This window comes from Triturus cristatus, chromosome 6 (assembly GCF_964204655.1).
Source record: "Triturus cristatus chromosome 6, aTriCri1.1, whole genome shotgun sequence".
Classification (NCBI taxonomy): domain Eukaryota; kingdom Metazoa; phylum Chordata; class Amphibia; order Caudata; family Salamandridae; genus Triturus; species Triturus cristatus.
In genome coordinates, this window is record NC_140589.1 from 352,202,901 (window position 1) to 352,347,079 (window position 144,179).

A 144,179-nucleotide genomic window follows, 5' to 3' on the forward strand; every position below is an offset into this window, starting at 1 on the left:
AATCAAGCTATCCTGGCTGACGAGGGCTGAAAGCCCGAAACCAGTCCTAGGATGCTTGTTTCCAGTCCAGGGAGGACCTGGCTTGGCAGTTCGGGCTGGACTGTTCCCATGGGGCACAGGGTCAAGACTGATTTGCATATGGCTGGGTTCAAACTGGAATGGCATGGTGAGCAAAAAAACGATGGATTTAGGCCCAGATCTCTGTACTGGGGTGAATGTATGACATTGTTCTGCATTCTGTCCATCAATTGTTGTTTTTGCATTTGTCACCCTGAGTGAGAAGGGTATGCTCAGACGTGAGTCCCTTGCTCTCCATGCCACTGGAATCAAGCTATCCTGGCTGACGCGGGCTGAAAGCCCGAAACCGGTCCTAGGATGCTTGTTTCCAGTCCAGGGAGGACCTGGCTTGGCAGTTCGGGCTGGACTGTTCCCATGGGGCACAGGGTCAAGACTGATTTGCATATGGCTGGGTTCAAACTGGAATGGCATGGTGAGCAAAAAAACGATGGATTTAGGCCCAGATCTCTGTACTGGGGTGAATGTATGACATTGTTCTGCATTCTGTCCATCAATTGTTGTTTTTGCATTTGTCACCCCGAGTGAGAAGGGTATGCTCAGACGTGAGTCCCTTGCTCTCCATGCCACTGGAATCAAGCTATCCTGGCTGACGAGGGCTGAAAGCCCGAAACCGGTCCTAGGATGCTTGTTTCCAGTCCAGGGAGGACCTGGCTTGGCAGTTTGGGCTGGACTGTTCCCATGGGGCACAGGGTCAAGACTGATTTGCATATGGCTGGGTTCAAACTGGAATGGCATGGTGAGCAAAAAAACGATGGATTTAGGCCCAGATCTCTGTACTGGGGTGAATGTATGACATTGTTCTGCATTCTGTCCATCAATTGTTGTTTTTGCATTTGTCACCCCGAGTGAGAAGGGTATGCTCAGTTGTGAGTCCCTTGCTCTCCATGCCACTGGAATCAAGCTATCCTGGCTGACGAGGGCTGAAAGCCCGAAACTGGTCCTAGGATGCTTGTTTCCAGTCCAGGGAGGACCTGGCTTGGCAGTTCGGGCTGGACTGTTCCCATGGGGCACAGGGTCAAGACTGATTTGCATATGGCTGGGTTCAAACTGGAATGGCATGGTGAGCAAAAAAACGATGGATTTAGGCCCAGATCTCTGTACTGGGGTGAATGTATGACATTGTTCTGCATTCTGTCCATCAATTGTTGTTTTTGCATTTGTCACCCCGAGTGAGAAGGGTATGCTCAGACGTGAGTCCCTTGCTCTCCATGCCACTGGAATCAAGCTATCCTGGCTGACGAGGGCTGAAAGCCCGAAACCGGTCCTAGGATGCTTGTTTCCAGTCCAGGGAGGACCTGGCTTGGCAGTTCGGGCTGGACTGTTCCCATGGGGCACAGGGTCAAGACTGATTTGCATATGGCTGGGTTCAAACTGGAATGGCATGGTGAGCAAAAAAACGATGGATTTAGGCCCAGATCTCTGTACTGGGGTGAATGTATGACATTGTTCTGCATTCTGTCCATCAATTGTTGTTTTTGCATTTGTCACCCCGAGTGAGAAGGGTATGCTCAGACGTGAGTCCCTTGCTCTCCATGCCACTGGAATCAAGCTATCCTGGCTGACGAGGGCTGAAAGCCCGAAACCGGTCCTAGGATGCTTGTTTCCAGTCCAGGGAGGACCTGGCTTGGCAGTTCGGGCTGGACTGTTCCCATGGGGCACAGGGTCAAGACTGATTTGCATATGGCTGGGTTCAAACTGGAATGGCATGGTGAGCAAAAATACGATGGATTTAGGCCCAGATCTCTGTACTGGGGTGAATGTATGACATTGTTGTTTTTGCATTTGTCCCCCCGAGTGAGAAGGGTATGCTCAGACGTGAGTCCCTTGCTCTCCATGCCACTGGAATCAAGCTATCCTGGCTGACGCGGGCTGAAAGCCCGAAACCGGTCCTAGGATGCTTGTTTCCAGTCCAGGGAGGACCTGGCTTGGCAGTTCGGGCTGGACTGTTCCCATGGGGCACAGGGTCAAGACTGATTTGCATATGGCTGGGTTCAAACTGGAATGGCATGGTGAGCAAAAAAACGATGGATCTAGGCCCAGATCTCTGTACTGGGGTGAATGTATGACATTGTTCTGCATTCTGTCCATCAATTGTTGTTTTTGCATTTGTCACCCCGAGTGAGAAGGGTATGCTCAGACGTGAGTCCCTTGCTCTCCATGCCACTGGAATCAAGCTATCCTGGCTGACGAGGGCTGAAAGCCCGAAACCGGTCCTAGGATGCTTGTTTCCAGTCCAGGGAGGACCTGGCTTGGCAGTTCGGGCTGGACTGTTCCCATGGGGCACAGGGTCAAGACTGATTTGCATATGGCTGGGTTCAAACTGGAATGGCATGGTGAGCAAAAAAACGATGGATTTAGGCCCAGATCTCTGTACTGGGGTGAATGTATGACATTGTTCTGCATTCTGTCCATCAATTGTTGTTTTTGCATTTGTCACCCCGAGTGAGAAGGGTATGCTCAGACGTGAGTCCCTTGCTCTCCATGCCACTGGAATAAGGCTATCCTGGCTGACGAGGGCTGAAAGCCCGAAACCGGTCCTAGGATGCTTGTTTCCAGTCCAGGGAGGACCTGGCTTGGCAGTTCGGGCTGGACTGTTCCCATGGGGCACAGGGTCAAGACTGATTTGCATATGGCTGGGTTCAAACTGGAATGGCATGGTGAGCAAAAAAACGATGGATTTAGGCCCAGATCTCTGTAGTGGGGTGAATGTATGACATTGTTCTGCATTCTGTCCATCAATTGTTGTTTTTGCATTTGTCACCCCGAGTGAGAAGGGTATGCTCAGACGTGAGTCCCTTGCTCTCCATACCACTGGAATCAAGCTATCCTGGCTGACGAGGGCTGAAAGCCCGAAACCGGTCCTAGGATGCTTGTTTCCAGTCCAGGGAGGACCTGGCTTGGCAGTTCGGGCTGGACTGTTCCCATGGGGCACAGGGTCAAGACTGATTTGCATATGGCTGGGTTCAAACTGGAATGGCATGGTGAGCAAAAAAACGATGGATTTAGGCCCAGATCTCTGTACTGGGGTGAATGTATGACATTGTTCTGCATTCTGTCCATCAATTGTTGTTTTTGCATTTGTCACCCCGAGTGAGAAGGGTATGCTCAGACGTGAGTCCCTTGCTCTCCATGCCACTGGAATCAAGCTATCCTGGCTGACGAGGGCTGAAAGCCCGAAACTGGTCCTAGGATGCTTGTTTCCAGTCCAGGGAGGACCTGGCTTGGCAGTTCGGGCTGGACTGTTCCCATGGGGCACAGGGTCAAGACTGATTTGCATATGGCTGGGTTCAAACTGGAATGGCATGGTGAGCAAAAAAACGATGGATTTAGGCCCAGATCTCTGTACTGGGGTGAATGTATGACATTGTTCTGCATTCTGTCCATCAATTGTTGTTTTTGCATTTGTCACCCCGAGTGAGAAGGGTATGCTCAGACGTGAGTCCCTTGCTCTCCATGCCACTGGAATCAAGCTATCCTGGCTGACGAGGGCTGAAAGCCCGAAACCGGTCCTAGGATGCTTGTTTCCAGTCCAGGGAGGACCTGGCTTGGCAGTTCGGGCTGGACTGTTCCCATGGGGCACAGGGTCAAGACTGATTTGCATATGGCTGGGTTCAAACTGGAATGGCATGATGAGCAAAAAAACGATGGATTTAGGCCCAGATCTCTGTACTGGGGTGAATGTATGACATTGTTCTGCATTCTGTCCATCAATTGTTGTTTTTGCATTTGTCACCCCGAGTGAGAAGGGTATGCTCAGACGTGAGTCCCTTGCTCTCCATGCCACTGGAATCAAGCTATCCTGGCTGACGAGGGCTGAAAGCCCGAAACCGGTCCTAGGATGCTTGTTTCCAGTCCAGGGAGGACCTGGCTTGGCATTTCGGGCTGGACTGATCCCATGGGGCACAGGGTCAAGACTGATTTGCATATGGCTGGGTTCAAACTGGAATGGCATGGTGAGCAAAAAAACGATGGATTTAGGCCCAGATCTCTGTACTGGGGTGAATGTATGACATTGTTCTGCATTCTGTCCATCAATTGTTGTTTTTGCATTTGTCACCCCGAGTGAGAAGGGTATGCTCAGACGTGAGTCCCTTGCTCTCCATGCCACTGGAATCAAGCTATCCTGGCTGACGAGGGCTGAAAGCCCGAAACCGGTCCTTGGATGCTTGTTTCCAGTCCAGGGAGGACCTGGCTTGGCAGTTCGGGCTGGACTGTTCCCATGGGGCACAGGGTCAAGACTGATTTGCATATGGCTGGGTTCAAACTGGAATGGCATGGTGAGCAAAAAAACGATGGATTTAGGCCCAGATCTCTGTACTGGGGTGAATGTATGACATTGTTCTGCATTCTGTCCATCAATTGTTGTTTTTGCATTTGTCACCCCGAGTGAGAAGGGTATGCTCAGACGTGAGTCCCTTGCTCTCCATGCCACTGGAATCAAGCTATCCTGGCTGACGAGGGCTGAAAGCCCGAAACCGGTCCTAGGATGCTTGTTTCCAGTCCAGGGAGGACCTGGCTTGGCAGTTCGGGCTGGACTGTTCCCATGGGGCACAGGGTCAAGACTGATTTGCATATGGCTGGGTTCAAACTGGAATGGCATGGTGAGCAAAAAAACGATGGATTTAGGCCCAGATCTCTGTAGTGGGGTGAATGTATGACATTGTTCTGCATTCTGTCCATCAATTGTTGTTTTTGCATTTGTCACCCCGAGTGAGAAGGGTATGCTCAGACGTGAGTCCCTTGCTCTCCATGCCACTGGAATCAAGCTATCCTGGCTGACGAGGGCTGAAAGCCCGAAACCAGTCCTAGGATGCTTGTTTCCAGTCCAGGGAGGACCTGGCTTGGCAGTTCGGGCTGGACTGTTCCCATGGGGCACAGGGTCAAGACTGATTTGCATATGGCTGGGTTCAAACTGGAATGGCATGGTGAGCAAAAAAACGATGGATTTAGGCCCAGATCTCTGTACTGGGGTGAATGTATGACATTGTTCTGCATTCTGTCCATCAATTGTTGTTTTTGCATTTGTCACCCTGAGTGAGAAGGGTATGCTCAGACGTGAGTCCCTTGCTCTCCATGCCACTGGAATCAAGCTATCCTGGCTGACGCGGGCTGAAAGCCCGAAACCGGTCCTAGGATGCTTGTTTCCAGTCCAGGGAGGACCTGGCTTGGCAGTTCGGGCTGGACTGTTCCCATGGGGCACAGGGTCAAGACTGATTTGCATATGGCTGGGTTCAAACTGGAATGGCATGGTGAGCAAAAAAACGATGGATTTAGGCCCAGATCTCTGTACTGGGGTGAATGTATGACATTGTTCTGCATTCTGTCCATCAATTGTTGTTTTTGCATTTGTCACCCCGAGTGAGAAGGGTATGCTCAGACGTGAGTCCCTTGCTCTCCATGCCACTGGAATCAAGCTATCCTGGCTGACGAGGGCTGAAAGCCCGAAACCGGTCCTAGGATGCTTGTTTCCAGTCCAGGGAGGACCTGGCTTGGCAGTTCGGGCTGGACTGTTCCCATGGGGCACAGGGTCAAGACTGATTTGCATATGGCTGGGTTCAAACTGGAATGGCATGGTGAGCAAAAAAACGATGGATTTAGGCCCAGATCTCTGTACTGGGGTGAATGTATGACATTGTTCTGCATTCTGTCCATCAATTGTTGTTTTTGCATTTGTCACCCCGAGTGAGAAGGGTATGCTCAGACGTGAGTCCCTTGCTCTCCATGCCACTGGAATCAAGCTATCCTGGCTGACGAGGGCTGAAAGCCCGAAACCAGTCCTAGGATGCTTGTTTCCAGTCCAGGGAGGACCTGGCTTGGCAGTTCGGGCTGGACTGTTCCCATGGGGCACAGGGTCAAGACTGATTTGCATATGGCTGGGTTCAAACTGGAATGGCATGGTGAGCAAAAAAACGATGGATTTAGGCCCAGATCTCTGTACTGGGGTGAATGTATGACATTGTTCTGCATTCTGTCCATCAATTGTTGTTTTTGCATTTGTCACCCTGAGTGAGAAGGGTATGCTCAGACGTGAGTCCCTTGCTCTCCATGCCACTGGAATCAAGCTATCCTGGCTGACGCGGGCTGAAAGCCCGAAACCGGTCCTAGGATGCTTGTTTCCAGTCCAGGGAGGACCTGGCTTGGCAGTTCGGGCTGGACTGTTCCCATGGGGCACAGGGTCAAGACTGATTTGCATATGGCTGGGTTCAAACTGGAATGGCATGGTGAGCAAAAAAACGATGGATTTAGGCCCAGATCTCTGTACTGGGGTGAATGTATGACATTGTTCTGCATTCTGTCCATCAATTGTTGTTTTTGCATTTGTCACCCCGAGTGAGAAGGGTATGCTCAGACGTGAGTCCCTTGCTCTCCATGCCACTGGAATCAAGCTATCCTGGCTGACGAGGGCTGAAAGCCCGAAACCGGTCCTAGGATGCTTGTTTCCAGTCCAGGGAGGACCTGGCTTGGCAGTTTGGGCTGGACTGTTCCCATGGGGCACAGGGTCAAGACTGATTTGCATATGGCTGGGTTCAAACTGGAATGGCATGGTGAGCAAAAAAACGATGGATTTAGGCCCAGATCTCTGTACTGGGGTGAATGTATGACATTGTTCTGCATTCTGTCCATCAATTGTTGTTTTTGCATTTGTCACCCCGAGTGAGAAGGGTATGCTCAGTTGTGAGTCCCTTGCTCTCCATGCCACTGGAATCAAGCTATCCTGGCTGACGAGGGCTGAAAGCCCGAAACCGGTCCTAGGATGCTTGTTTCCAGTCCAGGGAGGACCTGGCTTGGCAGTTCGGGCTGGACTGTTCCCATGGGGCACAGGGTCAAGACTGATTTGCATATGGCTGGGTTCAAACTGGAATGGCATGGTGAGCAAAAAAACGATGGATTTAGGCCCAGATCTCTGTACTGGGGTGAATGTATGACATTGTTCTGCATTCTGTCCATCAATTGTTGTTTTTGCATTTGTCACCCCGAGTGAGAAGGGTATGCTCAGACGTGAGTCCCTTGCTCTCCATGCCACTGGAATCAAGCTATCCTGGCTGACGAGGGCTGAAAGCCCGAAACCGGTCCTAGGATGCTTGTTTCCAGTCCAGGGAGGACCTGGCTTGGCAGTTCGGGCTGGACTGTTCCCATGGGGCACAGGGTCAAGACTGATTTGCATATGGCTGGGTTCAAACTGGAATGGCATGGTGAGCAAAAAAACGATGGATTTAGGCCCAGATCTCTGTACTGGGGTGAATGTATGACATTGTTCTGCATTCTGTCCATCAATTGTTGTTTTTGCATTTGTCACCCCGAGTGAGAAGGGTATGCTCAGACGTGAGTCCCTTGCTCTCCATGCCACTGGAATCAAGCTATCCTGGCTGACGAGGGCTGAAAGCCCGAAACCGGTCCTAGGATGCTTGTTTCCAGTCCAGGGAGGACCTGGCTTGGCAGTTCGGGCTGGACTGTTCCCATGGGGCACAGGGTCAAGACTGATTTGCATATGGCTGGGTTCAAACTGGAATGGCATGGTGAGCAAAAATACGATGGATTTAGGCCCAGATCTCTGTACTGGGGTGAATGTATGACATTGTTGTTTTTGCATTTGTCACCCCGAGTGAGAAGGGTATGCTCAGACGTGAGTCCCTTGCTCTCCATGCCACTGGAATCAAGCTATCCTGGCTGACGCGGGCTGAAAGCCCGAAACCGGTCCTAGGATGCTTGTTTCCAGTCCAGGGAGGACCTGGCTTGGCAGTTCGGGCTGGACTGTTCCCATGGGGCACAGGGTCAAGACTGATTTGCATATGGCTGGGTTCAAACTGGAATGGCATGGTGAGCAAAAAAACGATGGATTTAGGCCCAGATCTCTGTACTGGGGTGAATGTATGACATTGTTCTGCATTCTGTCCATCAATTGTTGTTTTTGCATTTGTCACCCCGAGTGAGAAGGGTATGCTCAGACGTGAGTCCCTTGCTCTCCATGCCACTGGAATCAAGCTATCCTGGCTGACGAGGGCTGAAAGCCCGAAACCGGTCCTAGGATGCTTGTTTCCAGTCCAGGGAGGACCTGGCTTGGCAGTTCGGGCTGGACTGTTCCCATGGGGCACAGGGTCAAGACTGATTTGCATATGGCTGGGTTCAAACTGGAATGGCATGGTGAGCAAAAAAACGATGGATTTAGGCCCAGATCTCTGTACTGGGGTGAATGTATGACATTGTTCTGCATTCTGTCCATCAATTGTTGTTTTTGCATTTGTCACCCCGAGTGAGAAGGGTATGCTCAGTTGTGAGTCCCTTGCTCTCCATGCCACTGGAATCAAGCTATCCTGGCTGACGAGGGCTGAAAGCCCGAAACCGGTCCTAGGATGCTTGTTTCCAGTCCAGGGAGGACCTGGCTTGGCAGTTCGGGCTGGACTGTTCCCATGGGGCACAGGGTCAAGACTGATTTGCATATGGCTGGGTTCAAACTGGAATGGCATGGTGAGCAAAAAAACGATGGATTTAGGCCCAGATCTCTGTACTGGGGTGAATGTATGACATTGTTCTGCATTCTGTCCATCAATTGTTGTTTTTGCATTTGTCACCCCGAGTGAGAAGGGTATGCTCAGACGTGAGTCCCTTGCTCTCCATGCCACTGGAATCAAGCTATCCTGGCTGACGAGGGCTGAAAGCCCGAAACCGGTCCTAGGATGCTTGTTTCCAGTCCAGGGAGGACCTGGCTTGGCAGTTCGGGCTGGACTGTTCCCATGGGGCACAGGGTCAAGACTGATTTGCATATGGCTGGGTTCAAACTGGAATGGCATGGTGAGCAAAAAAACGATGGATTTAGGCCCAGATCTCTGTACTGGGGTGAATGTATGACATTGTTCTGCATTCTGTCCATCAATTGTTGTTTTTGCATTTGTCACCCCGAGTGAGAAGGGTATGCTCAGACGTGAGTCCCTTGCTCTCCATGCCACTGGAATCAAGCTATCCTGGCTGACGAGGGCTGAAAGCCCGAAACCGGTCCTAGGATGCTTGTTTCCAGTCCAGGGAGGACCTGGCTTGGCAGTTCGGGCTGGACTGTTCCCATGGGGCACAGGGTCAAGACTGATTTGCATATGGCTGGGTTCAAACTGGAATGGCATGGTGAGCAAAAATACGATGGATTTAGGCCCAGATCTCTGTACTGGGGTGAATGTATGACATTGTTGTTTTTGCATTTGTCACCCCGAGTGAGAAGGGTATGCTCAGACGTGAGTCCCTTGCTCTCCATGCCACTGGAATCAAGCTATCCTGGCTGACGAGGGCTGAAAGCCCGAAACCGGTCCTAGGATGCTTGTTTCCAGTCCAGGGAGGACCTGGCTTGGCAGTTCGGGCTGGACTGTTCCCATGGGGCACAGGGTCAAGACTGATTTGCATATGGCTGGGTTCAAACTGGAATGGCATGGTGAGCAAAAAAACGATGGATTTAGGCCCAGATCTCTGTACTGGGGTGAATGTATGACATTGTTCTGCATTCTGTCCATCAATTGTTGTTTTTGCATTTGTCACCCCGAGTGAGAAGGGTATGCTCAGACGTGAGTCCCTTGCTCTCCATGCCACTGGAATCAAGCTATCCTGGCTGACGAGGGCTGAAAGCCCGAAACCGGTCCTAGGATGCTTGTTTCCAGTCCAGGGAGGACCTGGCTTGGCAGTTCGGGCTGGACTGTTCCCATGGGGCACAGGGTCAAGACTGATTTGCATATGGCTGGGTTCAAACTGGAATGGCATGGTGAGCAAAAAAACGATGGATTTAGGCCCAGATCTCTGTACTGGGGTGAATGTATGACATTGTTCTGCATTCTGTCCATCAATTGTTGATTTTGCATTTGTCACCCCGAGTGAGAAGGGTATGCTCAGACGTGAGTCCCTTGCTCTCCATGCCACTGGAATCAAGCTATCCTGGCTGACGAGGGCTGAAAGCCCGAAACCGGTCCTAGGATGCTTGTTTCCAGTCCAGGGAGGACCTGGCTTGGCAGTTCGGGCTGGACTGTTCCCATGGGGCACAGGGTCAAGACTGATTTGCATATGGCTGGGTTCAAACTGGAATGGCATGGTGAGCAAAAAAACGATGGATTTAGGCCCAGATCTCTGTACTGGGGTGAATGTATGACATTGTTCTGCATTCTGTCCATCAATTGTTGTTTTTGCATTTGTCACCCCGAGTGAGAAGGGTATGCTCAGACGTGAGTCCCTTGCTCTCCATGCCACTGGAATCAAGCTATCCTGGCTGACGAGGGCTGAAAGCCCGAAACCGGTCCTAGGATGCTTGTTTCTAGTCCAGGGAGGACCTGGCTTGGCAGTTCGGGCTGGACTGTTCCCATGGGGCACAGGGTCAAGACTGATTTGCATATGGCTGGGTTCAAACTGGAATGGCATGGTGAGCAAAAAAACGATTGATTTAGGCCCAGATCTCTGTACTGGGGTGAATGTATGACATTGTTCTGCATTCTGTCCATCAATTGTTGTTTTTGCATTTGTCACCCCGAGTGAGAAGGGTATGCTCAGACGTGAGTCCCTTGCTCTCCATGCCACTGGAATCAAGCTATCCTGGCTGACGAGGGCTGAAAGCCCGAAACCGGTCCTAGGATGCTTGTTTCCAGTCCAGGGAGGACCTGGCTTGGCAGTTCGGGCTGGACTGTTCCCATGGGGCACAGGGTCAAGACTGATTTGCATATGGCTGGGTTCAAACTGGAATGGCATGGTGAGCAAAAAAACGATGGATTTAGGCCCAGATCTCTGTACTGGGGTGAATGTATGACATTGTTCTGCATTCTGTCCATCAATTGTTGTTTTTGCATTTGTCACCCCGAGTGAGAAGGGTATGCTCAGACGTGAGTCCCTTGCTCTCCATGCCACTGGAATCAAGCTATCCTGGCTGACGAGGGCTGAAAGCCTGAAACCGGTCCTAGGATGCTTGTTTCCAGTCCAGGGAGGACCTGGCTTGGCAGTTCGGGCTGGACTGTTCCCATGGGGCACAGGGTCAAGACTGATTTGCATATGGCTGGGTTCAAACTGGAATGGCATGGTGAGCAAAAAACAATGGATTTAGGCCCAGATCTCTGTACTGGGGTGAATGTATGACATTGTTCTGCATTATGTCCATCAATTGTTGTTTTTGCAATACTTATCATAGCATAGACCATCAAATGCAATGTCTGGTCCAGTTGGAACTCAACCCACATACAAATCCAGTGAACATTGACCCTTGGCATCTGTAACTCCATAACTTTCCCCAGTGTCAGAATATACTTATCTAATAAAAAAGGATCAGCTTTCATGGTGAAACAAACACAACTATAGTTACACATCCCGAATTACACAAGAACAACATTTAGCATCAGTAGCAATGGCTGGATAAAGGACTTTAAAACCAAGTAAGTGCTTTATTCTATAGAGCAATTGGTTTTTCAAAAACAAAGGCCAATGGCCGGTCCAAGTATCAGTCTTGTGGGCCAGCATACTGCTGTGTCATTCAAAATTGCCTTCCAAAACACTGCAAGGGATACCTCCCCAGGAAGGGGCATCTAGTGGGCAGCCCAGGCTCCTCTATGATAGTACTAGGGTGAGCTGCCTGCGTTGGTCCTTGGAGGGGCTGGTCTCGGGATTGGGAGAGTCAGGTGGGTCTGTGGGAGGGCTGGGCTTGAGCTTGGTAGGGCTGGTTTCAACATTTTTGGTAATTTGTAGCCATGAAGGGTAGTGAAGGGTATAGGGAGGGAGGCTGTTTTTCTTTCCTCCCTTAGAAGAGCTGGGGTGGGGTGAGGAAGAGGTTATTTGGGTTTTAGGAGGGGTGGGCTGGTATCAGGATGGGTAGTCTTTCTTTTTTTATGGCCTTGTGGGGTAGGTTGGGCTTTAGAAGGGGGGTGGGCTGTTTTTTTGGGGTGGACGTGGAAGGGTAGGGGAGGGATGGCAAACTACTCTTTTTGGGTTTGCGAGTGGTGGGCCAGGTGGGGGTAGGGAAGAGGTCAAGGGCAAATTATGCAGAGTTTTTGGCCAGACTGGGAGGAGATGAGACAAGCGGTAAGGTTTTGGAGGTAGAGGGATGTGATGTCTGTGATTTGTCTGTGGAGGCTGCTGGTGTGGTGTCTGAGTTTGGAGTCTATAGTGGCTGTGTCTGCTGGTGTGGTGTCTGCCTGTATGTCAATGGGTGTGGTAGTGAGAATGTCTATTGCCTGGTGAGTGGGTGCGTGCCTGTCTTTTGTTTTATGTTTTTGTGTTTGTATGCTGTGTGTGTTTATTGAGGTGGATGCATGTTGATGTTTGCGTGTGCTTTGGGTAGGTACCGGGGTAGGGATTGTGGATAGGGAAGAGGGGATGAGAAGCTGGAATTGGTGGAAGACTACTGTGAGTGTGGAAGCTAGAGCCTGAAACAATCTCTGTAGGGAAGACATGTCAGAGTGAATGCCCTCCAGGTATGACAAAATGTGTGTTTGCTAGTTGGTTTGCACCTGCTGGCTGACCAAATAGGTTCTGCCCTAGGATATCAATGGCCTCCACCGTCAGGGCAGCAGGTGAGATAGAGTCGGGTGAGGTGCCTGGTGCAAAGGAGATTACTCCCCTCTGAGGGGAGCTGCAATTGACAGCTGTCTGGGGAGTAGCACAGAGGGTAGAGCTGGAACGGCGGCAGCGGACACAGGTCAGGGGACTGTGCCACGACCAGGAAGAATTCACTGGAGCTTGACTCAGATGAAGATGACAATCCAGTAGTGTTGACTTGCTCGTTAGTGGCCCCTGGGTCTCTCTGTGTCACTGCCAGAACAGGGACCACTGTGGCCAACTGCTTCGCCAGCAGTCTCAGCCCTGTCTCCTTTGCTGCCCTGGGTTGGCATGAAAAAACATTGTACAAATAGGTTAACTGCTATTGCATTAACATACTGGACAAACAGAGCATAGCACAACCCATTACACAATTGCATAGATCACAACATGTTCTGGAATAACTACATTGTTTAGAAGATTGGCATGAGCACATGTATGAAAGCTACATGATCTGTGCATCGTCACATATAATTGTGTCATAGCCGCAGTCTGCTACAACTGCATGTGTGACCTTGTTCAAATTCTAGCCTCAATTGTATAGCAGGAGACATCATCACCCTGGCTACCTTGGCCCTTGTAGCATACCATAGTTACCTGATTTCATCACAGGGAATTTCCACATTGAATGCATTACTGTAAGGCTCCCTGTTATCCGTTGTTACTGATTTTTACATATAAATACAGACAGAAAACCATTTACGTTCCTGTCCTTATTTATTTTTAAAGGTGGATAAAAATGGAATTTGTTTTGTTTAAGTGATTCTAAATGCTGTCAACCATGACTGCAAGGCCAATAGCTGTGTGGAGTAAACAGGTAAAGGGGGTTAAAAAAAAAGGATTTTAAGTAAAAAGCCTTAAACACCAGTTAAGTCTAAAATGGCATGTTTTCTTATAAGTGCATATTTTATCATCTGAGTGTGTTTAATCATTGAAACCTGGCAGGTGTTCAGGCATGAGTGTACATTAACTAGTTAACTAAATGTAGAAATATACACATTTCAGCTTAATGTTTTCACAAAACCTAAAATAAATATGAATAAATACAGATAAAATAAGCAAAAAATAAATGTGGATATATACAGACGGAAATGTCAAAAAAATAAATACCATAAAACCGGGAGCCCTAATTACTACCTATGAATGCAAGGACCTGTAATCAGCAAATGGTCAGATGTCCCTAACAGCTGTGCACCTGCTACAGCTAAGTTAATGCAAAATGTAACTACAAAGAAGAATGTGACAAGGGTGTACCCATTCCACACTGTTCACTCTTCCCAAATGACACACATCTGTCCACTGACAGATGACGCAGTTGAAAGTTGCTCGAGTAACTTAGCTAGGTGTCACATGTAGTACAGGGGAGTTGAAAGGAGAACATGTGGCTCAAAAGTGGTGTGGATCTCAGCACATAGAACCACTGTACATAAGTCTGCCTAGGACTATCCCAAGTCAACATTGGTGCATGTGAGCACCCCTTATTCACATAGGCAATGTTAATGCCATTAGAACACTGAAAGGACATGAGGCTTAAAAGATATCCAGTCCATAATGAGCCCTTAAATGTATCCGCAACAGATGGGGATTAATTGTACCTTCCATCTCATGCTAACACAAATTACAAGCTAGTATTGACTACTTATACACACGTATCCCGCCAACATGTCAGCATATCCCTCCCTGATGCATTCCACCTGCCAAATATTGACCCTCCACAGTTCAACCTATGCATGTTTTTGCTTCAACATGTTGACCGGGCTTATGACAGTCATCAATGCCATTGGGCATATATGTGTCTCTCCCACTCAGGTCTATACACCACTATTTGTAGTAACACCTACTCTGTATGTCCATCACAGACATATCTTTTAATGTACATATTGCCCAACACATGCATATGTGATAGTTTCAGATAGAAGGATTGTAGACCCTTAGATCATGTATGGAACAGTTGTAAATGTGACAGTACAACACATAAAGTTGCACAGGCCAGCATCTACTCAGCACAACAAATGCCACCAGTGTTGTAAGCCCTCTCATTATACTGTATATTCCCCACTTACCAAGGAGATGTATTGCACAGTGTGTCTGCATCCAGAGTGCATTGTATGCCATGTCACAAGCAAGTAGTCCACCATCACATGACACTCAGATGGGAGGTGGAGTCAATCCAAAGACTAGGATGACAAGTGGCCTGGTTGGGACCACTGTTACACATGACATCAAAAATAATGTCATCTGAGACACTATGCAGCCATGAGGCTGATCAACTATGGAAACTCACATTTGACATTACCCTGCTTATTTCCTGCTCACATGGCCAATAGTCATTGGTCATTACCATGCACCTACTACCATGTCTACACATGCGACAATTCTCCCATTGTGTGTGACATGAGTCACTTTCAAGCTTGAAGTGAAACTTATTACCTGAAACAAAAGATAGATGGTCATGCAAATGTTTCACTCAGGCCTATACTCACCACGTCCTTGCTGCTGTTGGGCTTTCAACTGCCCAGCGAGGTCCAGGTAGACCTCTGCCAGTATCAATCAATCAATCAATCAATCAATCAGATTTGTAAAGTGCGCTAATCACCCGGAGGGTCTCAAGGCGCTAGGGGAAGGGGGGTCCGCTACTGCTTGAACAGCCAGGTCTTGAGCTGCTTCCTGAAGGAGAGGTGGTCTTGGGTCAGACGGAGGTGGATGGGGAGGGAGTTCCATGTCTTGGCTGCCAGGTAGGAGAAGGATCTTCCTCCCATGTTGGCTCTTCGAATGCGTGGAACGGCGGCGAGGGTGTGGCTGGACGATCGTAGCTGGCGGGTGGGAGTGTAGAAGGTCAGGCAGTTGTTGAGGTACCTGGGGCCCAGGTCGTGGAGGGCTTTGTGTGCGTGGGTGAGGTGTCGGAACGTGATTCTCTTGCTGACGGGGAGCCAGTGCAGGTCTTTCAGGTGTCCGGAGATGTGGCTGTGTCGGGGGATGTCCAGGATGAGTCGTGAGGAGGCGTTCTGGATGCATTGGAGCCTTTTCTGTAGTTTGGCTGTGGTTCCGGTGTAGAAGGTGTTACCGTAGTCCAAACGGCTGGTGACGAGTGCCTGGGTGACCGTATTCCTGGTTTTGGTGGGGATCCATCGGAAGATCTTTCGAAGCATGCGTAGGATGTTGAAACATGATGATGAGACGGTGTTGACTTGTCTGGTCATCGAGAGGGAGGAGTCCAGGATGAAGCCCAGGTTGCGTGCGTGGTCCGTTGGTTTGGGTGCGCTGCCCAGGGCAGGGGACCACCAGGAGTCGTCCCAGGTGGAGGGTGATGGTCCAAGGATGACGACTTCCGTCTTGTCTGAGTTCAGTTTCAGGTGGCTGTTCATCATCCACTCGGCTACGTCTTTCATCCCTTCGTGTAGGTTGGTTCTGGCGGTGGCTGGGTCGTTGGTGAGGGAGAGGATCGGCCGGGTGTTGGCGGCGTAGGAGATGATGTTGAGGTTGTGTTGGAGTGTGATGGCTGCGAGGGGGCTCATGTAGATGTTGAAGAGGGTGGGGCTGAGTGATGATCCTTGTGGTACGCCGCAGATGAATTTGGTGGCCTCGGATCTGAACGGGGGGAGGCGGACTCTCTGGGTTCTACCGGCGAGGAACGAGATGATCCACTCTAGAGCCTTCTCTTGGATTCCGATGTTGCCGAGGCGCTGCACTAGGGTGCGGTGGCAGACAGTATCGAACGCTCTAGGAGGATGAGGGCTGCTGTTTCCCCGTTGTCGAGCAGGGCTCGGATGTCATCAGTGGCTGCGATGAGGGCGGTCTTGGTGCTGTGGTTGGCTCGGAAGCCGGACTGCGAGTGGTCGAGGGATCCGTTTGTCTCGAGGAAGGCGGCAAGCTGTCTGTTGACGGTCTTCTCGATGACTTTGGCAGGAAATGGGAGGAGCGAGATGGGGCGGTAGTTCTTGAGGTTGGTGGGGTCTGCTGATGGTTGCTTCAGGAGGGCGCTGAGTTTGGCATGCTTCCAGCTCTCCGGGAAGGTGGCGGTGTTGAAGGAGCAGTTGATGATGTCCCGGAGTTGGGGTGCGATGACGGTGTCGGCCTTGTTGAAGACGTGGTGGGGGCATGGGTCGGTTGGTGATCCGGAGTGGATGGTGTTCATCGTGTGGATGGTGTCTTCAGTGCTGACCGGGGTCCAGGCGCGGAGGGTGGGGGTGGGGGGCGTCGGTTCGGTGGTTGGGTGCGCGGTCCGTGCGCCAAAGCTGTTGTGTATGTTGGCAATCTTGGGGTGAAAGAACGAGGCGAGTGAGTCGCAGAGGTCTTGTGAGGGAGTGATGTCGTTGTTTCCGGCGCTGGGGTTGGAGAGCTCTTTGACGATGCTGAAGAGTTCCTTGCTGTTGTGTGCGTTGTTGTCTAGTCGTTCCTTGAATGCTGTCCTCTTGGTGGTGTGGATTAGCTGGTGGTGTTTGCGGGAGGCGTGCTTGAGGGCGTTCATGTTGTCTGTAATCGGGTTTTTTCGCCAGGCTTTCTCGAGGGTGCGGCAGTTCTTCTTGGAGTTCATGAGGTCGTTGTTGAACCAGGAGGCTGTCTTGCTGTTGGGTCTGTTGGGATGGTTTTTCAGAGGTGCGAGGTCGTTAGCGCAGTTGGTGATCCACTGTGTGAGGTTGTTGGCTGCTATGTTGGGGTCCGTTGAGCTGGCGGGCGGGTTCTGGCTCAGTGTTGTGGAGAGCTGGTCGGTAGTGATCTTGTTCCGGCTCCTGCGGGCCACTAGGGGGGGGGGCAGGGTCCGATGTGTGCCCCTTTTGTCTTACGATGACCTCCACAGCTGTACCTCAGTGATCTTCCGGGTCCAGCGTCTCAGGTCCCCCAACCTTTTCTCCAGTGGACACTGTGACACCCCCATACCACCGGGTCTGCACCTTTGGAGCAATGGTCTTCTACTGGAGCATTATCCCGTGGGAGTTGACCTGTATGGATGCAATGGATGAAGCAACTTAGTGGAGATGTAAAAGGTTTAAGTCATCTGCTAGGGTGACACAGAGGTAGTACACAGCTAGCATATCCATCTTACAAGATTGCAAAGTGACTCTGTTCTCAATGGGGAGCCAGTGGAGGTTCTGTAGGTGTTGGGTGGTGCGCTCGTGTCGGGGGATGTCGAGGATGAGTCTGGTTGCAGTGTTCTGTATAGTCTAGAGCTTGCGGATAAGAGACTTGCTGATCCCAGCTTAGAGGGCGTTGCCAATGCATAGTCCAGTTTGCTGGTGATGAGAGGGTGGGTGACGGCCTTCCCTGATTCATGGGGGATCCACTTGAAGGTCTTTCGGAGGATTCAGAGGGTGTTGAAGCAGCTGGAGGCGACGGCGTTGACCTGTCGGGTCATGGAAAGGGAGGAGTCGATTAAGGTGCTGGGGTTTCGGATGTGGTTCGTGGGTGTCGGGGGCTGCCATGGGCAGTAGGCCACCATGTGTTGTCCCATGCCGAGGGGAAGGGTCCAAGGACGACGACTTCTGTCTTCTCCGAGTTGAGTTTCAGGCAGTTTCTGCTCATCCAGGATGCAACGTCCTTAATTCCTTCCTGGAAGATGAGTCTGGTGGCGATTGGGTCCTTGGTGATGGAGAGGATCAGCTGGGTATTGTCGGCATAGGATACTATGCTGAGTCCGTGCTTTCTAATGATGGGGGCGAGGGGGGCCATGTAGATGTTGAAGAGTATGGGGCTGAGCGATGATCTTTGGGGCACTCTGCATTTTATTTCCATGGGTTCGGAGAGCAAGGGTGGTAGTCTGACTCTTTGGGTTCTGCCAGTGAAGAACTAGCGGACCCAGTCAAGGGCGGTTTCTTGTATGCCGGCGTCATGGAGTCTGGTGGTGAGTGTGCGGTGGGATACAGTGTTGAGTGCTGCAGAGAGGTAGAGAAGGATCAGGGCTGTGATGTGTTCTTGGTCGAGGAGGGTGCGGATGCAGTCTGCGGCTGCGAGTAGGGCCGTTTCAGTACCTTGTTTGCTGCGGAATCCGGATTAGGAGGGGTCCAGGATGGAGTTTTCCTCGATGAATTTGGTTAGTTGTGCATTGACGGTCTTCTCTGTGACTTTGGCCACTGAGGGGAGGCGGGAGATTGGTCGGTAGTTCTTGAGGTCGATAGTGTCTGCTGAGGGCTTCTTGAGCAGGGGTCTGACTTCTGCACATTTCCAGTCTTTGTGAAAGGTGCCGGTCTTGAAGGTGGTGTTGATGGTGTGTCGTAGTTTGGGAGAGATGGCGGTGGTGGCTCTTTGGAAAATGTGCAGGAGCAGGGGTCCGTGGGGGACCCTAAGTGGCTGCCTTTCATGGTCGAGTAGGTGTCTTCGGTGGTGACTAGGGTCCAGGAGGAGATGGTGGGCTGGCTGGTGTTGCTGGAGCAGGGAGTGGATTCAGAGGTGGGTCTCTGGTCGTTGAAGATGTCTAAAGGAACAAGAAGCACTTCCATTCTATCAATGTGCAAACGGTTTGTTTAGCAGATTTGTACATCTCATATGTCTCTGCCCGATTCCCAGGTACAGCCCTTGAGTCCTACATACTGTGAAACAGCATCATACCCCAGTTGATTTCACAACTATTACCGGCGAGGGTCTGGCTTGTTGGTGAGTATAATGTGTCCAACCTTTGTATGTGTCTTAAGTTCAGATTTTCTGCAAATGTATAACTATTTATTGCACTTTTTTCTATCTTCCATCTAGGAGACTCAGGGTATCCCAACCACCCATGGTTGTTGACTTTATTGAGGAATACAACAACGCAAGGGGAAGTCCATTTTAATGAGGATCATGGAAGAACAATGCAGCCAGTGGAGCAGGCTTTTGGGCTCCTAAAGACCAAACCTTGCTGTCTGGACAACACCGGTGGAGGCCTCCTCTCCTCACCCAGGAATGTGAGTCAGATCACCGTAGCCTGCTGCATGTTCCACAACCTCGCACTGTGACGGAAACATCCCTCTCATCGCAGAAGATGAAGACCAGAGGGAGCCACCGGATGAGGATCCTAAAATGCCAAAATGATGATGACAGTGGTGAAGAGGAAGGAGTTGACATGTGTCGACAGCTCATTAACAACTTCTTCTCATGAGTGTAAGTATGCTGTGAGATGTCTTTACTTTGTCTGTTACAGTGATTGCTGTTGTGTAGCTATGAGGAGTATGTGCATAGATACATGTTATGTCTGGACAGATGTGTTAAACTCTGTGCACAGATATTTGTAGAGTAAAGTCTTGATACATGCACATGTTGTTGATGTTGCTTTGCGTAAATGACATCACCTATGTACTGTGTACAGTAGGAGTTGACAGAAATTTTGTTATATGTTGATTTTTTAAAATGTTTTGGGTACCTTCATCATATCATCCTCATTTGGGCATTTCAGAGTTGTGACATCAGCAGGTATAGGATGCTGTGTCTAAGTATGATGTGGCCATGGTTTGCTCCTGGGAATGTCTGTCACAGACTTTGGGTGTACAAATCTGGTATGAAGCCTGCTTGCAAAGCGATAGGATGGATGTTGCTACAACTCCATTGGACTTGTTCCCTGTCGTGTGGTGGTCCGCTTGCAATATTTGTCCAACGCAATGTGATTGTGGGGCCAAAACATGCTGTTCTTCCTTCACAATGGATAAGTCCTTCATGTGTATGAACTGGGTGTAGCAATTGATGTGTCCCATCAATGACTGTAGCTCACCACTGACATATGTTTGTAAAATTCCGCCAGATGCAGCAAGACTAGTTTGGAAATAACCTGTGCACAGAAACTGTAGTGACGCCATGTTTAGTTTTTTTTAATAGTGATGTGGGGTACCTTTTGTGAGTTAGTGGATGTGGCTCCAGCTGATTGCATGAACCAATTGTTTGTTGCCTATTCTATTTGGCATTGTCAGATGTGTCTCCTCCAACTATGTTTTTGAAGTATGCACTTGACAGTTAAGGTCACTGCCACAGATATTTTGTGAGATAACTTGTTTTGCAAATTTGTTGTCATTTTGACAGCCTAATGTTTTGGACTATGGAATAAAGTTTTCCATTGCTCACAGTACATATGTACATGCTTGCCTAAGTAGCATACACAAAACATAACTTGCTAAATGTTAATGATACAACATTAGCTAATGTTGTTGTGAGAAGTGAATTCATTGCAGTGCACATGGTCAGTACAAGAAATGGAACAAAATGAGAAATAAAATGAACACAATGGAGTGCAGTTGTTAGTGTTGGTGGATGTATCCATTGATATAAGAGCCACATTGCTTGGAGTCCAAAGTCCAACACACTCCTCCCATCAGAAATGGGAAAGTGAACAAGAATAGTCAACAAAGTGAATGGATTACACACAAAGGAAAACGACAGGTGCACCCTTTTCTACTGGCGGTGGTGGGTTTATTGCCATACGACCCTCCTGGATGTTTCCTTGGACGTCCCACCCGACATTGGGTGGAGAGATCCACAACTGCAGGGTACAGGGTGTCTGAGGAGTCTCCCTCTGCCAGGGCATCCCTCCCTGTGGCTGCTGCAGATGTAGAAGGGACAGATGTAATTGTGCAACAGGGAGCGGTAGGTGTTTGAGCAATATCCCTACAGAAGGTGAAATTAATGCCCCTCAGCACCCCAATGACCTGGTCCATTTGGTTGTTATGTATCTCCATCCTGTGGTCTAAGGACCACGGCAGTTGCTTAATGTCCTTTAGTTCCTTGAGTACCTGTCCTATTGCTTCCTAGTAACCATCATATGTGACGGTTACTCAGGCGAGGTTGGACTGGGGTGTCCTTAGCACCAAAGGCCTCACCTTATGGGCCCACAGTTGCCCTCCCACCACCCCTGCCTCCACAGGCATGTATCATTGGTCCTGCCTGCCCTCTCCCACTGGTTCCTCCCTCTATCCTCATTGAGCATGTTGTGGCTCCTCACCTCCAGATTTGGGATGGTTGGTCAGGTGATGTTGTGGCCCATGCACAATTGTCTGGTTGTTGGGGTAAGGGTCAGCTGTGATGTTGATTGTGGTGGGAGATGTAGCTATTGACCCAGTTTGACTCACTGGGCCAGTCTGCCCAGGCAGACCAGATGGGCCAGGTTCCTCCTCCACACCCATGTTTCCAGGAGAGTCTACATCACTGGTGGCTTGATTCTGAGGTGCAGTCTGAGCCTGGGGATGTCCTCACTCTGGCTGGATATTGTACCAGATCGACCTGTTGGGACAGAGATTACATTATCATTTTTGCAAGTGTGGTATGTACATCGACATCATTTGGGTCACAGTGAGTTCATGCCTGTGAGAGAAAAAGGTGTTGAGGTAAACATTGGCAACTATCCCCATTATGTTTGACATTAATATATCTCAATTACACAAATTGGTATAGGCCTGCTCATTAGCTGTGCTGATATGGTTCACTTTGCAATGAGGGATGGAAAAACCAAATCCCGGTGACTGGCACCAAACACACTGTAGAAGTTGCATGAGGATTAGTACATTCCAGTAGAGGAATACACACAACTTGGTATTAGTTTTGTCATTGCTATTCATGTGTATTGTGCAGTGACAATGTATCACCAAGCAAATTGAACTAGAGGGGTTACCTGCATGTGTTAGTGATATTTCATGAAGACACTTGGCATGGTGTCACTGACGGACTCATTATTTTTACTATTCTGGAGACCAGGGGAAGTAGACCAACATGAGTCTGAGTAGAGCATCGTGTGTACAGTGCTCAGTCCATGTGACCTGACCCTCTGTAGTGACATGGCTGACAACTGAGTATTGGGTAATAGCACTTGTATATCTCATTGAGTGTTGCAGCAACAGGGCCTCATGGCAGCTGTCGTCATGTAATACTCTGCTACCCCCACTTGACCAATGATTAACTCTCTGTGAGCTGAACCTCAATAGTGACATGGCTGAAAAGTAAGTATGGAGACACAGCACTGGGGCCTCTTGTTCAGAGTTAGAAATGGAGTGCCTGATAGATGTTGTAGTCATTTCAAACACTCCTTCCTCCCCCACTTACATTCCTTCTCCTCACCACTTGACATTTCATATGAAGGTAACCTCAACAGGGACATGGCTGACAAGTGAGTATGGAAAAACAGCACTGAGGCCTCCTGTTCAGAGGTATAAGTAGAGGGCATGATGTTAACTGTAGTCATTTCAAACACTCCTTCCCACTCCCCCCACTTGACAAAAGGCTCCCTTGTCATCAGGTTAACCTCAATAGTGACATTGCTGATAAGTGAGTATGGAGAGACCGCACAGGTGCCTCTTGTTCAGAGTTAGAAGTAGAGGGTCCGATGGTAGATGTAGTCATTTCAAACACTCCCCCTCCCACTTGACCAATGGCTCCCTTGATATGAAGTTAACCTCAATAGTGACATGGCTGGCGAGTGGGTATGGAGATTCAGCACTGGGACATCATGTTCAGAGTTAGAAGTAGAGGTCCTGATGTTAGCTGTAGTCATGCCAAGCGCTCCCCTCCCACCTCCCACTGGACCAATGGCTCCCTTGTCATGAGGTTAACCTCAATAGTGACATGGCTGACAAGTGAATACGGAGAAACAACACAAGTGCCTCTTGATGAGAATTAGAAGTAGAGGGCCTGATGGTAGTTGTAGTCTTTCAAACACCCACCACTTGACCAATGGCTCCCTTGATATGAGGTTAACCTTAATAGTGACATAGCTGACGAGTGAGTATAGAGAAACAACACAGGTGCCTCTAGTTCACAGTTAGAAGTAGAGGGCCTGATGGTAGTTGGAGTCTTTTCAAACACTCCTCCCACCCCACTTTACCAATGGCTCCCTTGATATGAGGTCAACATCAATAGTGACATGGCTGACAAATGAGTATAGAGAAACAACACAGGTGCCCCTTCTTCAGAGGTCTAGGTACAAGGCCTGATGCTAGCTGTAGTCCTTTCAATTTACCAATTCTCATCACTTGTCAAACTGATTTGCACTACATACCTGTTAGCTAAATGCATTTGTGATGGGCCATACTATTGGAAATTAGTACATATTCCTGTTCCTGGGATGCCGATTTTGTTATGTGACCGGGTTAGGCCCATGTAACAAAGCTACTCATGTTTTACATTGTCTTGTTTTGCACAATAACATTTACTGCTGTGACCCTTTGCACATATTCGCTTGCGTGACAATGTTGGATTAGTTTCTCTGAAACTACTTCTGTTTACACATCTGGTTTCTCATAACACGATGCCTCGAACACCAAGTACAAGGCCTTTACGCATGAATGTACAAATGTCGTTCTTTCTTCATCCACGGGCGACAGGGCTATCTACATATCCATACCTTTGCTAATCTATACGTACATTGCAAGGATGCTTTTTATTATAAATAATCAGCATCTCATAGCTTAGCAGAGGAGGCACTTCAGCTGACACTGAGGGCCACTGCATGCTGAGACTTGACCATAAAGCGATCTGACATCTCCGTGAGGGGGGTCCAGTTTGTGACCAAGATGGGGTCCTACATTCTCTCCCGCCAGGTATTGGGGTTGGATCGTCCCATGGGGGATTCTTGGCTTCACACCTACATGCACTCCAGCTACACACAGAGCAGGATTCACATAGTAGGAGTATGCCTGATTACTACCTTGCTTTAAAATGCCTGCAAATATACACTGCTATAGCACCATGGTAGAACTGTATCTACAGTTTACTCTTTTGGTGCTCGTAATCACTTTCATCTGCTTCTGTCTACTGATTATCACATCACATGTATTTTATACAAGAATACTGTTGGTTCAATAAATATATTGAAAACGTCTCAGTGTGTATTCTTTGTGTATTTCTCCGAGAACAAAAGAGCACGAGTGACTGAGCGAGAGGTTCTGATCTGTTACCGAGATCTCCTGTTGAGCGTTTTGGTACATGGCCCACCTATGATACTCTCCTCACTGTCGGGATCTTCTTGGAGATGTCGCCTCACCAGCCTGAATTTTCCTTGATTCAATGGATTGTCTTAAATTTCAGGTCCAACAAGGACTCCCTCTTACTTGGATGCAAGGGAGGATCTTGGACTATCATGATGACAAAAGGGCTACACTCTGGGGGAAAGTGTAAGTGAGACAAAATGAGCTTCCGGTGGGTATGAATATCTGACTTCAGGCAAAAGAGGTTGATGGTGATTTTGGGGCAGGTCAAAACTAGAATTAGAGGGTTCCACTGTACCCAAGTGGGTCTCTAGAGGACAACTAGCGGAGCCGTAAAACTGTTAACCCCTGTGATAAAATTGTACTTTAGCATGAGAGCCAACAGGCCTTACAGTTGAAATGATCAAAGTAGGACTATAGGCCTCAGCTAAAGGCAGCTGAAACTGAGGATGCTGAGTCGATGCCAAAATTCTCTCCACCTCTTGCTCAAATTGCAACAACATTTCAGAATGAAATACGTTCAACATAGATTGCAGTTTAACAAACACAACAAAACCGATCACAATGCTTCTTAACAATGAAACTGAACATTGAAAATAGAGAAGCAACCCAGTTTATGCACAGGCTGTGGGTTGATTGAGATTTTAGGCAGGGTTTTCTGTCTTGACAGGGCCTGATTGTTTTTATAAATTATTTTGGCGGGGTGAACTTGATTGGAGTTAGAAGGAGGGACCAACAATGACTGTAATAGTTTCCAGAGAAGTATTCAAAGCCACACACAAATTACTAGGTTGGCCATTTCCATGGTCAGCAGCTCTTCCTAGGTTAGGATTATTGAGTAGGTCACAGATCACCTCGGCAACACCGAGAGGTAACTTCCTAGGATTAGTAAGGGAGCCAGGACTTCCCAAAATGCTGTTTGGGGGATGAGCAGAAAGGAGCCTAGCAGCTTAGTTTCCTTCATTAACAAAATCTCAGAATCATTTGCCCCCATTGCGGTGGACAAATAGATAGTAATGGAGAGTGTGAGCATGTTTGAAGGTTCTTTTCCACCTTTGGATGAAGTTGCTTTTCTTTTTACCATGGCCCATGTGGGGAAAGACTACATACAACTTGGCTGTAGTTTCAACAAACTTGTACAGGAAGTCCTACCTTAATTGCGTGAGGCAACTCTCTCCTACAGAGCCAAGGGGGGTGGCCCTCCCCTACCTCTTTCTGTCAATGATGGTAAAAGATGGGCCCGCCCTTGGCCTGAGCTTCGCCCGGGCACACCATGGTTAGAAATTTATAGCAAGGTCAGGAAAGTGGCCCCATCTCCTCCGAGGGCTCCTGGGGTTTGCAGTCCCTTGAGGTGAAGAGTTTGAGTCCCACGCAGCGAGTAGCAGGTCAGCCCTTTATATCGCAGTCAGGAAGCTAGCCCCACCTCCTCTGAGATCTCCTGTTAATTTTTTTGACGTGTTCATGTTTAATAATTCTTTAAATTTTTTCATATATTTATTCAACATTTTTACATTATTTCCCATTCATTTCCATGAGGAGATATTCTTTTATCACTTTCATTTAGCTGCCATTTTCTTACTGCTACCATCTATTTTTTAATATATTTGTGTTATTTTTAGGCTATTTTTCCAGATCGCTGTAAAGTGCTACTGTTCATTGTAACAGGCAAGTCCTTTTTTCCGGATTTTTAAAGATTTTGAGGGGAGGGGGATTTAAAGGGCAGGTCCAGATCTTAGTTATTATGTTGTTTGCGGATTTTCGTATTTTTAGATGTATTAATAGTTGTGTTTACTAGTTTTCAGTTTTGGGTGTTCGTCTACTGTTTTAGTAATGTATTGTTAAGTTATATTAAATTGTGTTATGTTACTTATATTTTGAGGATTATGTGTGATGTATATATATTTTTGGGAATGTTATGTGTTTTGCTGGTAGGTTTTCGTATTTACTTTACAGGTTTTTGTCTACAAATGTGCGAACGTGTCCTATGGGCATTGGAAATGTCTTTATTTTTTCCTTAAAGGAAATCAATTTTGTTCTATAACACACAAATGCTTTTTACTTTGATTTGCTTTTTTTGGGCTTTTTGAAACGTTTTGTTAACACTATTTCAGGTTTGTTTATGGTTCTTGAATACTTTGGATTGCTTCAGGAATGCCTTTTGGATGAATTTTATTTTTACGTTTTCGGGGGCTTTTTCAACAAAATCTTTCTTGTTTTTGGTGGATTACTAATTTTGACTACATGGATGCAGAGAAAGATCTACAGCTACATAACAAAAAGGGGGCCACCGCCCGCCATAACTCACTGCCTGCCCGCCATTTACCCCCGCCATGGTTCAGTGGTGGACAGAAAGTCTGTCTGCCACATTTCCACTGGTCGGCAATCGTCACGAATGCCGGCCGGGTGAAACTCAGGCATTATATGGTGGCATCCATATTAAGATGCCTGGCGATGAAGGCCTTTCCATGGCGGGGATGCTGCCATGTAAAAAACATAGGGTTCCAACCCCCTTCACCTGTTTGATAGATTGATGGCAGCGGAAACACTTTTTAAATACAGCACGATACAGTTAATTGAGATTATCTGTTGTATATTATGCTAACCATCTTGACAAAAATGACATTCTTTTAAAATTAGCTGGCCAAAGGGATTTATTACCTATCTCTGCGATTAACTGCCAGTTGCACACTGAAACATTACATTGGTTTTTTTCTGCTACCCTACATGAAAAAGCAGCTACGTCAGGCTTCATGGAAAGATCCTGCAGGAATCTATACCAATTTCCTGTTCCTAGTAATTTGCTCTTACCAATAGCACTGCTAATTGATTGGGGCCCTTGATTCTCATCTTTACATTGAGCTTGCAAAAAATACTTGATCTTATTAAAGCTTAAAAAATATTATATACATAGCAGATCATACCATTCTAATAATTTCTGCCATGAAATAGATTTCCCTTGTCTAAAGAAATTTCTGAGGGTTTTGAAGCCTAATGAATTCCAGAATCAAATTTCCCTATAATAATAATAATAATATTAAAATCATTTATAAAACTCTTGATTACACCAACTGTTGTGTCCCCGTGCTAGGACCTACTACAATAAAGACTGGTGAGAGAGACTAAAGAAAAAAGCTGTAGAGCAGGGGCAGATGAGATTCTTAAAAACTTACAGCTGGAAGAGCCAAGTTTTCAAACCTTTCCGAAAAGCGTTTTCTGATGGCTCAGCTCGAAGTGGAGGGGGTAATGTGTTCCAGTTTTTGGCTGCCAAATAGCCGAAAGAGGGCGCACCCATTCTTGCTCTTTGAATTTTAGGAACTTTGAGCAGGTGAGCCCCCGTTGATCTCAGGTGACGTGTCGGGTTATAAGGGGTAAGGAGATCATGTAAGTAACTGGGTCCCTTACCCTACAGAATCCTATGGCAAAAGCACAAGTCTTTAAAGAGAATTCAGGCAGCCAGTACAGGGAATTAAGGGCTTTCGCCTAGGAAGCTCTTTTCGGTAGATTAAGAACTAGGTGTGCAGCTGTATTCTAAATGTGTTGCAGCCTGTGTAGATGTTTTTTAGTTGCTCCGAGGTGGAGGACATTTCCATAGTCCAGCTGTGCAGTAACAAGAGTGTGGACCAGGGTTTTCATGGCTGAAATTGGAAGAATATCCAGATTTTTTTTTAGCATTTTGAGAATCCCTAAACATTTCCCTGTGACCTTCCTAGTATGCGTTTCGAAGAAGAGTTTGGGGTCGAGCCACATTCCCAGATTTATAACTTCCTCTTTAGGAGTGAGTGTGGGACCCAACATCTGGGTCAACCAGGCTGAGCACCAAATGGAGGGGAGTTTCCCCACAACTTCTGTTTTACTGTCATTCATTTTTAGGCAGTTGTTTGACATCCAGGAAGCAAGATCCTTCAGATAGGAATAAAACTGGGTTGCAGTATGCTCTGAGTTGTGAGATAAAGTAACAACAAGCTGAGCGTCGTCCGCATAAGACACAATGGTAATCTTGTGTTTTTCCACCATCTTCGCCAGGTGTTGAATGTAAAGATTAAAAAGAGTTGTGCTCAAACTTGATCCTTGTGGGAGCCCTTGTGAGAGTGGCATGCTGTTTGACATGTGTGGGCGCTGTGCAACCTAAAAGCTACAATCCTGTGATAAGGAAGTCATCCACTTATGAGCAGCTTCCCCCAACCCACCTGACCGGAGTTGCTGCAAAAGCAGTTTATCGTAAACCGTGTCAATGGCTGCACTGAGGTCCGACAAGACCAAAGCTACAGTCTGGCCATCATCTGCCCACATGCGTAATGTGTCTGTGGCGAGGAGTAACGCAGAATCCATAGAGTACATGGCTCTAAAGCCTGATTGCGTTGTGGTGAAATAAGTTATGCTTGTTAATGTGTGCAACCAATTGCATGTTCACCATCTTCTGTGCTATTTTGGAGAAGTAAGGCAGAAGTGAGATAGGACACAGATTATCCAACAATCCCAGATCTGCTGATGGTTTTTTCTTAAGAGGGAGGACAATTGCTTGATTCCACTTACTCTGAACCTCACCACAATGAAAGGATAGCTCCAAATGTTTCTGTAAATAGGGTAATGTTGTGTCTAATCCTTCCCTAATGATTTTAGGTGCAGCTGGATACATTGGTGAGCCAGATTTAATACTTTGGGCCACCCCTCTCAAATCTTCCAACGAGGGGGATGAAAACTCGGAGAGTTGGTTGGTCCCCAGCATAACGGTTCTCTCAAATTGAGAAGAGTTACCATTTTGGGCCTCATCTGGAAAGAAATTGTATATTTTAGATACCTTCATGGCGAAGAAGTCGGCAATCTGATTGCAGAACTCTGGGGAACCACTGGAGGGCACCATAGTTCTCTCTAAAGAGGAAAGGTCTTTAAGAATGGCAAATAGTTCTCTCAAAGAGTTATCCGCCTGCGCTATTCTAACATTATAATAGGCAGCGCATGTTTTATTAATAAGAGAACGGTAATGTTTTTGTGGTAGCTTATAGGCATTCTTATTGTCATTAGAGAAATATTTCCTCCATTGGCACTCTAAGCTTTCACATGATTTTTTCACTGTCCTTATTGCTTCATTAAACCATGGTGCTGATTTAGTCTGTCTTTGAGGGGTGTTAGTGGTCCATGGAGCAACTACATTCAGTGTTTCCCTAATCTACTTGTCTACTGCTGGATCGGCGACATTAATGTCTACTTCCAATTGGGGTCGCTACTGCTGTAGCGCACAAATAAAACTCTCAGCATTGAATCCAGCCAAGTTTCTACGTGGACTAGTGTTGCTTATTCTAGGAGTACACTGGTGTTTTAATAATGAAATAGAAAAAGCCACAAGATAGTGATCGGACCATGGGACTGCCATTGGGGCTTCAGCCACCAGCTCTTGACAGTTTGAAAAAATAGGGTCTAATAAATGACCAAATTGATGTGACGGATACGTAAATTTAAGTTCTAGCTGAAAGGCGGCTAGTTCCTGCTATAGGGATTTTGCTTCACTCTTCATGTGGTCAACAAGATGTACATTTAGATCCCTCAGAATTGTTAAATTGTTATAGTGTAGTGTCGGTTGCATCACTACTTCCACAAAACTAGAAATAAAATTAATGACCGGTCCTGGGGTCGATAGATCAGAAATCCATTCATCCTAAAATAGTTTGCCGTTTTTATAGTAAACTCTGCGGCGGAAAGGCCCAAATAATTGCTATTCTGCAACCAGACTAAGAGACCATCAAAAGGTGTTTTAAAATATGTTCACAGTGCATTCATGCACCCATAAAGATCCAGAAGAATCTTGCATCTTGTTGTTATGGGAGCTTCGCTGTTTTTCTAAACACTGGTAGGCTAATCACTGATTACGGAATCATTGTCTCTAAAAAAAAAAATATCTAGTGCCCTAACCCCATTTCAATAACACAAAAGTACATCCAGTAAAGTAGTCTGATGATGATAACTACGAATATAGGGACAGGCTAAGAGGTCCCACGTCACAACCCAGTCTGAGACAGAAGCAGTTGAATACAAGAGTTCTCTGTTGAAAAGAAAGAACAGGAGAAGAGGTAAGTATGCACAGTGTGTACAGCCTTACTATTACTAATATATATGGGGGAATGCAATATTGAAACCTACCTAAAGTCATACAAGAACTGCTCAAGGATCACTGGTTTTCCGTCATGCCAAAAACATATAAAACCTTAACTGCAGGTAAACTAATCTTTTCCTTTATCTCTTCAGGAATCAACAGAAAACAATGAAAAACCGGATCTCCATTAAACCGGAGCGTAATCAGATAAGTTTGAGTGGGACATAAATATGTGAATAAAGAACTGCGAGCAAGCACTGTTTTATTACAATAGAAGTATGCATCTTTTCTTTTGTACACTCCTTTAACCATAGATGAAGCCTCCCAGAGGGTCAGTAGCCTAAAGCGGATGGAGGAAATACAGAGAAGGTTTCCAGGGGGTCAGGAGCCTACCGCGGTTGTAACGAGGAACCGGAGAGCAAGTGCAGAACCTGGGACTGGAACGATGAAGCCAAAGACACCGCAATGAGAGAGTGACCCGACGAGGAGACACGACGACCTGGAACTGCAGGTGAGTGAGCCCAGAAGCAACCTAAGCTTTCCCGAAGCAAGAACGCGAAGAGTCCTTGCTCAAGAGCCGCTGGATCTTTTTCTCCTCGGCCGATTCCCACGCATGTGCAAAAGCGGGAGTCAGCCATACTTGTAGTTCACTGGCTACTCAAGCTTGGCAAACATGACAGGGGCCTTACATTGTTATTGCTGCGAAGTTGTGTTTCCAGTGGTCCTTTGAAAAAAGTAAATAAAATTGCGGAAGAGGGGCACTCTTGGCATGTTCCTCTGTTGATTATAATTGAGCTTGCCATTTTGGAGTTTGCTATCAACTTTGATTGAGCCACATTGTACAACTGTGAAAGCCTCCAAATTAACTGAGAAGGAAAACCACATTTTTCAAGACTATAATAATACTGATTAAGGAGGCTCCTTGGTACAGCATATTGGGTATGATAGATATCAGAATAATGCTGAAGAAAAAGTTTTTCAATATTGTCCGGTTCTATAACCATCTTCTCTGTAATCAGATTTTCCAAAGAAGTGACACATTCTTTCTCTTTTTTTAGTCTGGTAGACCAGGCAAGAAACTTACCAATATGCTGATTTTCCTCATATATTCTTTTTGTTGATAGCAATTTTAATTTTTAATTTCTTCAAAAGTGAAGCAATATCAGAGATTTTGCTTGGCAGTAGCAATTAATCTAAGCTCTGTCTCAGTCCCGGTACTTTGTTCCCTTACTCTATTAGCATTATCCATTAGCTATGATCATACCCCTTAAAGCGGTTTTAAAAGGCTCCCAGGTTGAAAATAATGAAGCTGTATTGCGATTGATAGAAAAAAAACTCCAAAATGAAACGCTTCGTTTCCGCCACCCACTGGAGATCGGAAAGCAAAGATCTATCCAATAGCTCTCTAGGTCTATCCCTATTTTTTAGACCAATATCAACTTCTAGGGAGACCAAAGATGATCTGAAAAAACTTTGGTGAAAATATTCGTCTGACCCCTGTTTAAAGATTTAGAAAGAAAAAAGAAGTCTATTTGTGACGTAGTTTTAAATCTACACAAGAAACATGTGTACTGTCTGACTTATGGAAGGTCTTTTCTCCAGGCGTCAATTAACTGATATCTGGATTTTAATGCTTCTGATACTGTTTGGTCTTGGGCTTATGCTGCTTTTTGTTTTTGTTTGAAGTATATTTCACCAAATTTTGTATAAAATCAAAATCCCCCCAGATCAAGGGACCAAGAGCTCACAGGCAACTTCGTAGATCTTTGTGAGAGCATATGTGGCATCGCTTATTGGGACATAATAGTTTATAAGATATAAATTATTCCCATTCATTATTACTTTGACCCAAAGCCATCTACCATATGGATCACATATCACTTCCCTCACCTCCCAAATGATGCTATTACTCAAAAATATAGCAACTCCCCTTACCGCCACTTGAGCTGATGCAAAGAATACATGTGAATACATTTCGTGGGATTGCAAGCTTTGAAGATTACTCTTCAAATGGGTCTCCTGTAGGTAGATGACACTGGGTGTAAAAGTGGTTAAGCAACCCATCAGACTGGCACATTTATGCTTATTGGCCAGCCCATTGACGTTACAACAAAGAATCTGAATTCTACTTTTCAGCGATGAAGATATCATAAGAACACTCTTGACCTTCCCTTAAACACCCTCCCACTACTACTTGAGCTCTACTTGGTTTTGGTAGTTGTTTTCTTTCCTCTATAAATCTGCCCATTTTTCCGACTAAAAAGGTGCTCCCCTTACCACCCTACCTGACCTCCCTTAAGAAGCCCCGTGCACCCCAAAAAAAAACAGATGGGAAGAGAACACCCTGTCTCCTCCCTTCCCTATTGTGTTGTACCTTGAAATGGCACTTAGGCCGTAATCTCGGTGCTGACTGCAATAAACATGATCTGCAAAAAAACCCTGCCTTATATTTAACAATATTTGCTAATAATTACGTTATCATTCAAAACTGATCCCCACAATTTCAGTCCTAGTTTTTCATATGTAAGATTTCTTTCGCCTGCTGAACCGAATGTAAAATCTGAAAGTGTCTGTTGGACAATGTCTGACTGAAGTCCTTGATCCTTAAATTGATTCAGCATTGTTCTAACTTCACATCAATGTCTTGAGGCTGCAGCTGACATGTAGGAAAAGATATTGACCCGAAAATTATCTGCTGTTTGAAAACGCTTTGAATTGATGACAGAAGCTAAAATCGATTCTTTTATACCATAATCTCCAAAATTTACAAGAAATATGTGTGGATATTTTGTGTTAGTCTGCTGAGGAACACGGTGAGCTCTCATAATCGAGTGACAGTCTCTGTTGGGTACCTTTCCTGGATGAACATACTTTTGAATGAGATATGAAATATATTTGATGGGATCTTGTCCAACTTCTTGCCCCTCCGGGTTGCCCACAAAGCGTAAATCTGATGTTCTCGACCTATTTTCAATCTCTTTGAGCTTGATCTGAGTTTCCTCCAGGTCACAATTATACTTATCTTGAAAGTGCTTGAACTTTTTTTGGGCATCCTCGAGATCTGAGATTCGCTGCTCGGCAAGGGTCAGTCTTTGTTTTACCTGCAAGATATGGTCGTTGACCATTTCCAGCTGGCTCTTCACTTCTGTGTGAGCTTTTTCCTGAGCATTTTTTTATTGTCTTTCTTCTAACAAGATTTCCCTCTGTGCATCTTGTGAGTGGTAAGTATGCACAACTTCCTACATTGAAAATTATTTATCTGTTCCCACCCAATTTCAATGTTCCTTCATACTGTAAGATCATTTTGGGGCTGGATTTTTGCATAGCTAACTGACCTCTTGAAATATCCTGGACTATCGTTTCTGTAGGGGGAGAATTATTTTCTCTAGGCAGAGGACTTGCTATTCGTGGTGAATTTTGGACCAGCTCCAGAGAGCTAAGCACTACCTGTGCTGTTAACTTTGCCACCTTCAGTCCAAACAAAGGGTATGAGGGCTTTGTTTGCCGCAGGCTGTCGTTTTGTATGATAGCAGGTACTGAGGTAGAATTCTCTACAATTTCGGGGAGCAATGTGTTGCCTTGAGCTGCTGCCACCTCCAACAAAGGTCTTTCTGGTGCTTTAAGAGCTTGTTATATTGGCTCGGCTAACAGCTTGTTTCTCCTAATTCGGGCGAAAACAATGATTTGTTACGTAAACTGCTCGGGTTTAAACTTTCATTACTCTCCCCCATATCTTCTTCATGATATCTGGGCTCAATGGTTCGATCTTTTTTTTACCACCCCATGCTTTTGAAGCCTTGTTGGAATTTAGGTTCTTAGCCGGGGTATTGGCTTTTAGGGCCCCATCTTGTGTTCTTAAATGCTTCATGGCACCTATTTCAACCCCTTCAAAATTCCTTTATTGAAGAAATCAGGTTTAGAGCAGGCAATTTTTTTATTATATATATTTTTGTTAAATATTGAAAGCCCCCGAAAATTTGATGCAAAAGAAGGGGGCAGGGAGAGGGAAGGCAAGTTGAGTGAAAACAAGCTGATCCCTACTACTAAGAGGACCGCCTCAGCTACTACCCTTACTCGGCACTCTAGCTGGAGGCCTAAGGCGCTCCAAAACCAGTTCTAAAAAATGCCCCTCTTAAGAAAAGCCCCGCATCCTACCTTGCAGTGCACATTTTGAAACAGGAAGCCAAATAACCAGGCAGCAAATTGTTGAATCTTTTTTACTCCATCTTCCAGATGGATCCACTGCCTGAGTATGAGCGACCGTACTGCAGCCAAGCATGTTGCACTTCAGTGAGCTCACCTGCTTCCCGCAAGCCTCTGGTTTCTTCTACTCAGCTGCAATGGTGTCTCACTGGATTATTCTAGCAGTGGGGGATCGGGAAAGCTGTAGCCACGGGGCTCCAATATAAGTACTTCCCCAATGCACAGTAGATGCACAGCATACGTTGATTCTGTCTGGAGCTTCCTGCAAGGTAGCTATGAGGCTTCAAATGGGACGAAATGTTTGGGCAGTAACCAGCTGGGGTCTGGCTAGAATCTCCCAGACCTTGCGACAGCCTCAGCATGGCGGTGGTCAGCAACCGGACGTGACCCCAGCCAAAGAGCAAGACCGGATCCCTTCTGGCTACCAGCTGGACAATACTTTCGGGTACTCCTTTGTTATTGATGAAGTGTTTGGCTTCAAATGATAGCGTGTCGCGCATTCTTTTGGTTTGTTTGCTAAGTTTAGGGGCAATTTGGCTAACAGATTGCTCCATTCGTAGTTGTTGATAGATGTGCTCTTTTTGCAATGGTTCTATAAATATATAGAGTGTAGGTAGGGTTCTTTCTAGCGTGGATTGGAAGACATTATGCCATCGTTCCACTGCGTTATTTGTTTTGACTTCCTGTGCCAAGGTGATGTAATAGATATTCTACCATGGTACTCGGAATTTGGGTTGGCATCTGTGTCTGGAAGGATTCAGTCTGCCAACCCAAGTGTCTTCAGAATAATCAATTAGGGGGCTTAGTTTGCCTTCATTTTATTGGTGAAAAGGGCTTTCTATTGGTAGTTGTTAGCTACCTCTGTGACAGGGACATAAAGGCAGGTTTTATCATTTTTTTTTATGTCAAAGGCAAATTGATTGTAGAATATTCTACACTCAATGCAGATTTTTGGAGGTGCCTCCATATGATTTGACTGAAATGAAAGTAACAGCCATGGATGGCTTTGTGGGGGTACATTGTTAAAACGGTTTGAATCATGACTTGCTCAAAGCCTATGTTTTTTTTGGGTGGGGGGGTAGTAGTTATTTGTTTTATGTTAATGTGGTTTAGGAGGTCGTAGCAAGTGCTGCTTTGTTTATTTGGTAGTATGGCTTACATAAAAGGGATAATTGTATTTTGGTATTCACCATGTATCATGTATATCTGAGTGAATGGTTTGGGAAACGTTTTGAAGGTTCCATCGTCAAAGTTTGACAATGGCTTAATTTTAGAAAGTTATCTGCTGTAGACAATATTAGAAATCGTTTCTCATTATTTAGGTTGTTGCATCAAAGGAAAGGTTCCTCATTATGTCTTATTGTTAAATATTTAGGTATTTCAATGTCTTGGTAGCTTCTAGGGACAGGAGGAGTATTGCTGGGCTGGTGGCGTTTCTAGTTCATGAAATTAAACGATGTTATGTTATGTTATGTTAAAATATTTTTATAGCGCGCAGTAGTTACTCCGAAGAGTGTCCCAGCGCGAGCCCAAGAGGAGGAAAAGCCTAGGTAGGAGCAAAAACAGATGAGTTTATGGAAACAAATAAGTTTTAAGGAGGCGCTTAAAACCGCCAGGGTCCTGGGTATTGCGCAAGAAAAAAGGGAGAGAGTTCCAAGCAGCGGCAGCTTTGACAGCAAGAGATCTGCCCCCAATCCTAGACCGGGAAAAGCGTGGAACCCTCGCAAGTAAAAGAGCTGATGATCGGAGGGTTCTGGCCGGCACATAAAAGGCGAACCGCCTCTGAAGATAGATGGGCCCCAAGTTATGAAGGGCGTTGTGGGCAATGACCAGAGCCTTGAACTTAACCCTCTCAATCAGGGGCAGCCAGTGCAAGGCCTGAAGATGAGAGCGGACACTGCACCTTCTAGAAATACCAAGAATGAGCCTAGCGGCCGCATTCTGGATCACTTGAAGTTTGTTCAAGGAGTAGCCAGGCAGGCCAACATAGAGGGCATTGGCGTAGTCCAAGCGGGACAGAACCAAAGCCCGAACAACCGTTTCCTCCGCCGCTCTAGGGAGAAGTGGGAGAAAACTCCTGAGGACCTTAAGAAGGCCAAAACAGCCACCCGAGACCTTCTTCACCTGGGTCGCAAAAGACAGATTGTCCTCGAACCACACGCCAAGATTTTTTACAGAGCTCCCCTTAGAGGAGGGGGGGAAAGGTCAGGGGGCCAGATCCTATCTCTGAAATCCGCGGGAAAGTTGCCAAAGAGAAGAATCTCCGATTTGTCCTCATTGCATTTGAGTTGAGCCCTGGCAAGCCAACCAAATACCGAGGACAAGCACTTCTGAACAGGCAGCACGGAATCATCCCCCTTGTTCCATGTGAAAAGAAGCTGGGTGTCGTCGGCATAGGCTATCACCTTAGCCCCCAGCTTCTCAGCCAAAAAGACCAGCGAGGTAACATAAATGTTAAAAAGAAGCGGGCTAAGTGAAGAGCCCTGGGGGACGCCGGTAGAGACCTCCTGTAGTAGAGAGGCAGTGGGAGGCAGCCAAACCTGTTGGAAACGGCCCTCCAGAAAGGACCTCAGCCAGGCTAAAGCCAGGCCAGAGACACCAATCTCGGAGAGGCGGGAAAGCAATCTGGCATGAGGCACCGTATCAAATGCGGCGGATAGATCAAGCATCACCAGAGCTGCTCTGCTGCCCGCATCTAAACAGTCCCGAATAGCCTCTGAGATCTCCACCAGTGCCGACTACGTGCTATAAGAAGCGCGAAAGCCAGACTGGGCTGGGTGCAAGGCCTCAGAACTTTCCACAAACTCGGAAAGTTGCCTAGTCACTGCCTTCTTACATACCTTAGCAAGGCTAGGGAGAAGGGAGATAGGACGGTAGTTGCAAGGCAGAGAGGGGTCAAGGGTCGGTTTCTTCAATAAAGGAAGAATTTTGGCCTGCTTCCATTCCGGTGGAACCCAAGCGCCCTCAAGAGAGAGGTTGATAATGACATTAACCTCAGGATTAATGGTCTCTGCGACCGCTGCCAACAGCCTAGCTGGACAGCAATCAGTGGGGGAGCCGGACTTGAGGCCCTTAAGCAGTTTGAGAGTGCTGGCGGCATCAACTGGCGAGAAGACCGACAGGACATGCTTGGAGGCGCCTTGAAGAGGCACCGTCTGTCCGTCATCCAGCCCTGGAGCCGCAAAAGTCGTTAGGGACTGCTGTATCAACCGGATTTTATCCGCGAAGAAACCCGAAAGGGTGTTGCACCAATCCACAGAGACAGGGCCCGAACACTTGAGAGCGACAGGGGCAGTGAAGCTCTGGACTATATGGAAAATCTCCTTGGAGTTATTACCAGCCTGCTCGATGCGGTCGGTAAAGTATTGTTTTTTAGCCAGGAAGATGGCAGAGTAATAGGTCTTTTGCCTGGCCCTCAGAGTGGCCTTGGCAAAAGGACAGTACTTTGAACGACGCCACGTCCGCTCAAGCTTCTTGCACTCTTGTTTGAGTAGGCGTAAATCCTGCGAAAACCAGGGTTTTAGGTGGTAGTTGGCCTGCTATATATCCTGGGACTTTATGCAATACATCTGTAAGGGTTTTGGTTGTGAGGTTCTGGGATCTAGTTCTGCAATACCTCCTTTACTTCCATTTCTGTCATATTTAGAGGGTGGTTGTGCTCTCTTCAATCAATTACAACATCATCCTTGTCGTGGATCTCCCATAGCATGCAATAGAATAAAATTTGGTACATTTCTAATTTATATTGTCTGTTGACCCCAGAGCCTTAGGCCCAGCTCTCCCATACTGCTGCATTGCTCTTGCTCCTGTCTTCTCCTTCCTTTTTCCCCACTTTTGAGTACCTTCTCTTTGCTTATCCATTGTTTTCACTGCTTTCTCCTTCATTTTGCACTGATTTTTGAATGCCTTCTTCTTTCTTTCCCCTCATTTTCATTGCTTTTTTCTTGTTTTTTCCCCTGTTTTTTATGTGCCTTCTCCATGCTTTTCCCTCATTTTGACTGCTTTCTTCTTGCTTTTCTCCCCATTTTTTGAGTGACTTCTCATTGGTTTCCATTCTTTTTTATTGCTTTTTCATTGTTTATTTACCCCGCTTTTTGAGGTTCTTCTCCTTGCTTTCCACTCATTTCATTGCTTTGTCCTTGTCTCTTCCCACATTGCTGCTCCTGCTTGCGGCTTTTTTCTTGCATCTCACCTTGCCCCGCCCACCGCCTTTCAGCTCCCCACCCTCCTCCCAGAACCTACATAATGGAGGCCTCAGTGCAACCCAATTGAGCAGTCCCCAAGTCCAGGTTTTCCCGTTCTGCTGTATCGCTCTTCCTCCTGCCTTCTCCTTGCTTTTCCCCTCTTTTTGAGTGCCTTCTCCTTGCTTTTCCCTCATTATCAATGCTGTTCTTACTTTTTCCTCTAATTTTTTAATGCCTTCTCCTTGCTTTTCCCTCCTGACTATTTCCCCTGTTTTTTAAGTGCCTTCTCTTTGCTTTTCCCACATTATCATTGCTTTCTCCTTGTTGTTTCCCCTGTTTGTGAGTTCTTTCTCCTTGTTTTTGCCCCTGTTTTGTGAGGGCCTTCTCTGTGCTTTCCCTTTGTTTTCATTGCTCTCTCCCTCATTGTAGATCCAGCCTGCTGCCTTTTTTCCACCTCCCCGTAGCCCCGCCAACCCCCTGCAGCGCCCCTCTCTCTTCCCAGGACCTACTTAATGGAGACTGCAGTGTGACCCCCATTGACAAAGCCCAGCTCGCCCCTTTGAATTTTTTTTCACCCCCTAATGTCCTTCTACGGCAAATGCTAATTTAGGTTTTATTTTATAATGTATGATATACAGTTTGTTAGTTGATAGTTTGGAATGTACATGATATACATATATATAACATATTATCTACTGGCGGTCGCCAGTAGATAGTTATAGTTAGGACCATGTTTACATAGGAAATCTCAAAATTCTATTTTGAATAACTTTGGCGCCGGTTGACGAATCCTCGCGAAATTTTCAAAACTAATGGGGCGCTCCGTTCAGCTCCTACCCTGAAAGTCTCGGGGTGATTCGTCAAGTGGGGGCCGAGAAAAAAGGGGGGTCCCAAAACTAGTTTTTCCCATGTATTTTTCCATAGGACCTTTAGTCGCAGCTACAGCCAGAACGGCTGAACAGAATTACTTGAAATTTGGCAGAGAGGTAGCCATAAGGTCAAGGAAGTGCCTTTCGCAGGTCTGGTGTAAATCTGTTCAGTATTTCCTGAGAAAATAGCATTTAAAAGCATATCAATATCTATACGCGCGCAGGGTGTGCGCACTGTGCAAGCCCTGTGCGCGCACCCTGCCGTGCGCGAGCGTAATTCTGATTGGTTGTTACATGTTAGTAAACATTCGAATCGGTCAAAATCAGGAAGTGTCGGCCGCCATTTTGTCTGTCACACTAAAAAGGAAAGGTGGAGACCGTGAAAAGGGGGCAGGGTAGGGAGTTCTAGACCCCCTAGCCATTGTCAGGGGGGCACGGTAGGACCACGAAGGGCAAAAAAAAAGATTTAAATTTTTAAAAAAACATCGCGAAGTGCGCGCACTCTACGCATACCCGAAAAAACCTTTAAAACATCACAACGTGCGCGCACCCAGCGCGCATCCGAAAAAAAACATTAAAAAAATAGAAATAAAAATCACATTTAAGTGTTTAGATATTAGGTGGCTCTAAAAAGAGCCCTTGTGTTCATTGAGTGTTTTTCGGTACCTACAAGTAAGTACCGATGCAGAGTCTAAAGTTCAAGAGGAAGACTCTGTTCCCTTCATCATTGAAATGTGCACCGTCTTCTCTATAAATGTCTTGCATGTTGTAACGCAAGTTGTTGTGGTATATAGAACCCATACCATAGTCTCTGAGGAAAACAGACTTATTGACGTGCTTTCTTGCTTTGTCAATCTGTGGACAAAATTGGTTGGACCAGTTCCACTTTTGCCTTTGGCATATGTTAGAATATACAAAGGCAGATTGAGGAAAAAGCGACATCAATTGCAGAAAGGTGTCCTTAATAAGCATTTCCAGACCTACCCCAGTTAAAGTGCCTAGGTCATTTCCACCACGGTGCACAATAATAAGGTTAGGCTGTGGGAGATGTAGAAAGGTTTTCACCAAAGGCATTAATTGGTGCCACTTTAACCCTCTCTGACCAATCCATTTAATGTCTACATCTGGCAAAGCAAGGTCTCTCACCATACCTCTTTTTTCTGCAAATTTTTCACTCCAGAAGACATAGCTATGACCTACAATCCACACTGTGAACATCTTTCAAGGAGATCTCGATGCACTCAGAAGGTGTCTTTCAGTAGAATGGCAATATGAAAAGAAACACAGTTGAAACATGGAGGCATACATACTTTTTTGATAAAAAGAACTCATTGGCTGATTTAAACCATTTTACAGTTAAAAGTAGGCTGTATGTTTAAATTTTTAAAAGCATGTTTTGGATTGGTACAGAAAAATGTGTTCCCACTGAACATTACTTTGGATTTGCTGTTAGGTTTGAAAAGTCAAGCACTCTTGCTCTTTTAATTTGAAACTATGTCTGCTGAACTTCTGACCTCTCTGCTCACACCTGTGTTCCATGAGCTGTTGCTATGGTAGCAGGCAGAAGACATGTTGGGGGCAGGGATGATTTGCAAAGGGGTTGAAAGTTGCAACCAATAGAAATGTGTGATTCCATTTGAAAAAATGTGGGAAGGACTGTGATTTTACATTAACATGTAAATGTGGGAAAAAAGAGAGGGAAAAATTGCCATTTACTGGTTGTGGAGAGAGGAGAGAGGTGTATAGCTCTGAGATTCTGGCTCTGATAATCTGCTGTTTGAGTCCCACATTTCTTTCTCAACTAATTAATTTTAAAGGTGAGCTATGAGTTTGAGAGGGGAAGTATGTGGTGTATTTTGATATAAATAATAGAATTGTCATTCTTGTTTTAAAGTTGTGTTTTACATTTTGTGATTTAGGAGAAATTTAACTGTCTTGAACTAGTAAGATATTATGGAGTATGTCTTCACTGTAAGTTAAGGTGTAGTGGTATTAGTGAGGAATATTGTTTTGAGACTAGAATTACATCATGAGTCTGTCTGCACACAGGATTTGTTGACAGAGATTTAATTTGTGTTGCTTTTGTTCTGTTAGCCTTGCACTCGCAGAAAAGGGGTAGTTTGTTATGTTAAAGTGTGATGGTTAGCATTCAGCAGAAATCATTTACTGATCAGTGAGAGGCAAATGCAAACACATTTGAAAATAGTATGGTACATTTTCCTACCACTTTAAAAGTTGTGTTTTACATGTTATGTTAAGGAAGATATTTAAGTGGCTTGCACATGTTATATATTATGGAGTATGTCTTCATTATAAGTTAATGTGTACTGGTATCTCTCAGGAATACTGTTTTCTACCTAGAATCATACCATGAGACAGTGAGCACATAGGAAATGTAAAGAGAGATTTCATTCCGGGTGGTCTTGCTCCATTACCCTTGCACTCGCAGGAAAGGGGCAGCTTGTTTTTGGAAACACTCTAGTCTAATCAGTCACCCTCTTAACACATGGTCATGGACTCAAGGAGCTGTTAGGACATGTGCTCCTTTGTGCTTGTCTAAACTAGAAGGAACATGTGTCAGTCTGTTACAGTAATTATGACTTGCTCTACCCCAGTAGTAAATGTGCTTTCAAATTGCCAAAGGAAATATTGCTTTCTGCCTAGAGTGAGACCATGAGTCTGTGTGCATACAGGAATTGTTAGCGTTTTAATTTGTGTTGCAGTTGTTCTGTAAAACTTGCACATTCAGGAAAGGCTCAGCTTGTTTTCTTCCAATGTGTTGGTTAGCCCTCAGCAGAAATCAGTATCTCAAAAATGTGAGGCAAATGCAAACACATTTGAAAATAGCATGGTAGATTTTTCATCAATTCTTGCAATGGCTGAGGTGGTTCCTACATGTTGAAAACTCCAATTAACCCTTACCACACATGTACTCTTACACACATGTCTGTACTCTTCATGCAGTTGTGGGAGTCTCCATGCAGATGTCTCTTGCAGCTGACAATACACAGTCTCCAGAAACACACTCTTTGCACACACGCAGCAGCTTCTGCTACACTCCCATGTGTATTAGTCAGCTCTGTGTGCTGTTTCAGATAGCAGTGTGTAACGCAAACAGATTCTAAATCACCAAGGCTCATTTCCTTTGCTCTAGTCTAATCAGTCACCCTCTAACACATGGTCATGGTCTCAAGGAGCTGTTAGGACATGTGCTCCTTTCTGCCTGTCTAAACTAGAATGAACATGTGTCAGTCTGTTACAGTAATTATCACTTGCTCTACCCCAGTAGTAAATGTGCTTTCAAATTGCCAAAGGAAATATTGCTTTCTGCCTAGAATGAGACCATGAGTCTGTGTGCATACAGGAATTGTTGTTAGCGTTTTAATTTGTGTTGCTGTTGTTCTGTAAAACTTGCACATTCAGGAAAGGCTCAGCTTGTTTTCTTCCAATGTGTTGGTTAGCCCTCAGCAGAAATCAGTATCTCAAAAATGTGAGGCAAATGCAAACACATTTGAAAATAGCATGGTAGATTTTTCATCAATTCTTGCAATGGCTGAGGTGGTTCCTACATGTTGAAAACTCCAATTAACCCTTACCACACATGTACTCTTACACACATGTCTGTACTCTTCATGCAGTTGTGGGAGTCTCCATGCAGATGTCTCTTGCAGCTGACAATACACAGTCTCCAGAAACACACTCTTTGCACACACACAGCAGCTTCTGCTACACTCCCATGTGTATTAGTCAGCTCTGTGTGCTGTTTCAGATAGCAGTGTGTAACGCAAACAGATTCTAAATCAACAAGGCTCATTTCCTTTGCTCTAGTCTAATCAGTCACCCTCTAACACATGGTCATGGTCTCAAGGAGCTGTTAGGACATGTGCTCCTTTCTGCCTGTCTAAACTAGAAGGAACATGTGTCAGTTTGTTACAGTAATTATCACTTGCTCTACCCCAGTAGTAAATGTGCTTTCAAATTGCCAAAGGAAATATTGCTTTCTGTCTAGCATGAGACCATGAGTCTGTCTGCATACAGGAATTGTTGTTAGCGTTTTAATTTGTGTTGCTGTTTTTCTGTAAAACTTGCACATTCAGGAAAGGCTCAGCTTGTTTTCTTCCAATGTGTTGGTTAGCAATCAGCAGAAATCAGTATCTCAAAAATGTGATGCAAATGCAAACACATTTGAAAATAGCATGGTAGATTTTTCATGAATTCTTGCAATGGCTGAGGTGGTTCCTACATGTTGAAAAGTCCAATTAACCCTTATCACACATGTACTCTTACACACATGTCTGTACTCTTCATGCAGTTGTGGGAGCCTCCATGCAGATCTCTCTTGCAGCTGACAATACACTGTCTCCAGAAACACACTCTTTGCACACACGCAGCAGCTTCTGCTACACTCCCATGTGTAATAGTCAGCTCAGTGTGGTGTTTCAGATAGCAGTGTGTAACGCAAACAGATTCTAAATCACCAGGGCTCACTTCCTTTGCTCTAGTCTAATCAGTCACCCTCTAACACATGGTCATGGTCTCAAGGAGCTGTTAGGACATGTGCTCTTTTCTGCCTGTCTAAACTAGAAGGAACATGTGTCAGGCTGTTACAGTAATGTTCACTTGGTCTACCCCAGTAGTAAATGTGCTTTCAAATTGCCAAAAGAAATATCGCTTTCTGCCTAGAATCAGACCATGAGTCTGTGTGCACACAGGAATTGTTGTCAGAGATTTAATTGATGTTTCTTCTATTTTTTAAGAGTTTGACTCGTAGGAAAGGATCAGCTCGTGATAGGATTTGAAAAGTTTTTAAAAAGAAAATGTAATGAATTGAAATTACATAAAGGTATTTTTTTTTAGTTTTTTGCAGGTATTGGTGAGCAACAGTGAAAAAATATAAAGATGCCTATAAAGTCAAGGAAAAGAAAAGAAACAACAACTATATTTGAAGACGACTGATAAAAAAAAATAGGAGGCGAAGCACGTGTTGGAAAACAGAAAAAGTCTTCTGGTAAGCAAACTAAAGAATTTTTAAAAAATATCTTAAAAAAAAAAAATGATCGAAAGATACATTCAAACAGTGTTTCAAGTACAAAACTACAACAGAGTCGACAGCAAAAACAAAATGCTAATATAGACTCAGAAGTTAGGAAGAGTGACTTTACACGGAAAATAGATTTTAAAACATTCGTCGAAAAATGTTTCAGAGAAGAGTGATGTTAAATTTGCTGAAGGATGTGAAAAAATATAAGAAAAAAACAAAATTTTATAAGAAAAATAAATTTATTGAAAGTATTGCTACCAAGGCATTAGAAATAAAAAAAAACTATTCATTTTAATTTTGAACAGGATGCGTAGATTAGATAAATTAGTGAATGCAATGAAGTCACAAAGCAAAAGGAAAAGAGAAGTAAAAAAAAAAACTTTTGTAAAGTGTTCCTAGGAGAATGGAAACATAGTTCAAGTACTGAACCATTTTTTAATGAAGAGAGTTATTTTCAAAGTAATAGTTTGTTGCATGCAGTTGACACCAATGGTAGAGCTTATGAAGTTAAGGATGGTTGTGTAATGGAAAAGGAGAAAATGGTTCCAAGAAATGAGGAACAAGTGATGGCTGATGAGGTTATGGGAAGACGTCCTAAAGCCCCAGTGTACACTTGGAATTGTAGTAGTATTTGTACTGTGCGTCAGGAATCTATTGATAAATTACGTGACTTTCTAAGAGAATATAGTAAAAAGAGTGTTAAACAGAAAATTAAGGTGCTTCAAAGACTAGATCCATGCAGAGTGAGAGAGAATACTGGTTTGCAAGGACATTCTCTGGCTTGTCTATCTAGGAAAGTGTGTCAAAGTGTTTTTCACCATTTTAGGATGCTGGCTGTTCATCATACTAAAATGAGAAGGTTTGTGAGAACATTGTATTTTGCTAAAAGTCCAGCACTAAAGTTAAATGAGTTGAATAATGCTCTGTTCCGTGGATCTGTATCAGATGTAGTGAAGGTTACTGATGAGATTCAGTTTTGTTACTTTGGTCCAGAACAAGAAAGTGCAGAAAATGACACAGTTATTGATGAAAATGTGGAAGAGAATGTAGAACTCACTGTTAGTAAAAATGTTGATGATGAAATGACAAAATTTGCTATCATCTCGAATGAAAGACCAAATATTACTTGTATATATTGCCGGAGAAGCCATTACAAAAATCAAACAAGGAATGTTGATCTGTATAAAAAAAGTAAAAATGAAGATAATTATAAGTGGAAAGATTTTGCCACATATATATTTCTGGAAAATTGTTTTGATTTGGGTGAAGATCAGCGTATTTGTAAATACTGTTATAACAAGTTAGAAGAAAATAGAATGCCAGCTAGAGCTGTACATATTAATTTAGAATTGGTTGATATTCCTCCAGAACTTTCTGATTTAAATACGTATGAGTCTATACTCATTCAATGTGTCCATCCGTTTCAGACCATAGTGCGTATGGAGCCAAAAACTGGTAAATTACCTCCTTCGGATTTACAAAGAGGTTTAAAAGGAAGAGTTGTGTATTTGCCATTGGATTTGAAAAAAAAATATGGAAACAATTGATGCAGATACTTTGGAAACTGAACCATTAGTTATTCTGGTTAATGGTGTACCTACGAAGAATAAGAAAATTTTGCAGGAGCTGGTGGATGTACGAAAAGTACAAAGAGCAAATTTGTATTTGAAAAAAAATAATAAATGGTATGAAGCCATTTATATGGATGAAGATGAAGGAGAAATACTAGAAGACACAGGAATACCAACTGGGCAACTTGAAAAAGTGGATAAGTCAAAAGAAGAAGAAATGTATGAACATTTCAGCATACATCCTCTACATTCTAAAGAAGTTATGGGAAACGCTATTGATCTGTTTCAGATGAAGAAAGCACAAGGAACTCCCGTGAGTGTATGGGAGGAGAGCTTGGAAGCTCGTTGTTTTCCCCAGCTGTTTCCTACAGGAGAAGGAGGACGATATGATGAACGTCCAGTACAGATTCCTGCTTCTGAGTATCGGACTACAAGACTATATGCAGAAGATCCGAGATTTCGTCAAAGTATTCCTTATTTGTTCCATCTTTTATTTGAAAGTGACTTGTCAGCACTATCTTATGCAGTAAATCACATTTTGAAAACTGGAGTACATCTACGTAATGTGACTGCAAAGGATTTTATGAACAAAGTGCAACAGCGAGATGATCATTTGGAATCTCAATTGATCAATTTGACAGCTTGTCAGCGTGGGACGAATGAATATTGGTACCGACGCCATGGAGAATTGAAATGTATGTTACGGAATTTAGGAACTCCTACATGGTTCCTTACCCTAAGCTGTGCTGAGTACGCTTGGGATGATCTTCTGGATTTTCTAAGAGAGGCAAATTCAAATATTGAAAACATCCAATACAAGACAGCAGGAGAATTGTGCTCATTGGATCCGGTTAATGTTTGCAGATATTTCAATCATAGATTTGAGGCCATGATGTCCTTCATCTGCAATAAAAAAAATCCACCTCTTGGAGAAGTTGTGGATTTCTTTTGGAGAAAAGAGTACCAAGCCAGAGGTGCTCCTCATATTCATATGCTGTTGTGGATCAAGGATGCTCCAAAATTTGGAACAGATTCTGATGATGCAGTTTTAAGTTTCATCGAAGGATATGCAACATGTGCTATACCTAAAAGCACAGAAGAGAAAAATTTAAAAGAGCAAGTTTTACGTTTCCAAAGTCATCGGTGTGGAAAATACTGTTGACGGAAGAGTAAAGATAAATTCTACACAAAATGTCGATTTGGATTTCCACGACCTGTTCTTTCAAAAGGAAGAGTAAACAGTTTTATGTCAGCTGTGCGACATACTATTACAAGAAAATCGCCTAAGAATACCTACAACCTAAGAAGAAAAGAAGAGTCAAAATATATAAATGACTACAACCCAGTCATTTTATCCATGTGGAATGCTAACATGGATATTCAGTATGTAGCTGACAATTCTATTGTTGTTGCTCGGTATGTCACATCTTACATCACTAAATCTGAGAAAACGGAATTGAAGGAAATGTGGGAAGAGATTTCTCACGAGAAGACTGTCAGTAAGAAGCTATACAGTTTCAGTTTAAAGATGTTATCGCATCGAGAAATTGGATCCTACGAATGCTCAGATAGGTTATCATCTGCAAGTCTGTACTCAAAATCCAGAAGAATAATTTGGGCAAGTTTAGGCCTTGCAGGAATGCGAAATCGGGTACTGAAATCTATTCGAGAAATTGAATATTTAGCAGAGTTTGAACCAGAAAGTACAGACATTTTAAGTACAAACATGTTGGACTCATATTACCCACCAAGAAGTCATCACCTTGAGAACATGTGTCTCTATGAAGTGCTGCAGAACTTTATTTTTAAACGGAATGTCACAGAAGATATCAACAATGGAAAATATAAAGTCATTGGTGAGGAAGGATGTTTGGTGAAGCAAACAAAAGGAAGTTTGATAAATCACCGGAAGCTGAGTTGCGACACTCCTGATAAAAAGGAATTTTACTACTTGGCACTTTTGCAGCTGTTTAAACCATGGCGTTCAGAGGAGGAACTACTTGGAGAATTTCAGAGCTATGAAGATTCCTTCAATGCTAGCAAAGACAGCGTCGAATGCAGTACTTTCACAACTTATGTTCAAATGTTAAATGAAGAAATTGAACAAGAAGCAACAATTGCAGCTGAAGTAGCTAGAGACAGTTCTCAAGACAGTCAAAGTTCTGGGACATTCAGTCAAGATCCTCTAGGACAACCAATCATCGAAAATGAAGCAGCAATAGCTATGAACGAAGTGGAAACAGCTATGAATCAAGCTCAGGAAGATTTAGTAGACTTAACATATTTGGAGGAGCAACTGAATGAAGAACAAAAACAAATTTATGAAGAAGTCAGAGAAAAAATTGATCACGGATTACTACATGAAAATAAAGAGTGCTCATGCACATCTTTTGAACCAATGAGAATGTATGTAAGTGGACAAGCAGGAACTGGAAAAAGTTTCTTAATTAATGTAATTAGAAGCTACCTGCAGAAGAAAATGGATTCCATTTTGTCTTGTGTTGTTACTGCTCCAACTGGGTTAGCAGCGTATAACATCAAAGGAGTTACCTTACATCGTTTGCTAATGTTACCAGTAGAGCATGAGAACAAAATACAGTACCATAAACTAGCAGGAGAAGCATGCTTGGAAGTTTTAAGAGTATTGAAGAAGATGAAAGTACTGATTATTGATGAGGTAAGCATGGTATCAAACTTAATGCTTGCCTTTGTGCATTTAAGAATGCAGCAAATTCTGAAGACAGACTTTGATGTCCTATTTGGAGGAAAACACGTCATAGTTTTTGGAGATCTTTTGCAACTTACTCCAGTTAAAGGACAACCGGTATTCCATACACTAACACATGAAGACACAAAAAAGTCATTAGGAAGTATAGGCAATGTAAATATTTGTGGACATATTTTGAGTATAAGGAACTCATTACCAATATGAGGCAAGCCAATGATGAGGACTATGCAAGTATTCTGAAAGATATAAGAATTGGACTACTCACAGAACATGGCAGAAAAGCATTACAGAGCCGATTGCTGAGTAATTTGTTTCCAACAGAACAAATAGTTCCAGAGAAAATATACAAGGAAATTGCAGAAAAAAATACTGTAATCTGCTTAATGCCAACACTACATGAATGCTCTGTATTCAATCAAGAACTTTTGAAATTGGAAAATGAAGAGATCATAAAACTGGAAGCTGTGGATAAAATAGAACATGAACGAATAACTGTTATATTGACAGGCAAATTAGGTACTAAATTGGATTCTCTGGAGAAAAACATTTAAAAAACAGCTGGTTTGGAAAAGAATCTTTATGTGTGTATGAACTGTAGAGTAATTTTAAGACGGAATTTGGATGTAGAGAAAGGTTTAGTGAATGGAGCTATGGGAAGAGTTGTGGGTTTTATTAATTACCAGAAAAAAGTTGGAATTCAATGTTTAAAAATAAAATTTGATCAGATACAAGAGGTTAAAGACATTTGTCATTGTTCAGTTTGTTTCTTGCTTGTGAAAGACTTATATGTGCGTAGGAAGCAGTTTCCGTTTTCTCTAGCATATGCTGTAACTATTCACAAGTCTCAAGGATTAACTGTTGATAGTGCTTTTGTAAACATTGGATCTAGTGTGTTTAAAGAAGGTATGGCATATGTTGCTTTGTCACGCGTGAAAAAATTATCTGGTTTATTCATGATAGACTTTGATGACTCAAAAGTAAGTGCTGATGCAAACTGTGTAAAGGAGTATAATAGATTAAGAAGAAGCTATGCTCCTCATTTAGGTCAGTATCCTGTGTTTGAAAAACGTGTTGTTTATCGGAAAAGGAGATTTGAGGATATCTGTAATGAGGGTGTACAGAAGAGAACACAAAAAGATAGTGATGTGAGTGCAAGCAAAAAGAAAAAGGACAATGCTGAAGAGGTTGTTGGTTGTCATTTTGAAAATAGCTCTGGTGTCAACTGCTACGCAAATGTAGTGCTGAATGTTGTATTTTATCTTGAATTTTTGCAAGAGCAGATAACACTAAATCATGAAAAAAGATTCTGTTCTTTGCTGAGTCTCCTCTATGAGAAGCTGAGTAATGATAAAACTAAAATAGAAAGTGCTTCTGATGTTAGAAATCTTTTAGATGTATGTTCTGGACGTACACAGTTTACACAAAATGTCCAGCAAGATGCACAGGAATTCTTGATGTATATCCTGATGGTACTGGAAGATGAAGGGGTAGAAGTAGAAAATGTATTTGGTGTCTCTTATAAATGGGAACATTCTTGTGATAACTGTATGAACACAAGCAGTAGTAATGTTGATTCTGAAAGGTTCATATATTTACCATTACCAGAGAGTAAAACAGTGACTTTTAGTAAATTAGTTAAAGATGCTAATCACAACATGGAATGTTCTCAATGTAAATCAGACATGTTGTCAACGTTATTTTTAAAGAAATATGGACAGTATGTAATTTTAATGATGCAACGTTGTAGAGCTGATGGTTCAAAATTGGACACTTTAATAAAGAAGTTTACAGGACAACAATTATCAATATCTGGAAAAACTTTTGTTGCAGTTGCAATAATTTTTCATGATGGACCTTCTATAACTTCTGGTCATTACACAGTTTATCTTAAATGTGAAAAAGGATGGACACTGTGTAATGATTCTCAATTGATTTTCAAGCAAGGTTTGCTTTATGATTCACCCAATTGTTACCTAATTTTTCTGAAACCCAAATTTTAAATACTACCATCATCATTGGAAGAAAGCATTATTAAAATTTAAAAGGATTTAAATTGGATATTTTGCTCAAAAGAGATTTTAAACTTATCATTTGGCCGTAAGGATAGGTAAAACAAACAATTGTGGACTTTTTTGACAGATATTATTTTGGAAAATGTTCTTTTGCAACAAGGTTTACAGACGTTATTTTTTGGAAATTGTTATTCTTCTTAAAAGGTATTTTTAACATTTCTATTAAAGTATGTTTTAGTGAGGATACATTTGGGGCTTTTTTAAACAATCTTTTAGATTGGTTTTTTTTTGCCCGCTGTTAAATGATGAATAAAATTGATTTCACTATTTTCAGTGAAAATCAAAACATTCTGAAAACAGCAAAAAAAGGGCAAAAAATTGCTTTGCTAAATATGAAAAAACATGTACTGTTTAATAAAGTGTATTGTTGAATATTAATACTTTTTTTCTTTTTTTCAGAACTAGAAAGAAAATTTAGAAGATGTTATTCAGTTATCTTTGCAATTAAATGAAAACATTTAATTCTAAATTATTTATTTTGATGGTTAGGTAAGTTTAACATATCTGTATGTGTCACTGGTTTCGTTTCATGCTTCCTTTTCTTCACCTCTCCTTACTCTACTTTTCTCATTTCTCTTCTCACTCTCTCTTCCTGCTTTACTACTCTTTTGTAACTTCCTCACTCCTTCTATACTACTCCCCTACCTTTATTACCTCCATCACTAATTTTTCATCCATGTTTCTTTTTCTGTATCCATATGTCTTAGTCTCTTTAACTGCCTTACTCCTTGTCAGTTGTTTGCTCTCTGTGTCTGTATCTGTCACTCTTGGTTTGTCTGTTTTACCCTTAATTTCCTTAACATCTCTGAGGCACATTTACAAGCCACCTGCACCACCACTACGTCAATTTTCTTGACGAACTAGTGGCACAGGGTGCTCCTCCATATTTACAAGGAGAGGATAAGCCTCTCTGTGTGTCTTTTCCTCTCCTTGTAAATACAGCCAATTCAAATGCAGCACTAAAATGAGCTATTATGTTTTTTTGGTACCTATACATAAATACTGATGCAGAGTTTAAAGTTTAATAGGAAGACTGTCTTCCGTTCATCTGTGAAATGTACACCATCTCTTTTTTAATTACTTTGCCACTCCCCTCTCTTTCTCAGGGAGATCCTGAAGGTTTACTAAAGGTGAAAAAAAAATGGTTTTTTTATTTATTTTTTTTAAAAACCCATTGGGTGCGCGCTGGGTGCGCGCACTCTAAAAAAAAAAAAGAAATAGATTGTAAAAAACAAGTTGTGGTGTTTTGATTTTAGGTGGCTCTAAAAAGAGCCCTTGAGTTAATGTATGGACAGAGGAAGAGAAAAACGAAAAAAAAATAAGAAAATTATGGCCTCTCGCAAGGATGCTCCTCAAATTTTCTTTGAATGAGATCAATACTGCTCTCACCCAAAGTAATAAGACGACCACAATCCATGCAGTGTGTACTCATCCTCAAAAAACAAGGACGAATATCCAGAGGTGTGGTAGAAGGTGAAGGCACCACTGCAGAAGAAGTGCTTGCCTGAGCTGCCGAAGATGTGCTCGGCTGAGCTGCTGCAGATGTCGTCGGCTGAGCAGGTGCAGGGTTTGCTCCAGAAGCTCGACGAAAAGTCACTGGATGCATTTTCTCAACGTGCCTCGTCATAGTATGAATACTAAAAGAATACTTCTTGTTAGGATTCCCACGTGACAAGACGCGCTGACACAGTTTGCAGGTGACCTTTGGTGCATTCACCTTCTTTTGTCCCTCTGGATAAGTGAAAAACTGCCATATAAAGGAGTCTTTCTGCTTCCTCTGCCTCTGTCTCTCAAGAGTGTCCTGCTCACTCTCAGAAGATGGCTGCTGCTCTGCCATTGTATCTCAACACACAGATTAGCTCCTTCTCCTAGGGAATCAGAACTAACAATGAGGGGGGTGGGTGTGATTTTGGAAGAATCTGGAAATTAAAGTACTTTGAACCAATGAAAAGTGATGTTTCTGGATCACATGACTTGCCATGAGGGGATTGGGCGTGGTGTTGAAACAATCTGAAACTGAAAGTAATGAAAACCAATTAGAAGTGTTGTTTTATTCATCACATACCCCGAGGTGCGCGCACCGAGCAAGCTCCCTGCGCGCATGGTACAATTACGCATGCGCGAACGCGCGCATGCGCTTCCGTACTATGCGCGTACGTAACGCGCATACGCAGCACGCGCGTATGCGTAAACGTCAGCGCGCGTAGTCTACGCGTATACGGAAGTGTACCGCGTGGAGTATGTACGACGCACGTAAGCATGCGCACGTACGCATGCGTACTAGGTGCGTGCTCCTAGCACGCAGTAAAATGTATGTATGCGTACGTAAATAACGCACTCCGGAATTCATGAAAAATGTACGCAAACGTACTAGGTGCGCGGTCCGAGCGCACAGTAAAACGTATGTATGCGTACGTAAATAACGTATGCCAGAATTCATGAAAAATGTACGCAAACGTACTAGGTGCGCGCTCTGAGCGCGCACCCCAAGAATTTATATAAAAAAAATAAAAAAGTGGACATAACTTAATAGAAGATATTAACTATGCTGTTCAACTTTATCTTAATTAAAACTTTTAAAAAAATGAGCCACACCAAATTAAAGGATACAGAAAATATATAAATGTATACATCAGGAAGTTTTTGGAAAAGAAATATTTAAAAAATATAATTAAAAAATACAAAAATTAGCATTTAAAAAACCTTTGAAATTCACTGAAAAAACCATAGGTTTCACACACGTTATAGTTAGGAATTAGCATTTAAGAAAACCTTGCAAATTCACTGAAAAAACCATAGGTTTCACACACGTTATAGTTAGCTGGACATTTTACTCGTAAAAAACCAATGAAATTCCCCCGTTATAGTTAGTTCAGCTAACTATAACTCGCGCGCCCGCAATCCACTGCTGATGACGTCACATATTACATCACTCATGACATGGTCAGTGACATCACTGATGACATCACTGATGACATCATCCTTGTGATAGAGTAGCACATCTTCTCGCACTCTAATTTAACCTTTGATACACCGACTAAAAATTTAAGAGTTTCATTCTCAAAACCATACATACTGCAATGCCAATAACTACATACCCAATTATTAACTCTTAGGTCTACATACACCTCCACACACTCACCTGTACAGTCACTCATACTTACAGTCACTCCATACAAAAGTATCATATGAATTTATACACACACCTATATAGACACTCACACACTACCAATCATCCATAAAGGTACTCTCACACTTACTCAATTATGCAAATAATCACACTCCCATTCACTCACCTAGGCAGTAAAACACACTCAAGTTCACTTACTCATAAAAATAGTATCACATTCTTACGCTCTTAGAGAATCATTGATTCAAGCACACACTCATCCATACAGTCACTCTCACAATCACACACTCTCACATCTACCCACTTATATACTCTTACACGCATATATACTGCCTTTCACATATGTAGTTAGTCACACATGTACCACTGAGATATACATTCAATCCCTAAGACACCTATACATACAATCACCCAACCATACAGTCCATCACAGATGCAGTCTTAAAACCATGCACCCATAGAATCACCCACTCACACATCTATGCATAGAGTGACACACACTCTACCCACACAAAAAATTAATGAACACATACAGATACTTACACAACAAATCAATTACCCATGTAGAGACTCATATAGCTGTTTTCAAAACCATGCAGCCACTTATACACCAACATACAGACACATACATACATTTACACAGTTTAATCACTAGTCTGCAGTAAGATACATTTAATGACTAACTTAAAGAATCATGTTATGCACCACAGAAAATCATCCATTTACACACTTGTACACCCACTCATTCTTAAACAGGCCTTTCCCTATATATTAAACATAATGACATTTTTCAAAAACACATACTCACTGGATGATGTCATCAGTGATGTCATCAGTAATGTCATTTGAGATGTCATCAGTGATGTCATCAGTGATGTCACTGACCATGTCATGAGTGATGTAATATGTGACGTCATCAGCAGTGGATTGCGAGCGCGTGAGTTATAGTTAGCTGAACTAACTATAACGGGGGAATTTCATTGGTTTTTTACGAGTAAACTGTCCAGCTAGCTATAACGTGTGTGAAACCTATGGTTTTTTTCAGTGAATATGCAAGGTTTTTTAAATGCTAATTCCTAACTATAACGTGTGTGAAACATATGGTTTTTTCAGTGAATATATATATATATATATATATTGATATTTAGGTTGTTTGAATGTTTTTTGTAGTTAATGTTAACATTTTTTGGGGGTTGATTATAGTTCTATTATTTTTTGGGGTGAATGGTAAGTATTTTGGTGATGTAATATATTTAAGCATGTGTATAAAATGTTCTAGCTTTACTTTAATTAATTGTTTTGTTAAAAAGTCATTTTAATATATTCATTAGTGATAATTTAATTATGTTGGGTATATTATTGTAGTTGAGATTGAGCGAATAGATCGTTTTGAAATTGTATATGCTTATTTAAAGATGACAATATTTTTGTTTGTGATATTTGTGTTTTTGATATAAGTAAAAATCAATATTTTTAACAATGATATATTGGTGTTCTCACAATTTGTGATTTTACTAGTTAAGTATAGGAAGTCCATATCTTTGCCATCGATATTTAATTTCCAAAATTTATTATTTTGATATTGTATATGTTGATATTTTGTCAATGATCCCTGAACTTCACCTCTGATTCTGGTTGCCGATGGCACCCTATATTAGGATGCGCTGCATGCTACAAGTAACAAATAGTCAGATTGATTAATGAGAGAGAGAAAGAAACAAGTATTTCACTATTCAAATGAATATGAAGTTAATTCAGTTTATAACATTTTTTCATCAAGAGTGCATATATTCAATAAAATGTTATACGGTTGCTCCATAAGGTGCATGAAAAAGTGCTTGTAGGGGTGCTCAAGTGTAAAGTGTTGAGACAAAAAATAGGGAATAATCAATACAAACACTTTATTTGTTTCCATTCGAAAACGTATATAGCGCACGAATGCCCAAGGGCGTCTAGGCGCTGAGCGGAGAGGTGCCATAAGAAGAGTGAGAACAGAGATTTAGTTTGCAAAGAGCCAAGTTGTTAGTAACTTTCTGAAGGAGTGCAGTCTTGTGCTGTTTTTTGTATCAGTCAGGAGTGAATTCCAAGATGTCACTATCCCCAGAAAAAAGCTTCTTCTGCCCCAAAGAGCATTATTGAATCTAGGGGTCTGTAAGAGTTTGCTCTGTGATGACCATAGATTTCTGACAGGTAGATACCACATTAGGTGTTGTTTCAGGTACTGAAGACCGCCCCCATGCAATGCCTTGAACGCTAGGCATAAGGATTTAAATGTTATCCTTTTTTCAACTGGGAGCCAGTGAAGCCTTCTCTCTCCATGGTAAACTGACTGGAATTTAGGGATATCCAGCAGCAATCTGGCCGCTGCATTTTGCAGACATTGCAGTTAAAGTAAATGCTGCTTTTGCATGCCCACAAAAAGAGCATTTCTGTAATCGAGTCAGGACAGGGCTAATACTGTCACAATTGTTTCACAGAATTCGATGGAATGAAGGAACAGATTATTCTGATTCTCTTTAGAATAAAGAAGATAGTAGAGGAAAGATTGCTTATCTGGTGTTTAAAGGTTAGTTTGTCATCAAATATGACGCCCAGGCTCTTCACCTTTTTGACTGGGACCAGAAGATCTCCCAAACCAGCTGGCCACCACCTACGCGACCAGAAGGAGGTGTCCGAACCCATCAGAAGTACCTCTGTCTTTCCTCCATTCAACTTTAGGCAGTTTGTGCTCATCCACTGGTTCACCTGGGGGATGTATGACGTTACAACGCATGCTGTTACAACGCATGCTGTTACAACGAAAGTTTTACAACGCGAGTGCATTGACAACGCAGGACATTACAACGCAAGTCTTTACATCGACTTGCACTAGATGGCGTGCTAACATTAAAAAAGTGTAATTTACTATTCCAACTCCAGTGCACGTAACAGTAGGGAAGGTGTTGGGATAGTAAACTACACTATTTTTAATGTTAGCACGCCATCTAGTGCAAGTCGATGTAAAGACTTGCGTTGTAATGTCCTGCGTTGTCAATGCACTCGCGTTGTAACAGTTTCGTTGTAATGGTAGTGCGTTGTAAAAGTTGCGTTGTAAAGGTTGTTCCCCTCACCTGGGTCATACAGCAGTTACTAACAAAGTGTGCAAGAGGGAGCCCTTCTTGCTGGTGGGAGCACAGTTGCAATACCACAAGGTATAAACAAGTTCAAACTGCTGTATCAGGGATTACCACTCTTCAAGCAGGTTTCATATCAAACTCTTGGATATTTTAATACTCATTCAATGCGTTATCAAGCATAGATATTTGTAAACCCAATGCATTTCGGGTCATTCATTGACCCTTCATCAAGGGTCACGTAATGGGTTCTAAAAAATTTAAATGGAAACAGGAGACTGTTCATCATGCAGTCCATATAATAATAGCCATAAGAAATGGTCAAAACAGCTCCAAATATTCAATTGTGAAATTCCATGGGCTCCATAATAAAGAAAAATGTTGAAAGTGTCCAGTGCAAACGCCTTAATGCCGATGCTGAAAGGGTGGATATATAACAAATTAAAAACTGTGTCGGTGTTGGTGCAAAAAGTGAAACGGGCGAAGCTGAAATAAATACGGTTGTGCCACACAGTGATCAATGTGCTCAACGTTCTCTACCAGATTAGCATAAAAGTGATCGCAGTTGTATGCTGAGTTCATGCTGGCGTGTAAAGTGTCAATTGTAGATCTAGTAATATGCCGCATGGCTCTCGTGTTAATAGAAAGGTGAAAACGCGCGAATCTAGGAGGTATCGTGCTATGGCGCTATATCGCTGGACTATCTCTGCCACATAGACAATCAAGACATTAAAGGCATTAAGCAACACCATGCACCGTGGTCTAAACCGTACTTGTTAAGTGAGCGAGGGAATAGTATAAACGGGTCTTCAGCTTCGGACCATGAAAAACGCAGAAATTAGTGTATGACGGGGTTACACGTCCACGTTATTATGCAATTTTGACACCTTAAAGGCGCAGTGCCTGGTAATGTTAGAACTCAGGTAAATAAAATTAAGTTGGAAATAAACCGACGAAAAAAGTAAACGGAAGTGAATGTGTACCATGATAATTTAACCACGTTCTTTTTTTATTTTTTTTTACTTTTTTTATTGAATTTTCATGTTTATGTAAACAATACAGCCATGGCTTTCAGTACTGAAGTACTAGTACATTGGATATTGCATCTCATATTCAATGGCAGTAAGAGAAAAAATAAAGAGAAATAGAAAAAACATGAAAAAAATAAAAGATCAAGACAAGAGATTTCAAAATGTGAAGAAAAAAGTACATCAAAGCAAGATATTGCAGCATAAGAAAAAAAGAAAAAATACCCGGCAACATAGTCAGAACTATGATGGGCAGGAAAAGAATAAAGAAGGATAAAGGGAGGACCGCATTATAAAGCCTTATCCTAATGTTTCGTAATACCGCAACCGGTCACAGTGGGGGGAAGTAAAAAAAACATTTTTAAACATAGCCACTATTTAATCCAATCCTCCACCGGAGCCCATATCTGAGAGGCAAGCTTCTGCCTCCGCCTACCCTTTATTGAATATACTGATGATTCCATCTTATCTTATAGCAAGCAGTCTAGTTCTCCAATTCATAAAAGTCGGAGCCTCGGGGGAGAGCCATTGTGAGGTTATACACAACCGGATCATAGACATTGCGATAAACAAAAACGCTGAGGTGTATCATGAATTACCCGTTGTCGCTATGCCGTCATAGCCCATTATCACCATCTCAGGAGCCACGGTACACTGAATCTTAAGCGTAGAATTGATAAAACGCTCTATGTCTGATAGAAAATCGGTCAAGTTCGGACAAAAATAAAACATATGACTTGTATTTGCTGCGTATAACCCACACCTTGTACAATGGTCCCCCTTTCTGCTACCCCATTTTGCAATTCTTGAAGGTGTGTAATACAAATCGAACATCGACATATAGCTTTGAGTCCGGAGACTACCAGAAACCAAGACTTCGCTAGCAAACTCCAGGGCTGGATTAAGATCCACATCAGTCTTCCCCAATTTATCTGCCCACCTTAATCCTTGTGCACTCAAATCATCCGGTAGGCTGGATAGTAGATACCGATATACCATTCCTATTCTAGCTTTCTTTTGAAGAAGTTCGAATATAGCTAATTTATCAAATAATGAGGGAACTCCGTCGAGATGTTTAAACAGAGCACTTCTGACCTGAAGATATTTAAAAAAATCGTGAGTATGCAGTTGAAATTTATCCTTCAAAGATAGAAAAGATAATAGTTGACCATCCCCTACCAAGTCTCCTATAACCCGCAAACCGTGTGCTTGCCATCTATACATTGTCTGATCTTGGAAGATAAGGGGAGAAAGAAGTCGGGATGCTTTAAATGGGGTATATTTGTTGAGCTGGTAAATGGACAATTTCCGCCGAATTTTCGGACAAATTAGGAACATAGCATTGATTACCTTAAATCTAGTCCTTTTGAAGTAACTCGGCTCTAAGATTTCAACCAGAATACCCTTAGCCGCAGTACCTAAGCCAATCGCAAAAATAGTAGTATGATTACATAACGGAACTTCAATGCTGTGACCTAGAAGCGGCACTCCCAAAGCATGTACGATTGCCGCCCAGTAATATAACACCAGATTGGGTACCGCCCACCCGCCTCGATTCCGAGGGAGGCACATCCACTTGGCAGCCCTACGAGATCGCCGATACCCCCACAAAAACCTATAGCAGATCCTGTCTGCCTTTGCCAAATTACTTTGCGACAATACTAGAGGTATTGTCCTAAAAAGATATAGGAACTTTGGCAGTATAAGCATTTTAAGAACGCTGCAGCAACCATAGAGAGACAAATGTAGATGATCCAACCGTTCTAATTTCGTGTTTACTGCATCTATTACCGGAAGGATATTTAAATCCGGAATAGTGTTCACTGCCGCTGTGATTCTTACCCCGAGAGCCGTTGCTTCACTGACCACTGGGGTCCCCGTATGTGGCATATCTGGTGTTTGAACAACCTGGGTCTTAGCCACATTTAACTTGTAACCAGACACTAACCCAAACTGCGCAGCAGACACCTTAAGTACCCGAATTGCAGAAGTAATATCTGATGTTAACACAACTATATCGTCTGCATAGGCCAGGGCCCGATACTCTGTGCCCTCAACTCTTATAGGTACTATACTCCGATCCCCGTCAATTTTGCTCAAAAACAGGTCAATATATAAGGCAAATAGTAGGGGTGAGCACAGACACCCCTGCTGAGTGCCCCTACTAATATTAAAATAGCCGGTCTTCCTGGAAGACCCGTCTTTCAGGAAAGATTGGGCTTTGATTGCATGGAAATGCACAAGAGATTGGTGAGTCCTAATCATAACAACGGCCAAGAGAATTGTAGACACATTGCTCATACAAATACAGAATAGTGAGCAGGGTCTGAGAGCTAGTGTAGTTTTGGCTACATACAAGCGGAAACTAGAAGAGACCAATGTAGAAATAGGAGAGTATAAGGACTATCTTCTACAGTCAAAAATTTCTAAACTACAAAAGGACTTGAAGAAATTTTCCAAAGAGAAAGTATACCCGTATACAACGGAAGAATATGCACAGAAAAAACTGGAAGAAGCAAAGAAGGGATACCAGGGAGACCGGAAGAGTTCGGACTCTAGGAGCTCAAATAGTGATGGTAGTGAAAGTGAGAATAGACCAAGGAGGAGGGGGCGTGGGAGAGGCAGGGGACAGTATCAAGGCCAAGGGTACAATTTTAACCCGATGTACCAGAATTATCAAGGCCATGGTTTTGGCTGGCCCCCTATGTACCAGCCCTTCCCACCCATGCAGGGCCCCAACATCATCCAGAATTTCCCACAGTTACCTGGTTCCCCTTTTTTAGGCAGAGGCAGGGGCCGGGGCAGGGGGAGGCAGAGAGGCAACCTGGGAGTTCAATGGGAAGATGTAAATCAAAGAGTTACCCGGAGCATGGCACGGGATCCAGTACCGGGAACCAGCAGGGAGACAACTTAGTTATGAACCTCACGGATCTTCCCCTCACACCAACACAACAAAGGCTACTGAATAAGGGTCTGGGTTTTGTCCCCACGAACATTATGGACAGTTTCAAGGTACGCCAGGAACTTTCCGATTTTTTTCGTTCTGTGAGACTTAATGTCTTTTTTACAGATCAGGAGGATAGATCAGAGAAAAGAGGGAACACGAACTTTCGCCCTAAGTCAACTTTCACACCTATGAACTCGGTATTACCGAATGAAGTTATCACTTTTGAGAGGGCGGTTGTATTTGACATAAACAAATTGGGTGACAAACATAAACAACCTTTCAGGAATATCATGAGAGAAGAAAGAGAAGCCCTAGATGACCTAAAGAAAAATCAACATACAACTATAAAACCCGCCGATAAGGGGGGAGCAATAGTGATTCAACTAAAAGAGGTATACGAAAATGAATGTAGGAGATTATTGGGAGACAAGAGGAATTACTAAATTCTTCTGAGTGATCCTACTCCAGGACTAAAAAGAGAGATCGGAATGATGGTAGAGGAAGCCCTAAACAATGACTGGATAACAGAACACGAGGCAGGCTTTTTAACAAAGAAAGACCCTGTGATACCAACATTTTATACTCTACCAAAAGTACACAAAGTAACTAGACCTCCACCAGGAAGACCAATTGTGGCAGGAATAAACTCCATATTGGAGCCCTTGTCACAATTTTGTGATTTTTACTTCAAACCCTTGGTGCAGAGTAGACGGGCATACCTCAAAGACACAACGGAAGTACTCAATCTTTTAACGGATATGGCCTTTATCCCAGACGAGGAATTTTTGGTGGGATTGGACATTGAGTCCCTTTATACCAATATTCCGCAGCAAGAAACCTTGAGTATGATTGAGGAACTTCTATTTGATCTGGATTGGCAGTATCAGACCTCTAGACCATTTATTTTACATCTGGCTGAATTGGCTTTAACTCGAAACTTTTTTGAGTTTAATGGAGTACTTTATTTGCAAACCCATGGTACTTCAATGGGTAGTGCCTTTGCACCCAGTCTAGCGGGTCTCTATGTGGCAACCTTTGAACAAAAAAACGCAGAAAATCCATGGACTAATAACATACGGGTCTGGAAACGGTTTATAGATGAGGTCCTCCTCATTTGGAGGGGTGACGAGACATCTATAAAGGAATTCATGCAATGGTTAAATGCACAAAACCAGTTTTTACATTTCACCAAGACTATCACCAAGGAGAGTCTTCCTTTTTTGGATCTGGTCATTTCCCCTTTGGAGGGCAAATTGTCTACGAAAGTCCATCATAAGATCTTGGATAAGAACGGACTTTTGCATTTTGGGAGTTTTCATCCCAGAGCCCTACGGGAAAACCTTCCGGTAGGTCAGTTCCTGCGACTTCGCAGGAACTGTTCTGAACCAAATGAATTTAAGACAGAGGCAGCACGCCTAGCAGGTAAATTGGATGAGAGAGGATATCCAAAACAGATTATCAGTCGAGCTCGTAAACGAGCATGGAACTGCCCTAGAGAGGCACTGCTAACTAAAGTAGAAAAACCAACTAGTGATAAGATAGTTTGTGTGACGACTTTTAATACCTCTTCCACGGCTATCAAACGTATCGTCCTGAAACACTGGGGGATATTAAACTCCAGTGGCCTCAAACTTGAGAAACCCCTTTTTGCCTTTAGGAAGGGGCAAAATCTAAAGGATCAATTAGTACATTCTCGCCCACCAAACAGTGTCCGGGGGGCTCCCCGGGAAGGTGGGTTTCTACCACCGGTCACGGGTCATACACAATGTGGGTCTTGTGATGTCTGCCCCCTGACCAGAAATACTAAAGAGGTGGATGTGGGCTTAAAATACCCTTGGCAACAGCGAGTACATACCAACTGTAACTCATCCAACGTTATTTACATGATCAGGTGCCCGTGTAATCTCATTTACATTGGGATGACCTGTAGAAAGGTCAAGGTGAGAATCATGGAGTATAGGAGCAACATCAGGTGCTCCAGGACCAACACACGTCTCACTCTGCATTATGCGGAGAAGGGGCATACAACACAGGACATATCTTGGACTGTATTGGATAAACCCACTATCAGACCTTCGGTAAGGGATCCCTCACAATTCCTCTTCTTACGGGAGCAGAAGTGGGTATATCGTACTAAGAGTCATGAAACAGGACTTAATGATGATATACCGTGGTCTGCCCTAGGGAGAAAATAACCCAGTATTGGGGGTAAAATGCATCTGGTGAACCTGTTGGGTATTGTTTAGTATAGAACATGCCGGTGATAATGAATTGGAATAGTAGGTGATGGGCCTTTGTCTCAATAGAAGCACCAATATTATTAAAAATATTCTATCAAATATTGTGTGAGAATGAGCCTTTGCAAGATTGTCCCTGGAATAAACAACTTGATTAATGAGCTCACTCCTGGAGGTGAGGCTGCTGTCTATGTTAATATCCCGTGACAATAGGTATATGTACACAAAGGCACCTTCTAATTACACTTGGTTGCACCAGGAAGGATAGTGTTCTAATCTCTAAGGTGATACGTGCATTGCTAGGTTGGACGATTTATGAGCTTATTCCCGAAGGCGAGGCTTTCTTCTCTTTTGCGAATACTCCGTGATAACAGGTCGATGTATACAAAGACTTTTTCCGCTATATTGGGTTGTACCAGGCAGGTTAGCGGTATAGTCCAATAGGTGATTACGTGCCTTGCCGCTAGGTCACGCATTACGTGCATCGTCACTCGCACGCATCATGTGACATGGTAGCGGAAGTGTAAATACGGAGGGCACGGTATCCAGAATATCTACTCGGCACCAGGAGAGACGGAATCCGGAGGCAGCGCACCACTCTTGATGAAGTAAGGGGGGATGTGGCCAGAAATTGAGGGGGGCGAATTACATCCATGCCATAGTCACTCGAGGTTACAACTTTGGCACTCGAGTATGCGGTAATAACAGAGAAGCCTCATTATGGAGAGCAAAGTCCTGCTCCTTTACTATAAGTGGGGGGGATATATACGTTTATCCGGACACATAAGAGTCATCAGGGGCCTAAGGGGACGTGAAATAGGGTAGCATTGTATATTTTTAATAACGAACAAGATATGAGGTTTGGCATATACACGATACTGACGGATTGTTTAAACACGAGTGAAACATTATGTGAAGGTGTATGTCAGCCGGTATGAATTACGAACCTAGGAATTGAATACACTCTGTGTTTTCCCTCCTGCAGTGTGTGACTACAGAGGGTCGCTCTCTACTCCAGTGCCTTTTTAAGCAAATTGCTTAATAAACTCTGGTAAGCAATGAGTGAATCTGGATATCGCATGATCCCATACGAATGTATTGAAGACCTTTTTACTAAGATGAGGGTAGTAACACCTGAATACCCTCGGAATACATGTGGGGATGTTGAAATGTGTCTTTCGCATGTGTTTCGGCACGTTACTCCTTGTGTGTGATGCACAAAAATATATATGGAATTTTATTTGAATGGGTATTAAGCACACAAAAAAGAGTGTGCTTTGAATATACCACTGGGAGGGCCACTGTTTGCCCGTTGAACTATGATGGTGGATTGAGCACCACATAGACTATAATTTTGGCTACACCAAATGGGGGGGCGGCAATTTCTGTTGTTTGTTTGAGAGCACACGTGATTAAGATTTTGTTTTTTGCTTTATGTGGAAGTCATTTTCGCATTTTTTCTTTCAGTTTCTAATCTTTGAAAGAGTAAGTTGTAAGAGGAACTCCAGACTGACAGGTGGAGTATAACCCACAACAGTGGGTAATAACAGGGGTTTGGCGAAAGGGCATGGGGATCTAACTTGTCCTGAGGAATGCCGGAGATTTAACTTTGAACCGGCAGAAACATGTTGACTGCTATGCAGAATGGAGGGGTGGTGAGCACTTAACTAACTCACTCCACCACCATCCATTTGGTATATAGTCTCTTCACATATATATACCATTTTAATCTGACAGGGGAATCCAGGAATAAAATTATTATAGAGATATCCCTGGTTCAGTTTTAAGACTCCTCTTTTCTGCACTAAAGGATCCAGCCTTTTTTTGTTTGTCTGTATCATTGTTGTACTGTCTACCCCTCCCTATTGCTCAGCCTCTAGCATTGGTTTGCGCAGAGGCGTTAGTAGCAGCCCGATGATGAAGCATGCCACAACTTGTTGTGGGTGAGGGCAGTTTTCAAAAAACATGTGTGCTTTCTTTAAACATTCAGCAATGCTATTTGATTGAGGCCGTTCTTCCACCCTACCTCCTGTTTAGTGTGGTTTACAATATATAAGGCAAACAGTAGGGGTGAGCACAGACACCCCTGCCGAGTGCCTCTACTAATATTAAAATAGCCGGTCTCCTGACCCGAAATACGACTTGCTGCCCCCGGAGAGGCATACAATGCCCGAATAGCTTGGATAAATTCAGTGCTAAAACCCTTCCACCTAAGCACGGCCCACAGAAACCCCCAGGAGACCCTGTTGAATGCCTTCTCAGTGTCCAACAGGATCACCCCAAGGGGAGAGGCCGTGACCTGAGCCCAATCCAGTAGGGCAATAACACGCCGAACATGGTCTGCTGTGTCCTGGCCTGGAATAAACCCATGTTGATGCAAAGATACTAATGGAACTATTACCTCAGCTAGTCTGGAGGCTAATATTTTAGAAAATATTTTAGAATCACTGTTAATAAGAGAGATTGGCCGAAAAGATGACGGGCTCAACTCCGGCTCTCCTTTCTTTTTGAACAAAACAACCGTAGTCCGCCGCCATGAGTCCGGAACTGTACCTTTCTGAGCAGCCCTAAAAACAGTAAGGAGATCTCAGGGTGTTTTTATTACACCGCACAGCATCTAAGCAACCTAATCCTACAGTGTGTGTTTTGAAATATTCCACTCAATTGGATTTGATCAAATCTATCATCATGAACCACTGGATCCTCATCCAGACAGAACCAGATTTGAAATGTTATTCCTACAATGACCAACTTTTGCAATACTGCGATCTAATAATCTGAAAGAACTATTGAACAAAAAGCCGGAGCCATCACAGAAGGTATTCAAAGGCATGCAAAAATGCATGAATTGCGTGCATTGCAATAACATCATAGTAGGAAACAATTTCATCCACCCAACACAGGGAAACACGATCGAACTTAAACACTCTAGAATGTGGGATACAGCCAATGTCATCTATGCACTTAAATGTCCTTGCGGAAAAATGTACGTGGGGAAGACTGAAAGAAAAGTTAAATTGCGTGTAGGAGAACATAAGAGTAACATTTGCAACAGAATTGAGAAATCTACCATAGCAACCCATTGGTTGGAAGCAAGACATAATATAGTGCAACTTCGTTTCACCATACTAGAGGCACAAAAATTCAGACATGACATAGATCCTCAAAGCACTGGCCAGATCTGAATTCTATTGGACTATGAAATTGCACGCCCTGCAGCCTCAAGGGATGAATGAAAGAATAGGGTACAATTGTTTTCTTTGAATAAGTTGTAACATTGATCGTAATCCAGTGGATCTGCACTTCTTATGTGAATGACAAACCGGAGAGCATTAATTATACAGAAGAGTATTTCCGTCTTTTGTTGAATGACCAATTGTGTAATATATACATCAATAACATAGGGGTTTATAATATGATCATGTGCTTGAGCAATCACTTTGTTCAATAGCTCAGCGGTCCCTTTTTTATGCAAATTGTTACAAGTCTATTTAAGGTTCGCTTTCTCACCATGATCAATATGCATAGTACTCATTACCTCAGAACATAGTTAAAGTATCACGGTACACATTCACTTTAGTTTACTTTTTTCTGCGGTTTATTTCCAACTTTATTTTATTCACCTGACTTCTAACATTACCAGGCACTGCGCCTTTAAGGCGTCACAATTGCGTTATAACGTGGAAGCGTAACCGCGTCATACACTCATTTCCGCGTTTCACTGTCCGAAAGTTGGAATGATCCAGGTAAGCTAGAGACCCGTTTATTCTATTTCCTCACTCACTTAACAAGTCTGGTTTAGACCACGGTGCATGGGGTTGCTTAATGCCTTTAATGTCTTGATTGTATATGTGGCAGAGCTAGTCCAGCGTTATAGCGCCATAGTACGATACCTCCTAGATTCGCTCATTTTCACCTTTGTATTAACACGAGAGCCGTGCCGCATACTACTAGATCTACAATTGATACTTTACACACCAGCATGAACTCAGCACACAATTGCGAACACTTTTATGCTAATCTGTTAGAGAACGTTGAGCACATTGATCACTGTGTGGCGCAACCGTATTTATTTTGGCTTCGCCCGTTTCGCTTTTTTCACCAACACGGACACCTTTAAATGGTAGAATGTTATTCATACGGTTTTTGATTTAGTTATATATACACTCTTTCAACATCGGCATGAAGGCGTTTGCACTGGACACTTTTAACGTTTTTCTTTATTAATGAGCAAATGGAATTTCACTACTGAATGTTTGGAGCTCCTTTGACCATTTCTTTTGGCTATTATTATGTGGACTGCATGATGAACAGTCTCCTGTTTCCATTTTCATTTTTTAGAACCCATTAAGTGACCCCTGATGAGGGTTCAATGGATCACCCGAAATGCAGTGGGTTTACGAATATGTGATTGATCGGATTTTGGATGGCCAATCATAATGGATAATGCATGCTTGATAATGAATTGAATGAATATTAAAATATCCAAGAGTTTGATATGAAACCTGCTTGAACAGTGTTAATCCCTGATGCAGCAGTTTGAACTTGCTGATACCTTGTGGTATTGCAACTGTGCTCCCACCTGCAAGAAGGGCTCCCTCTTGCACACTTTGTTAGTATTCAGCACATTAATGCCAATGGACACGGCGCCGGTGGTTGAAGCACACTGAAATAATATTTTGAGCATTGTTGTTTTCAATCTAAATTTGTGTACACATTGGCAACACGTTTGTTCATGCAGCAGTTGAACAGGTCTCCACATTACTATAGATTGACACTACTGACTGGGTACCATCAGCGTAGGATATCACAGAGAAGCCAGTCTGCCTGATTTTTTCAGCTAAGGGGATCACAAAGATGTTAAACAATGTAGGGCTAAATGAAGAGCCCTGTGGCACACCACAGGGAAGCATAAAATGCTCTGAGGAAGATGTTCCGAACTGAACATACAGAATCCTGTTCCTCAGATAGGATTCAATCAGTTTAAGGGCTGTCTCCTTAATCCCTGCCTCTGAAAGCCTTTTGATCAGTATGTCATGGTTCATAGTGTCATAAGCCGCAGATAAATCTAATAAAATCAGTGCGGCCTTGCCCCCGGTGTCCAGCACTGCTCTGAACTCTTCCGCTGCCATGACAATGGCCGTTTCCGTGCTATGCCCTTTCCGGAAACCATATTGAGAGGGATATAGCAGGTCCGCAGACGAGATGAAGATTGTAAATTGGAAGTTCAATATCTTTTCCAGATCCTTTGCCGGGAAAGGGAAAACAGGTCTGTAGCTGCTGGGATTGCTTGGATTCACATTAGGTTTAAGCGTAGCTGGATCAAGATATTTTTCAGGAATCAGGGAAAATACCTGAACTGTTAATCTCTCCAAATACTATCACCAAATTGTTTATAGCAAAGTTTCACTGGAATCTTACCCAGAAAATACAGTCTAGTGGTTTAGCAATGCACCCTGTTCTCTCAGGCATTCACATTCATGAGAGATTCATTGGACAGTGTAACAAACTGTAAACATAAGTGGTTGATCTGTCCGCTCTTCACCAAACACTCTCTTGTCATATAATAGGATGGGTTTTGAGTTGTGACCCTGACCCTGCTTGCAGGCCAGGTCGCCCCCCACTGCCGAACAGCTCCACCTGTCCGTGCTCACCCCGCTGCCCTGCTGCTGCCACCTCGTTCGATCACCGTGTGCCTCGAACCGCCGCTGAGTTCTGGTGACCGCCTACTTGTTTTGTATCTTTCCTATCTGTGATTTTGTGCCTTGTACTTGTTTTTACCGTCTTTGCGTTGCACAGTCGAGCCCCCCCGCCCCACCCTTTTTGCCTTCTGTATCCCGTTTCACCGCCGCTGAACCCAGAATGTCTGCCTCCCCCCATTCCTTTCTAAAGACACCAAGATCATCTGCGGCATACCCCAAGGATCGTCCCTCAGCCCGACACTCTTCAACGTCTACATGGCACCGCTCACCAACATCGTTCAATCGCACGACCTCAACATCATCTCATATGCCGACAACACCCAGCTGATCTGCTCCCTCACCAAGGCCCCCACCACTGCCAAATCCAACCTCCACAAAGGATTGAAGGCCATTGCAGAATGGATGATGAACAGCCGCCTGAAACTGAGCTCGGACAAGACGGAGGTCCTCATCATCGGATCCACCCCTCCGCCTGGGACGACTCATGGTGGCCGCCCGCACTGGGAGCAGCACTGACCCCCACTGACCACGCACGCAACCTGGGGGTCATCTTGGACTCAGCGTTGGCAATGACCCAGCAAGTAAACGCTGTCTCCTCCTCCTGCTTCAACTCCCTCCGCATGCTCCACAAGATCTACAGATGGATCCCCATTGGAACCAGAAGGATGGTCACCCGGGCCCTCATCAGCAGCAGGCTGGACTACTACAACGCTCTCTACACAGGAACCTCAGCCAAACTCCAGAAACGACTACAACGCATACAGAACGCCTCTGCACGCCTCATCCTCGACATCCCCTGCTACAGCCACATCACAGCCCACCTGAAAGACCTGCACTGGCTCCCCATCAACAAGAGGATCACCTTCCAGCTCCTCACCCACGCTCACAAAGCACTCCACTACACCGGACTAGCGTACCTCAACGAATGACTCACCTTCTACACCCCGAACTGCCATCTTCGCTCCGCTGACCTCGCCCTCACCACCGTCCCCTGGATCCGGCTAGCAACCGTCGGCGGCAGATCATTCTCCCACCATGCCGCCAAAACCTGGAACACCCTCCCCATCCACCTGCGACAGACACAGGACCTGCTGGCCTTCAGGAGACTTCCCAAGACCTGGCTGTTCGAGCAGTAGCAGCACCCCAACCCCCCCCAGCACCTTGCGACCCTCACGGGTGGGTAGTGCGCTCTACAAATGGATTGATTGATTGGATGAGGTACTTTGTATCACTGAGGAAATCCTGACAATAGCTGTTATATACCATACATACCCATATTTCAATACAAAGGATGATGTGAATCATGTTACATGTATATGTCATAGGTATTCACTTTTAACACAATTGGGGCTACTCCTCTTTAGATAAGACAATATAAGCAATTTGGTACATACTGTATTATTTCCAATTAAATGTAGAGTCATCCTTCATTAGCCAACATGTTATGAAGTAGCATACTCTTATTAGCCACATCTGAGCATATGGAGATGAATGGCAACAGGCATATTAGACACACACCACATACTGCTGACATATCATCCAATATAAAAGACTTTGAATCGTCAATAAATTAATATTTAAGTGTACTTTCCAGGGTTTACCATCCGCCCAGTTATGTGGTGCCTAACCATATGTCACACCCGTACGTGGAGCAGAGATTGCTGTAGTAGTTGTTTTCCTGGCCAACCCAGATTAAGAAGTTGTCGGGTTCCTGCTTTGGCATCTTGTAAACGCTGAGGAAGTTTCTTCCTCTTCTTGCAAAGGCTGCAAAGGAAACCGTGGTTTGGGCTTTGATCCTCTCTCGCCTGGACTTCGCTAATGCACTGTATGTCGGGACCCCTGGCTATCTGTTGAACAAGCTCCAGGTAGTGCAGTATTCAGCGGCCCGCCTCCTGTTGGATCTCCCCAGAAGGAGTAGTGTGCGCCTCCATCTGCGCTCCCTGCATTGGCTTCCTATGGAGGTGCAGATTAAATTTAAAATCTTGTCGATTGCCCATAGTGCCCTGTATGGCAGGGGGCCCAGTTATCTACAAAAGAGGTTCTCCTTTTATGTCCCGGCGAGAAAGCTGCGCTCCTCCTCCCAATTACTGGCTCAGATCCCCCGGTACTCTCGTCAAAGGCTTGACGGATGCTCCCTTGTCCGGAAAGCTGCTCTGGCATGGAACGCATTGCCATTGGATCTGCGCAGCATCCAAGATTCCTGGACCTTTAAGAAAAAGCTGAAAACCTTCTTGTTTTAAACTCTGGCATATGATCCTCTCAGGTTTCACGCCGGGACTCTCTCTGGAGTAGCTCAGCGCGCTACAAATGCATATAACAATAACAATAACAACGTCACTGGGCTTAAAATGAAATGAGTGTACTTAGTTTATATTCTTTTTGATACATGTTATGAGCAACATATCCTAGTTCAGTTCACAAGTGTGCGACTATTAATAAATTCAATGTAAAATATCTATGGGTTGTCTGATCACATTGTAGTAAATAGGACCCTTTTCTGGCCTGTTTGTGCAGGTGGTATAGGTTGATCTGTCCTGTTACGTTGCCTCTGTGCAAGTGCAGGGACATCTACTCCCGTGGGTAGATCTACTCTTGCTGTATGTGGAAATAAAAAGTAGTTACCAGTCAATACCAACAAATGATGACTGTGTGCAAATGTTCACACAGATGCTCAATTGCATTTATAAGACAACTGTGAGGTTTACAAATTCATGCCCATTCTCATGTGCCATGCACCAATGCAAAATGAAATCAATAGCGTTGATGGACTGCTGTTTGTGAATAAGAAATTGGACATTAACCCCTTCGCTGCTGCGGACATTCCGCTGCAGCGCTGGGGGGGGCAGGGGGGCAGCGCAGTGGGCCTGTGCTCATGACGGAGCCGCTCCGTCATGAGCCACAGTTGAGCTGTGCTCATGACGGAACGGTTCCGTCATGACTCCGCCCATTTGCGTTGTCCCCCCGCACAGGCGGGGAAACAGCGCCGCGTAGGCGGAGCGGCCGCCAACGGGCGTGTCATGACGGAACCGTTCCGTCATGAGCACACGGCAACCGTGGCTCATGACGGAACGGTTCCGTCATGAGCGGGGAAGGGGTTAACATTTCCATCACATAGTATTCTGGGGCTTGTAGTGCGATAGACAAAATGAGACACACGAGAGTCTAAATCATCACGAATATTTGCAAAAACTCCTTGAAGTGACTTAAATAGGCACATTTGTGGTTTATAGTACACATTTATCAAATTAATTCATTGTTTCAGTCATCGCATATTACCTGCCACCACATTAAGGTAATCATTTATAGGCAGCCCATGCAGCAGGTGGGGGTGTGCTGTGGGGAGGACGTCCTTCTCAAGTGAGGTGAGGCAGAGACATGGTCCAGTTTGTCCTCCCGGGAGAGCTCTGGCCACCTATATCGTGGTGAACTTCACCTGTGTCAGACCAGACATCCTCCCCCAATGCACTGACTGAAGTAGCCAACTACTGCCATACGGCTGCCATCTGTGCTACCCTGCTGATGTATGGAGGAAGAACATGCAGTTTTTTTTAAGTTCCTTACCACAAAAGTAACAATCAACTGGATTTCCACTTCAATAAAGTTCTTCTTCCTCCTCACATTTAGCATGCTGATCACAAGGCAAGATGCAGAGCAGGCAGGTGAAGTCTTGGATGTGTGCTGATTTTATGTAGTTTGTAGTGCATGGGTTGCAAGTGGCATTAATTGTCTGCAGGTGTTTGAAATACACTTACTCTACCCTGAGTGTAGAGATTCTGCCCTGAGTGTAATCCTCTGCCCAAGTGTGGAACCTCCGCAGTCATAAAGATACTCCTCATAAATCCCTTTGTGAATACATAAAAGTAGTAAAGTTTGACTTTTGGTCTACACTTCAACTTTTGGTCTAACTATACCATTGTAAATCAAGCCCATACTGTTATACGTGTCCTTACAGTGACTAATTTTATTTGTTTTATTTTTATTTAGAGTGTTTTAAAGAGCGTGAATATGACCCAAGGGTATCAGCGAGGAATACCTGTGTATCGTCCTCGTTGTGCCAGTGAAGGTTGGAGTCTCTGAGAAAAATGCCATTGGGATGTAGTATTGAGTGTACTGCAATTGTTTCCATTATATGTTCAATGAAGAGCTGGTTGTCTCCTGGAGGGTGGAAAAAGAGGTGTATTTTGGCAAGTGATCTCTTTGCTGTGGAGAATTCTGCAACCATGTATTCACTGGATGTGAGACTGTTTACATGGAAAGTTTTTGACTAGTAGGGACTTCTCATGAATTATTACGATCCCTCCTCCCTGTCGTTGTTGTTGGTCATGGTGTTGGATGGTGTCGTTTGGAGGAACAAGTATGTTGAGCATGAGTGTGGACCATTGATTTAGCCATGTTTCTGTCAGGAAAAGAATGTCTACTTCATGGTAGAGGATAGTTTCGATAATGCCTGTGTCATGTTTGATCGGTGAGATGCTTTGAGTGTCATACATTTTGGGGTTAGTTTTGAGAGACAAAACGGATTAAGAAAAGCTATTTTCAATGTACCAAAGCTGGCTGTTCCATGGAGAAATACTAGGATGAAATATTAAATGCAATATTGATACCTTTGTTCAAGAAATAGAAATTTAATTCCTGGATTTTTTGTAATATTTATTGAAAGCCCAATTTCCTGGTGAAGTTGGATGTTTAATACATATTAAGAAAAATGTATTTTAAATGAGTTACCTTTTCCCTGCCTAAAACGTCTGGAGGCTAATTTGCAATGCATTATCATCCAGCTGCAGCCCTGAATGAGGTGTGGAATGGCTCCCAGAGCAGAGAGAAAAGTCTGGGTGTGGAAGGTGTTTTTGTTCCTCTGGCAGAATGGCCATATGGGTAGTGCCAAGGACCTTAATTTATTTGAAAGGAGACTCCCCTGTCATAGGCAGATGTCAGTGGACACCTGCACAGTCCCCTTCCTTTGTTCTACGAGTCATTCAGTCAGGCTCAGTGGGGAAGGGGTTGCCCCCAGAACTGATTTGAAACAGAGGACGTGTTGGTCATTTCGTTTGACACTTTTCTGGCAGGGGCACACTGGCTCTGTACAAAGGGAGCAGGGTTTCTCCATCTTAAATTTAGGCAAAGAGGGGGCACTGTGGGGTTGTTTGCTGTAGGAAACACAGGAACTGCTGCAAAGATGGGTAGGATTACCTATGGGAACTTTTACCCTATTGGTTACGGAGGCATCAGGAGTCACCCCCACCCACAAGCTGGTGCCAGACATAAATGAGACGTCCCCTGCAAACCTCTTCAGGACACTCTGGACCTGTGAAAGAACAGAAGAAGGACTTCACCAGATGGTTGAGACCTGTAAGGAGATTTTAAGCGCTGGACCTGCTCCCACTTGTACTCGCAACAAAGAAGCAGACTCCAAAGGTCTGTAGGCTGTCCGCCTGTGTAAGCTAAAGGCCACAATAAGCTGCAAGACACCTTTACCCTGAAGAACCCAGCTAACCAGTACCAACTTGACCTTATCTGAACTCAGCTGGTGGACTCGGTTAAAGTGTGTTTCAAACCCCAGGTGCTGTGCCTGAGGTGCAGGGACCCTTGGTTGTGCCAAAATGTACTCCTCCAAGCATCCCTAAAAAAAACCTGGTGCTTAGAAAAAGTTTGAACTAAAGATCTCCAGAGGACCAGGATACTCGGAGCTTCTCCAAAGCAGCTGTTCAGATTTGGTGGAACCTCACAGAGAAGTTATCTGGACTCTCGGAGCTGTCTTCTGATAGAGCCCATAGCTTTGCCTCACTGGATGATTCCAAGTTCCTAAAGGCCTTATTATGAGTTTGGCGTTTCAGTGCAATGCTGTATCAGCGATGGTGGTCCGAGCGCACTGAGCTCGGTGGTCTGACTGCCGTATTATGAGTTGGGTGGATCGGCATTGAGAAGCCCGTCACTGGACCACCGAGACTGCCAGCAGACCATTGACTGCCGGGTTTGCGATTGGAGAAAGGCAGACGCCATAGAACGGTACAGGGGAGCTGCACCGCTATGAGTATTACCAATTGCCGGTTCCATGGGCGGACCACAGCGGTCCGACCGCCTGCTTCAAGGTGGTGGTGAAGAAGGATTTGGGGTGCATACTCACCACTTTTTTTTCTTCCGGGCAGATTCCAATGTGGCTCCCTTTCTCCGGGTCCTCCCTTTACAGCAGGATCTTCACCTCTGAGGATTGCGACCCTGTGTGCAGTGTTCTACAGGTGAGTCCTCTCACAAAAGCTCAACACTTACTCTACTGTTGCTTGGATGAGAGTGAGAACAGTAAATGTAACCCCTTGAATGTCCAACTCATTCCATAATGTTGCTTATGCTTAAGTGGGAGTTGTAAATGTAACCCATCCAATGTCCATTTCCTTCACTGCTTTTGTTTAGGATGGAGTGAGATTATAAAATGTAACCCCTACAAATTCCATCACATTCCATGCCTTGCATACTTTGGAGTGGGTATAGTAAATGTAACCCCTCCAAATTGAAATGTTTCTCTACTTTTACTTCAGTTGGATTTAGATGTTTTATTGTGACTCCTTTGAAGCCTAACAGTTTTTCTAGAGTTGTTTACTTTTAATTGGTTTTATTTTTCTTTAATATTCATACTTTTTAAGAAATGTGATTTTAATTTAAATGCTACTTTTTTAAATGCATTATATTTGTTATTCAATTGTGATACATGGTTATATTATTTTTAGATTTAAACAATTTTAATTTTTAGATTTTCAGATTTTTTATTTTTATAATGTATAGATACAAATATTATGTAGTCAGTATTAATTAAAACGAATTATTTAAAACTATTCATATTTATTTTCTATTAGGTTGCATCTATGTTTTGGTTATATGTATGTTTCTTACTTTTTAGTTTAAAGGGATTGATATTATTTTTATTTTAACATATTTTAAAAACCGTTAAATTATTGATTTTTCATTTTTCAAAGAATATATACACATGTATCAAATACATGCATTAGAAACAATTTTTTAAAATATATTATCATTTTGTGATTTAATGTATTACACAAATTAATTACAATGCTATGTTTATTCGTTTTTCAATATACTTCCCTTGTTTGGCAATATTCTGTTTCACAATATTTTTGACACTTTGTTTTGGTAGTTTTCATATAAAGTATGTAAACTCAGTATTTTTAAATAAATATTTAAGGCAATATTTTTGACACTATGGGCCTGATTATGATGGCGGTGGGACCGTAGCGGTCCGACCGCCACATTACAATGGCGGGCTGATGGTTGACGGTCAGAGAGACCGACCACCATGCATCCGAGAAGCTCAAGGAGCCCGCTGGTGCATTTTCATGGCGGTTAACTCGCAATGAAAAGGCAGGAGGAAAGGGACTTTGGGGGGACCTAGTCGGCCCCCCTTCCCCCTTGATCTCAGCCTTAGCTTTTGGGGTGCATCAATGGTGCCCCCTACACATCCCTGCACCATGTAGCAGGCACCACATGGTGCCTGCCACACAGAGCAGGGATATAATTTATTTTTTATTTTTTATGCTGCGGCATGTGCTTGCATCCCGCAGCACACGCCGCAATACAAAACATACACATTGTGACCGCCTTGCAGGAGGTGGTAGCATCCTAATCCCTATGGCAAGACCAACATCTAGTCAGGCTGTCCCATTTCCAAAAGGATCGCAGTCGGTCGAAAGACCGACCGCCATCATAATGAGGCCCAATATTCTTGCAAGTCATTATTGGTGTTCTGTCATGTAACCCTTTCAATCTTGATCCCATCAGAGAAGCAGAAGTACTTAGATTAAAACTATTTGAACCATGATGTCTATTTTTTACCTTTATTTTAGTCTATCACCCACCTAGTCCTGTGACTGATTTAAATGAATAATTCTCCTGTTTTCTAGGACCAATCATAGTTAATACTATGACAATATTCTGTTTCATAATATTTTCTACCCTACTTTCCCGGGAAGAATCAGTTATTATTTACATTAGGTGGCTTACTAACTCTCTTGATCAGATTGACACTTTAAATCACACATCCTGTTTAAGATCCAACATCTTAACCCCCGGCATTACTGTACTAATTTTCAAGAAGGCAGAGATAGAATGGTGAAAAAATTATCTTCTGAGCAAACGCCTATGTTTCTACAAACCTTAAGAAAATACAAACAAGTCACAAAGGCCAGAGCAAATTACTTTTTTAACCAAATTGAATCAGACATATCCTCCACCAAAACTATGTTTATTTTTTGCAGAGCTTTATATAGGTGAACATGACCCGAACCCAATCAGGTATCAGAGCGCTTTACATAGCACCAGTTACGTTACATGAGGAAACACATTTAGTTTTTTGTGAGGCACGGGGAAATTAAGTGATTTGCCTAGAACCACAGGATGTTTAGCTTGGATGTATGATGTTACAACGCATACTTTTACAACGCATGCACTTACAATGCAATTTTTACATCGCAACATCCACTACAACGCATTCCATTACATCGCATGACACTACAACGCATTTTTAAAAACTACCTTTACAACGCATTCCAATACATCGCATACTACCTTTACAACGCATACCATTACAACGCATACTGTTACATTGCATTTAAGGTACGTTTTGGATAGTATAGGGGTAAAAATTACTATTCTAACTCCAGGGGGTGCAACAGTAGGGTAAGTGTTGGATAGTTTAGGGGTTAAAAATGACTATTCTAACTCCAATGGTATGCATTGTAATGGTATGCGTTGTAATGCCTGCGTTGTAGTGACATGCGATGTAGTGTCATGCGCTGTAATGGTATGCGTTGTAATGGTATGCGTTGTAAAGGATGTTCCGTTGTAATGCCTGCGTTGTAAGTGTAGTGCAATGTAATAGTTGCGTTGTAAAGGTTGTTTCCCGTTTAGCTTCATTACCGAGACTCAAACCCATTTCCCCCAGGTCCAAGGTCGAGCATCCTAACCGTTAGGCCAACTCCTCTCTGCTCATGATTATTTCTAAATAAGCACATCAAGATTGTTGCGAAACTAACATGCCCCATTCACAAAGTCTAATCAATTATCTCTCATATATTTTTCATAATTGGACCAGCAGTATTTCTCTAACCCGTAGCCAGAGCAGTACACGTCCAATTGCTGCCAAGCCAAAGGAGACATATGGTTTTCTATTTCCTGCTTATCTAAAACCTACTTTTAAAGAGCTTCTCTTTTTAGAAAGAGACCATCTCAGGAAATCTGGTCTTTACATTAAATCAAGGTCTCAACCTGATCCATGTACTGCTCACATTTTTCATATGGCCACTGATGACATCATTCCAGTGCTACCAAAAATTCATAACCCCCCTTTGGATACAGAGAGGCAGGGAAAATTCCTTCCCTTGTGTAGGACCTGGGGTCTCCAGGCCCTATGGGGCGGTAACGTGACACGAGCGGTCGGGCCACCAAAGGTCTGTGTGTAAAGCAACCATACAACACGCACCTCACATGGGACACGGAACACACACAATAAGTGACGCCACACTGGAGGAGTTATGTAAATACTCAAGTTTATCCAAGTAGATCACGTTAGATGCAGTTCATGAGGTATCAGTACATTTCATAAGCTGATAACACAATTCCTAGCGATATACATGTCAGTCAGGAGCTATAAAAGTTGGTCATACCCTAGATGCAATTCATGAAATATCAGTACTGCCTGAGATACAATTACCATTCACGTATATGTACTCGCGCGCTTCACTTTCCTAGAGCGCCTTAGAGGAGTGATTATAGCGCTAGGCGCGCTAATCGGTGACGACCTCAGAACGGGGCATCTAGCACAGAGAGCTACTCGTAGTCAAGGACATTTAGCACTTCAATATGGAACATGAATAACAGAGCGCTACTCGTAATCAATAGCACGTAGCACTTCAATATGGAACATGAATAACAGAGCGCTACTCGTAATCAATAGCACGTAGCACTTCAATATGGACCATGAATAACAGAGAGCTACTCGTAATCAATAGCACGTAGCACTTCAATATGGACCATGAATAACAGAGCGCTACTTGTAATCACTAGCACGTAGCACTTCAATATGGACCATGAATAACAGAGCGCTACTCGTGAGCAATGACATTCAGCATTTCACTACGGAGCATAGATAACATAGCGCTACTTGTGAGTACGGGGGTTTAGCACTTCAGGTCGGAACAGGGCTATCAGAGCGCTACTCGTACTCCGGGGCAGTCAATGCTTCACACGGGGGCTGTCCGCAGGGAGCGCACGGGACTTGCGGAGCGAGTCTCCCAGCTCCGGTGCAGTTCGTAGGGCACCACGCTTCAGTACTGTTCAAGGGGGCACAAGGAAAGGATCCCTCGGCGGGGTCTCTCCGTCGCGATGACAGGGGGGAACTCCCACGGAGAGGGGACCGGGGCTGAGGATGCGGTGTGGCTCCCAACCAGTAGGGGGCGCACCAGGGACAATCCCAGCCTCCGGGCTTACCTCGTTCTCGGCATCGGAAGGCGTCCGCTCCAGCGACGATGGGGAAACTCGGCCCAGGCCTCGCGCACCTTCTCACACAGCTGCGACGGCAGCGGCGGGGCCCCGGGCTTCTCACGGGCCTCGCGACTCTGCAGGGCACTTCTTCCGGCCTCCGGGCCGCGGCGGTGAGCGCGCTGGCTTCCACGTCACAGGGGGGTAGGGATGGAGAAGGCGACTAGGTCCTTCCTAGTCAGGCTGGGCAGAGGTTCTCTGGGTCCTCCTACTGCTGGGCAAGATCAGTGGGTTTCACAGGGTCCCTCACTCACTTAAGAGGCAGCACCTAAATCCTGTCACTCTCAGAGGCATAAGTCCCTGGCTAGGCCCTACTGCCTACACTCCTGGTGGATTCTTCCAGCTCTGCTTCACCCCACTGGCCAACTCAACTCAAAAAGTTCCCTCCCTCACTTAAGTAGCCCTAGGTCAGGTGACCTCTGGCCAAGGCGGCAAAAGAAAAAACACACCTCCCTTCTAGAAGGTTCCAGCACATTCCAGGAGCTTCCCCACTCTACCTATGGGACAAAAAGGCGGGCTGGAGTCGCAACATTGTTGTGGGGTTCCAGCCAGCTCCTGGCAGCTAGGGTGTTACTATGAAAGACCACTCTGCAGTAGCAGGGGCCTGTGGCAGCCATCTTGGGAGAAGGGAGCACCTGCACCTTAACACTGATTGGCAATGAAAAGGCGACCGGAGACCTAGTCCAACATAAAAACGAGGGTGGCAAAAATGAGGCACGATCAAAAATAGACGGGGAGACCACCCTAGGGCTGACAGGTCCAACATGCGTCCCCCCCAGCCGAAAGAGGGGAGAGCTACCCAACCTCTAGGGAGTTCTCATCACTAAGGCGGAAAAACCTGGAGAGACCGTCAGCATTGGCGTGGTCAACTCCGGGCCGATGTTCCACCTGAAAGTCCATCCCCTGTAGGGAAATGGACCACCTCAACAACTTGGGGTTTTCGCCTCTCATCTGCATGAGCCAGCGAAGGGGCCGGGGGTCGGTCTGAATAAGGAAGTGAGTGCCAAAGAGATATGGCCTCAACTTCTTAAGAGCCCAGACCACCGCAAAGGCTTCTCTCTCAATGGTGCTCCATCGCCGTTCCCGAGGGAGGAGTCTTCTGGATATGAAGGCCACTGGTTGATCTTGGCCCTCGGTATTGAGTTGCGAGAGCACCGCACCTATGCCGTGCTCTGAGGCGTCTGTCTGTACAATAAATTCCTTGCTGAAATATGGTGTTGCTAGTACTGGAGCGGTACACATCGCATGTTTCAGCGTGTCAAAGGCTTCTTGGCATGCAGCTGTCCATATGACCTTGCAAGGTTGCTTCTTTGAGGTCAATTCCGTCAAGGGGGCTACGATGGTACCATATCCCTTGACGAACCGGCGGTAATACCCAGTGAGGCCGAGGAAAGCTCGGACCTCTGTTTGGGTCTCGGGGGGGCTCCCAAGCCAAGATGGTCTCTATTTTGGCCTGGAGGGGTTGCACCTTACCTCCGCCCACCAGGTGTCCCAGGTACACGACAGATCCCTGTCCAATCTGGCACTTGCTGGCTTTAATGGTTAAGCCAGCGCGTTGCAGCGCCTGCAATACCTCCTGGAGGTGTTGCAGATGGTCCTCCCAGGAGCTACTGAAGACAGCTATGTCATCCAGGTAGGCCGCTGAGAAGGACTCCAGGCCAGATAGTACCTGATTCACTAACCGCTGGAATGTGGCCGGAGCATTCTTGAGCCCAAAGGGCATCACTCGAAACTGGTAGTGGCCCTCGGGGGTGGAGAACACTGTCTTCTCCCTTGCTCCGTCGGCCATGGCAATCTGCCAATATCCGGATGTCAGATCAATGGTGCTGAGGTACCGGGCTGCTCCCAGCCGGTCCACCAGCTCGTCTGCACATGGGATGGGGTGAGCATCTGTCCTCGTGACAGAGTTCAACCCCCGGTAGTCCACACAGAACCGAAGCTCTGGTGTCGTACCCGGTGGGGCCGCTTTCGGCACCAACACCACTGGACTAGCCCACGGGCTGCTGGAAGGTTCTATCACCCCCAGCTCCAGCATCTTTGCCACCTCATGCTGGATGCTATCCTTCACTCGGTCAGAGAGCCGGTAAGACTTGTTCTTCACCGGGGGGCTGTCCCCTGTGTCCACATCATGGGTACACAAATGAGTGATTCCAGGCGTGAGGGAGAACAACGAGGCGAACTGTCCCAGGACATGGCGACAGTCCCTCTGTTGCTCTGGGGTCAAGGATGGAGAGAGGACTACACCTTCCACCGAACCATCCTTTTCTTGTACCGCTAGAAGGTCAGGAAGAGCCTCACTCTCTTCCTCTTCGCTCCCATCCGTCACCATAAGGAGAGCAAGCTCTGATCGCTCATGGTGCGGCTTCAGGCGGTTGACGTGGAGCACCCTGAGGGGCTGATGGGGGGTTTTCATATCGACTACGTACGTGGTCTGGCCTCGCCGCTCCACAATGTCGAACCGGCCAGTCCACTGGTCCTGGAGGGCACAAAGCTCCCCAGGTTCCATAACCCACACCTTCTGTCCAACGTCTAACTCAACCGTCCGAGCGTTGCGGTCATACCACTCCTTCATCACGGTCTGGCTAGCCTCCAGGTTCTCTGTGGCTGCCTTCCACAACTTGGCCATCTGGCTGCGGAACGCCAGCATGTAGCTGACAATGTCACGGGGAAGCTTCTGTGAAGTCTTCTCCCACCCCTCCTTCACTAAACTGAGGGGACCCCTAACGGGATGGCCATAGAGCAACTCAAACGGGCTGAACCCGACTCCCTTCTGCGGTACCTCCCGGTAGGAGAATAACAAGCAGGGGAGGAGGACGTCCCATTTACGCCTCAAGCCCTCTGGTAGGCTTCGGATCATCCCCTTCAATGTCTTATTGAAGCGCTCTACAAGTCCGTTAGTCTGGGGGTGGTAAGGGGTGGAGAACCGGTAGGTCACCCCACACACCTTCCACATGGCCTGCATGTAGGCCGACATGAAATTTGTGCCCCTGTCCGACACCACGACCTTGGGGAATCCCACTCGGGTAAAAATCCCCAACAGTGCCCGCGCCACCACCGGTGCAGTGATGGTCCTCAGAGGAATAGCCTCTCGGTGCCTTGTGGCGTGGTCCACCAAAACCAAGATGAACCGGTGTCCCGCTGCGGTCGGAGGGTCCAATGGCCCAACAATATCGATACCGACCCCCTCAAAAGGGGTCCCGACCACGGGGAGCGGTTCCAACGGGACCTTCAACTTAGTCCCAGTCTTGCCACTGGCCTGACAAGACTTGCAGGTCTTACAAAAGGTGTCTGAGGCAATCCTCATCCTGGGCCAATAAAAATGGGGGACCAACCGTGCAAAGGTTTTGTCCTGACCCAGGTGTCCGGCTAAGGGTATCTCGTGCGCTAACTCCAGCAGGAAGGCCCAGTAACATTGGGGGACCACTATGGCCCTCGAAGATCCATGTACCGGCACCCTGGGCTCACTGTATAGGAGACCATCCTCCCAATACACGTGATAACCTCCCAGTTCCTGACTGGCCACTTGGGCTTCGGCCTGCCGCCACATGCCTTCAAGCGTGGGGCACGCCCTTTGTGCCTGAGAAAATTCCTCCCGGGCAGGCCCTCCTTCCACATGCCAGTCAGCAAGGGTCGGCAAGTCCTCCACAGGAACCTCCGCGGACTCCGGGGGCACCTCTGCGGCCTCCCCATCCATCTCACGGGGCATGTTCTCTACCACCTTCTTCTTTCCATGTTTGGCTTTGGGTTGGGCCATTATTCCAGGCTCCAACCCAGGGTGAGTTCCATGCCGGGCAGCCATGGACCGCGTGCTTACGCAAGTCCACCCTGGTAATCCCAGCATCTTGGTGTGAGCGTAAAACTCGACATGTTTCCACTTGGTGTGCTCCAGGTCGTTCCCTAGCAAACACCCCACAGGCAAGGCAGGGCTCACAGCAACTCTTAGTAGGCCTCTGACTCCTCCCCACTCAAATGGAACACGAGCCACTGAATAGTGACTCATACTGCTGTCAGCCAATACGGCCGGATGGAACTCCTCGGGGACTACTTGGTCTGGGGACACCAGCCGCCGCACGACAGTGGTCATGCTGGCCCCTGTGTCCCTCAGAGCTTCCACCTCCTCCCCATTAATTCTCACCCTCTGCTGATATTTAGCAGTGTTCGGGGGCAGGGACACTATGGGGACCACCACTCTATCCCCGAGTGAAACCAGCGTCAGGCCTGTCCACTCCCCTTCCCTATCTAAGGGCAGCTCCACCCCAAGCGCTATACTACTCACCCCGGGACTTTTCCCGCCCGTTGGGGCTGGTGGTCGCTTGCGACACTTGAGATCTCCCCTGTAGGGTCCAATCTCCCCACACTCGTAGCACCGCACAATCCTTGGCTGCTGACTCCTGTCAGGGTAAGTGGGTCTTGTGGAATTGGACGGGGGTGGGGTTCCTACTCCCTTCCCAAACTTATTTTGGGGACCTTTCGAGAACTCCACCTTTTGATCTCCCCCTTCTTTCTTCTGGGGGAAACCCTGTCCGCCTTTCGAGCCATCTCCCCCGGGACCCTTGTGAGACACCCGGGTGCTCACCCAAATATCTGCCTCACGGGGATCCATCAACTTGCGGTCCACCAGGTGTTGGCGCAGCTCCGGAAAGCTCTTATCCAAGAGGTGCTCCCTTAAAAAAAGATCGCACAACCCTTGGTAGTCCTGCACCTCGCTGCATTGCACCCAACCATCTAGTGCCTTCCTTGCATAATCAAAAAAATCTACCCATGTCTGTGTGGACAGCTTATGGCTGCCACGAAACTTTTGCCTGTACCTCTCGGGGTTGAGACCAAACTTTTTTAACAAGGCCTCTTTCATGGGGGCATACCTTACCTGATCCGCCTTGGCCAAATATAGCAGGGTGTCCCTAACATTGGGAGGTATATACCGGTATAAACCACCTCCCCAATTACTCTCGGGTACCCCTTGGGCCGTCAAGGCTACCTCGTATGCCTCCAACCATTTCATGATGTCGTCCCCCACTGTGTAATTGGCAATTACCTCTTTAGGTAGGTAGAACTTTGATTCTTGAGGTTCCTTAGGTATGCTGCCACCATTGTCCTTATTGGACGCGTTCAATTGAAGGGCGCGTCGCTCCAGCTCTTTTAGCTGAAGCTCGTGCGCCAGCCTCTTCTCCTCCATTGCCCATTTCTTGTTCTCTCTTTCCCTTTCTCTTTCATGTTCTAATTTCGCTAGCTCCCATTTTAGTTGCCTCTCTTCCCTCCTGTCCTCGTACTCCTCTGGGGATGCGCTCCTTCTAGACCCTGTCCTACTACTGGCCCCAGAACGTCTCCCTGGGGGCACATTTTCCGACATATCTACATTTAAGATGTCTAGTACTTCCTGGGCGCTCTCCTCCTGAGGTGCATCTGGCGCCTCCTGTCCCTCATCCTCTTTCCTTTCTGGGTGGGCCTCTACCCATGCCCTAATGGCGGTGCGGAGTGCCGGTCCTTTGGCCCTCCGTACCCCAGGCACCCCCATCCCCTGCCCGAACTCCCTTAGTTGCTTCACCGAGTACCCCTCGAGGTCAGCTAACCGGAATTCCATTCTGGCAGGTGGGGACCTAGACACTAAGGAGAAAGATTCCTAGGGGATAGGCAATAGTTCTCAGCTAACCAGGCTTCCTGTACTCTCAACCTGGACAGTGGAAATAACAATGCAGCAATCAATGGTTTCAGAGCTCTGGAACAATTAGGCGTTTAATTGTGGCGCCCTCCGCCTCACGGAAGGGTGCTGTATGGTCACAGGTCCTAAGGATCCCACCGCTCGCCAACAATGTAGGACCTGGGGTCTCCAGGCCCTATGGGGCGGTAACGTGACACGAGCGGTCGGGCCACCAAAGGTCTGTGTGTAAAGCAACCATACAACACGCACCTCACATGGGACACGGAACACACACAATAAGTGACGCCACACTGGAGGAGTTATGTAAATACTCAAGTTTATCCAAGTAGATCACGTTAGATGCAGTTCATGAGGTAGCAGTACATTTCATAAGCTGATAACACAATTCCTAGCGATATACATGTCAGTCAGGAGCTATAAAAGTTGGTCATACCCTAGATGCAATTCATGAAATATCAGTACTGCCTGAGATACAATTACCATTCACGTATATGTACTCGCGCCCTTCACTTTCCTGTAGCGCCTTAGGGGGGTGATTATAGCGCTAGGCGCGCTAATCGGTGACGACCTCAGAACGGGGCATCTAGCACAGAGAGCTACTCGTAGTCAAGGACATTTAGCACTTCAATATGGAACATGAATAACAGAGCGCTACTCGTAATCAATAGCACGTAGCACTTCAATATGGAACATGAATAACAGAGCGCTACTCGTAATCAATAGCACGTAGCACTTCAATATGGAACATGAATAACAGAGCGCTACTCGTAATCAATAGCACGTAGCACTTCAATATGGACCATGAATAACAGAGCGCTACTCGTGAGCAATGACATTCAGCATTTCACTACGGAGCATAGATAACATAGCGCTACTCGTGAGTACGGGGGTTTAGCACTTCAGGTCGGAACAGGGCTATCAGAGCGCTACTCATACTCCGGGGCAGTCAATGCTTCACACGGGGGCTGTCTGCAGGGAGCGCACGGGACTTGCGGAGCGAGTCTCCCAGCTCCGGTGCAGTTCGTAGGGCACCACGCTTCAGTACTGTTCAAGGGGGCACAAGGAAAGGATCCCTCGGCGGGGTCTCTCCGTCGCGATGACAGGGGGGAACTCCCACGGAGAGGGGACCCGGGCTGAGGGTGCGGTGTGGCTCCCAATCAGTAGGGGGCGCACCAGGGACAATCCCAGCCTCCGGGCTTACCTCGTTCTCGGCGTCGGAAGGCGTCCGCTCCAGCGACGATGGGGAAACTTGGCCCAGGCCTCGCGCACCTTCTCACACAGCTGCGACGGCAGCGGCGGGCCCCGGGCTTCTCACGGGCCTCGCAACTCTGCAGGGCACTTCTTCCGGCCTCCGGGCCGCGGCAGTGAGCGCGCTGGCTTCCACGTCACAGGGGGGTAGGGATGGAGAAGGCTACTAGGTCCTTCCTAGTCAGGCTGGGCAGAGGTTCTCTGGGTCCTCCTACTGCTGGGCAAGATCAGTGGGTTTCACAGGGTCCCTCACTCACTTAAGAGGCAGCACCTAAATCCTGTCACTCTCAGAGGCATAAGTCCCTGGCTAGGCCCTACCGCCTACACTCCTGGTGGATTCTTCCAGCTCTGCTTCACCCCACTGGCCAACTCAACTCAAAAAGTTCCCTCCCTCACTTAAGTAGCCCTAGGTCAGGTGACCTCTGGCCAAGGCAGCAAAAGAAAAACCACACCTTCCTTCTAGAAGGTTCCAGCACATTCCAGGAGCTTCCCCACTCTACTTATGGGACAAAAAGGCGGGCTGGAGTCTCAACATTGTTGTGGGGTTCCAGCCAGCTCCTGGCAGCTAGGGTGCTACTATGAAAGACCACTCTGCAGTAGCAGGGGCCTGTGGCAGCCATCTTGGGAGAAGGGAGCCCCTGCACCTTAACACTGATTGGCAATGAAAAGGCGCCTGGAGACCTAGTCCTACATAAAAATGAGGGTGGAAAAAATGAGGCACGATCAAAAATAGACGGGGAGACCACCCTAGGGCTGACAGGTCCAACACCTTGAAACAAGCTATGGTGTTGCATCTATTAAAAAACCTTTTGCTGATGCTTTGATACTAATAAATTATCGGCCATTAACATTTGTAACTTTTTACTGATTAAAAGATGTTTATATTTGACTTTCTTTGTTCCTCGAATAAAATAATATACTTGTTTCAGCCTTATGGTGCTTTGCTCTCCTTTATTGTATTATGTGGCCCTTACTCGACTTGACCTTTCTGCTGACATTGACACTGTATCCCAACATATTCTGCTTACTCGTCTAATACAAGTTGGAATCAAAGGCAAAACTATCGCTTAGATTTCCTCACATCTTTAAAATTGTTCCAAGAAAGTTTATCTACTTACTTTGCAACCCATTCCTAGAAAATTGCAGCACGTGGTACCACAGGATTCCTCCTTAAGCCCAACTTTAGAATCTCTTCATCTAATGTGCGGTCATGTTGACATTGACATTGAGACCCTGATTACAATGTCAGTCGAAGGCTGCTGCGGATGGGGAACCGACGAACCTCAGGCTGGACGTTCCGACACCGCAATTAGGATGCAAACACACATGATGCGGTCGCAAACTTCCATTTTTCAATGGGAGCTTGTTCTGTGGGCCGAACCACCCACAGCACAAGCTCCCATTAAAAAATTGAAGTTTTTAGACCGGGATGTGCAGCCCAGGGCCACATGTGGAGGGCCAGGAGGGACGGTGGCCCTGTTGGTGCTACCAAGGACACTTTCCGTTAGCAGTTGTTCCATATCAGAAAGGCCGACATGGAACTGCTGTCAGAAAGTGCCATCGTATCCCGACGGCAGAAACGCCATCCTTAAGGGATTATGAGGCCTTTTCTACTAGCCAGTATACTCCTTGAGCCTGTCGGAACCGAGTTGGATTCCCCAGATGGTTTAAACTCAGAGCACTGTCATTGTAATATGGCACTCGAAGTTTATACCTACAAAGTAGGTCGGAAAGCCTCATACCAGCAGTCAGCGGCTTTCTGACCGACATTGTGATTAGGCCCAGAAAGTGTTCCCATAGCCCTGCTTGCTAGTGGCCAGGGTCTGTGTAATGGTTCTTTGGGTGCTGAGTGGAAGCCATCTAAAGATTTTTCTGAGGAGCTTGAATGTGCAGTAGGAGGAGGCAACCATGTTAAACTGGATGGTCCACCACTATTCCTTGGTTCCTGGCTTGGTTGGACTTTGTTGGACGGGTTGGGTGTCAGTTCTAGTTTGGCTGGCTATCAGAGGTCCACAAAAAAAATGTGCTATTCTCAAAGAGCACCACCTCTGTCTTGTCGGAGTTGAGTTTCAGACAGTTGGTCTTTGTTCAGTTACAGACTTTGGTCATGCAGGTTGAGTTTTGGGGTGTCACCAGAGCTGGAGAGGATGAGCTAGGTTTTGTAAGCATATGAGGTGATGCATAATCAGTGAGTTCATTCGTAGTTGGCTAGTAGTGCCATGCAGACATTAAACAATTGGGGGATGAGAAAGGATCCGTGAAAGACTTTGTAGATCAGATTGGCAGCAGCAGATGTGTACTGGGCTAGAACTGACAAACTGGGTGAACCTATTGAGATAGGAGCTGAACCATCACTGGTTTCGTGGAGGTATTGTGATTGGGTTGGAGATGGTGCTGAACATGGATGTGAGGCTGTGATGCAGGAAGAGGGCAGATAGCTCTCCTCTGTCCATCATGCGGTGGATATCATCAATGGTGGCAATGATGACGATCTTAATGCTGGGTTTGGGGTTGCATCTGGGATGAGAAGGGTCCAGGAAGTGGTTCATTGAGGTGATTGACCAGATGTTAGTTGATGAGTTTTTCCAAGACTTTAGCTGGGTAGGAAATCAAGGAGATTGGTCATGAGTTGGCAACAGTTGCAATGCATACCACCTCTCCCAGACGAAATCTACTGAACTCCCATCAAGGACATGCCCAAGTACCTCCCTTAACCCTATCTTTCTGCATGTTTTCCCATCCATTTTAATACTGAATGGTGTCATATGTAATGGGATCTGTATTGCAAGCGTGATGGTGTCCGAGTCAAACATTCCCTATTCCAGTAGAGGATTGAATTACCCCCTTTACCCCCTTGTATCAGGTCAAAGATGGTAACAAATACCCAAGGTAAAGTTATACGGAGGTGAGGCTATGGAGAGAGAGAGAGAAAACCACTCCTGCGGTAATTGGAAGATCCTAATTAAATTCGTAAGCACGGCATCTTAAGAAAGAATTACCAAGGTTGCATTTCCACCTACTGATGAGAGAATATAAATTTCTAGAAGGCCTCCATATAGAAGAGAATTATGAGACACAAACACCACAGGCTGAAACTTATGCGGCACAAGCAGATTGTATGATGTTAACTATCCCCCGGTGAACAACTAAACTTTCATATGAGCCGACGATGAAAACCACTGCAGCACCATGACAGAAGGAGTCTAGTTGGGAAATACAAACTCAACAAAAGCGTCAGATATAGGATAAGAAGGCACAGGAGAGAAAACAAGGGAACCAAGGTAAGCAAACAGGGTAAAATGAACAAAAGTGAGGGAATGAGTCAAACCAGGTGCGAACTAATGTGAACAATGGGAGGATCACAACAACTGCTGTTGACAGACAAGTGAGCTCAGAGCGAGTCAGGACTCAATACTCTAACTACCACTACTGACCTGAAAGCGTGTTTATGTGTGCCTGTCCTCGAGTGGCTGGGACAGCAACTGTAACCCCGGGAAATATAGTTTTGCATGTCCAATGATGTAGTTTCCATTGTGGTAGGTGCCTTTTCTTTTATGTAGGCCTCTTCCTGTGCCTCACTTTATCCCTTGACCTAACAGAATTCCTGAACCCCGCCAAATAATCTGCTACCTATAGATCTTTGGTTTAGATTGGTACCTCCTAAAGAATTCTGAAATCAATCTAGAGGCATATCAAGAGAATATGGTTCCCATTAATTGACATCCCATACCACTTCCAAGCCTCCAGATAAAATATGAAAAATTGGGTCAATCCTCCAATGGCTAGAAAGAGCAAGCTTCACTGATACTGTACCAAGAAATTCAAGAATGGGGAAAGTACTACCAAATTTAGGCACAAACTTGAAATGTGCCCGGGGCATGGTGAGATAGTCAGTGGATAACCACATCTTCTCCCCAATCACATAACTGGAAAAAGGAGTATTAGGTCTGTCAGCAAAGTTCTTAAATCTGGTTTTAGGTAGCTACTCTGACATGCTGTAATGTAAATCTTTGTACAGTACTTAGGTCCTTTAAAAGTGACTTTACTGAGGGAACAGAGAAGGTGAAAAACTCTGGAGACTAAATATGAGGATGATTCACTTTGAACAAAATAAGCATTTGAAATGCCTTTGGGACCTTACAAGAAGGGCTTAGTTTGAGCCGGTGAATTTCCGATGCTGAGCATCAGCACTTAATCATCAACACCGACGTTTGAGCACCAGTTAAGGAGACATTCATTTTTGGTACGTAGAGGTCAATTAAGTGATTCGCCCAAAATCACAGGATGTTGAGCCGAACCCGAGACTCAAACCTGGTTCGCCAGCTCGAAGTCGGCAGCTCAGGCCATTATGCAACGCCCTCTCCCCACTTGTAGTGTCTGTTGGCTCAGTGGAGAAAAGGACAGGTCGTAGCTTCCTCCTGACGAGAGCCCTGGCACTTATTTTTACAATTTAACCACTGCTTATAATTGTTTAGCCATTTAACACATATAACATTTTACAAACAACGTGCTTATTTTTAAAATATGAATTGAATTGCTACTGCATTCGGCTACCAAAATACAATATTTTAGTACTTTTAGCCAAGCAGCATCATAGCACCTGATTGGATAACTGGTAGTCTGCAACTTGTATGTTACAAGCTATAAATTATAAGTGTCCGAGATGTGGCCGTCTGCAACAAAGTGCTCAGTAGCTTTAACGACAAAATTAATGGGCAAAGAGGTCGCAGGAAAGGCAAGCTCGTCCTAAATACAGTTCCGTCATCACAGAGGTTCCAGGGGCGCCATCAATTAAAGCCAATACAGTCCCCCAAGATGCCTTTACATTTGCAGATTAACCAATTCGCACATTTACATTTCTTTCCGGAAGCAAACACCCTGGCAAGGCTTCTTTATTAACTGTCTGTTCCCCTGCTTCACACAACAGAACTCTCCCTCCACCTCAGCTAAGACATCCCAACAATCGGAATTCACCAGTCCAGGTCGGTTTTATGTTTTTTAACAAAATGTAGGGGGAACTGTATTTAGTAAATTAAAAACGTACAGGTGCATTGTGCCCCAGAGATCCCCACACACTTCAGCCTCTGAGTGAGAGCAACACATTTTCTACGGAACACCAGTGAAAGAGAGCAAAATAGAGCAGGGAGTGCAGAAGCATAGGAGCAAGAGCGAGTAACACAAAACTCGAGGGGAAAGAACAGTGTTCAAGGAAGACTGTTGTAAAACATGCACTGTCATTGATTATTCAAGCAAATACAAAAAAAAAATAGCTCACTAAAAGAGACCCGTGGAAGGAAACAAGGAAAGAGGACTTTGGTCCATAGAAGAAACAAACACAAGCCATTGAAAAAGGTGCAACTAAATGAGTAACTATAGAACCAACCAATTGAAAGCAATGGAGGAATTTAAAGCCACTGTAAGTTCTTAGTAAACCGACAATGGGGTTTTTGCAGTAAGACAGCAAAGCTTTTTTTAGCTTCAACACAGGGGTGGATGGAGGTGGGGCGGGGCCTCAACAGTTAGAGATTAACTCCAATACATCTTCCCGATGGTCAAGGGTCAGACTGATAGCAAGGCCAATAGGCTTCCACTTTTCAGAAGCCGATATAAAAATACGTTGGGTAATTGCAGCACTAACTAATTGCAGCAATTGAAAGGGCGAAAAGTGCGGAAACAAGTGTTATAAACAAGTTACCTATATTCCACTTCAAACACAATAGTTATACAAACCCTAGAACTCCGCCCATTTTACAAGTCACGCCCTCTCCTTACACAAGCCCCATATCCTCACCTGTCAGGTCGTAGAATGTCTCTGTTTTGAGCAGCGCCGAGAGGCCCCATACACCAATTGTACCACTAGATCAATTGCTGTTCCCAAAGCAAGTTCCTGCAACATCGCAGCACCAAGAAAGCTGAAGGAAACCGCCATACAGACCTCCTTCCCAACCCATCAACTTAAGAGCCCCTCCTGCTAAGTGCATTTCCACCAAAGTAATTCTGACGTTTGACATCTAGCCAATAAGAAGCCTACCTTGTTCCTCCACTATATGGCTGTTTTGATGCCTGCTCCCAATCCATATTTGGAAAAAATACGTCTATATTTTTTCATAAATATTTATTTGAATCCCTTTTTTCTGTTTTTGTGACGGCATATTCTTTGCAAAAAATATGTGTTATAAATCACAAAACGCGGATTGATACACATAAGACATGTTTAATATGATTGTCTAAATCATATTCCGAAATTAGTTACATTTATCCACTTTTCCTGCATTAGTGTGTTTCTAAAGTGAGAAGATTGGCAGTTTCAAGATGGCGATTTTATTGGGGGACCACACAGTAAACATAAGCAACAAACATCATGCAGCCGCAGCACATTTTTTCCAACCTAGTATGGCCATGGGCCATAGGCGTGGCTAAGCCAGCTTACTATGGCAAGTGCTAAAACGCACGCATGCCAACTCAACAAGTGCAAGGATTGTGTGACAGCGAACCAATGACAAGCTCGACTCTATTATCTAGACAGGGAAAATAAATGGCTGAGAGGGACGCCCTTTAAAGTGTCTAATAAAACAACACCGTTTTGTAAGAAATTAATTGAAAAAATGTATACTTTTAGTTACGTGTATAAGTAGACATGAGATAATGAAAAATGTTGGTTAGTGATAAATTACATCATGGCGTGCATGCCTCCTCCATCCGGAGAGCTAAAAAAAAATATTTGTAATGCAATAATTCTCATATTTAAATGCAAGCCCTATTGGATTTCAAACAAGCGGTTGCAATGACTCCCTTGTTGGCCAATTATCTTTATTTTGTTTGATGCTAAAAGCTCAAAAGGAGTTATTGGGTTGCCCTCTTTGTTGTCATGTCACATTTAGAAAGTTGGCCTTTTCTCGTCCTTACCATTTGGTGCATGCAGATTGTTCTTGGGTCACATGACTAGGTGTTGTCATTTGTGTATTCCTCCCAGACAGTATCACAATAGAGGGTCTAGGTGTTGGTAGAGGGACCATCCTGCCTTAATTGGGGGCAGAGCTGCCACCTTCCACACTTTCACTTCAAAAGCACTGGCCCAGCTCACACACATAGAAAGTCACACTTGCCTATTGTGCCCCAGACAGACTTGGACCAGGGCAGGGAGGCATGAAATTCCAATCACCTCTATAAGGGGAAACTCTAGAAACATCAATCACTTCAAAGTGGGCACAGGTATAAATAGGGGGCTCCCACATTGACTCCTGAGTACACTCCTGGATTTGCGGATACTACAGAAGAAGGACACCCTGCTGTCCTGCTGCTTGAGGCTTGGCTTGCTTGCTGAGAGAGAAGACTGGACCTGCTCCCTTCATCCCTGGCTGATTAACTCCAAGGGTCAGCTGACTGACCTCCTCTTCTGAGCTACAGGGACATAAGAAGCTCCATAGGCCTCTCTGCAACTGCCCAGCTGACCTGCTGCACTGGGCCTGCCTGAGCCCTGCTAGCCTCTGCTGGAGTGAGTTCCTGATCCCTATGTCCTGGGCCCTTGGCAAGTATTAAAGAGAGCTCCTACTGGCTTAAATGAAGGTTCCACTAAATCTGGTGTGAAATGCAGCCCCACTAAGCCTCTCCGCCCAGCTGCAAGCTTGATCAGAACCTGTGCCGAGCTCTGCGAAAACCAGCAACAGTCAGGTTGTACAATTGCCATCCTCATCAGAATCAATGCCTACCAGAAACAGCATTAAGCAACTCGATGCAGGACCTTCCATCACAGCCCTTGCAGCTCCTTATCCAAACAGTTGTCAAACAATGCAAAGGCTTGACAGCAGCAACACAGCACAGCCCACGCAACAAATACATAAGGTATAATCTGCAGCAGGTCAAACTTGGTCCTGTGCCAGGTCTGCGCTCCATTGCAATCTGCCTCAACCTTTTTGCGCTACTTTGATTGAAATTTCGAAATTGCAGAACTCTAGTTCTACTGATGTAATTTGTGTTGTTTTGGTGTCAATTAATGTATTAAAATGTACTCTCTTTTTCTAAGTTGGTTTGGATTTTTTTCTGTGTTGTGTTTTTTGCTTTATTAATTATGTTTAAGCACTACATACATATTTTACACATTGCCTCTAGGTTAAGCCTGTCAGCTTTTTTACCAAGATACCAGAGGGTTATGCACGGGTTAATTTAATGACTTCTTCTGGTTCACCCTGACAAGGAATACTCCGTCTACATGGCTGACATACTCCTCCGATTTCCCCATGGAGTAGGGTCCATCTGAGGTTTAACAATTTGGCTACCTGTCTTATTTCGAGTGGGCGGTCGATTGCCCAGTTTCTACTGTCTGTTACAGATGTGAGGGCCAGTAAAATTACTTCCACATTGTTGGAGGTATCTCCAATGGTGTGCGTGTCATTAGTTTTTGTATTTTCAAAAACAAAATCTCGCTTTGGGATTTTGTGTTTGAAATAGAAAGACATGTTATAAGTTTTACAGATGGTATCGTCATCTTGATAGAACCATCCAACTGTTAATACATTGGCCGGAACCGCAGTGACGATGGCTGCTGCCAATGTCAAGAGATGGTTGCTGGGCCGGCGGACATCTCAAAATTCGGAGCACAGTTGCTCCGTCAGGGCGATGGGTTATTTCACTCCATCTCCCTGACGGTGTAATTAGCATACTTCGAACTATAAGCCAGCCTTATTTTTTCCCCTTTTCCTACGGTATGTAATTTATTGTAAGACCAGAGTTCACTGTCGAAGAAACTGGATTACAATTTCGTTTGCAGTCTCACGAATACCCATGAAGCTGCACAGATCCGTCGTTCTCCCCCGCAACTGTTTTTTTTCTTCTTCTCCAGTTGTTTTAAAGATGGTATTGGCTTAACATGAAAGCCAATTCTAACTCAGCAGTTGGAAACCCCAGCTGCAGCTTTGAGCTCTGTCTCAGACATTATTATTCCATTTTTAGCAGGAACCCACTTATTCCCTACCTCCCTGTGCCCATGTTGGCTCAAGTTTATCCTTTCTTTCACTATGACAGCTATCCTCGACTGCAGGCACCCCCCCCACCCCCGGGAACATTCCCCGCACTATCTCCTTCCATGCACTAGGAACAGCGGCATTATCCAAAGCCGAGGTGAAATGCTGGTCTCAGCCACGTATGGGAGTGGGCTGGCCTTGGTCTGAGGTGCAAAAAGACCGTCGGAGGAGAACGTGGAGTTTTTGCGGTTTATTCCTAGATCAAACGCGTGAAGTGATGTTATAGAAAACCTGCGCCGCAAAAGGAACACATTTTCTGATTTCTGATTCGATGCTATATAACTTTAGTTAACAGATTTTAGCCTATAAATCGTGACCGACCTGAAATCATGTTGATGTTGAACAAAGTTTTGTGTTTTCGATTAATGACATTCTTTACAATTCTCCGTGGTTAAAGATGCTGTGTACATCGTTTGCTTTGGGTGACTTGGAACAGTGATTTCCACAGGTCTCTGTCGAGTGCGTAGAATACAAAAGAGACCATGGGGGTAGGTTCGTGAGAGGTCGTCGCCAGTTTATGAAGTAATTTAATCGTTACTGACTGATGGGACATGATGTGAAATGAAGGCCCCAGTTGCATGGGAGTGCTTAATTTGAGGCAGTGAACTGGTGCTCGGCACTGGCACTTAAATTGTTAACACCAGCACTTATGACAGTCTACCACATGGTGGCACTGTTTGTCTGATTTAGAGATGAGCACCAGAACAGTTGCTAATTATTTCAATGTGCATTGAAATTTACTAATACCTGCTGGCCAAGTCACTCTTATAGCTTAGTGGACCAGGAATAGCCTGAATTGTCACACATATAGGAGTGTGATGGTTAGTAGTTGTTTTGGTACTGTCATTGGCTGTGCTGGAAGGAGCAACGTGGGGTGCAAGCTCCAGTGGCCTAGTGATGAGGGCCCTTGCACTTATTTTGTTACAAATTAAGCCGTGGTGGTTTGGCTTCACCACTTTGATTATCAAAGAGACAGAAGATTTGGAATGAGATAGAAAGCAGGGCTCAAAGTTGTAACGAGAAACTTGGACAAAAAAGAAGACCAGAATCAAAAACTAGAATAGACTACTAAAGAAATTAAAAACGACAAACATGAAAATCAAAACACCTGTAGTGACAAAATAATCAAGAAATACTCTCCATGTACCACCTTTTAACTCTAGGATGGGAAAACTAAAAACAAATGCCCTTTCATGCAGCAGATCAGTCAACCTCAAACACGAATTTCAATATGTGCCCCTCAGGAGGATGTCCTTGAAAACTGACTTGTATTTGATTGGTCCCCTTCTTTCATGGAACAGTCAAGCTAATGAACCGTGTAATGCAATGCTTCACGAAAGAATTTTAGATTTTAGAAGGAGTTAAGATTGATTTAAGTACCTCTATTCACCATTCTTTCCCTTTTCATAAGTGAGTAACATAAAAGGCACAGATGTGTTAGGATGTGGACCCAGAGTTCGCTGTGATATTGGGGCACAAACTGCATATAACAATGATTTCGAAGCGCACATTAGACTGCCTGTGTTCTCTTTAGAGTGGCATGGCATAGCAGCAGGACCACATTTAACATACACCCATTTGTACAACGAAAATTGATTTTAGTTTGATCGATTTATCAGTCGCATTACTGTTTTGGCTTTTTCGTAACTAAAAGGCCATGCTGGACTGTTCCGTTTGGAACTGGTCCAACTCTGATTTACATATGTATGAGTCTATCCAGAAATACATTTATATGCTAAGGGCCTGATTTAGATCTTGGCGGAATCGGTTCCGCCGTCACGTTTCAATTGTCTTCTCGCTCGCCTTCTCGGCAGTCCCCTCACCGAATTAAGATGTTAGCAGATCAATAGATGAAAGACCTCTGCTGTCCTGCCTTCACCGCTACGAAATCCCGACCGCATTTACGTCAGGATAGGAAAAATGTGGATGTCGGGGGCGGACTGCCAGTTTCCCCACCCGCCAATCACATTGTTACCTCCCTCTGATGTGATGTGGTGGTCAAACTTTCACACCTGAGTTGGCAAAATTGAAGGGAATTAAGGCTGAAACTCACCATTTCTCACTTTCACACTTCCTGTTTTGCCATAGATCCGACTTGCCAAGTCGTGCCAGTGCTGTTTGATGATGATCAAAACCAACCCCATTATTGACGAAATCGACGGTAAGCTCCACTGTTACCTGTTACCCATTGAGTTGTCTGTTAACATTTGCACAGGACTTGTGCGTTTGGAAATCCCTCGTACAAGCAATAGCAAACTAATGTGCAATACATATGTCTGTAATGTTGGCGTCTAAGGAAATTTAAAGAAACACACCTATATCAACACATTCTATGCATGAATTTGGTGCAAGCTGCCATTAAAAAAATGAACACCTGCACAAAAAAGAATATACAAATAAAAATCTAAATGTGACCATACAGGTGTGTAGAAATGTCGAAAATTCCAACATTAAAAACATATGCAACACACATCATAGGGATAAATGCAATTTTACATGATGTCAAAATTGCACTAGACAAGGTATTACCTTTACCGTAGAAGTTAACAGTAAAGTGAATTTCAGTCACATATTGGTAGTAATCAACATATACATCCATATAACATTCCCCCTTGTCTAGTGCAAGGCCTGTACTATATCCAATATCTTTAGTCACAATAGAGTTTTTAAGATGTTATGCATTTGTGCTCATACTGATTAGTAATCAAGGTGAAACAAACACACCCGTAGTAACACATCCCAATAAGATTTGTAATATCAAATAGTTGGTGCAAGTGGCCATCACTATAATGAATGCCTTCATCTAAATTCAAATGAGCATCACATACAATAATAAATCAGTTGTATCACCTGCCATCATGGGAAAGATAAATAAGTACTTGACATTTTACTCAGAAACATTGCTAGGAATAAAACAATTGCCAAGGAAAATTAATTCCAGAACAAACCTGGTGAAATGAAAAATAGTTATTTATTAATACTAATGGGTGTCTCACAAAAACAAAATTAGGCCAAATAGCAGCCCATTCATCATCCAAAAGTCGTGGGGACTGTTGTGCTGCGGCACTTAGCTTGCCTCCGACTTAACTGCTAAAGGGGGCCTCCTCATGGAGGGGCATCTAGTGGACAGAGCAGGACACTTAAAGATCTTACATGAGAGGGCGTGGTTTAGGTTTGGAAGGGGTGTCCATGGTTCTGGGAGGGGTGCCCTTTAGCTTCGGAGGGGTGCCATTGGGTTTGGGAGGGGATGTCCTTAGGTTCAAGGGCTGTGGTTTTGGGATGAGTGATCCTGTTTTTTTTTTTAGGGATGGGTTTGGATGTTGAAAGTGTAGGTTTCATTTAGCTGGGGTGGACCGGGATGTGAAATGGGTGGGTTGGGTGCGGGAGAGGTAGATTGGTGTTTGCTATGGGTGGGTTGTGGTGTAGAAAGGGGTTACAAGAAGGCTAACACTCACATCTTCAATGGTAAACTTCGTAGGCTGTCGGGGAGGGAGTGGAGTCTGGGATCTAGTGGGAGTGGCAGGGTCTGATGTGCATGTGTCTGTTGACGGTGGAGGTCCCTGTGGGTCTGGCGGAGGATGTGCGTGTTTGGGTGTGCCTGCTGTGTGTTTGATTGTGAGCATCTGTGTATTCTAAGGTAGGTGTGCATGTGTGCACTGTGAAGGTGCTGGGTGTAGTTATGGTGAATGTGGAGGGTGTGGTGCATGCGTGTGTGGTGGGTGTGCTGTCTGTCAGTGTGCTCGTGGTGGGTGTGGTGCATGTGTGTGTGCTGGTAGGTGTGCTGTCTATCAGTGTGCTGGTGGTGGGTGCATTACATGTGTGTGGTAAAGGGTGTTCTGTCTGTTGGTGTCCTGCTGGTGTTTGTGGTGCATGTGTGTGTGGTGGTGGGTGTGCTGCCTGTCGGTGGGCTGTCTGTGGGTGTGGCCCATGTGTGTGTGGTGGTGGGTGTGCTGTCTGTATGTTTAGATGAGTAGCAGAGTTTTTTTGTGGTGTTTCTGTTTGTGTGTTTGTGTGCTGCTTGTGTCTAGGTGGGTGCATGAAAAGGACTGAGTGTGCTTTGGACAGGGCTTGAAATAGTAAATTGGGATGGGATGGAGAAAGAGCAGGAGGTGGGGCAGAACGTTGGATGGCTGGAAGGCTGACGTGAATGAGGCACCAGAGCTTGAAATGACTCCTGAAGGACAGACATACCACTGTGAACGCTTTACAGATAAGTCACCATTTGTTGCATATGGTAGCAAAGCACCTGGATGACATTCAGCAGGGCAGTCTGGCCTACAGTATGTTCCAGGTTTTAACAGTCCCTAACATGAAGCTTCTTCCACCCCAGCAAGCTCTCTTGACTCTGGGAGTTTGTAGTGAGCCGACCTCAGACTTCTAGTTGGTATATACAATTTCAATTGTTTTTTTCAGGAAGTCAGGGCCCACTTCATGGAGCGCCTTGAAGGCTAGACATTGGGCTTTGAATATTATTCTCTTGTCCACAGAGAGCCAATGCAGGGTCTTCAAATTATGCGAGACCAGCTGGAATTTTGGGATATCCAGCAGCAATCTTGCAGCTGCGTTTTGAAGCTATTGTAGCTTTTGAAGGTGCTGCTTTGATATCCCTACATACAGCGCATTTCCATATTCCAATTCAGACAATGCCAGTGCTGTCCCCAGGATTTTTACTGACTCCGATGGAATGAAGGGGCGGATTTTTCTAATCGTCTTCAGGATGAAGAAGATTGAGGAAGTGAGGGGACTAATCTGATTTTTGAAGGTTACTTTATCATCAAAGATAACGCCTACATTTTTAGCCTTCGGCCACCATCTGGGTGTCCAGAAAGAGGTATCAGAGCCAAATAGGAGGACCACAGTCTTTCCACCACTCAGTTTCAATCAGTTCAGACTCATCCACTGATGTACCTGAGACATACAGAGATTAAAGCGATCTGCTGTCTCTTCAATGTTGCTGGATACTGACACAACTAATTGGGTGTCATCAGCATACCAGACCAGTGAGAAACCAAAAATTGCCTCATGATTTTGGCAAAAAGAGAGACATACAGATTGAAAAGCATGGGGCACCCCACAAGGGAGCAAAAACTGTTCTGAGGTGAAGGCCCCGGCTTCATCTGATTGGACTCTGTCAGAAAGGAAGGAGGTCAACAGTTTAAGGGCCAATCCTCTAATGCCTAATTCTGAGAGTCTATTAATTAAAATAGCGTGGTTCACCGTATCGAAGATCTAATAATATCAGTACAGCCCTCCCCCCAGCATCTAAAATAGCTCTCAGTTCTTCAGTGCCATACTCAAGGCTGTTTCTGTACTATGCCCCTTCCGGAAACCGTATTGCAATGAATCTAAAAGGTCCTCGGAGGAGATCAAAGTTGAGAGTTGCATATTTAATATTTTCTCCAGTACTTTTGCGGGAAAGGTAGTCTTGAGATGGGTCTATAGCTGCTAGGCTCAGCCGGGTCCAGATCAGGTTTCTTCAGGAGTGGCAAGATTGATGCTATTTTCCATGCAGCAGGGAAAATGGCTGAGCCAAAGATCCCTTTAAACATGATCCATAATTGCTCACTGACCACTTCAGGGACCATATGCAATATTTTCGGAGGACAGGGATCTTGCGGGGCCCCGGATTTAGAGGTCTTAATCACCTGGATGATCTGCTCTATGGAAGGTATGGAGAAACAAGTCAGCAGGCGAGAAGTGGAGAGTAGCATTCCTGCTGAGGGCTTCCCAATCAATGTATTGCCATGTCCACTAAGATCTTTATACACTGCCTCCACTTTGTCCTTAAAAAATAGGCCAATAGATTGCAGAGCTCATTGCTGCGATCCATCCTCGGAGGCTCTGGGAGTTTAGCTAAGCTTTTCACTGTTATAAACAATTCCTTGGTTGAGTTCTTTGCCTGTTGTATTTTTGATGTAAAATATTTGCTTTTCTCTTCCAGAAGTAATTTCTTATAATCAGTCAATGATTACTTATACTGTGTTTTATCAGTTGTATCATACTTCTGTCTGCACCTTCTTTCCTTCCTTCTACAGATCTGTTTCTGAATTCTTAATTTCTCAGAGAACCAGGGTTCCGATGGCTTATTCTGCCTATTAGAGTAGGTCTTGATGGGGCCAAAGGAGCCACCGCATTTTTAATCCAGGTAGAACATCTGTAAGCTGCAGTGTTAACGTCTGTAGACAAGTCTGGCTAGGTTCCAGCTAGGGAAGCTTGTAAGGAGGGGTTGTCAATAATGCTTCAGTTCCGTCCCTTGGCTACAACACCAGGGCTGCAAGATTTTGTGGAGTGTTGGTTGAAACTCACAGAAAACATTATAGCCTTATGGTCTGACCATGGGACAGGTAATACTTCTGACACCTTTAAATTGGGGTTAGACCTGAATATACCATCTAATGTGTGTCCTGCCTTGTGAGTAGCTTGTTCAACAATCTACTGCGTCCGCTCAGGCATCTCCCTAAATAGGTGTATGCGGCGGGGAACAACAGCCCGCCCCACCCGGAAATGCGTGCATAGTGTGGTAGGTGGCAGGAAAGGCACGTTTGATCTAATACGCCCTTTGTTCAATTGGCACCAGCCGCAATGGAACGGGGCTCAGATCGAGAAAAGGCAAGCAAGGTAAAAGTGCAATGTGCAGATAAGCAATTTTAAAATAAGATTTAAAACCGGAATGCCAAGCGAAGGTAACTGTGCAAAAGAGTAATTTTGAGATAAGATTTAAAACCGGAATGTCAAGTGAAGGTAACTGTGCAAATCAGCAATTTTAAAAAAGCAATGTAAAACCACAATTCCTAGTGGAGAATGAAAACTAATGGCCCTCAGATTCAAAAGTCTGACGCCTTACAGCATTTTATAGCATTTTAAAAAAGAAGTGAGGCGACCTCACCACCAGTGTCTGCGCGTCCGCTCAGGCATCTCTCTAAATAGGTGTATGCGTCGGGAAACAACACCCCGCCCCACCATGAATCATGAGTTTTCCTAATGGGATACTCATACATATAAGTGATGGAACATTCAATCTTCCAAAACACATTGAAGTTTTCCATTTTACTCCATCATTGATTGTTCATCTGGACATGACAAAGGACATTGAGGAATGGTTTGGGGTATTTGATACTCTGTCACCATTGTGTATACATTGGTATACAGGTTACCTTACACACAAAGTTTTGAACCAGTAAGACATCATGCAAATCTGTCACTGCTTCACATATCTGAAATAGTCTTTCTGATGATGAACACAATTTAGATATGTCTTGATACTAATATGTAATATATAGCCATCAATTCTACAGTCACTAGTCATTTTGGATCACATGCTCACTCTGGATTGTGTAGAATCCCAACTTACCAATGTGATGGTTGGTACATCCACTGTATCAGCAGTGCCTAGTATGCTGTGTCACCTGCCATTACATCATCCACTTCAGTGAAGTAGCATCACATCCGGAACAATAAAGACTATTTGCCTATTTAGTATAACTGTCCCTCATGACATCAAACAACATGATGTGTATGTGGAGTTTAGACTGCGATGTGTCTGCTCAGAATAATCCAATGGTTGTGGACAAGAATCAGATGAGATTAATATAAAAAAAACTATAGACAAAGCACATCATCAAACTCCTTGTACAAAACCTACTCCTTCAATAACTTTTCAGGAGCATTGGACATGGGTACCCGGAATGTTGATGGCAAAAATCCTTACCCCCTTGATGCTGCTGTTCCGGATGGTGCTACGCAAAGTAGCTGGCCATTAGGGGGGTCAGGGTGTGGCGCTCACCCCTCACATGTTGGGAGGACTTCCCGAGCTGGACTTCAGCGATCTTAACCCCTTCAGTGCCCGCCCCTTTTCCTGCCCTGTGCCGGCCGTTTCATTAGCGGGCGGGGTTTATGACGAGCTGGTCTCGTCATGGGCACAGCGCAACCGCGGCCCATGACGAGACCAGCTCGTCATGGGCATTGAAGAGGTTAAGGGTCCAGCGTCTTAGGTTCTACCATCACTTGTGGCAACCGACACTGCACAGCTTGTAGATCCCAAGGATCTGTATCTTCCTGGCAATGGCCTTCCATATGCCGTGCTTCTGATGGACGTTGACTTGTATGGATACATGAAAGGAAAGAACAAACAATGGGATTGAGACTTTTTGTTGGTCTGTATTGATGTCACAAACATTGCTACAGCTATCAGTAGCATAACTGATAAGTTACCATATGTGTATTGTCACATTCTAGCCTAAACCAATATCCTCATACACACTTTAATAGTGACCTATTGCCCATCATCATCCTATGTCATGGTCTAAATACCCAAATCCCATCTGTGACATCATCTAGGCCAGGGGCCCCTACATAATCTGTGATGTAACCTACTTCTCATCAATGTGCAAGATTGTGAACTACTGAATGCTAAAATTAATAATTATGGCACTGTGAATGGTAGCCACTAAGAATAAGGGACCTGAAGTTTGGGCATGACATTCTGGAAATGTGAGTCAATTGAAAAGAAGTGTTAGCTCAAGAAGTCAGGGAACTCTCCCTTTCAACTGGTGTCCATTTTGTCACTGTTCAGGCTCTAATAGGCTCTAGACTGGACTACGCCAATGCCCTCTTTCTGGGGCTCCCGGACTACTTGGTCCAGCGCCTGCAGGTGGCGCAGAACGCTGCGGCTCGCGCTATTTTTGGACTCCATAGGCGAGCGGGAGCTTCGGGGCTGGTGCAGGCGCTGCATTGGTTACCTATCCGGAAACGGATCATGTTTAAAACCTTGACCCTGATGCATAAAGCTCTGTTTGGCACAGGGGCAAAGTACTTGAAGCGGAGGTTGACTTTTTATCGACCAGCCCGCTCTCTACGATCAGAAGCTCTATACCTGGCCTTGGTGCCACGTGTAAGGAAAGCCCGTACTGGGGGGCGTTCTTTTAGTTTGGAAGCCCCCCAGCTTTGGAACTCGCTGCCTCTGGTTCTACGGAGCACGTCTAATTTGCTTCTGTTTAGGAAGAGCCTTAAGACCTGGCTTTTTAATCTTTAGGTTTTTTCTTCTGACTTTTTCCGTTTTGTTTCCATGTTGTTATGTTATTCTCGCTGAGCTTCAAGTGAAAAGCGCCGGGACACTCTGTCGGAGTAGCCGTGCGCTATAGAAATTCTATATAACATAACATAACATAACATTTGAAAACAAAGTATCTTAAGCACACCTCAAAGTTTGAGCTGCAAATGATATATGTCCTTGGCAACTGTTGTGCCTCAGTGCTTCAGTTGTATGACCCTGTGACTCAGCCCCAGCCTGGCCCATGATTCTGAATGAGCACTGCTCAATGAGAGGTCATGCTATCTGTAGTGTCATGATCTTGATTTTACATGAACACCGCCTTTCCTCAACTTTTACAGGTTGACAAACAGCAACAAAAGTGGAGGAGTTCTTGATAGCAGCAGTGTTAGGAGGCAAGTGAGCTTTTTTTTTACAAGCGCCACATACATGTACACGATCTTCAGTGAAGACAGACACAACCAATATCCTCATACACACTTTAATAGTGACCTATTGCCCATCATCATCCTATGTCATGGTCTAAACACCCAAATCCCATCTGTGACATCATCTAGGCCAGGGGCCCCTACATAATCTGTGATGTAACCTACTTCTCATCAATGTGCAAGATTGTGAACTACTGAATGCTAAAATTAATAATTATGGCACTGTGAATGGTAGCCACTAAGAATAAGGGACCTGAAGTTTGGGCATGACATTCTGTGAAATGTGAGTCAAAGCGCCGGGACACAACCTTCGGCCTTCTACCATTACTTTCACTAATGTTAGCCTATGACTGTGTTTGTTGTGGCGTTTACTGCCCACTGAGCTGTCAACTTGCGCAGCCGCTGTCTGATTCCAAATGTCCTATTGGTGAGGCCAGGCACCCTCCATTTTAGGAATTCAAACTAGTGTGTTAGGAACTGTTTAATGCATCACCACCACTCCAAATGGGGGCTAGTTTGTTTATATAAACACACTTCATTTGACATGTATTCATTTAAAAGAAACATTTATGTGTAGTGTGTTACTGTGCAGAAACGTGATATTAGAGTGTTGTTGTGTATACCTCCGTTGACTGTATTTGTTAAGGAAAAAAGTCAAAACAAATGTGTAAATAATACATTTGAAATGTATTATTTATGCGTATATTTTTAAGATTTCTATCAAGGCAATTAATGTCATTCGTGATGGATGAAGGACAAGAAGCAAACGCTGGTTCAAAACATGTATTAACCACTATACATTTTGTCAAAATGCAAGACTTTTGTGTTACTCATCAAATATGTTTCTGTGGATGATATAAAAAATGTTCACATGTTTTTCCAATAAGGACATATGTGGAGAGTGAGAAGACGCCAGCCTCTGGTGTTCTACCCATTTCCAGACCTTACCACAATGGAATAAAGCGATACAATGAAAAAGTTTAGGTTGAATATGCAAACAATTATGGATTCATGCCATGAGCTGGAGCCAGATCTTCAGCCTCACAACAGAAATCCCACATCTATTACACCAACTGTAAAGCTCATGTCAGTACTTCATTTTGTGGCCACATGATCCTTCCAATACACTGTGACAGTATCTGCTGGCATGTTACAACCAATTATCAGTGGTGTGCTACAAGAAGTTCTTTCTTCAATGATGAGACACATCAACAGCTTCATCTAGTTTTTAAGGCAGCAAGAATCAGCCAATGGGAAGGGTGACATGGTTGGTTTGCCCCCCACATGTGGTTGGAGCAATTGATGCTCCATCAATATGCAAGTTGTCTGCTGACTGGATTTGTACATCACACGCATCTGTGCCCATTTCCCCAGTTCTGCCAATGATTCCTTTGTACTAAAGAACAGCCCCATACCGCTGCAAATCTCAAATTGGACCTGAAAGGACCTGGCTTGTTGGTCAGTACATTACATTATATGTTTTTGAGTATTTATAGTTGCATATTCTGGGATTGTGTTGCATTATTTTGGCTCTTTTTTTGTCTTCCATCTTGGAGTCTTAGCTTATCCCAATCAACCATGGTTGTTGGCACCGCTTAAGAATCCAACAACTAGAGGAAGTCAGCTTCAATGAGGCCCATGAAAGTACACAGCAGCAGGTGGAGCAGGCTTTTGGGATCCTAAAGTTCAGGTTTTGTTGTCTGGACAGAACTAGCAGAGCCCTTCTCTACTCACCCCCTAAGGTGTGCCAAATCACAGTGGCCCGCTGTATGCTCCAGAACATCGCCCTGCAACGGAACATCTCTTACATCACAGAGAATGGAGACCATGAAGAGGCTCCGGGTGAGGATCCTGATATGCCAAATGAGGATGATAATGGTGAAGAGAAAGGAGCTGACTTACATCAAGATGTCATTGACAACTTTTTCTCATGAGTGGAAGTATATCTTTACATGTCATGTCTTTCACCATTACACCAACTATTGATGTGGTGATGAGATAAGTATGTGGTGGCACTTTGCTGGGAAGGGTAAGTTCAGGGAAAATCAGGCCACAGGTGTTTGTTGATCAAAGCGTGGACTACTGTGTTCATTTACATTGGTTATTCCTGATTGGTTTGTAAAACTGGGTCCTCCAAAAGTTGACTTTGTAATGTGGCCATCATGATCCATGTGATTGGTAATGTTTTTTAATCTGTTTTATGTTCCTTCACCATGTCATCTTCATTTGGCCATTTCAAAGTTGTGGCATTTGCAGGTATTTAGTGCTGTTTCCAGGTACAAAGGGAACCTGGGTTGATTCTGGGAAAGACAGACATAGACTTTGGATGTACGAATCTTGTTCCAAGGCAACTTGCACTGTTATTTAATGGAAGATTTGAAGATTACATTGGACATGTTCTCTGTTGTGTAATGGCATTAAAGAAATATGTGTGCCATCATTTGCTCAAAACAAGTGGTAGTGGAGCCAATCATGATAATCTCCCTTCACATTGGTAAAATCCTGATTGTGTTTCAAGCGTATGTAGGTGTTGATGTGTCACATCATTGTGGGACATACCTCTTGTGGCACACCACTGAGACTTGGTTGTGCCATTTGATCAGATGCTGGAACTGTGGTTTGGAAGGATTCCGTATCTACAAAATGTAGAGCTGCCATTCTTTGATTTCTTGATGTTATTGATGTGGGACTCTTTATGTGAGCCAGAAGGTTTGACTAGAGTTAATGACATGAATCAATGATAATTTGCCTTTGCTATCCTGTTGTTTTGGACACATCCTCTTCTTTTATGTTTACAATGTTTTGAACTTGAAATGTGCACACTGTCACTGAGTATTGGTGTAATGCATGGATTGTTAGGTTACTGCAAATGTTGACAGACAAGTATTGGTGAAACATGATAAACATAGTAATTGATGAGTGAATGGTATGAAATTTTTTGGAGTCATGTTTGGGAACTTGAAATACACATTATCTACTTGCAAATCATCAATGTTGACACAATCTTTTATTATTTTATCATTGTCAAGTTATGATGGAATAAAAAAAATGAATTGATAGAGTTGAGATACACAACACCAGTTTATGACTTTTCGATTTGTAAATGCATTGTACTAAACATGATGAAATTAAAGAGGGTGAACAGAACAAAAGCAAAGTAAAAAGGTAAAGAAGTCCATCATGGCGAATGAAACAATAGTTGGAGAGCCAAAATTGTTTGAAGTCCAATGTCCAAAATACTACTAGCATCAGAAAGGCAAATGCATCCACAAGTAGTCCACAGAGTGAATGTTAGGCACACACTGGAGGAATTTAGTGTTGAGGTGTCTTTCTGGTGGTGGCAAAGATCTTGCCATCCTTATCTCCTGGTGATCTACATCGATGTCCCCCGCTGTGGGGGGCAGGATGTTGAGGAGCAGGGATCCACAGTTACTGGGGCTAGGTGGGCTGCAGGTGCTTCATGTGGTGGCACAGCATCCCCTTTCTGTTGCTGTGGCCGATGTAGATGGCCTAGATGTTGTTAGACTATAGGAAGGGGTAGATGGTTCTGGGAAAGCCCTAGACATGTGGGTGTAAATGTCCTTCAACACCTCAAACAGGGAGCCCATATTTGAGTTATGGGCCTCCATCTGCTGATTGTGCTCCTTTGCAGGTTCTTCATCTCTCAGAGCTTGGTGAGTAGCTTGTCATCTTGTCCTAAGACTTGTGCGATGGTGGTCTCTGTGTCAGTGACCCCAGTGGACTCACTATGCTGTCCCACAAAGACCCTCCATGATCCCTACCCCCACTACCCTGTCCCCTTGGCCTAGTGTGCCCCAACCCAATGGTTCCTGGGTGAGCTGAAGCTGGTGGTAGTGTAGTCTCAACATCACCCAGAACTGGGGGGCACACAATCGGTGTCACAGTAGGAGGAGCACATGAAGTGGAGTCTTCGGGTTGCTGGGGTGGGAGGTGTTGGTGTGGGTGCAGGGAGTATCAATGGAGCCGACTGACCCATGTGCTTGGTCAGTTTGATCTTTTGAGAAATGGAGAACATTCTTATTAGTAAAACTGTGTATTGCACATTTAAATCTTTAGAGACAAACAACGTAGATACCTAGAAGACAAAATAGGTAGAGATTATTGTGATGATAGCTTCCTGTGGTATTGCACATATTTCCCTAACTTTTATCACTTTCAAACAACTTTAAATCAGCAGGTAATAAGATGTCCTGCAATGTTCCTGGAGTGATTAGGGAGTATACATAACATCTCCCAAACCTTCAGCCCAAGATAGTAGAGATGTGAAATGTGTACTTGACACTCCCAAGACCTAGCTGACTGCAAATCACATTTCCACTACTTGGATGGATGTTTTCGCTTTAGTCATCATGTGAACAATGTAGTGTACATTTTTGCAATTGTCACTTATATTCAGAATATTAATTTGCATACCTGGCAATTTTTGTGTCAACACTGTTTGATTAGTGAAGTTCATAACATCAATACATTTTGTTGAGAATGACAGGACAACATTCATAAAACAACACAAACCATTTTCAGAAGAGAGCATTGAATAGGGATTGATCACTATATGACACTTCACCATATGTTGAAATCTGTTAGAAAAGAGAGAATTAGCAACCTGCCATATTACTATTCTTTTAAGAAAAAGAAACAGGGCATCATGGTAGTTGTAGCCATGTCAAAGAGGACTTCCCAACACTTGCAAAATGTGGAAAATATGCACTGGAAATGAACTAGACACTTACAATGTGAAATACATAAGAGTAATGGGCTATTGATGTTATAACACTTACTGGTACCATACCGTCATGTGACATGTAATGGAGTTTGACACATCTAAGCTTAGATGCAACACAATACATCAGAAAAAATCTAAATTATGTGATATTGATAATTTGAGATTTCTATGCAATGAAAATATGTGCAGAACACATTGTCAAAAACCGAGTTGAGAACTAATAGGACATTGAGGTTTATTGAGACTTTACAAATTGTAACTTACCAGACTCCACTCCCCCAGGTGTTCCTTTCATGCCTTCAGTGTATGAGATCTGCAAGACCTTCTCTTCCAAAGGGCATTAATGGTATTGGGGGCCTGGGAGGACCGCGACCAGGAGGGTTTGCCTCCATGTGACGCTTTGAGATCAGGGAATGCACCCTCCCCCGCAGGTCATTACACCTCTTCATAATTTCCTCATGTGCGCACAAGTTGTTTGCTGCAGCATACACTTTGTTGACTATACTGGGCCACATTTGCCTTTTCTGGGATAGGGGTGAATTTTGGACTTTGGCTCTTAACAATTGTGGCTCTACTCCTAGTATTTCATCCACCATGACTGTAAAACGTGGCTATTTGGGTTCTGGCATTGTGCAAAAAATAAGATTACAATAAATAATTGACCACAAGGTACTAAGTAAAAGGGGATAAAGGTACATGAGACATGGAAAATTAACAAAAAACCTTCACTTGACTGGCAAATAGTCTGGTAGCAAAAGTCGTAGTGGAGCTGCAATGGCAAAGGATTATGGTCTGCAATGGGATGTGTTTTATGGTGTAGTATGCAGGTGATTCCATTTGGCCAATGGACATCAGGTGCATTTTACTAGCATCCATTCAATGGCCATGTGTTGTTGCATTGTATATTTGCGTACCGCAATGCACTGACTACGTATGGGAACCACCGCTAGTAGAGTGCCAGCACAACTGTGAAAATTGAAAGTGCTCGACAGAAACCTGCCGATTTAACTGCGACAAAGTAGTATTCACTGGCATTGTAGTCTACCGCGTCGGCAGCAGTGTGCAGTGACCGCTGCAACTAACACTCTATCGACATGGATGGTGAGGCAGCTGCCATGCATCTAAATACGGTAGGCTAAAGACTGTTGACCCAGTAGAGAGCTAGGGACAACTGCCGCTGTGGGACGGTGGTAAGACCACCAAGATCTAAATCGTGCCCTAAGTATTAGAAATGGTTGCAATTTAGAGCATTTTCAAGCGTTTAATATTGATTCAAGCCTCACCTAAGCTAAATGACATGGGCCATCCAGTCTCTGTTCCAAAGGGCCTCAGGTTGCACTTGAACAGTCTGGCAGAAAGACTTCAAGCTGCAACTCACTTCTGAGTAAAAATAAAGTTAGATTGCTTATTTTCCCATTCAGAGAGAATGTAGTTTCAAAGTTCAATCTAGAACTCTCTGCTTCGGAGAGGAGTCAAGCTAGAATTGAATACAGTTGTCACCCTTTTGTGAAGACAGATTGGCAATAAAATTATGGTATGCAGCTGAAAGGAATGACAGTTGATTGGACTAATGTACGCCTTTCGTTACGTCACTTTTCTTCTGCATACGTGGATTACCGTCTTCTGCATACAATGATGACCCACAGAAAGAAAACATTTGCTTTGCTAGTGTGTTAGAAAAAGGCCCCATGTGCAGGGTCATCCACAAACTTTTTGCCTCCCTCCTCCACTTTTTCTGACCTTGTTTTTGTTGGGTTTAGGACAGCATTTTACCACTGCTAAACAGCGCTAAAGTGTTTGTGCTCTCTCCTTAAAACATGGTAACATTGGCACATACCAAATTGGCATATTTAATTTACTTAGAAGTCCCTGGTAAAGTGCACTACATGTGCCCAGTGCATATATATTAATTGCTACCAGTGACCTGAAGCACTGGCTGTGCCATCCTCTTATGTAGCCCTTTAACCATGTCTCAGGCCTGCCAATGCAGAGCCTGTGTGCGCAGTTTACACTGTCATGACGACATGGCAAAATAAACCTTATGCCAGGCCTGAATCTTCCCTTTTTTTACACATAAGTCCCCCCTAAGGTAGGCACTGAACAATCCAGCGGGCAGGGTGCAATGTATTCAAAAGACAGGACATGTACTTTTAAGTTTTATGTGTCCTAGTAGTGAAAAACTCCTAAAGTTGTAGATCACTACTGTAAGGCCGATCTCTCCAATAGTATAACATTTGGATTACCGTATTATATTTTTTATACATACAATTTCCACTGGGGAAGAGATAAGACCCCCAAATATGACGTGTCTGCAATCCTAATTCAAAATCCTAATTTAGGGTAATATCTGATTTAAAATTACAATTCGGAAAATACCCTTTTAGAGAGTTAGCATTTGCTTACTTTAGCCATTTGGTGCCTGCTGCCTGTCTCTGATCAGTCTTGGGTGGGTGACAGCTGGACTTTGTGTATTCCCCCCATACAGCCACACACAATGGGAGCTTAGGTATGACTTGATGGGCCATCCTAGGAGGATGGGAGAGAGAGCTGAACTCAGACTCACTTACACCTGAATAGGCTGTGTCCTGTTCCCACACTAAGGGCTGCTTACACCCTGTAATGAGTCTGGAGCTAGGGAAATGAAGGGAGGACCTCTGTGCACTTCAGAGACCTGTCTTTGAAGTCTCCCCCACTTCGAAGGCCCAACCAAGTATAAGTACTTGACCTCTCGCACCACCACTTCAATATGCTTCTGGACCCGTGAAGACTCTGCCGGGAGGAAGGTCTGCTGTGCTGCTGCAAGACTGCCACTCTCCTGGACTGCTGCTTTGTTGGACTCCTGGCTTGTTGTTCTGCCCTCCTGCCTGCTGTTCTCCTGCCTGGGTGACAAGGACTGGACGTGCATCATTAGAACCCAGAGTGACTCCAGGGGATAGTTGGTCTGAAGTCTCAAGGACATAAAAGACTTCCAACCATCCTGTTTCTGCACCTGGACTGTGCCATCTGTGAGTTTGCCCTGCCAAGTGGTGCCACCACAGTCCTGGGCCCTTGGAAGTGGGCCTAAGGTGCTTACTCCAGTAAAACCCAGTCAAACCGGTGCTTCCCCCGTTGCATGGATCAGAACCAGTGCATCACCCTTGTTGGATGTTTAAGAACCAGCACATCACTCCTGTTGCGTGGACCAGTACCAGTGAATTGCCTCCGCTGCGATGATGGTTTTTGTATCTCTGTCGATGACATCTTCAAAGACATATCTCCTCATCGCAGCTCTTCGCTCATTGGAGTCGACGCACTGCCACTACTGCGTAGATTAGGACTGCCACATTGCCCCCACTGCATGGATCGACACCGGTGCATCGCTTCTGTGCACCCTGCAGCAAGCCTCACTGGGTCCCTATATCCATCCCATGCTCCATCGCGGTCAACCTGAACTTTTGACTTTGTCCCAGTCCAGCGTGCGCAGATATCTCAAATAAGCGATTTTGAAGTTTATTTTAAGAAAATCCATATATCAAGTTTTGCTTGATATAGGGCAAACGCACAGATTATGGCTGTGTGCTGAATTATGGAGGTGGGGACCTTGATGTGAAAGTGACAATGATTTCTTGCCAAGTCTTGTCACATTGCATCAAAGTTGCTTCTAACCGCTTCCCACTTGCTTCAGTTGTTACAGTGCTTTATACTTGGGGGTCACAACCATGCAGACCTGGAGCTTTACATAAGGCTTTCTTCAACTTCTAAAAGCTTTCTAGACATTCACTTGATCACTAACACTTACCTCTTAGTTTTAATCGTTATCTTAAATAGAAGGTTTTATCAGTGAACCTGTCAATGATTTTGGCATAAAACTTTGCCAGATCAAGGAATGTTCTGACATTGTCTTGGTTCAAAAGAACTGGGACACACCTAATTGCATCCGCTAAATTAGTCTTCGGTCCAGTTTCATGACCTAAAATATGTCACATGATTTTTGTGAGAACACTTCGAGTAGTTTACAGAAAAACAATGTTTACTTAAGATCTCACCTACCCTGTCTGACATACTGTCTTGGTCTTGCTTATCTTTCCCCATTACCAATATATATCATCCTGAAAAATAAAGTAAATTTTTCTGAACAGGCTAAACATGAGGCTTTGAAATATCACAGGCGTGGAGGCTAACCTGGATGGCATCCTCTTAAACTGAACTGTTCATCTCTTACTGTCACAGTACAGGGGAATCTGATGGTACACAGCCACAGATCAGTGGTTGAGAATACATTAATTACATTTGCAAGTGCCAACATTTCATTATCTTAGTTAGTGGGAATCTTTCGATAAAAAGCTGTTTTTCAAATCACAAAGACCCATACCTAATCTAATTTTGCCTTTGACCAGTTGTGCATGACATGGACTGGCTAACCAGTCATAAGATTCTATTAGTCCAATCACATCGACCATGACTAACATTTCTGGATGCTTTTTCCCTGACTAGTATGGGAAAGCATCTTGTTTTATAGATCTTTCTAGAAATTGTTTATATGTTCTCCTTCTTATCCTATGCTTGGATCCTACTTACTAACCGTACCATTAAAGATGTTAGCGAACCTGGCTAGCAACATTTTCCCTGTGGTTTCCAGTTCATCCACCCCAAGACTTAGGTGCCGATCACGATCCTGCAAAAACCGGGTACGAACCGTCGGACGGAGCACAATCTCCGCCCGACGCGTACCCGGTCGTCAATTTTCACAAACAAGGAATTACGATTCGCACGGGTACACCATTACCGTACGAATCGTAAAAAAGCCCGACCGAACAAAAAAACACCTACCAATGCGATCCGGGAAAGCGCCGACCTGACGTCGGGACGCTCGCAGCCAGCCATTCACGACCCAGGAATCACGATTCGCACCGACGTCACCCCGCACGGTGAATATTTTGCGGCAGCCAAAAACTGCCGGGAAATCAGGACGACGCGAACAAGGACCACCAGTACGCGACGGACAGACGACGACGCGAACAAGGAGGACCAGTACGTGACGGACACACAGGACGACGCCACCAAGGAGGACCCGTACGCGACAGGACGACGCGATCAAGGAGGACCCGTACGCGACAGGACGACGCGAGCAAGGAGTACCAGTACGCGACGGACAGACATGGACCCGAACCTACGAGTCATCCCTGCCCTCATAGCAGTACACCTCCTCTACAGGTTACGACGCAGACGCCGCAGAAGGTCAGAATAACTAAGGGAGGGGGGAAAGTGGGGTGGGGTGGGGGTGGCACGACCAGGGCAGGCCACAAAACAACCACATAAGTCACACACCACACATGGCCTGGACATACCTGACTCCCATGCCCTGGTCACCACGAGGGGGTGGGAGCGTGTCCTGATAAGCCAGCGACCGCCACAACGGAAGTCCGTCACCACGCGAACCAGCAACACAACCAGACAGGTACGTCCCATACCCACGCCTGAAGAGCGTGGGTACGAGTCGGACCACGCCCACACACGTCACCCCAACAATGGCGGGACGGATCGCACCCACGTGGCAAAGGCCTGGGTACGGGCCGCACAAACATCACATAGCGTGGGGATGGACATGTACGGACCCTACCCCCACCTCGTATGCAAGGAGCGTACCCCCCAGCCCAACAGTGTAAGTACGACCCGTATCCCCCACCCGCGTATGCATGGAGCGTACCCCCCAGCCCAACAGTGTAAGTACGACCCGTACCCCCACCCGCGTATGCATGGAGCGTACCCCCCATGCCAACAGTGTAAGTACGACTCGAACCCTCACCCGCGTATGCAAGGAGCGTACCCCCCAGCCCAACAGTGTAAGTACGACCCGTACCCCCACCCGCGTATGCATGGAGCGTACCCCCCAGCCCAACAGTGTAAGTACGACCCGTACCCCCACCCGCGTATGCATGGAGCGTACCCCCCATGCCAACAGTGTAAGTACGACTCGAACCCTCACCCGCGTATGCAAGGAGCGTACCCCCCAGCCCAACAGTGTAAGTACGACCCGTACCCCCACCCGCGTATGCATGGAGCGTACCCCCCATGCCAACAGTGTAAGTACGACTCGAACCCTCACCCGCGTATGCAAGGAGCGTACCCCCCAGCCCAACAGTATAAGTACGACCCGTACCCCCACCCGCGTATGCATGGAGCGTACCCCCCAGCCCAACAGTGTAAGTACGACCCGTACCCCCACCCGCGTATGCATGGAGCATACCCCCCAGCCCAACAGTGTAAGTACGACCCGTACCCCCACCCGCATATGCAAGGAGCGTACCCCCCATGCCAACAGTGTAAGTACGACCCGTACCCCCACCCGCGTATGCATGGAGCGTACCCCCCAGCCCAACAGTGTAAGTACGACCCGTACCCCCACCCGCGTATGCATGGAGCGTACCCCCCATGCCAACAGTGTAAGTACGACTCGAACCCTCACCCGCGTATGCAAGGAGCGTACCCCCCAGCCCAACAGTGTAAGTACGACCCGTACCCCCACCCGCGTATGCATGGAGCGTACCCCCCAGCCCAACAGTGTAAGTACGACCCGTACCCCCACCCGCGTATGCATGGAGCGTACCCCCCATGCCAACAGTGTAAGTACGACTCGAACCCTCACCCGCGTATGCAAGGAGCGTACCCCCCAGCCCAACAGTGTAAGTACGACCCGTACCCCCACCCGCGTATGCATGGAGCGTACCCCCACCACACCAGTGTAAGTAGACTCGTACCCTCATCTCGAATGCATTGAGCGTACCCCCACCGTGTATGTTCCAAGCGTACATATCCTGAAATCGGAGGTGTGTGTGCAGAGTCCACCCAGCAGTGCCCTGAGACAGGAGGGGTGGGTGCCTATCACTCCCAGCAGTGCCCTGAGACAGGAGGGGTGGGTGCAGAGTCCTCCCAGCAGTGCCCTGAGACAGGAGGGGTGTGTGCAGAGTCCTCCCAGCAGTGCCCTGAGACAGGAGGGGTGGGTGTGGAGTCCTCCCAGCAGTGCCCTGAGATAGGAGGGGTGTGTGCAGAGTCCTCCCAGCAGTGCCCTGAGACAGGAGGGGTAGGTGCCTATCACTCCCAGCAGTGCCCTGAGACAGGAGGGGTGGGTGCAGAGTCCTCCCAGCAGTGCCCTGAGACAGGAGGGGTGTGTGTGGAGTCCTCCCAGCAGTGCCCTGAGACAGGAGGGGTGGGTGTGGAGTCCTCCCAGCAGTGCTCTGAGACAGGAGGGGTGGGTGCCTATCACTCCCAGCAGTGCCCTGAGACAGGAGGGGTGTGTGCAGAGTCCTCCCAGCAGTGCCCTGAGACAGGAGGGGTGTGTGTGGAGTCCTCCCAGCAGTGCCCTGAGACAGGAGGGGTGTGTGTGGAGTCCTCCCAGCAGTGCCCTGAGACAGGAGGGGTGTAACACATGTGTGTGAGGCCAGAATTATCCACATGCATACTGGCTACAAGGGAACATGTCCCCATGAACTCATGTCAACAGACTCCACACACAAGTACAGTGATCACCAAGGATGCCACGATTGTTGCAGGTGGAGACATGGCCCTGCATGCATGGCCAAAGTAGAAGGGCTCCGTCACACACACAGCTCATGTAGACACAGCTCTGCGCTAAACATTGGGAACACCCTGCAGGGAAGAAAGCTGGGTACACAGAGGAAGGAATACACCCTGGGACAAGTGCACCATGCAGTAACTGCTTACATGAACAAAGAAAGTTAGCCAACACCTTGTGATGGCACACAGATCCCAGGGTCCCACCAATGAGCAGTACACTACTACACATCCCACACACCCAAACCCTTACACACCACCCAAAACCATGTAGCAGCCCCACCAACACCAATACCAGCATAGCAGTAGTGTGATAATGAAAAAAAATTTAAGCTTTATTCAGCATGAGCACAATGTCCGTGGATCGCAGGCAGTTCAATCTTCACAAAGCCCATAGGGCAGTCAATGATTCTCAGCTGGATGGGGGACACAGTGGGATGTGTGTCCCCTACCTTGCCTGCACAGTCAAATGGCATCGTCTTCCACACTGGTGAGGGCATCAGGGGGGGGGGAAAGCAACAGGCACCGCAGGGACATCAGGGCAAAGGGGCGGCGTTGTGGGTGCAGGGATGGAGGACTCCACCACAGGGGGTGGGGCAGGGCCAAAGGCGGAGGCCAGGATGGCACTACACACCTTTGCAAGGTCCTCCAGGGAGTCCCCTGCACCCGAAGGGACCTCAGGCCCCAAGGAGGGGGGGGGGTCAGAGGGATGGGTCGCAGCGCCACTGGGGGAGGGTGGAGACAGGGGGGGAGACTCAACCACCCTGACCGGGGACCTCCTTGACCGCTTGCGTGGTGGTGTAACCGTGGGGCTCAGGGACAGAGCGGCCATGAAGGAGTCCTTGGGGGAGATGTGGCCAGGAGAGCTGAGGGGAGGGGATTTGGAGGGAGTGGACTGGGTGGAATGCGGACTCCCACTATGGCTGCGTGTCACACGTTTGCCCCCCGGCCCAGTGGGTGTGCCTACCTCACCCTGTGTGTGCGTGTCAGGAGGAGTGCGGTGGACCTTCCCTGCTGGTGTGGTGCCCGTGTCCGTTGATGTGGGTGCATGCCGACGTCTGGGTGTACGTGGGACAGGCATGGGAGTGGAAAGTGTGGATGGGGCAGGGGTAGGTGGGGGGAGGTCGCGCTGCAGGAGACCCACTGCTGCAGTCAGTGTGGAGTCTATGGACCTCAGCAAGTTGCGTTGGTCAGCCTGCGATGAATGAATGCCCTCCAAGAAAGCCTCGATGTTGGTGAGGGTTTTGCCGTGGGCATGGAGGACATTAAGGATCGCAGCCTGACCAACCTGCAGTTGCCGCTGGATGTCCACAGACTCTGCATTGGCGGCAGCAGTGGAGACAGGGGCAGGGGGTGCGGTGCCTGGCAGGAAGGAGACATGCTGTGACCGGGCACGCTGGGAAGGGACACGAGCAAGTGGGAGGCGGCTGATGGAAACTGAGGGGGCGGTGCGAGGTGTTGTTCCGCTGTCAGCTGCTGGTGCAGCCTCCGCCCACTCGGAGACATCCTCCTCGGACCTGTCAGCTTCGTAGTCTGATGTGCCAGTCGACAGGTCCTCAGCCACACTCTCCTCCGCCTCTGTCCCACTCGATGTGCCAGATGTCATGGCTGGCACTGGTGCTCGGTCCCTCCGCCTGGTCTGTGTCCATGTCTCCCTCTGTGTCCCCCGACGATGCTGTGGGCAGGGTGGAGAGACAGAAATTAATCAGACACCTGTACACATCTGTCACATGAGTCCAATCTACATAGGTAACATTGCATAGCCTGAAAAGGAAGATCCCTAACATCTACTGAACAGGGTACCGATGTAGGGCATGAAACACACAGTTGGTTGAGCCACCATGCCACTGAAATACCATGGAGAGCATGAGACAATAGCTAAAGACAGGAAACGGAGTCTGACATAGCACCCAGGCCCTGGGGACAATCCAGCACTGCATCTGCACCACACAGCGTTGGCGAAAATACCGATGACCAGGGACCATATCCATGAACTTGAGACACATGCTGCATAGGTAATGCTGAAAACATGCCCAACATGACTCGGTCACTGCACATTGCGTGTGTGTCCAGACACATCACACACTGCCCAGACCCAGCAAGTGGAAATCAGGATTTGACACATAGGCATTGCCCGCCCCAACAAGACCCTACACGAGGCAAATTGTTGAGACACAGGTGGCACCAACATCTCATAGTCTGGGTGATACACACAGGGGCAGGCAAAAAGCAAGATTGGACGCCAAACAGCCAAGGTGCGCCTGTACAAATAATGAGGTACCAGTGCCCATCCTCAGATGAGTATAACAAGACACACAGGCACTGGCAACTGTGAGTATGAAGAAGGACAATCAGGTCAGGCTGCACAGTGGACACCTGTACAAAATAGCACGTCAATATACATGGTGACAGGGGACAATGGCACAGAGCACAACCTACGCTGTAGACACTGAGATTGGCCACGTTTATGATGACACATACACCACTGAGGAAGAGCTGCCCCAGGGGACAGTAGTGGGCACACAACTACATGCTACTGAATGGTAATGACTGCAACACACGTCACCATCCCTGCAATATGTGTATCGCACACTCATGCACATCATGTCACAGGCCACTACATAGGACATGCACGCTGTAAGGCATGACACATGAGAGACCAACTCCCATGTCTGGAGTCAGCATCAGTGCCAACTGACATGGAACCCACATGCAGTGAACTTGACAGTGCACAGGCAAGGTCCCACAACCTGTTACACACCACCCCCACACATGATGCTACAGTCATTGTTCTCGTGGACAAAGCGCCAGCCTACATTACCTTGTGAAGGAGTGACTACACACAGACCAGGGAACACATTGCAAGGAGGGGAAGGGTGGCAGGGGCACAGCGCTATACTGGGGCAAACAGGATCTGCACAGCACCTTTAAACCCTGCCAGTGAATTCATGCTACTGTGCCCTTACAAATGCCGGTGACACACAACAAACACACATGTACCTACCCCCTTCCGGCTGCTGCATCGCCTGTAAGCGCCTCTCCAGGTCTGGAAAGACCACCGGCAGCACACGCCTGTGGAGGTGGCTCAGACGGCGGCGGCCGCGGTTCTTGTGGCTCTCAGGTGAGTCCCCCAGCAGGAGCCGTGCAATCCTCCGCGTCCAGCACCGGATATCCTGCCAGCGTTTCCTCACCTGGGGCAGGCTCCGCCTCCGACCATCCACACCCCTCACGGCACTGACGGCGGTCAGCCAGATCTGCTCCTTGGCAGTGGCGCCTACCTGTGAGGAGGAACAAGTGACACCACATCAATACACCAGCCACATGTCACAGAGAGACATATGGGTACAAATTAGCTGGTTACAACAAGGCATGTCATGCAGCCAACGCATTGCACCTTTGTCATAGGGACATGATCCTCTGGGGAGGGAAAAAGCAGTACGTGCCACAGTGGGTACACAGGTGGAATGATGGCAATGTCACAATCAATGATCAAGGCTCACACTGTGCATCACACCCACCCCTCCTGTCTCAGGGCACTGCTGTGAGTGATAGGCCCCCACCCCTCCTGTCTCAGGGCACTGCTGTGAGTGATAGGCCCCCACCCCTCCTGTCTCAGGGCACTGCTGTGAGTGATAGGCCCCCACCCCTCCTGTCTCAGGGCACTGCTGTGAGTGATAGGCCCCCACCCCTCCTGTCTCAGGGCACTGCTGTGAGTGATAGGCCCCCACCCCTCCTGTCTCAGGGCACTGCTGTGAGTGATAGGCCCCCACCCCTCCTGTCTCAGGGCACTGCTGTGAGTGATAGGCCCCCACCCCTCCTGTCTCAGGGCACTGCTGTGAGTGATAGGCCCCCACCCCTCCTGTCTCAGGGCACTGCTGTGAGTGATAGGCCCCCACCCCTCCTGTCTCAGGGCACTGCTGTGAGTGATAGGCCCCCACCCCTCCTGTCTCAGGGCACTGCTGGGAGTGATAGGCCCCCACCCCTCCTGTCTCAGGGCACTGCTGTGAGTGATAGGCCCCCACCCCTCCTGTCTCAGGGCACTGCTGGGAGACATCAGGCACCCCCTGTAGGAGAGTAGGGTCTGCAATCCTATGATCACCCAGATTTTTTGCTTTTGCTTCATTGGTTTACGACTTTCTCCGGCTGTGGGCCTGCCAATCAGACCCACAGCCTAGCTGTTCTCTCTCGAAATTAACACACATGTACGTTAGGTGCATCCACTAATTGGAACTGGGCCACCGTGTCAGTCCCTGTCTCAGCATCCCACAGGTATCCAGGGCATCGGTGTACCCAGGGCCTACCAGGGGCTGAAGCATGTATTATGCCACCCCTGGAATGGCCGCCCAAATCTGACACAACTGGCTGCACGACAGCTGGGGCCACGTGGTGTAATCACCCGTTGCTGTAGGTGTAGTATTCCTACACCTAACCCTAAAATGGACACATGGATTCCTATCAGTCACTCCTATAGCAGGCCTTATCAATCCTGAAGGCAGAGTGCAGGGAATCATGTGGGACGGTGCTCTGGCGCGAGCTGAGCCCGTCGACGGCTTGCGGAACCAAGCCCTAATAGCCGTTCCATGGTGACGCGGGCCAACTACTTTTAAGGCATTATAATCCTTGCGGTTATTTGCTAACTTTGGCATCGCATCACCTATACATGTCGAGTAAGGTGTCATACGAATGGGAATACGAACCCCTCGCCAGTCCTGGTGACGGGGTTAGCATTCCCCCCTTTTAGAGGGACACGACATGGAAGTAACCTTGAACCCCGGTTAAAGTTGACTCAAGCCTCAGCATCACAAAATGGATGCTGCCACCAGACACAAGTCTGACCTCCTGCTGCTGGGGGACCTTCCAGCAAGGGGAGCTTGGACAAAGGGTTTCCTGTCGAGGGCGGTGTTAGCACCGTCCCAGACAGGGTTTGTGTATCCCAGGTAGGCAGGGCTGAAAGGAAGGTGACTGCAAGTGGCACCCCGGTGCTCACTGTGCATAGCCCGGCTCAAACCAGTTTCGGGGGCACACCAGCCCCTGAGCTGGCACGAAGCCGGACAAAGGATAGGGGTGTAACCACCCCCCTCCTGGCTCCACCCATAGGTAGAACCTAGTCACGGGCCAGCCCCTTTTCTTAGAATAAAGGTAGGAGCGAGTCCCCTTCCCAAATTGGATAATCAGATAATCGGATAACTCCGAATCACGAACTACTTTCCACGAAAGGAACTCTTGACTATTTCTGAAGACTCTCCCTTGTGGCTAAGGAGTAGCCACCCTGCACCAGCAGGCACCATCTAAGCGCTTGCGGTTTGCTGTAAGTCTCTCCTACGGATCAAGACTGCCCAGCTCGACGAGACCCGAGTTCCCTGCCATCTCTGACCTTTTACCTCCCTCATCAGCTCAGCTGAGAGTCGTAGGTGTGACGAGACCTGCGGGACCGGTTATCTTCAGAACCTGCACGACGCTTATCTAGCACGCCCACCGAGGGACCCTCGAGTGAGTGCACCTAGGGTTTGAGAAGCCCTAACCCTGAGCAGCTCCAGCATCGAAGTCTGTCTCCCCAGCATCCCCGAGATCTGCGTGGGGGCCCTTCCGCTCCTTGCTGTTCGCCGCGTTGTTCGACCACTTGCCGACCGGCTTGTGGCCCTCTTCACGACGCACCACGATTGTTTCATCACTAGTCTGGTTGCTCCAGACTGGCTCTTGCTCCCCTTCAACAGAGGAGTACCACGGACCCTCCTGGTCCACTCCCGACGCCATTTTGACTCCCCCGCCTGGGTGGCCACTGCCAAGATCCGCTGCCCCGTCCTGGGCCCAGCATCGTCGACAGCAGACACCTTCGTGGGACAGCTCGCCCTCCATCCTGGTCGCCGCCGCGCCTCCTGGTCCGAGGAACAGCCGAGTCCGACGTCACCCACTCACCTGGTCGAGGTGACTTCAGCCGGTACCCTCCTGGTACCCACACGATCGCTGGCTAGCGGTTGAGAACTGAGTCCCCTCTGCTTTCAGGTTTTCCTTCACCACCGATCCAGGCTTGGATCGCTCTGAACATCGTCACTGGTCGCCTGCCAGCAACTTCGTCTTTCAGGCTCCTGAGACTACACGAGGACTCCCGACATCTTGACGAACTTCACGCAGCCGCAGCCTCCGGGCTAGGTAACTCGAGCATCTCGGTGCTCCATCGCAGGTTCGCTCTACAAGTGTCCAGTTCCTTTTTCGTTTAGTCCCACTGATCGGATCACTCCGGAATCAGTATCTCCAGACTCTAACCATTCGCATTTCACTGGTAGTGTAGATGGTTTCTCGTGCCCCTCGGGCATTTGTGTAAATTGTGCAACTGAAGTATTTTCCTAAGAGTTTTGTAGTGTGCTTAGCTCCCTGACTCATAAAGAGCCAGGGTAGTCTTGTTATAAATAAATATCCTTTTATTTTCATAACAACTTGTGTGGTGTCCTTTCACTTGGTGTTCAAGGGGTATATGTGATGGTAAACAGCTGGCTTAACACGCCCTCTAGAGTTTAGCCTAAGACTGCTCGTATCCACGCTACTAGGATAGCTGGTCTAAAAGGTTGACTTACAACCAATCATCAATAAGGGTCGTTTGGAATGATACACAGTGATCACTAGAATAGTGAGCACTACATATCAGGCCAACTTCTCACATTGGTGAGCAGCGGTTGGGATTTGAGCTTGCTGTTGTTTTACCACACACGTATCCTAAGAATATCGCAGTGAAAGATCACATAAGTACCCAGGTACATATAACTTAACTTAGAATACTCCGAGTTCTACTGAACCGGCTGTTGTAGTGTAACAGGGCTTAGCACACCCTGACTACAACTCTTAGCAAGGGATCAGTAGGTAAACCCATAGTGTAGGTAGGTGCAACACTTACACCTCACTAGAAAAGCATGTCGGTCCACGGAGAGTCTGCAGGGACTCCCCTAGTGGTCAGTGACCCTCCACAGGTCGTGTCACGATATGCAACTCTTAGCTTCAAGGAGATGAGACAACTGTGTGCCTCCCGGAAGCTAAACCAGGGTTCTAACCCTACCATCGCAATACTGATAGGTCTCTTAGAGGCGTACGATGCTAGGAGGTCCTCTAACCCAGGTCCCCCCAGTGCAGATGGGAACATGCCTCCCTTAGAGGGAACCCTCGGTGACCCAGACCTCGACCTCCACACAGAGGAGGAGGACGAGGACGAGTTATCAGGAGACGAGGCAGACAAAGGTCCAGTGGTAGTCGGCAGGCTTACAAGGACCAACTTAAGCAGGCATGAGAATGGAACTGGGGGAGCCCCGGGCCCACGCTCAAGCAGGCTCAACCTTGGGAACGGACGAGCTAGGTCTCTCTCCAGAGGCTCTGGCAGATCGGTTCATACACATGTCTCTCAGGCACCTTCTCAGAGAGGAATGACTTCCCCTCAGAGGAGGGAGCATGAAGCGAAGATGCGGGAGGTCAATCTGAGGATCGAGCGGGAAGAACTTGCCCTCGCCAAAGAAAGACTTGCCTTAGCCCGAGAGCAGAAATTAAGTGGGTTAGATCCCACTGGTGGCAGCATTCTCAATAGAGAGAAAGACAGGGGTATAGACACTAGACACCTGAGTAAAATCGTGCCCCCCTTTAAACAAGGGGACGACATCCACAAGTGGATAACTGCCTTGGAAAGGGCCTGCACTGTCCAGTGCGTCCCCCCAAGTCAGTGGGCAGCTATACTGTGGCTTTCCTTTGAAGGTAAAGGAAGGGACAAGCTCCTCACTACAAGAGCTGAGGATGCTAACAACTACCAAGTCCTGAAGAACACACTGATTGATGGGTTCGGCTTAACCACGGAACAGTACCGGGTGCTGTTCCGAGACACCCAGAAAATTCAGTCTCAGGATTGGGCTGACTTTGTCGATTGTGCCACTAAGGCTTTGGAAGGCTGGTTGCTGGGTAGCAAGGTTACTGATTACACAGGATTGTACAATCTTATCATGCGAGAACAGATTTTAAACAACTGTCAGAACCAATTGTTGCATCAGCACCTTGTCGACTCGGATCTGACCTCTCCCCAAGAATTGGGAAAGAAGGCAGACAGATGGGTCAGAACAAGGGTCAAGCAGAACCAGAATCAGAACCAGGGTGGTCAGAAGAAAGCAGACCAAAAGGGTAACAAGAACGAACAAAATGACCAGAAGTCTTCGACAGGTCCCCAACAAACCAAAGAGGGGGGGGGTCAGGCTTCACAGAAGAAGAAGACTCAAGAAGGCCAGTCAAAAAGGTGGTGCCAATACTGTAAAAGTAAGACTCACTGGTTTAGTGAGTGCACCAAGAAAGGAGGGCAAACTCCTGCCACTGCAGCCCCTAAGGCACCTGCACCCCCTAGTACAGTCAGCAGTGGTAGTGCGCCTCCCAAGGCATTAGTTGGGTTAACCTTGGGAACCGAGGGGAGTGACGACTTAGTCAGCACGCTCACTCAGACCGTCCTTGTCTGTACAGGGGATATGGATATGTCCCCTGATGCCAGTCCCAATACTTTGGGCAAATACAGGCAGACACCTTTGATAAATGGAAGAGTGGCTCAGGCCTACAGGGACACGTGTGCCAGTGTCACCATGGTGACGCCTAACTTCGTGGACCCTGGACAGATCATGCTAGGTACCAGTTACCTAGTGACCAATGCCAGCAACGTCACTACCAATCACAGTATGGCAGTTGTTGATTTCTCCTGGGGAGGGGTAAGTGGCCCGAAAAAGGTTGTGGTTAGTTCAGACCTCCCCGTAGAATGTCTGTTGGGCAATGATTTGGAAACGTCACAATGGTCAGAAGTGGAGCAGAGGACTCACATGGAAATGTTAGGTTTGCCAGCACATGTCCTTGCTGTGACCAGGTCACAGGCCAAAAGATGCCCCACTGAACAGGTGCTGGATCCTGGAAGAACGGACCAGACACCTTCCAAGAAAAGGAGCAGTAAGGGTAAGGCTTCGCCTTCCCCCTTGCCCCAGGTCGTGGATCAAGTCTCCGAGGAGGCTGACCTTAAAGAACTGAGGGAAACTGAGCCGCAAGAGCTTGAACCTGGTCAGGTTGAGTTTCTGGGCTCAGGGGGACCCTCCAGGGAAGACCTGGGGAAGGCACAGTTAGACTGCCCCTCACTTGAACCCCTCAGACAGCAGGCCGCTGCTGAGGCTGCAGGGAACGCCACGGGTACCCACAAAGTGTACTGGGACGATGGACTCCTGTACTCTGAGGCAAGAGACCCCAAACCTGGTGCGACCAGGAGGCTGGTCATCCCCTTGTCTCTGAGAGGTTTCCTTCTCACCCTGGCCCACGAGATTCCCCTTGCAGGTCACTTAGGCCAGAATAAGACTTGGGACAGAATTGTTCCACACTTTCACTGGCCCCACATGTCCGAAGATACGAAGGAGTTTTGCCGCTCCTGTGTCACTTGCCAAGCCAGTGGTAAGTCAGGTGGCACGACAAAGGCCCCCCTCATACCACTACCAGTGGTGGGGGTACCCTTTGAACGAGTGGGGATCGACATTGTCGGACCAATGGAACCCCAGACAGCATCAGGGCACAAGTTCATACTGGTGGTGGTGGACCACGCCACCAGGTATCCTGAAGCTATTCCCCTTAGGACCACTACAGCACCTGTGGTGGCACGGGCCCTGCTTGGAGTGTTCTCCAGAGTGGGCTTCCCTAAGGAGGTCGTCTCAGACAGAGGTGCAAACTTCATGTCGGGATATCTGACTGCTATGTGGAAGGAATGTGGTGTCAACTACAAGTTCACCACACCCTATCACCCACAATGCAATGGGCTGGTTGAGAGATTCAACCGGACCCTAAAAGGGATGATTCACGGACTACCTGAAAAGCTTCGGCGGAGATGGGATGTCCTGATACCCTGCCTCTTGTTCGCCTACAGAGAGGTCCCGCAGAAGGGGGTTGGCTACAGCCCTTTTGAGCTTCTGTTCGGACATCCTGTAAGGGGACCCCTTTGTTTGGTAAAGGAAGGATGGGAGAGACCTCTCAGAAAGCCGGCATCAAACATTGTGGACTATGTGCTCGGTCTCCGCTCGCGGATGGCGGAGTACATGGAAAAGGCGTCTAAAAACCTTGAGGCGAGCCAAGAATTACAGAAAGCTTGGCACGACCAAAAGGCTGTCCTGACTGTGTACCAGCCTGGACAGAAGGTGTGGGTGCTGGAGCCAGTGGCCCCAGCAGCACTCAAAGACAAATGGTCTGGGCCCCACACGATCATTGAGCAAAAGGGAGAGGTCACCTACCTGGTAGACCTGGGAACTCCCCGGAGCCCCCACAGGGTGCTCCACGTAAACAGGCTCAAGGCATATGTCGACAGGGAGGGCATGGGCTTGCTCATGGCCACAGATGAGGGACAGGAGGAGGAGAGTGACCCTCTCCCAGACCTGCTCTCTCAGAACCCTGACGATGGATCAGTAGATGGTGTTGTCTTTTGTGGCAGCCTCTCTGGACATCAACAAGAGGATTGTAAACAGGTTCTTCAATCCTTTCGACATATGTTCTCTCTGACACCCAGTCAGACCAAGTGGTGTACCCACGAGGTCGACACTGGGGACAGTCTGCCCGTAAAGAGTAAAATCTATCGGCAACCTGATCGTGTCAGAGACTGCATCAAGACAGAGGTGCAGAAAATGTTGGAGCTGGGAGTCATTGAACCCTCGGACAGCCCCTGGGCTAGTCCCGTAGTGCTCGTGCCGAAACCTCACACCCAGGGCGGTAAGAAAGAGATGAGGTTTTGCGTGGACTACAGAGGTCTCAATGCGGTCACTAAGACCGACGCCCACCCGATACCAAGAGCAGACGAACTTATCGACCGGTTGGCCTCGGCCAACTACTTAAGTACGTTTGACCTGACAGCGGGGTATTGGCAAATCAGGTTAGCTGAGGAGGCCAAGCCCAAAACAGCATTTTCTACCCCGGGTGGGCATTATCAGTTCGTGGTAATGCCCTTTGGTTTGAAAAATGCACCTGCCACCTTCCAAAGGCTGGTGAATCGCGTTCTCACTGGGTTGGACGACTTCTGTGCGGCGTATCTGGACGATATCGCTGTCTTTAGCTCCACCTGGGAGGATCACCTGGTCCACCTGAGGAAAGTGTTAGAGGCCCTGCAGAAGGCAGGCCTCACTATCAAGGCCACCAAGTGCCAGATAGGGCAGACACAGGTTGTATACCTGGGCCACCTTGTAGGTGGAGGCCAGGTTCAACCATTGGAGAGCAAAATACAGGCCATCCAGGACTGGGCTCCTCCAACCACCCAGACTCAGGTTCGAGCTTTCTTGGGCCTGACTGGTTATTACCGGAAATTTGTCAGAAATTATGGATCCATTGTGACCCCGCTAAACGACCTGACAAGTAAAAAGATGCCAAAAAAAGTTCAGTGGACAGCAAGCTGTCAGAAGGCATTCGATGACCTAAAGCAGGCCATGTGCACAGCACCTATCCTAAAGAGTCCAGACTACTCCAAACCATTCATTGTCCAAACAGACGCTTCGGAGCTGGGTGTGGGAGCTGTTCTATCGCAACTGAATTTTGATGGTCATGACCAGCCCATAGCTTTTATTAGCAGGAGGCTGACCCCCAGAGAGAAGAATTGGTCAGCTATTGAGAGGGAGGCCTTTGCTGTGGTTTGGGCCCTGAAGAAGTTGAGGCCATACTTGTTTGGCACTCACTTCAAGATTCAGACCGACCATAAGCCCCTCTTGTGGCTAAATCAAATGAAGGGTGAAAACCCCAAACTACTTAGGTGGTCCATTTCCCTACAGGGGATGGACTTCACAGTGGAGCATAGACCTGGCACTGATCATGGCAATGCAGATGGGCTCTCCAGGTATTTCCACTTAGAGCAAGAAGACTCACCTGGTCAAGGTTAGCTTATTGTCCCAAAGTTTGGGGGGGGGTCATGTAGGAGAGTAGGGTCTGCAATCCTATGATCACCCAGATTTTTTGCTTTTGCTTCATTGGTTTACGACTTTCTCCGGCTGTGGGCCTGCCAATCAGACCCACAGCCTAGCTGTTCTCTCTCGAAATTAACACACATGTACGTTAGGTGCATCCACTAATTGGAACTGGGCCACCGTGTCAGTCCCTGTCTCAGCATCCCACAGGTATCCAGGGCATCGGTGTACCCAGGGCCTACCAGGGGCTGAAGCATGTATTATGCCACCCCTGGAATGGCCGCCCAAATCTGACACAACTGGCTGCACGACAGCTGGGGCCACGTGGTGTAATCACCCGTTGCTGTAGGTGTAGTATTCCTACACCTAACCCTAAAATGGACACATGGATTCCTATCAGTCACTCCTATAGCAGGCCTTATCAATCCTGAAGGCAGAGTGCAGGGAATCATGTGGGACGGTGCTCTGGCGCGAGCTGAGCCCGTCGACGGCTTGCGGAACCAAGCCCTAATAGCCGTTCCATGGTGACGCGGGCCAACTACTTTTAAGGCATTATAATCCTTGCGGTTATTTGCTAACTTTGGCATCGCATCACCTATACATGTCGAGTAAGGTGTCATACGAATGAAATACGAACCCCTCGCCAGTCCTGGTGACGGGGTTAGCATTCCCCCCTTTTAGAGGGACACGACATGGAAGTAACCTTGAACCCCGGTTAAAGTTGACTCAAGCCTCAGCATCACAAAATGGATGCTGCCACCAGACACAAGTCTGACCTCCTGCTGCTGGGGGACCTTCCAGCAAGGGGAGCTTGGACAAAGGGTTTCCTGTCGAGGGCGGTGTTAGCACCGTCCCAGACAGGGTTTGTGTATCCCAGGTAGGCAGGGCTGAAAGGAAGGTGACTGCAAGTGGCACCCCGGTGCTCACTGTGCATAGCCCGGCTCAAACCAGTTTCGGGGGCACACCAGCCCCTGAGCTGGCGCGAAGCCGGACAAAGGATAGGGGTGTAACCACCCCCCTCCTGGCTCCACCCATAGGTAGAACCTAGTCACGGGCCAGCCCCTTTTCTTAGAATAAAGGTAGGAGCGAGTCCCCTTCCCAAATTGGATAATCAGATAATCGGATAACTCCGAATCACGAACTACTTTCCACGAAAGGAACTCTTGACTATTTCTGAAGACTCTCCCTTGTGGCTAAGGAGTAGCCACCCTGCACCAGCAGGCACCATCTAAGCGCTTGCGGTTTGCTGTAAGTCTCTCCTACGGATCAAGACTGCCCAGCTCGACGAGACCCGAGTTCCCTGCCATCTCTGACCTTTTACCTCCCTCATCAGCTCAGCTGAGAGTCGTAGGTGTGACGAGACCTGCGGGACCGGTTATCTTCAGAACCTGCACGACGCTTATCTAGCACGCCCACCGAGGGACCCTCGAGTGAGTGCACCTAGGGTTTGAGAAGCCCTAACCCTGAGCAGCTCCAGCATCGAAGTCTGTCTCCCCAGCATCCCCGAGATCTGCGTGGGGGCCCTTCCGCTCCTTGCTGTTCGCCGCGTTGTTCGACCACTTGCCGACCGGCTTGTGGCCCTCTTCACGACGCACCACGATTGTTTCATCACTAGTCTGGTTGCTCCAGACTGGCTCTTGCTCCCCTTCAACAGAGGAGTACCACGGACCCTCCTGGTCCACTCCCGACGCCATTTTGACTCCCCCGCCTGGGTGGCCACTGCCAAGATCCGCTGCCCCGTCCTGGGCCCAGCATCGTCGACAGCAGACACCTTCGTGGGACAGCTCGCCCTCCATCCTGGTCGCCGCCGCGCCTCCTGGTCCGAGGAACAGCCGAGTCCGACGTCACCCACTCACCTGGTCGAGGTGACTTCAGCCGGTACCCTCCTGGTACCCACACGATCGCTGGCTAGCGGTTGAGAACTGAGTCCCCTCTGCTTTCAGGTTTTCCTTCACCACCGATCCAGGCTTGGATCGCTCTGAACATCGTCACTGGTCGCCTGCCAGCAACTTCGTCTTTCAGGCTCCTGAGACTACACGAGGACTCCCGACATCTTGACGAACTTCACGCAGCCGCAGCCTCCGGGCTAGGTAACTCGAGCATCTCGGTGCTCCATCGCAGGTTCGCTCTACAAGTGTCCAGTTCCTTTTTCGTTTAGTCCCACTGATCGGATCACTCCGGAATCAGTATCTCCAGACTCTAACCATTCGCATTTCACTGGTAGTGTAGATGGTTTCTCGTGCCCCTCGGGCATTTGTGTAAATTGTGCAACTGAAGTATTTTCCTAAGAGTTTTGTAGTGTGCTTAGCTCCCTGACTCATAAAGAGCCAGGGTAGTCTTGTTATAAATAAATATCCTTTTATTTTCATAACAACTTGTGTGGTGTCCTTTCACTTGGTGTTCAAGGGGTATACGTGATGGTAAACAGCTGGCTTAACACGCCCTCTAGAGTTTAGCCTAAGACTGCTCGTATCCACGCTACTAGGATAGCTGGTCTAAAAGGTTGACTTACAACCAATCATCAATAAGGGTCGTTTGGAATGATACACAGTGATCACTAGAATAGTGAGCACTACATATCAGGCCAACTTCTCACACCCCCCCCCCTGGGACCCCCCCGACAGTACATGGCATGTGTGTTACACCTGGACGCAATGGCAGAAGTCACAGTCACAACATAGGGACAGTCTGTGGCAGTGGCCTATGCACTCACCTGATACCCTGGTCGCCCATACAGCATGGAGTACTGTGGGAGGATCACATCCAGCAGAGCCATGTTCTCCTCCAGGGTGAATGGCTGTGTCCTCTCCACAGCCCTTGACATGGTTCCAGGGAATCAGTAGCAGCAGCTGGGTCGACGAATGCAAAGATGTGCAGGCAAGTGCTCCCTCATGGGACCTGGCTGCCTTATATGTGCCCTTCTGCCCAGTCTCATGCACAGGAGTACAGAGTGATTGGTCACTCACATTTGCATCCTATGTTTCCACCAATCCCTTCAAACCTAGCAGTCTGTGGGTTCTCTATCGGTTTCATTCTCCTGCATGATGTCAGCCCCACAAACACATTGCAACAAAGTAGAAGAATTCCAACTGACTTCTGCTGTGCACCTTCCAGAACAATTTCGAATTTTGAACTTGGTCTCCATGACAACCAGCATGCATGTAGGCCTTAATACTTGTCCCCTATGTAATTTGGAGCATCACACACAGGTACGGTGCGTTTCGGGGCCCTAGGGCACCCCAAATGCATGGCAACGGCCCGTACATGCATGCCTACGCTCTCCATCACTATGGGTCTGCACGCGTATGCGTACCCGTAGTGGTACGGACCGTACACACGCATGTACGCTCTCTATCACTATGGGTCTGCACGCGTAGGCGTACCCGTAGTGTTACGGACCGTACACACGCATGTACGCTCACTATCACTATGGGTCTGCACGCGTATGCTTACCCGTAGTGGTACGGACCGTACACACGCATGTACGCTCACTATCACTATGGGTCTGCACGCGTATGCGTACCCGTAGTGGTACGGACCGTACACACGCATGTACGCTCTCTATCACTATGGGTCTGCACGCGTATGCGTACCCGTAGTGTTACGGACCGTACACACGCATGTACGCTCTATATCACTATGGGTCTGCACGCGTATGCGTACTCCTAGTGATAGTGAGCGTACATGCGAGTGTACGGTCCGTACCACTACGGGTACGCATACGCGTGCAGACCCATAGTGATAGTGAGCGTAGATGCGTGTGTACGGTCCGTACCACTACGGGTACGCATACGCGTGCAGACCCATAGTGATAGTGAGCGTACATGCGTGTGTACGGTCCGTACCACTACGGGTACGCATACGCGTGCAGACCCATAGTGATAGGGCCGTACACACGCATCTACGCTCACTATCACTATGGGTCTGCACGCGTATGCGTACCCGTAGTGGTACGGAACGTACACACGCATCTACGCTCACTATCACTATGGGTCTGCACGCGTATGCGTACCCGTAGTGCTACGGACCGTACAAATGCCTGTACGCTCGCCATCACGATGGGTACACATACGGCAGCACTCCCACAGTGATTTGGGAACATGCACAGGCCCTCTCAGCAGCAGTACGGCGGTTTTTACACATCACTGTGGTGATAGGCGACACACATGTAGGAATAGGGCGGACATACTTGTCCATGGATGGACATACTTGTCCAGGAATGGACATCAAGGCATCGTCTGTGCATTACTACATGTGTGGGGCACAGGTGTCACAGGCTGTGATGTGGAACATGCCTCCTGAGTGGAGAAGGCACCAGATGTATGATGAGATGTGTACATGTGTACTGTGTGAGGGTGCAATGTGTGCCAGGCATGCCCTTGACTCCTTTGACATGTGTGCATGTGGGACTGCGCACTTGGGGTGAGCGTCACTGGCATGGCACGGACACCAACACACGGAAGTGTCCCATGATGCCCGGTACAGGGGTCATGACACATGACGTGTCACTACCCACAGTGCACAATGTGACTATGTCATATATGTGTCCGGGATTTACATCAGGTTGATGTTGTAGCACCCTCAAAAGCTGCAGCCGTTGCAGCAACCAACATGTGGCTGTGTGTAGATTGTCATTGCACACTGTTCCCAACACCATGCCACATGTGTTATCGGATGTGAGGTGCACATGTATGCATGGGACACGGAGTAGCGTGACAAGGCCATGTCAGCAAACTCACAAGGAATGTGTGGTGAGTCATGACATGTGCACCTTCATGGCAAGGTGTGTGGGCTGGACTAGTGTAATGTCATGTGACCTGTGGCTCCAGTGTTCCGCTACCAGTCTCTGCAATCGGCATCACACTTCTGCTGATGTGTGGGTGTATGTCACTCCTGTCTTGCGTCGGGCAGTGCACTTGCACTGGGACACAGCTATTGCCATGGCGTGGCATGGGGAGGTTCTCAATCACCGTGTGTAGCTGGGTCTTGGAAGGAGTGTCACCTTGCATCCATACGTGTCCTGGGCATGTGGCACATGCCTGACTCCCTATGTGGCATGTGTGTATTGCCAGATTTACATGTGCTCAGTAGACATGAGTTGTTCTCGTAGTGCACTCACTCTTCCTTGTCACTTCCAAATTACTGCAGAGCGCCTCCTGTTGCCCGAAGAATTCCAGACTTGGCTACCATGCAGGAGAATGACAGGATCCGGCTCTACCGCTTCACCCAACCGTTGATTCTGGAGCTGACGGCGAGACTGGCACCACACCTGCAACCGCAGCACAGGTATCATACGGCACTGACACCCCAGCTGAAGGTAATGGCTGCCCTACATTTTCTTGCCACGGGTACCTTCCAAAATACCATAGCTCATGTTGGTGGCATGTCCCAGAGCATGTTCAGCGGTGTGCTGCATGATTTCTTGGAGGCCATGTTGATTCACCTGGATGACTTCATCAAGTTCCCAACCCCTGAACAGATGACTGAGGTCAAGCGTGGATTCTATGCCCTGGGAGGGATGCCCCATGTCATTGGGTCCATAGATGGGACACATGTAGGTTTGGTACCACCACACGCACGGGAGGTGGCGTACCGCAATCGGAAGCACTACCACTCCATCAATGCCCTTGTGGTGTGTCTGTCCAATATGGTGATTTCACATGTCTGTGCTCGTTTCCCAGGATCAGCACACGATGCCTACATCATGAGGCGTAGCGGGATGCCTGATATGATGATGCAGCTGCGCAACGAACGGGCATGTGTTGTTGGTGGGTACAGTCTGTCTGTCCTGTATTCTGTATAGCCGACCAGCACGACCGCTACACCAGTTCTAATGATGTCCATGTGCTTCCCATGTAGGGGACGCTGGCTATCCCAACATGCCTTGGCTGCTGACACCTCTCCGCAACCCCATCACGCCGGCCGAGCTCCGCTATAACACCGCCCATGGCCGGACAAGGCGAGTGATAGAGAGGACGTTTGGCATGCTGAAGAGCCGATTCCGGTGCCGCCACAAGACCGGCGGTGCACTCCCTTATGCCCCGGCGAAGGTCTGCAAGATCTTCATGGTCTGCTGCATGCTGCACAACATGGCAGTTGAAAGAGCTGTGCCACTCATCCTGAATCAACATGACGAGGACCATCCACCCGTGGAGGACGAAGGGCTTGGCAATGGGGCTAGTGATGTGGAGGATGTGGAGCCGCAAGAGGACATCCGGACTCGGCTCATACGCGACTTCTTTGCTTAGTGGTGAGTACCAGGGTCTGAGTGTGCACGCATTGGTCCCCGTGTGGCATGCGTTGTGATGTGTGTCTCCACCTGCATGTATGGCACGTCGGTCAGAGGTGTGTGTGGGTGTGTCACTGGAGTGATGGTGGCAGTGATGGTAGCATTTCCCCAGTCATAATTGTGACCTAGCATGTTGTCATCCATACATGTGTCGAGTAACTGCACATGCAAGTGGCTGTGCTTTTTGTGGCTGACTTCTTGTGTGTCTCTCTTCCCCAGGTACCTGCGCATGCCGTTTGCTGGTTGCATTGTTGTGGCACTGCTATTCCTCATGGACATGACATCGTGGGCTGACTCAGCGTTACAGGCACGGACACGTTTGGAAGTCTCCATGGGGTAAGGGATGCATCTGGGGTGTATTGGGTGTGGCAGTTGTTCACGATGTGTGCACACTGCCCCGGTCGGGGTTTGGTTCCTCTGCAGACATGTGGCATCCCCATGGGACACGACATGCAGCTGGGTACACCTGAATAGATGGGCTGCCTGGTTGTCAGTCATCAGTGATGGGATAGTGGATTGTGATGATGGCATCAATGTGTGTGACACTGCCCTCGGACACATACGGTTAACATTGTCTTGACATGGCGTGGGACTTCCACATCAGCGGATGTATGGTGTATGGCAGGCTCTCCGTGAGCAGCTGTGGGTGTTTAGCTGTTAGCCGACGCTTGTGTGCCAGTTCCATGGCTATCACGCATTTGTGCTGCAGAAGGGGGGTGCCAGTGTTGGAGCCACATGTTACTCCACATGATGTGTTCATGTGTACTTCAAGTTGCCTCTGCAATCCCAAAAACATGACTAATAAAGGTGTCCCTATGCCTCCAAGGTGCCTCTTCTCAGTCAATGCTGGTGTGTTGGCACGGTGCATCCTGCATGTCTGGCATGGTATTCCCTGATTGTGGCTCTGTGTCAATGTGTCGAGTGGCAAGATGCAAGCTGTGTGTGTGTGCTGAGACTGTGTATTGGGCATGATGTCCATGACTGTGTGGGTATTGTGACATGTGCCATCCCCATGCATCCAACGTTGTCCATGACCCCATTCTCTGCATCCACCGGACTCAAGCTTGCAGGACATGGTTCTGCCACCTGTCTACACATACCTGGGTGCCCCCCAGGACACGGGCCAGGATCCCTGACCTCTGCGCATGACTGTTGCTGTACTCAATGTGTCTGTCAGCACGGTTGTTCGGCCACCCCCTCAGCTGGTTCTGACCATCACGGGTGTGTATGGTGCTCCATGTCTGTCTTGCCTAATAAACTGTGACCCATGAGTCCTGTGCCAGACTCAGGCCCCAGGGTGTGGATGGTTGAAGTGAACAGATGACTCAGGCATGTTTAGACTGTACAAGACACATGTTAGGTAATAATGCTACCAGCAGGCATCTACTCTTAATAGTGTGATTTATTATTGGGGGGGGGGGGACAAAGTGAGGGGCTTTCCGGGATTAGGGAATCCAAAGTTCAGTAGGGGAGTTGGTGTCCTTGCCATTGGAAATCCTCAGAGTCCATGCCACAGTCTTTGTCAACATTGGTCAGCCAGTGACCAGCAGGGCCATGTGGCAGAGAATGTCTCTTGATGCTGTGATGCTGTTGCTCCAGTGGGCCAGGTGCCAGGCCAGGTGTCCTGGGAGATGGTGATGTAGCAGCCACCCTCACGGTCCTTTCCGTGGACGACCCGGCTTCCTGCGGGGAACCTCAGCAGCAGGCCGTGACGACGTCTGGGATGCTCCGTCGGATGTTTCCTCCTCCTCCTCATGATCCCTCCCTGTGGGTGGTGATGTTCTCCGCCTTCTGGCACAGGGAGGGTCGGCCATGGTGTCGGCCATCCGACGGAGTTCAGCGTGAATCCCCTGGGACGCCGTCACTTGCTCAGCCTGTCTGTCCTCCATCCTCCGTTGGTGTACCTGTAGACAGGCTATTAGCTCCGCATGTTGCTGGGCCTGCTGGACCTTGATCCCCTCGAGGACGGACACAACCTGGGCCATGCCCGTGGTGTCCTGCCGGTATGAGTCCAGGATGTTACGGACATGGGAAAATACCGGATCCCCAGCCAACTGGTCAGGCTCGCGCCTCCGCCGTCCTCCACTCCCACCACCCCTGCCCACTTGCGTCTGGCCTGCACTTGTGGGAACATCGGGTCTCCGGGACCCCTGAGGGGTGGCATTGGCGTTGTCGCCTGCCTCCTCCTGGGTGCCCGGGACACCGTGTCCCTCCTGGCGAGCCTGGCTGCATTGTGGTGTTGGGGCAGGGATCCTGGGTGTCTCCTGGGATGTGGCAGGAGTGGGGGTGGTGGTTGGCACGGTTGTACCTGACGCAGGTGCTGCAGGTGGTTGGACACCAGAGGGGCCAGGTCGGTCGGGGTCGTCCGCAGAGTGGTGAGAGTGGTCGCTGCCGGTGGGATCGGTCTCCTGCAGATCCGGGTCCTGTGAGTGTTCCCCCCCAGTGTTGGGGGGTGCAGCACGACGTTGACCTGTGTGTGAGAGAGAAAATGTTAATTTTGGTCCATGCAACATCCATGTTTCATCCGTTACAAAGTTGGCACATTTCCTCTTGGAATTAGGATCTGTCTTGCATTCCACTCACAGTGCACTTGTGCATGGGTGTGTCCCTTGGGCACCAATTTGGCCCCTTTAACTATGTGTGGCACAGTCTTACTTGCTGCGTCAAGTGTGACTGCAGTCAGCAGTGGAGTGTGCATGTGTGGCGAGCCATGCATTTGCGCCTTCCTTGTAGCACTGTACATGTGCACATGGAGTGGATCCACACACTTATATGATGCAGGTGGCTGTCCTTGTGCTCGTGTACAGGTTGTGACATGGCCCTGCGTTTTGCCATGATGAAGAGGGGGGGTTCTGGCACTGGCCACCCTTGTCTACATGCACGCAGTCCACCTGCTGACGAGCAGACATTCCCACACACCAAAGGACTGATTTGCTCTCCCTGTGTCTCCCTCCTTCTCTGTCCCCCTCTCCCTCCCTCTCTGTCCCCCTCTCCCTCCCTCTGTGTGTCAGCCTCCTCCCTCTGTCCATCTTCCTGTGTCTCCCTCCCTCTCTGTCCCCCTCTCCCTCCCTCTCTGTCCCCCTCTCCCTCCCTCTGTGTGTCAGCCTCCTCCCTCTGTCCGTCTCCCTCCCTCTCAGTCCCCCTCTCCCTCCCTCTGTGTCCCCCTCTCCCTACCTCTCTGTCCCCCTCTCCCTCCCTCTCTGTCTCCCTCTCCCTCCCTCCGTGTGTCAGCCTCCTCCCTCTGTCCGTCTCCCTCCCTCTCTGTCCCCCTCTCCCTCCCTCTCTGTCCCCCTCTCCCTCCATCTCTGTCCCCCTCTCCCTCCCTCTCAGTCCCCCTCTCCCTCCCTCTGTGTCCCCCTCTCCCTACCTCTCTGTTCCCCTCTCCCTCCCTCTCTGTCCCCCTCTCCCTCCCTCTCTGTCCCCCTCTCCCTCCCTCCGTGTGTCAGCCTCCTCCCTCTGTCCGTCTCCCTCCCTCTCTGTCCCCCTCTCCCTCCCTCTCTGTCCCCCTCTCCCTCCATCTCTGTCCCCCTCTCCCTCCCTCTGTCCCCCTCTCCCTCCCTCTCTGTCCCCCTCTCCCTCCCTCCGTGTGTCACCCTCTGTCACCTTGGCCCAGCTTCCTGGGCACACACTGTTGGCAGATCTTTGAGTGGCCCTTGGCCTGTTGATGTGAGTTTGTTTCTGATCTCCAGGCACCCATTTTGTCTGCTGTGTGTCTGTGCGCTGCTGCTGTGGTGGTGTGTGCTGCCACTCTTTCACAATGTTGGCTGTTCATTAGCTGCTGTCATGTGCAAAACAGTGCCTTCACCCCCATGTGTTGATGCAAGGCGTCCGCCATTTGCGGGCAAGTCATTCCTGTGTTGGGACACAGTGTTTGTCTGGCTGTGACCTAGGCCATATGGGCAGAGGGCATTGTTGTCTGCTTTGGAGTCGCACTATGTGATTTTTGGTGCCCAGCCTCCCGCCATCCGGGTTACCGTGTCATGTGTTGTTGTCTTCTGTGGCCTGTGACTTGACATTGTCCAGCTGGGTGCATGGGGCATGGTGGCAGCAGTGGCATGTGCCTGCTCATGGAGTGTGGTTGAGTCATGCTATGGCTTGTGGTGGTTGCGTGCCTGTTAGTAATTTTGGTTGTGGTTGCAGTTCCCCCCATGTGAGGTGCGTTGTTTGTGTACTCACCCGGGTCTCGGAGTCCTTCTACTCCTTCAACTGCCTCCACCGGCAGTATGGCCATCACCCTCTCCTCCCAGGGATGGTACTGTACGGGTCCGCGGGAGGGCCCTCCTCCGGTGGCGTTGGCCTGGTCATGTTCCTCCTGCCTCTTGGCTCTGACCCTCCTCCGCAGATCGTACCACCTGTTCTGGCAATCCTGCTTGGTCCTCCTGGTGTCCGCAACGGCATTCACAGCATCGACGATGGTCTGCCACATGGCTGTTTTGGCTGCCTGGCTGGTGCTTCTGACCAATGTTCCAAAGATCTGTGGCTCAACTCTGAGGATTTGATCAACAAGGACCTCCAACTCTCGGTGACTGAACTTTGGATTCTTGGTAGTGGGCATGGTGAGGGGTGTGGGTGGGGATGGTGTGGGTGTGGGGGGTGTGTGGATGTTGGGGGGGGTGTGGATGGTTGTGTGTGTGTGTGAATGTGATGAGAGGGTGTTTGTGAGGGTGGTCGTGTGAAGGTGTGCAAGTGTAAGGTGTGGTGTAGCTTGTAGTCTGGTTCTGTGGTGTCTGGCAGCAGTGAGTCTGCTGCAAAGGCTCATGGTTTGTGTGTGTGGGCCCTTTTTATTGGTCCATGGGTGGGTGTGGCAGTGTTTGAATTTTGGGTGGGTGTGTTATAAGGAGTGGTGGTGTATTGGGCCTCTGTTTGTTTTTGACAGTTGCAGGTCAGTGATTGTGTTATTTTAGTGGTTGTTGGCCATGTTTAGTGGCTGTGTGCCTTTCGAATGGTGTATTCTTGTGTTGTTTTGTTTTGTCCTTGTTGTGTACGTGCGTTTTGAGCGTGTGTACGGTGTGTACATGGGCCATTTGGTTGTACGATTATGTCCTTGTGTGTGGCTTTGTACGACTCGTACATGCGGTTGTGATGTTGGGGCATGGGGTGCGCTCCGTACTTAGGAGGTTGTGTTGGGGGTGCGCCAGGAACGTACTGGGGTGTAGGTACACGGGGGGTATGACACGTACTGGGGTGGGGGTGTGGCTCGAACGTACTGGGGTGTAGGTACACGGGGGGTATGACACGTACTGGGGTGGGGGTGTGGCTCGAACGTACTGGGGTGTAGGTTCACGGTGGTACGACACGTACTGGGGTGGGGGTACGACTGGAATGTACTGGGGTGTACATGGACGGTGGTACGACACGTACTGGGGTGGGGGGGTGTACATTGACGGTGGTACGACACGTACTGGGGTGGGGGTACGACTGGAACGTACTGGGGTGTACATGGACGGTGGTACGACACGTACTGGGGTGGGGGGGTGTACATTGACGGTGGTACGACACGTACTGGGGTGGGGGTACGACTCGAACGTACTGGGGTGTAGGTTCATGGTGGTACGACACGTCCAGGGGTGGGGGTACGACTGGAACGTACTGGGGTGTAGGTACACGGGGGGTATGACACGTACTGGGGTGGGGGTGGGGCTCGAACGTACTGGGGTGTAGGTACACGGGGGGTACGACACGTACTGGGGTGGGGGTACGACTGGAACGTACTGGGGTGTAGGTACACGGGGGGTATGACACGTACTGGGGTGGGGGTGTGGCTCGAACGTACTGGGGTGTAGGTACACGGTGGTACGACACGTACTGGGGTGGGGGTACGACTGGAACGTACTGGGGTGTACATAGACGGTGGTACGACACGTACAGGGGTGGGGGGGTGTACATTGACGGTGGTACGACACGTACTGGGGTGGGGGTATGACTGGAACGTACTGGGGTGTAGGTACACGGGGGGGTATGACACGTACTGGGGTGGGGGTGGGGCTCGAACATACTGGGGTGTAGGTACACGGGGGGTACGACACGTACTGGGGTGGGGGTACGACTGGAACGTACTGGGGTGTAGGTACACGGGGGTATGACACGTACTGGGGTGGGGGTGTGGCTCGAACGTACTGGGGTGTAGGTACACGGTGGTACGACACGTACTGGGGTGGGGGTACGACTGGAACGTACTGGGGTGTACATAGACGGTGGTATGACACGTACAGGGGTGGGGGGGTGTACATTGACGGTGGTACGACACGTACTGGGGTGGGGGTACGACTGGAACGTACTGGGGTGTGGGTAGACGGGGCTATGACACGTACTGGGGTGGGGGTGGGGCTCGAACGTACTGGGGTGTAGGTTCACGGTGGTACGACACGTACTGGGGTGGGGGTACAACTGGAACATACTGGGGTGTAGGTACACGGGGGGTATGACACGTACTGGGGTGGGGGTGTGGCTCGAACGTACTGGGGTGTAGGTACACGGTGGTACGACACGTACTGGGGTGGGGGTACGACTGGAACGTACTGGGGTGTACATAGACGGTGGTACGACACGTACAGGGGTGGGGGGGTGTACATTGACGGTGGTACGACACGTACTGGGGTGGGGGTACGACTGGAACGTACTGGGGTGTGGGTAGACGGGGCTATGACACGTACTGGGGTGGGGGTGGGGCTCGAACGTACTGGGGTGTAGGTTCACGGTGGTACGACACGTACTGGGGTGGGGGTACGACTGGAACGTACTGGGGTGTACATAGACGGTGGTACGACACGTACAGGGGTGGGGGGGTGTACATTGACGGTGGTACGACACGTACTGGGGTGGGGGTACGACTGGAACGTACTGGGGTGTACATAGACGGGTGGGGGTATACATATACGGGGGGTACGTGTCGGACGTACGGGGGCTGGGGGGAGTGTTGGGCGCGTATGCGGGCACATGTCTCCATGGTTGCTGTAGGAGTTCGGTGCGGACGGTGTTTTTTCCATACGGTTGTAACCTCGGACGCACGGGATGGATCGTGATTCCTCGGTCGGACTTGGCTTTTCACGTTTGTAAGGTAAATCGTCCGAGGACGTGTCGGACACATTTTCCGACCCGAGGACGTGTGGGGAATGATTCCCAGTGCGGTTCGTATGGACTTTTTACCATGCGAATCGTGATTGCCAGTTCGTACGGCACTTGTACGATTCGTACGGTAAAAAGACCCGATACGAGTCGCACGGGGGAATTTTTTACCGGATCGTGATCGGCACCTTGGTCTTCACCATTGGGTCGAGGACAATATGCAGATTTCTTTGAACCTGTCCACTTTTGTCTTGTTAGTGGTACGCTGGAGCTTAACCTACCTCTCTGGATGAAATCATAAATATGCCTTATACTAATAACTCTGCCAGAATAAATTATATTGAAGGGTGATTTAAACCCCAGAATCTTCAATGAAAACAGGCGGTTCATGAAAATTTTAGGGCATGTCCTTTTTTTTAGTGGTTACTCTCAAAAACCCTCCCACCCAAAATATAAGACATGCATCAGGCCTAATAGCCTTGTATGAGTTTGATACTTCCAATTTAAATACCTGCGATGAAAAAAAAAAATTATTTTCAGGAATATGTTGTCATCATATGCTTCTATGTGGTATTTGGAAAAATAACATTTATTCATTAATTAAATTGGCAAATCAATTTATTTCATTTCTTGGATATGAGTATGCTTCTTATTAACCCTGGACGTAGTTCGCTGAGTTTTGCTATGCGGAACTCTGCGAAGTTACAAAAAAACTCCGCGAAGTTCCATGAGTGGCGGAGTGCAGTGCGAACTGCAGTGTGTGCTGGTATTCCTGCCGCTCGGGTAGAAATTCCACCCGAGCGGCAGCTGGCGCTCGCAAACTTACTGCTCGCGATCGCGATCTTACTGTTCGAGATCGCACATGGGGAAAAAACTCCGCTCGCACATCGCAAAGCGGAGTTTTCTGCACTCTGCGAGCTCCGCGGAGTGTAGAAAACTCCGCAAACCCTGTGAACGGAGCGAAGATCACCGCCCAGGCCTACTTCTTATCTTGGTAGGTCTTTAGCATATAGTAGTGGTTCAGATCCCAATTTGTGTGTTTTTTTTTAGAAGTACACAGACTGCAAAACACAGCCTGGAGATTTTTTCACAATCTGTCTCTATAACCTAGGACATATTATCTGCCTCACTCAGATTCAATCCATTGATTATCTATTTGCAAAGCAATTCAGACGCCTTATGCAATCTCAGTTTGTGATAATTTAAGACATGACTTCTGAAGCATTACAATCTCACAAAATGCTAGATGTGTTACCTTATGA